Source organism: Polypterus senegalus, chromosome 11 (genome assembly GCF_016835505.1).
Source record: "Polypterus senegalus isolate Bchr_013 chromosome 11, ASM1683550v1, whole genome shotgun sequence".
Lineage (NCBI taxonomy): Eukaryota > Metazoa > Chordata > Cladistia > Polypteriformes > Polypteridae > Polypterus > Polypterus senegalus.
Genome location: NC_053164.1, coordinates 34,434,552 through 34,559,070, shown reverse-complemented (window position 1 = coordinate 34,559,070; position 124,519 = coordinate 34,434,552). Strand labels below are relative to the sequence as shown.

At 37.2% G+C, this 124,519-nt stretch overlaps 1 protein-coding gene across 1 annotated transcript; it reads right to left on the bottom strand.

Moving 5' to 3' along the window:
• Positions 1-3,147: 3,147 nt before the first annotated feature.
• Positions 3,148-81,791, bottom strand: zmiz2 (zinc finger, MIZ-type containing 2). Its single transcript, XM_039768326.1, has 18 exons — positions 81,296-81,791; positions 24,184-24,313; positions 20,196-20,310; positions 19,440-19,633; positions 19,125-19,317; positions 18,346-18,564; positions 16,886-17,065; positions 15,844-15,924; positions 15,432-15,603; positions 15,203-15,344; positions 14,854-15,064; positions 12,671-12,776; positions 12,286-12,443; positions 12,123-12,190; positions 8,548-8,616; positions 7,331-7,575; positions 4,219-4,388; positions 3,148-3,489 (listed from the first exon to the last, which is right to left on the bottom strand). The coding sequence occupies exons 2-18, from the start codon at positions 24,231-24,233 to the stop codon at positions 3,163-3,165; spliced, it is 2,700 nt and encodes an 899-aa protein (XP_039624260.1). The 5' UTR covers positions 24,234-24,313; positions 81,296-81,791; the 3' UTR covers positions 3,148-3,162.
• Between the last annotated feature and the right edge of the window lie 42,728 nt (positions 81,792-124,519).

The following is a 124,519-nucleotide window of genomic DNA, read 5'->3' as shown; positions in this document are numbered from 1 at the left end:
GGGGTGGGGTACGCAAAGGATCATTTTAGATAACTTGTTTAAATTCACTTGTTTAAATCATGGCCAATCAAGATCCTAAGTTAGCATCAGTGCAAAAGCAGTGTTGTCACATCATATAATGGACATGTAAAATTGACTTATGAGTAGAAATATATGTAGATTTTTATATGCAAATAATGTTACCCATTTGTGCAACTAGTGAACCTACCTCCACTACCAGACAAGATAGGCAGAGCCTAACACTGTATGTATGAACATTATGTATGAACACTGGGCAAACATAATGTTAGTTTAAAAAAAAATCTATATGTAAAGTAAAACTTGAACGCCGTTGATCAAAAGCATTTATCCATCTTCACAGACCAAACACAGGTATATCATGTAATTCTTCAGAAAACAGGAAAGTAGAACATCTGTGACTGATACAAGTCAATTCAAGGAGAACATTGATTTTATTTTGTTAGTATTTGCTGTAGTGCAGAATCCCAGCAGGACTATGTACAGTGCAGGAACCAGTCATGGACAGGGCAGTGTAAAAATGTTTTTTCCTAATAATTCAGAAATTTCAGTCTTTGAAATGAACATAGCACTCTTAACCAGTGAATGAGGAGCCAGAGAGGAGGGTGTTCAGTTACAAAAAAACATTTTTCTCATTTTGTGCATAACGACTGGATAACAGACTTTTTATTTCTTTTTTTTCATTCAAGTTTTTCACATTAGTTGCTATTGTACAACACTGGTCACTATTGCCTTCTGTTATGACTTAAACTTCTTCCACACTATTCTAGGTGAAAATATGAACTTAGACCATTTTCTTGGCTACCACTACAAATGATGTGGGGTAAGTAACATATAAAAATTATTTTTGTGTGTATTATTCCTTCAAAAGGTGTTGGATGGAGTCTAAAAGTGTTTATTGGCTGGTGTAGGGCATTCTACATTCAGTATTTAACTCTTTGTATTGTGTTGTCAACATGTGATTTTAAAAGGGAACACCAGCATAATGCAGAATAAGTATGTTTTGGGTAACAGCCAATCATAGGAACAGGCTGTAAATGAAGGTCTTCTTGCTTAAAAACAAATTAATCCTGAAGTGAAGAGGAAGAGGAACACAGCTCACTGGTTTGGGTTAGAAGAGGGCTGATAGAAGAATGGAGGCAGTGACAGTGATTTGAAGAATATAAGCAAGAAAGTCACCTGGTAGGTGTATTCAGTTCACGCATGCAGGCTTCTCCTCAGTCAAGGATATGTATGAAAAAGTGTCATGTTAAGTGTCACGTTATCTGATACCAAAAAAGACAGCATTGTTTTTCATTCTTTCTGCATGATCTTTACATTGTTGTTCAATAGAATTATGCGTAAGATTCACACTAAAGTCTTTACTCTTCTTTGAAAAACAGTACTTGATACCTGGTGCAATGCTTTTGGTAAAATGTTATCTTCTGTAGCTTATGTAAACATTAAAGGGATAAATTAAACAGACAGTTTTTTTAATAAAAATTCCCCTAAATAACTGTCAATATCTTTCCAGCTTCGTGTAGGGTTTTGGAAAGCCTCTATAGTTTGTCTACCTCTTTTCCACAAAGAGTATGAAGATTCATTATTTGTGTTTTATTATACAAAACATTGACATAAGCTCATCCTTTAATACTTCATAGACATGGGAGTGTAATATAGTACAACTTTAGTATGTTTGTTATTTCTTTCGATTTGTTACCTTTAGAGAGCTGGAGGTTCAGTCTATGCCTACAGTTCACTTTGTGACTTTGGTAATATCACTAAATAAGCCTGTGTGTAAATTGTAAAAAAGAAAAAAAAAATGTAAATGTGCTGTGATGATGCAAGGATACTGCGTCAAGGTAAACAAAAAGTAATGCTAATAAAGGCAGAAAGCATAGAGAGGATTTATAAATCATACAGTGCACTATGTACTGTACCCCCTATTTAGAAAGTAAAATACAACTGACCTGATTATTACAGCAAAATAAACCAGTAAAAGGAACACTTCAATATTACATATGGTAAAAACTCTTCTATAATTGAAGTACTGTATATTCTCGCAGATAAGTTCTCCTGTGGATAAGTCGGGACTTGATTTTATCGTATAATGTCTGGTATTTTATAATGTCGGTCATATAAGTCGGATGCGGATAACTCACGCTATTGGTCCAAGAGATTATGATATCCTAGCGCCCACTTGAGAGAGTAACCACGGAGCACACTGCCTTTATTTCTATGTAGGTGTGGCAATGCGCTGTTATCAGTGTGTGCTCCTAACCACTCTCTCTATTGTGCCTCATACACCTTTATCATAAGAGCATCCCTTATCTATGATATAGCATTTGATCAGAAGAAAATATGAAGCTGGTGTTAAGTAGCGAAAGAAATTGGTAGCTAAACTGCTGCAACAAAATTCGATGCGTCTGAGAAACTGATTCAAGATTGGAGGCGGCAAGATGATGGGAAAAAAAAAAAGTGTTGCATTTTTGAACGGGCGTTTTAGTCAGGGTCTCATTTTATGATTGATTTTTCGGGTTTCAAGACCCGACTAATACGTGAGTATATATGGTACTTACACAATATTATTAAAGCCTAGGTCAAAGCAAAATACATGTGATCAAAATCTATTAATTACTGTTAATACTAAAATTGTTTGTGATTATGGTGTGTAAACCCAGCACTGGGGTGCCATAATGCCTACAGAGTAACTTTCAGACCTCATTCTTTATCTGAGGTCAGTACCTGCTGTTATTTAGAAACTTTCCCTCAGGTCACAATCTGCATCGCAAATATTTTAAGAATGGTGTTTTATTATCTGCTTCATTTTAGCTAACTCCCCTGTTAAGATTCTGACCTTTTTTTTTATTCCTTAGACAGTCAACAGTGAAGCACAAAAAATGTAGTTAGCTGCTAAACAGCTAACTCAGTATTACTTGCATCTAAGTGTTTTTGTTCATGCCTTTTTTAGAATTAAAAGAAAAACATTTATTAATTGTGAGATATTAATACAGGCTATTCCATAGAATATTTCAATTTATTTACTCAAATAAATACACCTTCTTGTGAATTTTTGCAGCAACAAAATGAAAGAGGAAGCTCCATTAACAATCAGATTTGGCATCTAATTAAGAAATTATCTAGAATAAAGCTAGTCCACTGTGGCTATCCAAGATGGACATTGCCAACATTTGCTGTACAAGGTAAATAATAAGTTTCTAATTCAGTGAGATTCATTGTCAAACTTACATCAAGGGAAGCTTCTGGGACTTCTCCAGAACCAGCTGGTCCTGGTGGAATTCCAAGACCAGAACCAAAGGAATTATCATTTTGCCCATGAACGCTCATAGTTGCCTGTTGAGGCCGAGCACTCTGAGAGGAGGAGCGTGCATGAAGGGGAGGACCAGCTTGGCTGCCAAGATGAGGATTTCCGTGTAAGCTTTGCTGTTGTAATGGATTGTGAGATGGGTCCAGCCTTCCCGAATGTGACATCTGTGTAGCAAGTTACAAGAGAAATAGTTACGCAAAGCAATAAAACAACACAGAACAACCTAGGTAGCACATCTGAGCTTGTACTTGCATTAAGACTAAACAGGATACATGCATTAAGACGCACAGGAAAAAGACAACTGAAAAGAACTGAAGTGACTTTCATGTACCAATTCACTAATGGACTCTAGGAATCTGCAGTGTTCAATTATATTTTTGAATTAATAAAAGTGAAAAGTATATTAATAAGACCAAATATAGTCTCTTTTTCACACACACACACACACACACACACACACACACCCACCCATTGGAGAGATGTGTGTATATTAATACTTACAACAATTGAAGAAGTCAAAGTCAAAGCGAATTTTATTGTTATCTCAACCATATACAATTATACAGATAAGAAATGCCTATTAGAGAATCCTTCACTAGTCATGCCAGGATTTCTTGTCGATGCAAAGACCTGAGAAGCAGACTTGTTTAGACTGAACAGCATTACTGTGCATAAGTAACAGAGTAGAGATGGTTTCTATTCAAACAAATGCATCTACTGGCTGTGATTGTGTGCGTCAGACAAAGAAATTTACAAGAAAGCATGGTAGGTAAATCCATCGGTATGATCTCTGCTGTCTGTAACTGCAACCTATCTATATTTAAGCAGCTTCCAACAACTTACTTGGGCATATTAGAATTTATTAGAAAAGTATCAATGTAAGGTTTACTGACCTGTCCTGACAAGGGGTGACCAAGTGGCTTCTCAGGGGTCAACAATCCACTTGGCAAGTCAGACTGATATGAAAGAGGGGGTGGTCCAGGAGTGAAGTCACCTAAGGATGGAGTGCCAGGGTTGTTTGAGGGGAAGTCGGTGAAATTTGGCTGGTTCGAGTAGCTTGAATCTGTAGGAGGAAAAGAATATAAATCAATTCCGCTACAACTTTTATAACCACATCTTTGTAAAATATGAGGTAACACTGGCGAAGGCGACATGAGACAAATCACTCAAAGATGCAAAAAACTTAAACTGTCTGCATTGGGGATGAGTAATGCAAGTCTAGTTGGTAGTTTTTTTGTTCATCAGTTTTCATTGTTTTTTGTTATAAATCTATGCCTAGTATTATTTTTAATTAAGTTCCTTTTTAAAATAGCTTCATATTCAAAAAAACCTGTGATGGTTTTCCTGGAGGGTGAGAGGTGTGAGAACAGAACGCTACAGTATAGATGTCCTAGTAAGTACAGTCGGAACTTCGTATCTGTGGATTCCACAACTATGGATTAAAAATATTCTGATAAAAAAATTCTACAAAGTTCCAAAAAGCAAAACTTAAGTTTGCAACATGCCCAAATGAACTGATGTGTTGGCATACCATCCTCTAGCCCCACGCTTTTTACAGATCCTCAGTCTCTCTCCAGCACTCATTATTTGCCTCACATCTCATTTGTCTGCTGCTTGTGTTTTGTGCACTCTTCGCTTCTGTAAATAACTGGCTCCTAAAAAGCAATTACATGGTCCAAACAAGCCCTCAAAGGCTAAGAGGAAGTATAAAGTGCTATCTCTTAATGGGAAGACATTGTTTAACATATTATACAAGGGGGGACCCAAAAATTCCAAGAACCAGTCAATAGCACAATGGAAGGAAGAAGTTACCAAATAAGCGGATACGTATCATATTCCTACAGTCTTGTTAATCAGTCTGTCAAGTGACACTGTGCTGAGTTGATCACATTCTACAATCATGCGTGCGACTTCAATGATTAGATTTCTCCGAGCCGAAAAAAAGCAGGTCAGGTCATACTGAACATCAAGAAATGATGACTGCATTTTTTTTTTTTTATTAATGGACATGTTAATACAACAGTTTCCTCATGAACAGACTATTAATCAGCGACATAATACTGAACTGATGAAATGTCTGCGGGAAAGCATTAGGGAACAAAAGCGAAGCGTTTGAATGATGCCACAGGCAAAGTTGCATTTTGCACCTTGACAGCTCACCTGTCAATTTTTTGTTCTTCAAATTAAAAATGAGGCTGAAGGAAATCATCATAGGAGGCCCTACACACAGTAGTAATGGATGAGTACAAGAAATGTTTCTAGAAATGGAAGTAGTGCTGGAACAAGCGTATGGCAACTCAAGGAGAGTATTTTGTCAGTGACTAAAATGGAACTGCTGTAAGTTGTATAAAAATTTTTTTTTCCTTCCCAACAATTCCAGGAACGTTTAGGTCCCCTCTTGTAAGTAATATAGAGATGATTTAAACTATACAGGAGGATATGCATAAATTAAATGAAATTACTTTACCAGTTTACATTTGGGACCTGAACATCCGCAGATATTGGTATGTGTAGGGTATCCTGGAACCAGTCCCCTGTGGATACCAAGGAACGACTGTACTAGCATATTTGTGTGGAGAGTCACCAAAAGGCTGCCCCATTATTGCAGTATAAAATTTTCTTTTATTACAAGTATTTGTACAGAACTCTCTGCATTGTTGATTATATTAAACTATTTATAAGGCATTAAGTATTGAGGTTTAATTAGAATTATATCACAAAAGCAATCATCCTCAAATATCAGATCCTGAATAGTGCCAGGTGATTCAGAAATCTTGGAGTACAGATCAACACTTATACACCTTAAAAGAGGAAAAATAACATTCACTGCTAAGTAGCTAGAATATAGAATTATATAAGCAGAAAAGGTATGTAGGGAGTTGGCTCTTTTACAGGTTACAAATTAACAACTGATCAAGATTTTCTTTCAACAAAAACCTACAGCCTTCCAGGTGTGAACTTGTTAAAAACAAAACAAAAAACACAGTCTTTCTATTCTGCAGGAGCTAAAATGAACAAAACAAGCAATTATTGTAAAGAATAATGACATTACAGTTAATATAAGACAACTTCAGTGGAAGACAATTTCAATATGTTCACATGCTGTAGTTCCTATCCACTGCAACAAAACTGTTCTGGGTAAAGATTAACAACCTCCAGTAATACACCGAGATGGAGATTCAGTAAAGCATAACTGCAGTGTTAATGCATACTGGAACTATTATAGGCAAAAGTCTTTGTAGCATGAAATATTGCTATGCTCCAACACTTTCAAATTAATAAACAACTTATCATTAATTAAATACTTTTTTATTGTTCTGACTAAAGGCTTGCTTCAAAAGACCCTGTGTTGCTGAACCAGTACAAATGAAACACTGCATTTTATTATCTACTCAGTCACGTCAGAATGCAGCAGCATGTCACATAAACCCCCAGACAGCAAATCAAATATATCCAGACATCTGAAGGTAATTAAGAACAGGTGGTTATTTGTTTAAATTGCACTAGTACAAAGTTAAGAGAGTTTGGAAGTCTAAAAAGCATATCTAAGTAACACCATGCAGCAGAGTGCAGACCGAGTATAATTTCCTGGGAAGAATTACATTCTGCATAAAAGCCAATCCATCAGCAGTTACTATTCTAGGAACAGAGAAGTGGAAGACTTTCAGAGATTTAGATTCTGGTGAAGTAACATATTGTTGCAAGCAGGGATTCCATGATGTTACAATTAAAATAATTCTGTAATGATTGTTATTGGTTTTGAGCTTAGGGGGTCCAGAGTGATATATAATTGGACATGTATTTAACAAGAACAAAAGAAAAGAGATCCAAATAGAAAGGACTTTTTCCTGATTTAGTTGTGTTGACTAGTGTTTTATGGGATACAACCTCTGCTGTTAATAGCAACAATAGAGCCTGAAATAGTGATACACACATACTCACTAATATAAACAAAATAGAGCTATAAATTGGTATACAGTACATAGCAAAATTAGCAAGTCTTACTCTGGCCTGCATAGTCTGGTGTGGTATTGCTTCCCCCTGGTGGCAGAGTAGGGTATGGAGAGGAGCTTGGCCCAAGAGCTGCAATCATCTCCATAACATTGGGCATGATCATGTGACTAGGACTCATACTTCGACAGCGCTTGGGCAGTGGTCCATCTGGGTCCTCCTTGATATGGAGATCAGGCTTAATGGGGACAGGTTTCCAGCTGCACATAGGATCGATGGTGATTTCCTCATAGTCAGAGCTGCCAAAGACAAGAAAGAGTTTTAAATACCAAAAGGAAAGTCACCTTAGTGATAACACTATAATTAAATTATACCACTGGATTAAAACTGGCAGGGAATGCTACATTACTGAGAAGATTAGAAATAAGAATTCCTTGGAAAATAGTTTGGAACTTGTCTGTTTTATCAGATTGGCTGCACAAAATTATGTCTACACAAAGTAAAAACTGGACATCGTGGTTTAATTGATATATTTCATCATGATTAAATAACAAACTTCAGCATTAATCATTTACAGCAGCTATAGAATGTAGAAACACCTAACGCTACCTTCAACACCAATACTTGAAAAGTAGCTTTGTTCTAGGGCACCCTGTAACACGCTTCTCTTTGTAGTGGTTTATCTTACTTATTTACCGAGAGAAATGTACTTTGCTTCTTGGCACTTACGAGTTTGTATACGTTATAAGGCTCTGAATGATACTGACAACAAAGTAAAACACTATGCTAAATTTGTTCCCATGATAAAAGGTAGATCAGTATGATTCATGATAATGAATGTTGTATAACGAGTGGCATAGGGTTACCAATGCCTGACAATATTATTTGTTTCTTGAACTCTGGTTATTTTAAGACAGGGCTGCAGATTCCCCAAGTCTATCCTTCCAGTATCAGACATAAAGCTGGAAGCCACCAATACACTGCAGAGTGAAATCACCACTGGGGTGTAGAGAAGAATAAAATCATGGTGTGCTACAAGACTAATTTAGTGTTGCCTGTTAACCTGTTCCAGATCCCGTTTCTGCCATCTAGGGAGAAACAGGAGTAAACAGAAGAAATCCTAGGGAAGCCAGTGCTCTAAAGCTTCAAGGCAGCTGTGCTAACCACTGTGCCACTTTGCACTCTGAAATCTGAAAAATACAGGAGACAAAATGAAAACAAGATGGCATATCTTCCTATATGTTTATTTATAATAGCATTATTGCACTTACTTCTGGATATAAATAAGGATTCCCAACATGTATTGATCCACCTCCAACCCTTCCAACAAAGCAGTTTTACTAAAAAATAAGAGCAAGACAGAAAGGATATTTAGTTAGGCATATTACCAACATTCAGGACATCTTGGTTTTATGCTGACCTGTCCCGACAGTCCTCTTAATGTTTTTACTTGAGAAAACCCGCAATTCCCCACCCCCAACTTTGGTGTGCTACCTGTTCAATAATAGAATTTACTTTTTCATTTCTTTCTATAAACATCAATGTAGCTTAACAATTTTCATTTATGCATTAAGTCATTCGACTAGGCTTCCTCTTACAGCTCTAAAAACACCTATTACAGAGCCATTCAGTGATTCATTAGTGAAAGTAGGGTAGCTCAGGCGGAGGTGGTTTGACACAGGCATCTGTCATCATTTCTTTTTATATCATTTCCTTGCCCACGTGAAGGAGCGCCTACTCCTTAACCCTTTTTCTGTTATAAATGCACTTGCTAAATTTTCTCCTTTTCATCTTCTTTAGTTTTCTTCTTTACAGTGGAAATTTTGCATATATAAGCTCAGACTATGGTTTACATATTTTGCTGTGACGATCCACCAATTCACACCAAACTGCTGGCTACATTTTTCTATAATGCACTCTCAGTGAAACCAAACTCACAAGCACAACCTGTACTTTGTACTTCTGTATTTTCCTAGCCTGGAACATTAAGGGGAAAATTAACTAAAATTTACACCCAAAATATACAAATGTCTCTTAAGCATTTAAAACAGTCTGTGATTCCGTAGTTTATTTTATGTAGTCTTTGTTATGGTAGTCCAATGTTTCCAGTGTTAAGAGTTGGAGGGTTGAAATGTGAAATTTCTCCACGCTACAAAATTCTTTTATCTAACCAGCTTCTTTATGTATCATACACAGGAGACAGAAACAGGAAAATGCTGTATATTGAGACCTAACTCTAAAATAAACAATACTGCGATCCCCAAATGTTGAGGAATATTAACTGAATTAAATTTTGTTTACAATGTTTATTGATTAAAAATAATGGATTGTTGTAGCCAGATATGTTTGTTGTAGGATGCCGACTCATCTAGGTTTATCACATGGATTATGTTAAATTGGTCTGAAATATCATTACATTTCAAAGAACATATACAGTGTGTTTTGTTAGTTCTTCAAAATGAACAATTTGACAGGTGTTTGCAAGTTTACACATACACGCACATATACTCTACATTTTGTCTAGAACAAATCCAAACCTTCAATAAACCTGACTCATTATACTATATGAAAAAAGAATCGCCAGAATATAATAAATTATCTTTAACACAGAAAACAATGGTTATCATATAATACATTTTTTTTTAAATTAGAGGAGATTAAATGTGGCATCCATCATGGATCAGTACTGGGGCCAATATGCTTTGTAAATTTCTATAAATGATTTAGATAGGAAAATAAATTAAAGTTGGTTAAGTTTGAAGATGATAATAAAGTAGGTAAACTAATTAACACCTCAGAGTCAAATAATTATTGCAGATAGACCTTGAAAGAATTTGAATTGGATAGATATGTATCAGATAAAGTTTATTTTAAATAAATATAAGGGTTTACTCATTATTACATATAAGAAAGTAGTAAGGGGTCTAAAACTTGAAAACACTTCATAAAAAAACAAAAGACATTAAAAGGGCTACTTTGGATGTTATAAAGTAATCTGTGTTGAGCGCAAGTCAATGTGGTTATGGTTCGTCTGTACAATACAATTATGATGGCATATCTATGTGCAAATGACAAGGTATCTCTGAATGAGATTACTTTTTTTAATTTAAGCAAGCAGAGAATAAAAGGTGACATGACAGAAGTTGAAGGAATTAACAGGGTGGATGCAAGTTGTTATTTGAAAACAAGTTCTTCACCAAAAGTGGTGTGGCACACAAGTAATCTGATTAGGGATATATTAAGAAGTACATCTATATGCATGGAGTGCATGATATGAGTATCAAAAGTAGAATAATAGATAGTAGCATTTTGTTAACTTTTAAAAAGAAACAATAAAGAAAACAGCCAAAGTTAGGTGAACAGAAGTTGACAAGCTAGTTTCATCTAATTTGTGAAAATGTTTCTGAAATTAAAAATTTCACAGTGTTGGAAAATAGCAAAGAAGTTTATATTCAGCATTTTTTTGGATACTTCAAGAAATGCTAAGGCCATTTAAAGCACACTTTGTTTGCATGTATGCATATCACACTGTAAATAGTATTACTGAAAGTGCCAGAGAAATAAAATAAACTTAACAGAATGCTTCTTTATAGCTCAGCTTATCCATGGCAGATCAGTTCTTTTGACACTGAGGACTTTATAATATAATGAGTCTGAAAATTATGGTTTGAAAAGTAGTTTTCCCAATCATGTAACAGAGGTTGTGGACAAAAATTAAGCATCTACACGTAAGATTGATTCATATACTACAGCTGGCATCTGTGTAACATGTAATTTGACTCCAAAGAGATCAATGTAATTTGACTCCAAAGAGATCAGTGAGCCTGGGTAATTTGAACAAAATGCACAACCAAGAAAACTTATGTGAATTTCCTCTGGCAAGTGTGTCAGAATCATTTAACTTATTTATATTTTGCTATATACATATGTTAATGAATTTACTGATCCTAATTAATCCAAATGCGAAGGTGCTAGGGGCCAAAGATTATCCTGACACCACTGGTACTAACCAGGAACCAGCCTTGAATGATGTACCAGGATATCACAGAGTACACTCACTTCCATATCCACACTTTAAACTAATGCACATATATTGGGTTGTAGAAGGGAAACCTGAACACCTTGAGACAAAATCCATGCAAAGTCTGACTAGGCAAGGATTTAAATCCAGTTTCATAGAGCTCTGAGCCAGCAACATTAAACACGTCTCTACTGTACCTTGCTGTTTTTGATAAATTCATCTATATGTGTAAATAAAAATTAGTGTAAACATGTAAACCTGCAGATGTAAATAGGTGTAAAAAGTTTAAATTCCGGTAAACACAATGAAATTATGCTAAGGTTCTCTTCAAAAATGGGTAAACTCCAAAAATGAACTTCATGATTAGAATGTATGAAGTTTTACATATTATTAACAAATATCCTAAAACTTGATATAGATATTTTGTCACAATGTTCTTCATCCACCACCTAATCATTAGTATTAATTAGAAAGGCAAAAAATATGTAGAGTATGTCAATGAGCCTTTTCAAAGTATAGCGTACTACTGACACGACATCTGAAATATGAGTGATTCTACTCATTGTGCTACTGAAGGAAAACAGCAAAATATACTGAAAAAGCAAATATTTGCATTGTAGGTATATAAAGAAACTGAATTCCAAATTCAGTCATTTCGGGCATTACAGCAATCTAATCCAGAATTTCAGGTGTTTAAAATCCTAAATGAAACTAAACACCCACATGAAAGTCACTGATATGCAACAAAAACTTAAAAGAAGAATAGTGTCACTCTTCATGATAAGCAGATACATAGAGAACAGTATCTCTACAAAAACTACTTACTTGCAAACAGGGCAACGCCAGGTTCCTCGTTCACAGTTCAGTTGCAGATAGGACTCAAGATCAAAGCACTGCAAGTAGTGGAAGACTATAATTACACATGGCTGCATTTTTTTTTCACAGGTAGTATTCACGAACATCTTCCTATTCCAAGTACTGTCCATACCTGTATATGTCGACAGTCATGCCCACGGGCAGGCAGCTGGATCCGACGGAATGTAATGGGACATTTCAGCGACACTTTGATGGCAGTCTGTTCTACCCCATCCTCACCGTTAAGTCCAGGGGTACCAGGTATTGTTCCACTACTGAAGTTTCTTTTTACTGTGTTAAAGGTTGAAAGAAGAACAGTAAACAAACATGGCTAGGGATTTAAAAGAAAGTTTGTTAATGTGGGAGAAGTGCACAGAGGGGACGTGATGAGAAAACAGGAATATTCAAAGATACAGAAGACAATGTAAGGAGACAGAGAAACACAGATGGAGAGGCTGTATTTACAGACAGACCTTCAAAGATTTATTTCAGATGCTACAGTTAAGACAAAAACTCACTCTTGGTGATACAGTGCTCTGCAGGAAGCAGGCGCTTCTTCATTAAACCTTGCAGCACTGACCGTACAGAAGGCCTGTGGACCAACTGAAGTACAAACAAATGCGACTGGAATTGAGAGAAAGAGAAAAATGTGGTGAGGGGAATAAAAAAAACTGTGTTTACAATTTAAACAATTCTGAAAATAATTTCAAAAGAATTGAAAAGTTTTTTTAAAAAGTTAATCTCTTAGAATTATGCCTGAGTTCATTTTCTATCAAAAAAGCAAAAATTACAACAAAGTACCATGAATTTAGCAATTTTTGATGTATCTTATTAAAACATAATTTAAAAATTCCAACATTTGTAAAGTCATTTGGAAAAACTTGACCAAACGTTTTCAACAAATCTATTATTTACCAATACTACAAGTGGTTTGGGCAAAGTTAAAAAAATAACCAATCAATATTAGTTACCATTAACATGGTAAAAACTGGGGCAAAAAAAACACTGAAGCATATACTCTGCCTTGTTAAGAATCATATGTCTTTGTCTCTCATGTTATTTACAACAATACAATGTTTCACTAAAGAACATATATAACAGATAACTGCCTTTTGATTTGAAAAAGACTTTAGATTCAGATTTTACAAATTCGAAAGTGTCAGAAAGTCTTTTGGTTTCATAATAAAGTCAGCCATACATTCTTAAACCCATTTAATTAAATTAATGGACAGCAGGTGCCTGGTTGTATAAGACAGAAGGCAGAAATCAACACTGAATTGGGTGCAAATCTACTGCAGTCTGCTTCCATTGGCCAATTTAGAGTCACCAGGTAACCTTAATGCCAATGTCACATTATATGATTTATAGTCATAGGGTATGTTAGACTTACAGACTAAGTTGCTGATGTCGTCGACGCTGGACTAAATTTCACTGGGCGTGTCAAATTATGTTACTGCATACCAACTTTCCAGGTCTGTCATGCTTGCCCTTTTTTCTGACAAGTAATAAGTGCTTGATGGAGCCAGTGCTACATGACGGGTTAACAGGTAGGGCGAGTTCAGCAACAATCTGTTCCCTTTTATTTTCTTTTTTCTCTTTCTGTCGTGGTCATGTCATGTCATGTGAATTTCCCCTTGGGATTAATAAAGTATCTATCTGGTACGTAAAACACTAGACATCAGACAGGTGTTCTTCTCTTCTGTTTGTGAAGTCCAAAACACCTGTGCTCCTTATTCCTTGTCACTGTACTCTAAGTATTATGCCTTTGAATGAGCAATCATTGGTAGTCAGATGTCATGGACGCACAGGCTGCCCTTATGGCTAAAGACAAAGCTGTCATGTTGAATCATGGACTAGATGGAGTGAGACACTGGGTATGTCAGACTAGATGACTGGTCCTCAGAGGAGCATGCCACAGACTGCCTCGAGTGCTAAGATTATGTGCTGTGACTGAAGTCAAGTTGGAAAAGTCATCTAAAGTGACATAGCCTTAAAATGAACATCTTTGGAAAGAAAGTGGAAATACACAGGGAGAATGTGCAAACTTCACACAGTCAACAACCGGGTATAAGCTTCAAAAGTACATTTTGACTAAATTCTGCATACTGCAGCTACCTTGATATGTTGAATGACTGCAGGCTTATTGAACATTTAGTAGAGTACTTAATAATGCAATTAGCCCTTTTTCAATATTCTGACATCAAAATCAATGTTCTGTGTCTCAAAATCTGTCCTCTGGCACTTTTTTGTTAATATGCATATTTACTCTTATTAGGTATTCATGTTGAGATCAGAAATTTTAATTTTTGAAAAACAATAAGAAACACAGGACCAGATTTAAAGAAATGGTGACACTGTATACACATTATACTACAATGTTTCCTAAATACATATACATGTGAACAGGGTAAGTAAAATGTACAGAGAAATCAAGAACAAAATCCATATAACAAATAAGAGTTTGGGCCTAGCGCTACGGTTAAGTTAAGATAGCTTAATGTTTTTTTTTATTTATGTCTCAGCTAATGGAATAAAAATAAAATACTCATTGCATAAAGAAATACCAACCTAATTAGTTTCAGAGTTTTGTGAATGTTATAATATGTTAGAGAGAAAAAGAAGTTGCAACTTACACAACAACAGGCTGTAAAAGAAGTTGCAACTTACACAACAACAGGCTGTAAAAGAAGTTGCTACTTACACAACAACAGGCTGTAACTGTGATCTGAATGGTGTTGCGGCCAGGCTGGCATACATGTTTCAGATACAGCGGTTTGTGGGAAGTCTTGTTGTCTCCCCTCTCAATGGTCAGAGGCGTTGCATTTACGCTGACCTGCACAGATGCTGGCCAGTTTGTGTTCATCTGCCTATCTTCGTGGTGGTAGCATTTAAACTGCAACTCCAGATCAGGTCTGGAGGGGGAGACAGACACAACAGTTTATCAAATCGTGGACTAGACATTTTTCAGGCCATGGAGAACAAGAGAAATTTAGTATTCAAGTAGTCAGAATATTTAAAATATACTTGCTCAAGTATTCTCTAAACCTTACCTCATCATCAGTGTTTTGTAAACCGTATCACGCAGCTGGAAGACGTGGTTGCTAACAGCAAGATTATGCTCCAACCGGAATGGCTCCAGCACAACACCATCTCGCACTGGAAAGGTCAGCCGGAGGTCATCATTGGCGCTACCTGAATAACAAAATAAAAATTGCAAAAATTTGCTAAGCTGCAACAAAGGTGACAAAAAAAGATACCATTAATTTATATCATCTGTACCATCTGGTGGTGGGGGTAGCACACTCATGTTGGGTTTGATGTCTGGTAGAAAGGGGGACTTTACATCTTGTCCTGGAGACATGTAAGGTGGGATGTTGGTTCCTGGTGTCATAGGAGGTGTTGGATTACCTGGCAGAGGGGAGCTGGGATACCCCGGCATTGCACGGCCAGGCTACAAGGAGAAAAAAGGAATGGTTACTAAATATTATATTGTGATAAACTGACCCTCTACCCATGGACGCTTAAATTATTTTACATAGCTTTGCACTACTCAGTACAAGGATCACCATTATTTTAAACTAAATATATCTTAAAATCCAGGAGGTTAAAGAAATAATACTGATACACAATACCACCTAACATCTTACAGACCAAAGAGAACACAATCCACTATTTAGAAACTTGTGCATACCCCATTAACAGCTGGCTGGTTGAAGTTGCCGTAAGTGCCTCCTGGTAGGTTATTTGTCTGTCCATTGAACTGGTCGGCTGCCTTTGGGAGAGAAGGTTTACATGTTATTAAAAAAAAAAAAGTTTAAATGTCTGCCTGTGAAAGATAAAACAGGTTGTGTGTGTGTACTACACAATGTAATATTGTACGAAAAATAAATGTCCTTTTATATATTTGAGGCAAACAGAAATTTTTGCAAACCTTCTTAAATTTTTAGCACTTTACCCAATCTAGGATTAAGGCTATGTCATCTGAATCTGGTATAGTATCCAGTTCATAGTGGTATTTTTCCTTGCCATTATTCTACCCTAGGTACTCGAGGTTACATCCATTTATTTTCTTTGTGTACTTTTCCAGTACAGAATCACAGGGAGCTACAGATGGCGCTGATCCTAGAGAAGGCACAAGTTCATGGTGAGGCACACTTACTATACACACACACACACACACACACACACATATTCAGACACACACAGTGTAAATTAGATTCACAGTCTGGAATTAAAAGGAAATCTTTGAACTGTAGGAGGACATGCATGCAAATATGACACACACGCACAGAACAAATTGGGGTTCAAATGCTGTTGCTTAGCTAGTATACCCTCTGCAAGTCTCCACAGGTTATTAACCGTATATGATTTACTTTCTAAATTAAGTAATAATAATAATAATAATACATTTTATTTATATAGTGCCTTTCCCATGCTCAAGGCGCTTAAGTAAAGATTAAGACACCTGCCAGAAACTAGCCATTAACATGACAAATTCTAGAATCATTAACAATTCACATTTTTTGCATTTTAAGTTTCAGATAAAGCTGTCATTTGATTGTTTTAATTTGCTGTAAACTATTAGGTAAACAATATACAGTTAACAACTATCTCACCTGAGGTGAAGACTGTCTATTGTTAGGATGCTATGTAAACAAACTCTAATCAAACAATAACCCCAATGCTAGTCTGTCAATGGAAAATGAGATTCCACACTCAATGTCCCACCATACCTTGTAGTACTGCCCAGAATTTGCAGGAGCTGAAGGGTACTGTCCCACATTTATAGCGCCTTGCTGCACAGGCATCCTGTGGCCAGGGTATGAAGGCGAGGGTGCAGAGCGCTGAGGGGCAGCAGTATGGTACTGCACAGCAGTCGCATTTCCAGGTACATAAGGATGCCCGGGGTAACCCTAATATGTTGAAAAACAAGACAATGGGAGATAAACACTTTACAGATTAAGTACAGATTGGATCTCTTAGGCTCTGTCCAAACCAAGGCATTTTCATTTTAAAACGCACACATTTGTCAATGTTTTTGCCTTTCAGCAAAACTACCCCTTCATTTTCGACCTCTTAAAATGTAGACTTATTTTGTGGCCCTTCCCTGATTGGATTCTGCTCATTACAGCATTTCATTGAATGATTGGTCACCCTTCACAGAAGAAAAACATCTTCCAATATAGCCAGCATAAAAGAGTTGCTTCCATCATGCTTGTTGTACTGCTTACCTACTGTATATACAGTACATCTAAATTATGTTTTCTAAAGTTTGAATGATGCATACATATGTAAAAAGCAAATTACTTACCACTTGCTACACTTCAGCAATAAATCATGTGGTCAGTGTCATTACCATTGTAAAAAATTCAGAGCCCCAAAAAAATCAGATTATAAATAGCTCAGTTGACAGCCTCTGAACAACGTTTATTACTTAAACTGTAATCTGTTCAGTAAGGAGGAGCACATTCCACAGCAAAACTAATAAAAAGGAAATAAAGTGGGTGGGTGTAGAATTTAATTGAGCTCACAATATTACAGGATGGAGAAAGCACAATACAGTAAAGAAAAGATATGAATGCTTGCTGCCAACTGAGTTAGTTTTACAAATGTTGTTTGGTACAAGATTCCTTCTTTTTGCTTTTTGCTGTGGACAACTTGTAATCAGTCATTTCATGAATTAACATAGAGGTTTATTTTAGTGTCACTTCACTTACTTTGTTTTTATTTAATGACAACACGATTGTCACCAGTTCTGAAGACTGTTTACTTTTAAGTGCAATCAGCACATAGTAGTCTGGCTGCTTAAAGCATTTTTATTTTCTTTGAATGTGCTATCAAGAGTTCTGCCTGTGCAGATAGTTTTGAAAGTGCAAAAAGCACACAGGAATCTGATTTTCACAGGGCTCTGATTTTTTCAGTACACTCCCTTCATGGAGTTTGCTGATGATGTGAGCAAGCCCATTGTATGCCAAGGCCAATGCCAAGGTCGAGGACTCTGTCATATGCATATTTAGGCATTTCAGGGTAGACAGGGATTCTTTTGTAAACAATGTAAAAACTACAGTATGGTTAGAGATTGTTTTTGTTTAAAAACTCATTTAAAAAAAATGCAATAGTATAGATGTAGCCTCTGTAATTTAAAACACAGCTGCCATCTTTTTCAATCTCTGTTGGTATCAGATGAGCTCACCTCTCCAGTGTAGGGCCTCTTGAGGCCTTGCTGAGTTCGGGTTGGCATCTGCTGAGCTTGAGGTGGCCCTGGGTAGCCAGGGTGCTGCTGCATTCGTTGGCCCTGTGTTGCTGCATATAAGGGTCCAAGACTTGACGGCCTGGAAGGCCCCATGCCTGGGGGACCACGAGGTGCCGAATGGGGCAGAAACTGGCTGTTATAGGAAGCCGCATTGCCCATCTGCAAGCAAAAACAAAGAACTTTTAAGCAGGAGGGAAAAAACCATCTGCTAACATCCTACTGTAAAAAGGTATTTTATTTTTACAGGCTTTCCATCTGACACTAACAAAAAGATCCAACTCTTGTAGACTTCAACCAGGAATCTGTGGAGCTCTAGAACCCAGCCTGATAACAAACCTAATTACAAACTTACACCACCAGGGGGAGCAGGTATTTCTCTAGGAACAGCCATCTGAAATTTGCTATAGGAGGCGTGGTCTGCCTGGCAGACATAGCACAGTGGTTGCTTTGTTTGGTGTTTACTCCTGCTGGGTGCAATCTCAGTAGCTTGAAGAAACTGGACGGCTTGCATCCTGTTTCAGCACCCTGGGGGTGGGGGTTGGTGTAGGGCAATAGGTACACTGAAAGAAATGTTCCTGAAGCAGTCTTGGTCAAAGATTAACAGATGGAGACAGGCAGCAATTAATGTGGTACATGCTGATGAAGTTTCTTCAGTAGTATTTATTGTAAAATTCTGATTTCTTGTAATTTTGTATCTGTTCTATAACTTGCATACTTACAGGACCATATTGGCTTAGCTCCTGATTCTGCTTCTCTTGCAGAGCTGCTACTGTAGCAGTGGCAGTAGCGGTTGCTGTTGCAGCAGCCGCAGCCACTGCAGCTGCTGTCGCTGCCTGGGTGAAGTCTGTTGGGGGTCGGACGCCATGGGGTTGCATGCCCATAGAAGCAGGACCAGTAGGAGCACCAGGGTAGCTGTAAACATAGAAAAATAGAGTCGTTTAAAAGCAGCTGGTCACGAGAGAAAGATTGAGTACCAGAAAAATATATATTCCTCCATTGTATTTAGCAATTTTATGTGTTAAGACATTGCTTACCTTCCCCCATAACCTGGTCCACTAGGGTATCCCCCTCGACTGTACATGCCCTGTTGCAAGTAACTCTTACTGGGCACAGGTTCCCCATATCCTTGTTGATTCATGAACTGTGGAGAGTTCATTGCTGGGTTATTGCCTGGTATCATGTGACTTCCACCAGAGTTTCCTCCAGGGACCATTGGGTTCCCCAATACCTGTTGAAACACACATGCAGAAAGGCAGACAGATGGAAAAAAAGATTATCAAAATACTCTATTTTATCAACGTAAATCTTTGTTAAATTACCAATTTTCATGTACATTCGCAATTTGAAAAAAAATGCAGAAGTAGGTGATGTTCTCAATGAATAAGAGCTGAAAAGATGTGCAGGTCTTTCTACATCATAAACATTTATTTAAAAGTGCATTTGGACTTATGAAACCTACACAACCAACTACAACAGGGTTCTGTCAAGAACCGAAACTCGAGAGCTTGTAGTTTACAAAATGTGTACATCTTTCATAGGTCCTCAAGTTGATTAAAAGTCTAAGATAAAGTAAGCAGCTGTACATAAAGACCCAGCAAAATTGTTTGTGTGGTGAGTATGACAGCAGGATGCTCAAAAACAACGCCAAGCCACAGAAGTTCACAGATTACTTGTCACATATGTGTGACGTTAGGACGCATACTGTGAGAAATGCTAGTGACTGGTTTTGGATAACATGACAAATGCAAACAGAAGTACCCAAATAAGCTGGAATACATGTTGCTGCTTACCTGGCTGTGGGAGCTATTGGTCACGCCCCACACTGTTGTTACCACAGACAGTGATCCTGTTGGTTGGTTGCTGCCTTGCTGCCACGAAACAGAGTCATATGGGAAGGAGCCGTCACTACAGAAGAGACAAAATGATAGGCACCATTAGTAGGCTGCTCTGTAATATAACTGGTGTTTTTTGTTCATTCATAGAGCTAACTATGACCAGGCAGGATAGCTTTTAGGAACCTCTACTCATGCAGACCAAAGAACTTTAGAAAATAAATTAACAAGCCACAATGTATATAAAGGGAATGATAAGGTCAGGTTTAAAGAATACTTGTGCTCTCCTGAGATTCAATGCCGGCAGAGTCAATCAATGTACTCATGCTGCAAAGAAAAAGAAACTGTCATTGAAATCTCATGAGAAGGGGAGAACGTCTTTTGATGAAATACTATATGCTGTTTCTAGCTTAACCCAAAAGGGGTACAAGTGCCTATAGCTATACTTTTTTTTGGCTAAACATTCATAAGTACATTCTGATAATATCCAAGGAGGACTAATTGTTTTCAGATTTTTAATGCTTTGTTTCATTTTACAGTAATATTGGCATTGTTGCTTAGTGGTTAAGATAGTGGACTGTAAAGCATAACATTTGCATTGCTGGATTTGCCTCTACCACAGAATAACTTGCAGTCTGACAGTGTTACTGTTGTTACTGTTGTTACTGTTGTTTTGACATTAGAAAAAAAAAAACTATTATGTTATAAATTGTTGACTCTTTGGAAGAAAATGTCAGCTAAACAAATAACATTATTTTTCAAATTTAATGCTATATTTTGAGAATATATTGTTCTCAATTAGCAGGCTGAAGCAGTCATGACTGTTTTCATTGCTCTGAAGTTCATTCCTTATTTCTGTTACCAAGGATTTGGGCCACTGGATTCACGTTTCAGTCTCTCATGGGGCTCTTAATGCTGCTACCAAATGTGATGCCCTGTGCTTCTTGAACCCTAGCACAACCTTAACCTCTTGGCACCTAGCAGTTTATGAACTGAACAAAAATCAGGGGTGAATGTGACACACACAGACTTAGACAGTCCTTTTATTGCAGCAAGTGCATATGAAAACAAGAACCAAAAATCAGTGTCATGCAATTTGAATAACGCAGTCAATACAAAAATGGTAACAAAAATAATAACGGCAAAAAGGAAAACATAAGTTCTATCTACAAATGTATACAAGACTGTAGCTTCTAGGGCTCTGCAATAAAAAATAAAATTCAAACACACAAAGAAAAAGGTTTCCTTCCTAAGAAGAATAATAATGAAAGTTGAGGAAGTTATTCAAATGAAATCAAAAACAAAAATAATCCAAACAGTAAAATAAGCTAATCACCTCTCCTCCTCATTTAAAGATTCCACTCCTCTAAGTAAATCAGAAAGTCTACTCCAAAATGCCTTTCGGCTGTCCTCTCTGCTACACAAATGATCAGAAGTTTGGATCAGTCAAAAATGACCCCTAGCATCTACACAAGCATTACACCGTCCAATCCCCTGTGATGCTTTCAGGAGTTTACCAATCACTGCAAATGCAGTGACACTAGCTATACTACATGTCTGCATTCCAATAGGAGCTCACTAAAACTATTTTTAAAACTTCCTTCTGTGTGCACATGACATTACTGTCAAGTGTCTCTGAGACTCTCTGAGCTTTCCCTGGGTCCTTTTCTATGTGTGCCAGCAACTGTTCACCCTTCTGCTCAAAAGCACCAGACTACCACCCAGATGATAGCAGACAAGGCCCACTCTCTTTGAGATCCACCACAGAAGCTTCTGAAAGCTGTTATTGAATCGCTAATACTAAAACGCATCTCTAATGTACCTATCCTGTTTCTACATTAAAATCCCTGTTACAGAACATTCATGAAGTATTTATTTAGGTTTGCTTCTCCCTTCTCTGAATTATCTTCAAAGTTCTATTTGCAAACTCCATCCACCTTGATGATAAAATCTTGAGCTTCTCTTTTTGGTTTCAGTTTATGCCTCTTCACTTAAGAGCTTCAACATTTCTTTTTAATCAATATGAAAGCACTGACATTACTAGTCTATACACTACATTGGTCTGCTGGTTAGTTCCATCTCGAATTATTATTCAAGTACTGTAACTATGAAAACAGTAGACAGATTGGGAGAGTATTGGGGATGTCCTCGTGTGGCCCAGTCAGAGCCTAGACCTACTGTATTTCCCATTCATAATCTGTTGAAAGATTTTTGAAGATAGCAGTCCACCAACGCTCACCATCCAATTTGACCGAACTTGAACAGTTCTGTAAAGAAGAGTGGGCAAATACTGCTCAATCTAGATGTACAAAGCTGATAGAGAAGTATCCCAACAGACCCAAGGCTGTCATTAAAGCAAAAGGTGGTTCAACAAAATATTGACATTAGTGGTGATCCTTTATTAAATCTCAGTATTTCTTGTTCTTTATTTTTTAAACTTTTTCTGAACTGTAGCTGTGATATCTTTCACTTGGATGTTACAGGTTGCATTGAGCAAGTAAAGCTGGAAAAAATATTGATTTGTGTGTTTTCATTTAAGGCTGTAAAGCAAAAAACATGGGAATATTTCGAAGGGTTAATTCTTTTCTATACCCACTGTAGATGGTCATTTTGGGAGGGAAGGACTGAATCGCGTGTCTGCCTGGGGAGTTTCCATCCAGGATCCAAAGCTGTTTCATCATGTAGTGGGTGTAGCAACATTCTGTACTAAGTGCATACTCCCCAACTGGACCTGACCTGACTGTAACTTTGGCTTTCACTTTTACCATGCACCATTCTTCATATTTTTATACTGTAATTTAATTTTAAGTGCATCTTTAGATGGCGTATACTGTTAAAATTGGTCAGGTATACTTTTACGCTCTTCGTATCTTCTAGTTCTATATTTCTGTTCATATTTATGTTTGCTATTTTGATTTGTATTGTACCAATTAGTTTGCATATTTCATATGGCATTGCAGTGTTGTTCTTCTACTGCAAATCACTTTGTGATAATGCTTACTTGTTAGTAACTTTAAAAAAAATGTTAAAAAAAGGTTGAGTTTCCAATGGCAAAGTACTTCATAGCTCTACAGTCTCCAGTCTATATCCATCTACAGTCTTTCTTATACATCCAAAAATGTTCGAGTTTGGTTAAGTGCAATTTTAAATTGGACTTGAGTTAGTGTGTGTGTTTGTGTGTGTGGATTAAGTCATGTTCAGAGAATGACCAGAACCATTTTGAGAATAAAGAATTCGTATTAAGTGGTCGTTTTGCCTGCAATGCAGTGTATTTTTAAGGTTCAGGTATTTTTGCAATCAGATTTGTAAAAGCTCAGAAATATTCTGTTACACAGACTAAAAAATGTGTATTGCCATCAGACAGACATAACAACAAATATATGGTTACAGGATGTACAATCTAGTTTCAGTTGGTCATCACCTGTAGCGAATAAAAGCAAAAAGGAGGGGTCACTGAGCTTGAAACAAGTAAGATAATACAAAATACTGTACATGTGGAAAGATTATAGCTTACAGTTACAATTTTATAGTACAGTCCTATTTAGTTAACCCTTATTACCCAGGATATGTCGTATCGCATACAATACTGGATAATTCAGTAGAAAGATCTACCACACTGTTAGCAGATTAAAGTGAAGTAAAGGAAGCACAATGGAAAGGCGGCACATATTTAGTCTTGCTGTTGAAGGGAGGGAGGTTTTAAAACCCACAGGAAGTGAATCACTTAGCAACAGGAAGTTAGACAAGGAAAGTACCGCTCACAGCTTTGCATGAACCTTGGCAACCTCTTCAAATCCAATGTTTCTCTAAGTCTTAAAGATGTCTGAAGGGCTTGTTATTTTTTTAAATGATAAGTGTATTAATAAACTGGTTCACAGTACACAACAAACTTTAGATTAAGCAGACTCAAGCCACAGAGGTGACATTCCTCATTCCCAGTCCTTACCTATGAGGCGTTGGTGGCAAGGTGGGTTTCATCGGGTTCATGGAATTCATTGGATGGTGTCACAGATCACTGGTGAGTTGTGAGGGACTCGTACAAGGGACCTCAGGAACTCATCAGAAGTTCAGGCAGCCTGAATAGAAGAAAGGAAAACTAATGTCAGGATAAGTAAGATGCAGGAAGTCATTTAAAGCAAGCACATTCATTATAACTTAATTTTTTATTATCTTCAGAAATTAGAGATAGATAGATAGATAGATAGATAGATAGATAGATAGATAGATAGATAGATAGATAGATAGATAGATAGATAGATAGATAGATAGATAGATAGATAGATAGATAGATAGATAGATAGATAGATAGATAGATAGATAGATAGATAGACCGACCACTTAAAGGATTTAATTCAGGCTACATAAATTTCCTAAAGGCCACCTTGTCAGTTTCTACTGACTGGAAGATGATTGATGACAACGACACACTTGTGAACAACAAGTGACTAAGATGTGTTCAGCAAAAATCTGGATTTTTAGCCACCAGATCAACTAATGATAAAACCTATCAAACGCAGTCTTGCTTTCCCATTGATTTTATCTTTTAGTAAGGCAGTGTTTCTTTTTATCACTTAATGGTGCTGATGTGTCTGATGTTCAAACTAACTTGAACTGTTTTACTTTAATGTTCCATGGCTGTGTTTGGTAAACACCAGTGGTACAAATCTTTATTTTGTTTTACTTTAATGTTCCATGGCTGTGTTTGGTAAACACCAGTGGTACAAATCTCCATTTTGTAACAGGTGATCACACAGCCCAACAATATACCAGTACTTATCCAAAAGTAAATAATGATTTAAAAAATAACCTTTATTTTAAATTGCTTATTTCTATAGCAAACAGCATCCCCAGGTGATTTTGAAGTACAGATGTAAAGTACAGCTTCTTACATGGATTATCAACAGCACATTAAAAGTCAGTTACACTGTGCAGGAGCACCAGCAACTGATGTGGAAGCCTTGTACTTTGATATTAAGCCGCTAGGTAACACTGCCTAAAGATAAGAAATTTAGTGCATAATGAATTTGCTATCCTCAATATTCAATTATGCACAATATTACCCATCTGTAAATCTGGACTACCCTAAGGCATAGGAAAATAGAGTGGCATTCCCTTCCCAATATGAAAGCCACAAACAATCATAGTCTAGTCTTTTGTTCCATGCCACAGAGGGGACCATAGGAGCAGTCTATCCTGCTTTCATCTCCTTGACACCTGTAGCATTTACTGGTTAGGGTGGAAAATACAGGCTCACTGGGTATGTTCAGACTCCCAAGCAGCTGCTCAAACTGCTTGAAATACCATACAGCCTGTGAAGCTGTAGCCGTTCTTCTAAACATATTCAAGATGTGACCCTTCACCCTATTAGTTCCATTTTTGTGAACACCTGGGATGCATGACAGACACAGGACGGGACTTGCTCAGTTATACCGCAGTCAAAGGATCCCTAGTTGTGCCATTCTACGGAAACAAAAAATGCAAAACTTAAGAAACAAATGAAAAGGTGCCGGTCAAATTTCCCTCAAGGCCGTTTGGTTAGCAAATGGGAAGACACATCCCACCTTCTCTGTATGTTAACAGAAACCCTCTGTTCTCCAAAGGCCACTGCCCACTGTATTGAGCTCAGAGCATGTGCAGCAGGAACACGGAGGTCTGCTGTAGGAAAACTTGGTGTTCTGCCCAAGCAGGAGCTGACGCTGCACCACTCAGACAGGAAATGTATACAGCTTCTCCTCTCTCCCACACAAACACACAGACACAATGCCGCCCAATTAACTATTGCACTGCACCTTCCTGCACTGGAGACTGCTAGAGGGAATCCCCCTCCCACTGCCCACCCCTCCACCATGTGAGCACCGAGCACTGCATTGCAGCCCTTGTTCTCCAGAGCGCCAAGGTAAGCATACCCAAGCAACATGCATGTCATACACGCTCTGCGGGCCTTTTACTGCAGAAAAGCATGCCAGACAGCATTCCTCAAACAGACAATTGTGCAAAGGAAACCTCTCACAAAATTAATTAATCTCCCAAGGTGCAAATCCTATTCCTACATTGCCATTCACTTGTGTATTAAATACATAGTAGGAGAGAGATTTACCAGGAGCAACCAGCACAACAACACATCTTGGTATGGCAGCCAAGACCTCTCTCACATGGTCAAGGTGAAATGTGGTCAGACCTACCAGAAAACTGCAATAGCACAAGTACAGAGGTGCAGACCACCTGGTACTCAGAATCATAAGAGGTTTACAAGTTATTTGGCATGTTTCTACAGCAGAAGCAGCTATTAATTTTTAACAAATAATTATTTAGATAATATACAAAAAAAACAAAAACTTTTTAAATAACAGAAAAAGTCTTACTGAATTGCTTGGGAGAAAAAAAACAATTTCTCTCTATTATAAAAAAAATCCTGGAGAGAAACAGTAGGGCGACGAGACGTGATCTTCACGTTAAGATCACAGAAGACATTTAAAAGACCCGCGAGTCTAAAGAGATTGGGCACGTAGTGTCTCACGGGGACCTTAAACATAAGACTTTGTGCCAAGAGATTGACCCAGGACCATCTCGCGGGACATAGAACATGAGATTCTTGCAAGACACGCCCTACTTACAACCAAATAAGAGCACGGGCAGCAACACACTCAGTTGTGTTTTGGCTTTGAGCACACACGGATCCAGGGCTCTCAGCGCATATAAAGCGTATATGGACAATACGTTATAAATGAAACGTAGACAACTAAGCGAAGAAGAAAGCAGCGTGGAGAAAAGAGACTTAAAAGCACTGGAGAGACAAAAAAGAAAAAGAATGATCTAGGTGCAGATTCAGAAAATAAGGTAAGTAATTATCAGCCCGGAACAAGTGGAATTAAAAAAAAAAAGCATGTCCAATCCAGACATTGGCGCTATACACATGCAGAGCAGGTTAGAGATTATGAAAGCAGTGGAATTCGAAAGGCACAAAAAAAAAAGAAAAAAAAAAAAAAAAACCTTGGCGTGAAACACATGTGGAGAAAGTTAAAGAATATGAAAGTAGGAAAATTAGAAAGTAAAAAAAAAAAGAAAGTTAAGATCGAAGTAGCGTAAACAAATGTAAATTATTACTCGAAAAAGGGAAAGTAATCACCACGGACCAGGTGTCATTGAAACAAAAGCAGGATAAAGAGAGGTCAAAAATAAAAAATTGAGTAGAAAACAAAGTAAAACATCATAAAGAGGTTAAAAAACGAGGGAGCCAAACACATGCAGAGCATGTTAGAGATAAAGAAAACTGGATTTCAAAAGACACGAAAAAAATGTAGGCGCGAAATACATGCAGAGTTAGATACAGAATATGGAAGCAGAAAAAAACGACAAAACAAAGAAAGTAAACATCGCATTAGCGCAAAGAAAGAGAAATTATTACTTAGAGAAATAACGAAAAGGCGAATAGAGATCGAATATGTGGACATAGATGATATGTCAGAAGTATGTAAATATTGTAAGGCTTTGAAGTTTAAGTCAAGAGAATTTCAAAAAATGGAGTTTACCTCATATGCATTTATTGGTTACTTTGCAAAAAAAAATTCTTAACTGCTGATGATGTAGATCGTTTTGTCTGTGCTGAAATTCAAAACAGAGAAACCTATCCTGAATAGGTACAAAGTCATTAAACACATATCTCACTGACCTCATTAAAAAGATTCAGCACATTGGGACTCGAAAGATTCCAAATATTGTTTTCACAGAAGTTCTGAAATAAAAGTGAGACTAATGAAACAGCAACAAAGAAAAAAAAAAATCTTAAAAGTGTGTATCCAGAAAAACAAAAAACGGAGGTTGGCAAGCGAAGCCCCCTCGTCTAATCTCATATCAAAGAGCCTCATTTTAGCAATGCACATCTCCCATGAAGTGCAGTTGGCCATTGGGCAAGTTTCCCTCATATAAGTAAATGGAGGATCACCACTAGGTTGTACAGTTCAGTGTATTATTCCTGCACCTTGCCAGAAAGAAATACAACAGCTGTCAACAAATGTCTCATGGCTCTGCTCTACAATTTTAGAGGGGGGCTGACTGTTGCCACCTTTCTATTAACATTAGGAACGATAGGAAATGGGGCTGGTAACTTTAGTTCACATGTCCTTCCATCATAACATGAAACTCTAAAAGGACATTACCTGTTCACTGATGTATGGAAATTAGTCAGTTCTTATATACTATTAGTTTTCTTTTTTTCTTTAACACTATTTTACAATACATACATTGCCAATTTTTACCAACTCCTTTAATATTCTGTATTGTTATTGATCAAATCTTACAAGCAGCATTAAACTCTTTTGATAAATGCTTGTACTTGGTTGGGGCGGCATGGTGGTGCAGTGGTAGCACTGCTGCCTTGCAGTTAGGAGACCCGGGTTTGCTTCCTTTGAGTTTGCATGTTCTCCCCTTGTCTGCGTGGGTTTCCTCCGGGCGCTCTGGTTTCCTCCCACAATCCAAAGACCTGCAGGTTAGGTGGATTGGCGTGTGTGTCCTGTGGTGGGTTGGCACCCTGCCCAGGATTGGTTCCTGCCATGTGCCCTGTGTTGGCTGGGATTGGCTCCAGCAGATCCCCGTGACCTTGTGTTCGGATTCAGTGGGTTGGAAAATGGATGGATGGATGTACTTGGTTGTTAGTCAAGCTCATTTTTTATTCTGTTACTCTTTTACAAACCAGAAATGGTAAAAATGCATGCAGAGTAACAATGTTTAGGTACAGAATGGACTTATGCATAATAAGAAAAAGAAACCAAATGGTGATTGTGATGTCACCAAGGCCTCCTTGAAGGATTGGAGGGTTCCTACTGTGCGTAAGCCAAACAAGCCCTGAAACTGAAATGTTGTCTTCAAGAACCTTTGGACAGAAATATAATGGAAGTAATACAGGGATCAGTGTATTATCTGGACAAGTAGAAACACAGCATAACTGTCTTTCCCTCTATTTTGTTATGTAATTCACCCAAAAAGAATCCCAAGAGTTGCAGACATGCAGAATTATAATAGAACCCCTGAATCCGTATCAGTGTAGAATTACTGTTTATGTATAAATATTTTTGTCTGTTTTCAGATTTTTAATTCACGATAATTTCATTTGACATTATTCTTCACATTTTGTTTCATAATTTAAAGGTTATTTTCATGAACAAAGCAACAATATAAACATGGTGGTGTTCGCAGATTACATTATCCCTCTGTGCACAACTTTAGTTAGCTTAATTTCTAAGCAGGCTCTAGCATCAGGATTTTTTGTTTTGGTTATGAACATCTTCAGAGAGTCTGACTTTGATTTTGTTTGTACCCTTTGATTATGGTAACTTATTTTTGTAAGGACATCTGCAGTATTCTAACCCTTACTTGTTTTTGACTACGATTTTTTGTTTGTCAGTCATCTCCTGACTGTTTGTGCTCACAATAGCCCTCAGTAATCTGTGTGTGTAAACACCCAGAAGGTAGCTAGTTCTTGAGTCCATAAGAACACTTCAAGCCATTGATCATTACAAATGGAGTTGACAGGCCACACTTTTTTGCATAAGGTGTAAAGAGTTGGCCAGTGGGCAAGGAGTTTTCAAAAGTGAATGTGACACTGAAACGAGAAGCAACGTTGACAGCAATAAATCCTAGTTGCATCTCCCCTGACAAAGTATGTAGTTAGTGTAAGTAATTAACTTAATTAGCTAATTTATGTATATTATATAATTATCCCTATCATTCAGATATTTCTAATTAATAAATGTATGCTCCATGATCTAGGTGTCTTGAAATGCATTCATACTTGCTATCTTAAGCATCTCCTCACTTTGTGCACAATGAAGGGTGCTATATAAAAAAAATCTTTTTATACAGAGATAGAAATAAGCCTCCTAACCAAGTACATTTATGGTACAGTTTCTCAATTGATCCTCTCGGTTTTATAATTGTTAAAAATACTTTATAATTTTTTAGCTCTTCATGTGTTAATGATGTTCCCTGACTGTTGCTTTTGTTTCTTACAAGGTCACCATTTAGATTTCTTTAAACTATAAACATATGGTAATGCCTGTGAGACTATCAGCACAATAAAGTGAACTGTGGAACAGACAGTTATAGTAACAGGCAGTGACACAACAAAAATGGTCATTTTGCAATTGACATAAACAAAATGCACGGTTCATATAAGATCTGTTTTTTTTTTTTTTTTTTGCTCTTTTGCAGAAGGGTTTTAAAGAAATGCAAAAGCAAAAATCCCCTTCCCCAGCAAAAACAGGAAATGCTATGATGCTCTTACCTCCCTCGCTGGACTGCGGCACAAGCCATGTGCAGGCGAGATGCACACTAAATGGTTTGAAAAGAGGCTCAGCTGCAAATTCAGACAAAGTCTCTCTCTGTCCAGCTCACTCTTTCGCTCGCACTTACTCTCATTCCACAATTAGTAAAATGAAACCACTAGCTCCCGTAACAGACTGGGCCAGGTGTGAACATTTTTTTTTTGACATGTAGCACTATTCAAAGAGGGCTGTGTCAGATCACTGTTCACACTGACAATCAACTGCAAAACCTTGAACCAGTACTGATATTTCAAACACAAAACTAGTAAATAAGATCAAAAAGTCTTTATTGTAAAACTGCCCACTGCCCTTAACTTTAGCAAGATTACATAATGCTGCCAACACACTTTACACCATAGTGATGGTATTATCAGGGTGATGTGCAGTGTTTGGTTTATACCACATGTAATATTTAATCAGTACAAAACTGGATGAGGGAAGGAGCATAAATATTCTTAGTAATGCAGTAAGATGTCATTTTAATAAAATACTAGGTAAAAAACTAAACTAAAAATATAAATTAAATTGTATAAGCATAGGGCGGCACCGTAGCGCAGTGGTAGCGCTGCTGCCTCACAGTAAGGAGGCCCGAGTTCGCTTCCCAGGTCCTCCCTGTGTGGAGTTTGCATGTTCTCCCCGGGTGCTCTAGTTTCCTCCCACAGTCCAAAGACATGCAGGTTAAGTGCATTGGCGATACTAAATTGTGCTTAGAGTGTGTGTGCCCTGCAGTGGGCTGGCACCCTGCCTGGGATCTGTTCCTGCTTTGCGCCCTGTGTTGTCTGGGATTGGCTCCAGCAGACCCTCGTGATCCTGTGTTAGGATATAGCGGGTTGGATAATGACTGACTGACTGGTCAAGCATGAGAATTTTTTTTTAGAATGTAATGGATTTCAACTGCTGGTCCAGATATGGAGGTTTAGGCCAACCGCTTTTCACACATATTATTATTACTACAGTACAGTATATAATTGGTCAATGTCTTTATCTGATCTAGCTTACAAGATTAGAATACATTATAAATGTTCACATGAATTTATTTGCAGTTGGAGCCAAGCCATGTTAAATTACTTGCTTAGGGTTGCACAATGAGAAGCAGGCGGGAACTAAACCTGCAACCTGGAAGTTTAAAAGTCATACCACACTGAGTATCCCCCAGAGGTGTTGCTAAATGAGCTACTCTGACATAAAGACAGCAAGAGATTAAAGAACATTTGTGCTATTGTCCTTTAGAATCCTATGCATGTTGCACTTTTCCAGCAATTTGTTATTTAATTTGTGAACTTAATTTTGTCTTCCCTGGAAAAACATTTCGGGAATAATTTCAACATTTCACTTCAGGGATTTATGATTCATCCAGATATAAAAACTGTGTGTTCAATAAGTAAAAGTCAAATATATATGTGTTGTAGCTGACCAAATGGTCAACTTGGCAACTATTCTGTTAAAGTTGAACAGTCTGACTTTTACTGTGTGATGGGCAATAAATTCTTATTCACGTAAAATAAACTGGCCTTGGAAAGTATCTTTGAACTTTGAAGGCTATAATACAGGCTATAATACTTAGTCTACAACATGTACAGCATTGTAATTAGAGACATTACAGAATCATCCCTAAGGTAGTACAGCAAGCAAGGCACAGATTACATCCAAGTCAGAGAAACAACTGTGCAGATTAAAAGGACAGTTCTCCAAAAATGTCTATTTTTCCCAATACCATTTTACACTAACTAAAAGTGAATGTTGCTACCATAGTATAAAAATATTTGTGTTTCTTTTTCAATATGTAACATCTTTTCATTTTCCAGTGTTATGTTTTAAGGTTGCCTTTCATGATGTGTACAATTTCAGAGATTTTACCAGTACTTACTGTACACGTATCTGTCCATTTTCAGTACTCAAAACCTAAAGACCTGTTATGAACTCATTTCCCGAATTCAGTCAGTACAAGGCAGCAGCCAAATTTGGATAGTTTGCCATTTCACCAAAATGCACAAAGACCCTGTCATGCAAAAAAACCTCACAATGTGTCAATAGTCTCCATAACGAAGAAACAAAAAAGGGGTCCAAGACCTGTGAAGTAGCAAATTGTCCAGTGTACCAAAGTGCCATAGTGTATACATCACAATATAAAGCAATTTTTAAATATACTTAATGGACAGAGTAACTAACTACACACAGGCCTAAATACTCACTCAGGCTTGTGCAGTGCGCCAAGGATTCTTTACCTGTCAGGCCATACTTTTAAATATGCAAGAGTGCTGCATATGGTGAAGCTGCTAAATTTATGTACCACCATAAAGCACAGAACATCTGCATTTTAGTAACATACTAAAATATGTGAACTAACATAACAATTCCCCATTCTACAACCAATATTTGATTTTTTTTTCTTGGCTAGACATACTATATGGAAATTCATTGAAGACACATGTGATGCCCCATGCCATGGCATTGTCCCTTATCAAGGCATCCTATAGTTTGTAGATCAAGGATGGACTAGTAGCAACTGGTGGCATAAAAACATGTTTTTGGTGCAAAGGAGTGCAAAAGTGCATGTTTATTATAAAAAAAAAAGAAAAAAACTCAAAGTGCCATTGTGCAGTTCAAATAGTTATCTTTTAATAAAAATATCCTTAAAAAGCATAACTTTAAGAATAAATAAACACAACATTTAAGATAATGTTCAATGATAGTTCCTTTTCCTTTACCAAACCTCCCGTCCCCTCTGCCTCCGCTCAACAGTAAATGTGCAGACTCAAGAGGTCAAGGATGCCAGTCTTTTCAGCTAACTACCAACCACTTCTGCTTGTGTCCACTGAGAGTTTCCCAGAGCCTGCCCTATGCACTGTCACCTTTGTCGTCATCCACAGTGACCCAAAAGTCCTCAGTCTCCCCAAGCTCATCTCAGTCATCAACTGGGCTTGATCCATGTCCATTAAGGGACACTCCTTCCTCATTGTCCCCTGTAGACTTCATCCCGACTGACACTCTGTCACTTATGCTTTCCAAATATATACCTTCCATTCTCTTACGTAGTTCCTCTTCCTTCTCTCCATGGAATTACATCTTTTATATGGTAGTGTGGGAGATGCACAATTGACACCTTGAGCTGTCAATGAGGGATGGCTACGTCAGTGTCTCAAACACACATGCATATTTGATTAGTCAATCCCCACATTAACTGCCCTATGCCAGTATGTCCTCAAGACCTTGCCCCACCTACAGTAGTGATCCTAGTCCCCACTGCTCCACTAAAAACTGCATTTGCCAATTTTTCCATGGCTTTGTGACAGTACAACATTGTAGCAGTAACTGCCAAGGGCAACTAAAAATGCGGTTATGTTATTGTATGACAATGCTGTCAAGCAGATAGGCTCCGAGATCTACTGTATAGTTATGATTGTGCTCTACTGAATTATTTGTCTGCACCACCTGTTTAAAAAGACCTTTTTTGCCTTTCAGCTAATGGAACTTCCACCCCCAGCAGAAAATTTTCTTTTCCCTGAACATCTGCAGTAGCTTGACTTGATGACTTGACATACGGATGTTTAAATATGAGTAATGCAAGATTTTTTCATTGGTGGTTTTGATACTGTTTGTTATTGTCCAGTGTTGCAGTCTCCATAAACACCCGTTCTAGCAAAATGTCAGTATCTTTGTTCTGTAAAAAAAGATGAGATTCAATACACGAGCTACATTGGGTAAGTAAAATATTAAAAAATTGAAGGAAGAGTATCCCCTTAAAGGAGTTTGTACTTAATGGTACATCTATACTTTTTCTAGCATGTTTATCTATCTGTTTCAGGGCTGTAGGTAACCAGAGGTTATTCTGGCAGTACACGGAACAAAGCAGAAACCAATCCTGGGAAATGTTCTAGGCCATCATAGGAAACACTCCTACAAGGCCAATTTAAAGTCACAAATAAACCTGGCATGCATTTCTTTGGGGATATGAGAAGAACAGCCATGAAGACAGCACAAATTTAAAAGAATCTTTCACAATGTATAAAGTACACAATATTAGAGTTCTAACAGTTTAAACATTATTAACTTGGTGTACTATTACTTTAATACAGTAAATGAAATGTTTCCTAGTAGTAGAAATCTAGGCAAACTGACTTAACATTTTTGCCTGTAACTGTAGATGTAAAATTCACAGGTGAAATGAGTGTTACAATGTTGGTACCTCCAGTTTGTATATTAGAGTCATGTTTTTTTTTTTTTTTCTTTTTTCAGTTTTGGTATGTGGTATTCTAAAATCTCTGGATACATTCCAAGTATACACAGTCCAGATGTTTTTGTAAATGTTTTCAGTTTTATTTGTAAAATGTGCCAGGAGTCTCAAATGTGTATAGACTTACATTCTAAAACCAATATTGAAGATATTGTGTTAGTTATGATTGTCAAAGATTTCTTAGAGATGTAGAATTACAAACATATAAGCAACTTAAGAACAGAATGAAGTTTCACTTAACATGTAAACAATACATTCTAGACAGACTGAGAGAAAGGGAGAGTTTTAAAAACCACCGTCACTTAGTAATCTTTTTTGACACAATGTTTCAATTTCCAAAAACCTGAATAAAAGCCCCATCATAATGGATTTTATTGTACCTTTTGCAGAAATATGGTTTGATAAAAAACACACATTAATTCATGACCCGAGTAGCCTTTCAACTTTTAGCTCATTCTGGGCTTCACAAACATGTATTATGTCCAACATACAGAAATGCAGTGCTGCATTGTCTTGTATCTTTCCAGCTTAGAAAATGAATGGATGTAAAATCTGCCACAAGTCACTTCACAAACACAGAGCTATGCAATAGTCTTGGATTTCACAGTCTAGTTCCTTACTGTTAGGTGGTATTTTATTACATGTATTAAAATATTGTTTTCGGGAAAGCAATGAGCTTAAGTTGTCTTTTTGTCTGGTCAGTGAGGAAGAACAACCCACTGCTCATATTTGACTGAAAACTAAGCTGTGCTGCCTGACTAGTTTCACACTGCATGATGGGAAATCTGCCGTTTGAAAAGCCACACCTTTACAAAGTTTTTCCTTGCCAAAAAAAAAAAAAAGCTCACTTGAAATGAAAACATGTATGAAGGGAAGGTTGAAGATGTACACCTTTTTACCTTTAATTCATAACTTAATAAGTAGACATTTGTATAGAAGCCCATACAGCAGACACTTTCCAAATATGTTATACATAAGGAAGATTTAAAAATAAATTCAACTCATGGTTCATTCTAAATATGCCTATTTAGTGATGCTGGCAGCTCCCCAGAATTCACCACTGCACCACCATGGATAATTACAATATGTAAGCTAGTGAACTCCTTACAGTATTTTAATTTGCTGGGTGGAGACCATATCACATTTTTACTAAAAAAAGAATAAGATTCAGTATTGCTGTCCTATTTGGGACTGATTCCTGCCTTGTCTATGTTACTCTCAAGATAACCTTCAGCTAAAGTCATCCTGCACCAAAGCATTTTCTGATGCTGCATGGATAAAATCTGTAAACGTGATATAAATTCTGGTGACAAATGCACATAAAAATGTGTTGCTTAAAATTATACAGACATTGTAAAGTGATTATTAACATACTTTGTATTTTCCATCTTTTTGTAAGTCATACACTTGTGAGTCATTCTATTTTCATTTTTACATGATTTTAGTATCCCAAAGTAGAAACAAAGTGAGAATACCATTGATTTATAATTTGGAGCACATCTAAAACTAAATGATTTATCATATTGCATTTTACATGAGAACAAATCAAAGCAATAACACAAATGTGGCCAGAAATCTCATCAAGCTCCTGAAAATGAAACATGACATTCACTTTATACTTCTGCTATCAGCTTGAATTTAAGCACTATGTGAATGGGGGCTTGTCCCCAATTGTTTTTACATGCTAGGGCAAAACTCCATGCTGAGTAAATGTGAAGAATGCCAATAATACAACTGAAATCTTTCTTAGTTATTCATTTAGGCACAATGAATAATAAAGACAGCAGTAGCCAAACATTAGGAATCACACTTGCAAGAACCTGGCACACCTTTGAAAATTAGACACATGCAAAACATTCATTGGCTAATTCAGCATCATTCCCAAGCATATGAAGAATAAATGGAGAGATGTCTTTCTATAAAAGAGTGAATCCTTGTGTCAATCATTTTAAATTGACTTTAAACATCTAGCCAAAGGCAGTCCTCCTAATTCGGTAACTCGCAGTAGCTCAGATTCTTGAACACTAATTACTACTTATTAACGAATGACCAAATAAGTGTACTTCTTTATTTAATTTGTACAGAGCTGCTTTGCACTTACTACATTTGACATGTGATACAGCCAATCTTGGATAGTTTAAATGCAAAATAAAGAAATGGTTCATGCCTGATTATGTGTTAATGGTTTTAAAAAGATTTCAAAACGTTTGGTAATATTGAGTACACAGTATGTATCAGAATGTATTTAATGGTTCATGTTTGAGCTTCAGTGGTGGTGCAAAGTTATGTATTATAAGCTGTAACCAATGTTAGGTGAACATACAGTATTTAAAATATACAATGGTTATTTAGCACTTTTGCAGCGAAATAATTGTCCTTCTTGGCTAGTGGTTAAAGTTACTTAAGACAGGTTCCCCACAACACTGAACTAGATAAATCTGGTTCGAGAATGTTATTTAATATTAAAACTGATTTCTAATTAAATAATCTAACCTTATATATTTCAGTTGTACGCAAGTACAAATGAGAATCACTGTACAGTACGGTGCGTAAAATTTCATCACACATTAAGTGACCACATTCAATGCTCCGTTCACATGCTATCACAGTTTTCAGAGCTCTGAACTGTGACATTTCTCTTTCCTGTATCAGTGCATTCACACTAATTTGTGGATAGACTACTCGGAGGAACACAAGGTTGATGTTGATTTGTTATTTGGTGGTGGAAAAATGGCATATAAAGATAATTTCACAAAAAGTTAAGTTTAAATAAACTAAACATGTTGAATGTGTATCACTTCACTGTAAATAAATGCCTTTCAACCACAAAAATGGCATTTCTGGCTGACCAGGTTATACTTTATTTTATACAACTGACTAAGGCTAGCTTTGTTTTCTATGAATTGCCCAATGATACTTCTGAGTTCATAGGGTGTTGACATGGAATTTCTGACTCATAAACTTGTATTTACAATCTGTCCAATAGCACATGAACACAGCACAAGATATATGAATAAAACATGTGTATATAAAGATTTGTTCACTCTCCTGGTGTCACATGGTGGGTCAGTTCTTATTAGCATGGCGGCCTCACAGCTTCATAGTTCTGGGTTTGCATTTTATCTGGTCTTTGTCTATGTAGAGTTAGCATGTTCTCCCTGTATGTTCTGGTTTACATCCACATGACAAGAACGTGCATGTTGGGTTAGGTCAGCATTTCTCAACCTTTACGTATTTGCGACCCGAGTTTTCATAACAGTGCCCCCTAACGTTTTTTTGACAGGAGCCCACTAATACCAATTTGTTCTTTTTTAATTAATGATATATCATAGATGTATGTTTTATTATACCTACTTAACTTTTATCGACATTTATCTAACTCTATATTTATTTTTCTAGTATCAGAATGTAGTTTTAGTTAATTTGTTTTGGTTTTAATAGATGTATTTTTCAGATTCTCGATTGTTGTGTTCTTTTTTTCACATCTAGGGGGGCCCGCCCAACAGTTTGAGAACCACTGGGTTAGGTGATGACACTAAATTGACAGATTGAGTGTATATGTTTGTGTGCCCTGTAAAGAGCTACTGCTTCATCTGGTGAACTGTGTTTTTTATTTATTTTTATTTTTTTAAACCAAGAATGAGCAAGAGTAGTTGCTATTGGACAAACATGATTCTCATAATTTGTCTTTAAAGGGTAAAGAGTGAATTAAAAGTTCATATTCAAAAAAGAATGTACACAGTGCAAAGCAGACGAAAATAATGATCATAGGGCTTTCTATGGAAAAGTCAGAATGTACAAAACATTAAGTTGTAAATTCTAAAAAAAGGTTAAGGTGTGCATTTTTCACTTGGTATAATCTGTTTATTATCCTGTGACAAATGTGCTAAATTAATGAGGGGGCTCTTGTTATAATAAGCAAAGTTTAAACTGAGAGGTTTTTTAACTTGTTAAATAATGTAGCAGTACTAACAAAAACACTGTAAGATGTATGGGTGACAGACTGTAGAATTCTTTAACTGTGTGTTTCAAGTCTTAACAAAATGTTATTTAACACAAACATCCACTCTTCCAGATGTTTAGGGATGCATCCATCTGTCCTTTGTCTGCACTATTTTTTCATCTATCAATTCATTTTTTTAACACTCATCTATTTACTAACTAATCAGATTACACGGAATTTACACTTGTAGCAACACTTCTCATGTTACATTATTTGTATTCTTCTCACAGTGCATTCTGACCATCTCCTTAATAAAAATGGTTAAAGTCCTGTGCATTAAATTTGAGTAAATACCAAGTTTCTTGCCTGCTGAAACAAGTACCCTATGTTGAGCAGTCAGTTGCTTGCTGCTGCACAATAGGCTGCTTTACTACAAAGCTAGTTAATTACTGTGCAGAGGTGCTGGGAATTAAGGAGATAGATTTAATAGGCAAGTACCTTAGAGACCAAAATTGACAAGGTGTGTTTGGGAAGCCATTAACTGATGCACAGAGTCAGTTCCATGTTTCTAATGGTAGTTCACTACATGCGTTCACTTGCACAAACTGCTTTAGAGGTCAGCTGGCGGCCGCCTATTAGACTTCCTAATGTCATACACATTTATAATTAATTAGGCCGGGATGGTCCTAGAATCTTTGACCAATTAGACCACTTATATGTTTTTGTTTTTTTTATTTTATCCCTACACCAAACACTCATACAGACTGTATCCTTTGGGAACTAAAGGATTGTGTGTTAAAAGCAATCTTGCCACATTCAAACACCTGTCCAAGGCAAGCCAGCAATTATTTCATGATTGCCAAATCGCACTTAATAGGGCCCAAACAGAGAAAGGGAAAAGAGAAATGAAGACTCCTTGCTTTCCACTGATTTAAAAGGAAACTATATGGAGATACATGTCCATCATTATTGTTGGGAAAATTGCCTAAGCCTCATTTTTTTGACATAAACTACAGTTTCCTGGCTGGTAGGGTATTCTAAGGGCAATGGTACCAACAGGGTAGTATAAAACCAGGGAACAGAATAAGGCAGTCAGGGCACACCAATGAAATCAAGAGGGGATTTCAGTGGGGAGCACTGCATTTGCTGTGGTCACTCCTGAAGTGATTTTATAAGATCATCAAAAAGGGAGAGGGAAGCCTTGTCGAACAAGCAGATGGCAAGTGAAATGGCCATTCAGAAGTGTTGGCCCTCTGGGTTCTGCGGGATTCTTATGGAAGCTAGCAGTGCTGGAGAGGTATAAAGCATTTCTGATATCAATAAAGGCAGTAGCACATTACACAACTTCTAGTCAGAGGGCACGTCCAACATAAAACACTACAGTTGCTGATCATGTTGCCTCAGTATGTCTCATTTGAGGATTAAAAATCACAGGGCAAGACAAAAATTGCATGACACCCCGACTCCCCTTTTTTTTGCTCCTTTAACTGAATCCCAATACAGTAATGTTTCTGCTGTGCAAAGCCAATAATTTACAAATGATTTCCAGGTATAGGGAGTTCAGCTGCAATCTTGGCCATTATTATTTTTTCCTTATATTCAGTCTGTCATTGCAGGTAAAAGAGGAGACATCCAGTAGATAAGACTCGCTTCTATTTGCAAGGTCCAAAACCTCCATGTTCTTCATAGCTGCATTATATGAATTGTACTGCTGACTGAGCACTGGTTCTCTCAACTTTAACATACAGAGAGCATGTCTTTATAACTAGGTTTGATTTTCCTGGGGCTGACGATGTCAGATTACACAACTGCTAGGCATGGCAGCATGTCTCAACTGCCTACGACTCACCAAGGGTATGCAAATGAAGTCTGCAATGAATAGTCGCTGGAAAAGCAATTTAATGTGACAGAGCCTTAAGTGATTCTGAGGCTTAAAGAGGAAATAGCCCTGGATTACGTTTTGATGGCCATCTCTGTTAATGGAGGAGTGTACATGGAATCAGAAAAGGAGCCGGGCAAAGACTCACTGGCAGGAGCAAAAATTGCAACGTTTTGAAGAGAAAGGAGGAGACAGGAGAAAGGGAGGGAAACTCCTTGGTTATTCTAGGCAAGAAGTTGAAGACTAATATCTTTTTTACTTTGGCTTTGCTTTAATCATTCCTTGTATTTTGTGTTTTTTAATCAATGCATTATTAATTTCTTTACTCATTTTCCTGTGTTTCCGAGTATGAAATTAAGGATTGAGAATGCTGCTTCTTTATTTTTTCACACAAGTCCATTACAAACAACATTTTTCTTAAATGACACATTCTCAAAAACTTAAGTGAAATACAGAGCTGTTTGACATTTAACAAGACAATGTACCGTTTTACCTGTGATAACTACTTGTTTTGATATCCAATACTTTGAAATCTAACACTGCATCTAGCTAATACACCAATAAAAGCTTGTGAAACTTTGGATGACTACCTACTTTGGAATGCAAGACAGCTCACACTGATTATCACAAGCTGGATAAGACCAGTTGAGTGTAAAATTTTTCATTTGTTTAGTGAAATTGTAACTGCAAAACCAAATTACGGGTGTGTTGTCTTAGAGGCAAATCTTTGTCTTATTTTATTTTGATAGTCTGCCTTTCTCCACCTACACCATGCCCCACGCATTGTTGTGATGAGTCAATTGACCTTATCTTATTTTCAAGCTTTGTGGTCTAGTGGCTTAGATTTTAGACTGTAAACTACAAGGTTTCTGCACCTCTGAAGCATCATGTGAACCTGAAAGGAAAATGGCAATCTATAGTGTTTTCCTAGTACCAAAAAAATGAAAATAATTGTTCAGTTGTTTCAGATAAAAGTCTTGATGAAACAATTAAATAACTACAGTGTAATTTACAGCCATCACAAAATTGCAAAGTGAAACAGTGATGCTAATCCAGACCGAAACTGACCAAAGCAGAATCCAGTTTAACAATAAAGAAAATTTCCTACATTGTACATACATTTTGCATTTATTTCATTTATAAGAAACTTCAAAGTCAAGGAGTACAGGCGCATATGCTCAGTATTTCCATAATTAAAAAGATATTCGTTCTGACTTAAAAATTCATTTCAATGAAGACATTGAGACATTTTGGCTCTCTTTGAACAAGTATGACTGCCAACAGAAAAAAGTAAGACACCTTCCACCCTCTCTAAAAACATACTATTGATTAAAAATACAGACATTCAGTTATTAAAAGCCATTAAATCCTTTGCTTAATAACTACCCATAACAGCAAGTTCTGAAAAGAAAGAAGTGCTTATGTCTGTAAGTGCAAATATAGGATGAGAAAAATTGTTAAATAACTTGTTTTCTTAAATGTCTGTTGTATATATGCTTGTATTCTTACGTAACTCAATAATATATTTAAGCAGAAAATTCTTCCTTATACACAATATTTTGAGTTAACACTCAGTCTTCATTGGTAATTAATTTTGCTTACTTTCTGTATCAAGAACTTTTAGTTTTGCCCTTGAGGTTGCTTAAGATAGCATATGCTTGGCCATGTATAAAAATTGGTGACAATAAATAAAAGACAAACAAATACACAAAACTTCCAGAGAGATGGAGAAAATGGCACATGGGCTTGCACACCAAAATGTATCCAAGTAATTGTAGTATTACAGTTATAAACACACACATCTGCATCAGCCTTAAAGTATGAATTTTTCACGTGGGTTGTAAAATTGAAGTTTCTCATGTGTGTTTGTCACTATCACTGCATTCATTTCTGGATGTTGCAATACATGGCTAGGGAATATATCCACAAGATTCAAATTTGTGAAATCTAATGTGTAATCTGTGAGCAGTATAGATAGAATGAAATCATGATGACCCAGTGTATTTGTGATTGATTTGGAATGGTAGTAAAGGGAAAACTTAAGACACCTGAAGAGGAGGCTGACACTTACACCCCTCTTTACACATCTTTACAGATTACTGAAACAATATGCAGGTGTTGCTTCAACTGGTGTTGATACTTCCCTTGAAAACTGTATTAAACTATTACCAATTCATTTATAAGATCTGGCAAATATAGAATTGAAGGGGGAGGGGAGGGTTAGAGACTGAGTGTCTAACTAATTTCAGATAAAGAAATGCCAGAGACACCACAACTAGTGCTTCATGCTTCTCAGCTCAGGAAGTTCAAGATAATTGCTCTCATATGGCCAAGAAAAGGATGAACGGTAATACAAATGTTAGTGGACATGGTAGATAACTGCTAAAAGACCCACAAGGCTGTATATTCCAGCTGTAGATTGTACAATTCCTGTAAAGTTTGACTAATAAGTCAACCTTTATGAGGAAGTACTTTCAAGAAACTACCTTCTTGGGGCCTCATGTGATGATGGCTGCAGTCTGCAAGCTATTCTGCCTCCCCCTATTCTATGGCCATTGTGTCAGCTGACAGCAGCTTTTACCTGACCAGTTGAGGTGTTACAAAAGTGCATCTTGCTCTGCCCCCAACCCCCTCTACACCCATTAGCCAAGAGGTGGAGGAGAAGTTGGGGGCAGGGGGAGTACAGTTCATTTAATTTTCTCTGAAATGCAGGAGCATTCTTTTATCATGCAAGGTTGTGTCTCCTCTGCTCCCAAGCCTTTGAGCAGCTCAAAATGCAGTCGTTAAGGTCAGGTCATTTGTCTTGTGTGAGTTTCGGATTAAGCAACACCACAGAGTGCCCAGGAATTACAACTTGAGGTTACACCCAATGATAAAATATTTAAAACACACAGCTGTGCCATTAAAAACTGCAGCAGCTGGATGACAGATATCAGATGTTGCATTAACAAAACTGGGTTCATCTGGACTAAGAATTATATGACCAAAACAAAACCTGACATTTTCTTCTTTATATATTACACAGGTTGTGTGTATTTTATTCTAGCTGCTTGCGTTTCCTGACTTGAAGATTTTCTTCCTCCCATCTAAGAATTAAATGAAAGGAGAGAGCATCGGGAAATAGCATGCCCAGTATTCTAAGAAAACTTGGCACAGATTCAGCAGCAGCATACTATTCAGTGGGCACTCAGAGACAAAGATCCATGGGAATTCAAGGAGCAGCAGCATAAAGATTAAAAAAGCAAAGCCTTGTGAGAATGTGGTCTTATCTATACAGGTCAAAGGTGAAAGTTAGATGGTAAGGGGGAGGGGGGCCTTTAGTTTTCTGGCATACCCAATCCAAACCTTCAGTAGCTTGGCTAACAAGCTACATAGAATAAAACAAGTAATTTAAGAAATGTGCTGTCAGTGAGATCAAAGGCCCAAGCAGCATTAATTGCTAGTGGGTACTGATGGTGTTTGAGGGGGGGTGCAGTTTGGCAGACATCTCATTTCATGCAAGAAACACTAAAAACATTTCATGAACTTCCCTGTTTAAAAATCAGCAGAGATGCAGTAAAGCTCACTTCTCTTGTTTAGGCACACACAATTTCACAACCTTCCCACATGCAAATTTGGTCTCCATTGTGAATCATATATCTAGATTGTACATTACTTTTCATAACCGAAACAAAGCAAAATAGCTGCAGGATATTGTAAGAAGCACACATTTAAAGTTAAACAAAGGTTAAATACTTACTTCTTATGAACCTAACAGCCTTCTTCTAAACTCCACTGGCTCTCAAATCACCACAAGAGCTACTGCATGCTGAAGAATTGACTGACTAATCTGGCAGTCACTGAATTTCCCCACACCCCTCTTCCCCACCGTCCTGTCTGACCCCTCCCAGCCAGGCTGTCTCCTCCCCTAAGGGTAATGGCAGCCCCCGAGACAGAGGAGTCTATAGTTTTATACAGTTTGAAGCCCCAGGTCAGGTACTGATCAAGTCTTTGAATGTGCAAGACAAGCACATTTCCTAGCATATAGAACATATAATAATATTGTTTTTTATACAAAAACAGTTCTCATTACTCTTTACATGGCTATTTAAAGCACATATAGCCAGTCCAGCTGATGCCACTACACATGAAAGTTAAGCATGAAATCCATCCATCCATTATCCAACCTGCTATATCCAAACTACAGGGTCACGGGGGTCTGCTGGAGCCAATCCCAGCCAACGCAGGGCGCAAGGCAGGAAACCAACCCTAGGCAAGAAGCCAGCCAACCGCAGAGCATGAAATCCATACTATAAATAAAACCACTGCAAGAGTGGAACACAAACCTAAAGAAGAACCTTGTCTTAAATCCATGTGGTGTGCAGGTAGCTATGTCTTGGAGAGGATTAAGCCAGGACAGTTCCAAATAATTTCTGGATAAGCTAAAACTTGCTTTTTTCTTATGATTTGTTTAAGCACACATATCATGTTTACATAAAACTGATTTTAGCTTTATACAAAATGAGAAATGTAGAAAAAAAATAATAAGTAAATCATTTGCTAAATAACAAACCACATACATCCCAGTAAAATATCCCTGAATCAGTATTAACATCCCTTTTTTAAAAGTATTACAGGCTCATAACATTTAATAAGACCGGTGTCTATACCAAAAAGTATTTTTGTACATAATGAAATTTTTTAATAAAGATTATTACCCCTAATTCAAGGTCAGAGCAAACAAAAAAATCAATGATAAATGGTACTAATTGTTCACTGTTTGTCTAATTTTAAAAGTACAGAACTCTACAACACACTCCAATGAGAATAATGCACTGTAACATTCACAAACCTGTATAATCCACATCAGGTGGCAGGAGGATGGAGCAGACAACAGGAACCAATCCTGGATAGTCCATTAACAAATAAGGTTGACATTAAATTTAATAAAAGCCAGTAAGCTGCAGTTTCGCTGGATGATGCCACCATTTTGACAGTGAAGTGTGATGCAGTTGGGATGACAAGGAGTACCTCCAAATCTGAAGTCATGGTCATCCCCCCAAACCAGATAAGGTAAGGGATAAGTAGCTGCCCCATATGAAGGAGTTGTAGAATTTCTTGATCTTATTCATGAGTGAAGAGTGAAGTAATTTGGAGGTTAACTAATGAATTGGTACAATGATGCCAATTTTGCAAACATTGTACAAGAGCATATAATGGTGAAGCAGAGATAAGCCCTCAGATGAAGATTTCGACTTATTGTTCATTCTATATTTCTATCCTCACCAACAGTCACAAGCTCTGGCTAATTAACCAAAAGGAGAAAATCACAATTACAAGCAGCCAAAATGCTGCTTATGTACAAGGTTCCTGGGCTCACTTTCCATGACAGGGTAAGATGTTTAGTAATGCAGTGGTGTCTGGGAGCAGAACTGCTCCTTTACTAATTCAAGAAAAGACAGTCAAGGTGGGTTTAGCTTCAAGTGCCTCCCACATGAGATGACATTAGGCACAGCCCACTTGAAGAAGACTCAGAGGTTGACCCAGGACTGCTGGAAGGATTTTCTCAACTGCTCTGGTAACATCTGAGAATTTCTCATGAAGAACTGGAACATTCTGTCAAGGATATAGCCTTGTCTGTCTAGCGCAGCATGATGCCACTGCAACCCTCACCAGGTAAACAACTTTAACTTTAAAGTGAAGTGAAACAAAACTAAAATTAAACTGCTCTCCTTAATATCACTGTAATCACACCCATGGCTGCCCTTGTCCGTTTAAAATGTGCTATTTTATAACTATTATTCCTTCTTTAGTATATTAACAGCAGCTTGTTTTGAAGACTTACCTCCTCAGTTTTATGTAGGACAGCTGAAGAGGATATTTACGTTTACAACTCATTAACATTTATTTTTAAAAACCAGGTACCAACATTCAGTACACTGCTTTTAGTTCACTATTGCATTTGAAAGGTTTTAAAGTAAAATGAAAATGAATAAAAGTCTAAGCACCAGATATACAAATGATTTCAACACAACACCTATTCAGTGTGAAGCCATACATCTAGAAGGGTTAACTTCCTCTGTAATGAAGTACACACTGTATATCCAGTTTCAGACACTTAGTCTACTTTAGGCATATGAGGTAATAAAACACAGTGATATGTAAATAATAGAATACAGTCCTTTTAAAACAATTGAAAAGACAGTAGTTTCAGCCACAAATAGTTTTAACATGCAAACAAAAACGCATCTTAGGTCACTAGCTTGCTGTATGCAATACTAAACTTACCCATGGAGATGCTGCTGCTGAAAGTGAACAACAAGAGCAATAAGGATAATGATGATAAGATTTGTTTCTGGAGTCATTCTTAAAGTAAAACTATTGTTTTAAGTTTAAGAGAGAGTTGTGGAATATCACAGGGAACTGAACCAGCAATAGTGCCATATGGGACTTGTCTGTAACAAACTGGTAATTCATCCCTTCAGCACTCCTGCCTGGCAATATACATTTTAAATAACCACAAAAATATTACATTATTCTACTTTGGTAGATGTACATAAATAACTGAAAATGCACAAAGGAATGCACTAACCTGAAAGGACGACTGTGTTTCAACATCATTTATAACATTACAGTTACACTTTACAAAAATAACAGTAAATATATTTCTTGAGCATGTATTAAAATCAGAATTAATGCTATAAATATTTACATTACATTACTGTTTACAATCATGGCAGAAATTATCGGCACCCCTGGAATTTTCAGAAAAATTTTTGCAATTACAAATGTTTTGATATACACATGTTTATTTAATTTTCTTTATGTGCATTGGAACAACACAAAAAAAAAACACAGAGAAAAAAGCCAAATCTGACATCATGTCACACAGAACTCCAAAAATGGGCCGGACAAAATTATTGGCACCTTTTCAAAATTGCGGGTAAATCGTTTTATTTCAAGCATATCATGCTCGTCTGAACTCACCTGTGTCAAGAAACAGGTGCTGGCAATATAGCAGTCACACCTGAAGCCAGTTAAAATGGAGAAAAGTTGCCACACTAAGCATGGAGAACAGAAAGAGCAGCACAGAATTGTCGGAGGACTTAAGAACAAAAATTGTGAAAAAATATCAACAATCTCAAGGCTACAAGTCCATCTCCAGAGATCTTCATGGTCCTTTGTCCACTGTGAGCAATATAATCAAAAAGTTCACAACACATGGCACTGTAGCTAATCTCCCTGGACGTGGACGGAAGAGAAAAATTGATAAAAGACTGCAACGAAGGAATAGTCCAGATGGTGGATAAACAACCCCAATCAACTTCAAAACATATTCAAGCTGTTCTGCAGACTCAGGGTGCAACAGTGTCAGCTCGAGCTATCCGTTGACATCTGAACGAAATGAAACACTATGGCAGGAGAGACAGGAGGACCCCACTGCTGACATAGAAACATAAAAAACCCAGACTGGAGTTTGCCAAAATGTACTTGAGGAAGCCAAAATCCTTCTCGCCGAATGTCTTGTGGACAGATGAGACCAAGGTAGAGCTTTTTGGTAAAGCTCATCATTCTACTGTTTACAGAAAACGGAATGAGGCATACGAAGAAAAGAACACAGTACCTACAGTCAAACGTGGTGGAGGTTCTAAGATGTTTTGGGGATGTTTTGCTGCCTCTGGCACTGGATGCATTGACTATGTGCAAGGCATCATGAAATCTGAAGACTACCAAAAGATACTGGGGCATAATGTAGGGCCCACTGTCAGAATGCTGGTTCTGCGTCAGAGGTCATGGGTGTTCCAGCAGGACAATGACCCCAAACATACTTCTAAAAGCACCCAGAAATGGTTGAAGACAAAGCACTGGAGAGTTCTGAAGTGACCAGCAATGAGTCCGGATCTAAATCCGATTGAACACTTATGGAGAGATCTCAAAATTGCTGTTGGGAGAAGGCGCTCTTCAAATCTGAGAGACCTTGAGCAGTTTGCAAAAGAAGAGTGGTCGGAAATTACAGTTGAGAGGTGTAACAAGCTTGTTGATGGTAATAGGAAGCGCTTGATTTTGTGTGAAATGATGTTGGATTTGTTTTTTTTCTCTGTTGTTTGGTGTTGTTCCAATGCACATAAAGGAAATAAACATGTGTATACCAAAACATTTGTAATTGCAACAATTTTCTGGGAGAACTGGTACATTTTCTGGGAAAATTCTAGAGGTGCCGATAATTTCGGCCATGACTGTACTTGGAAATCTGCTTCTGACCCAATATACTTAAAGACCACGGACAAATACAATGTTAGTGGGTGACCACTACATCATCTAAATACTATGATGAGATGCTAGAAGAACAAAAGGACGAATGCATGGGCTGTTACATTTTTCCTCCCACAACCTCCTTTTGTAATCTCTCTTAATGCTACAGTTTCACTAAACTCTTGCCTTCATTGGCCATATCTCAAGAATAATGCTATGAATAGTATAAATTGTATTGTTTTGCTAACTAAAGATCAATCTCAAAATATTCAGAATTTCCATTCCACCTTAAATTCAGCCACAAGTAACTGATGAATAAGTAACCAACTTCAGCCTCGTCTCAACCTGAGCCACGGATTATTTGCGTAAAGAACACTGGCTGCTGCGTCACCTGATCACACTGTTTCAACATACAGGGTATTTATAGCAAAGAGTTGGATTAAAACTAAACTGGTGCTTTATTAATCAGCTCCAGTTGCTCGATTGCACACAGCACACTTATTTCTGCTTGGCTTTGTCATTGAGCCCTGCAGAGGATACTGCCATGCACACTGTGTTGTAATGCAGGTATTTTTACTTTAAAAAGTAAGTATTGCTCAGACATTTTATGTTATTGTTTACGATAGGTGCTGTCATTAACTGGATATTGGTACAGTATATAAACATTTTACATTCACCTAATTTTTTTTTAACACATTGAGGGTGAACAGGCAAGTGTTGAATGTTTGTAGTGTACATTAGGCTGTGATTTGATGACCATATGTACCTTCATCAGAGATCATACTACTGTATCAGACAGATGCAGACCATAAGCATGTAATAGCGTTGGTCAACAATTTGAGACTGAATCTGAAAGAGTTATTTATTGGTGTGGATTTTATAAGTGTCCTAAGATCCCCTCCACCCCTCCCCCCCAAGAACTGTAACATGTGATGTACTCCTCTGTTGTGTATAATGCATGTTTCTTGTTTAAAAACCAAGTCAACATGACTGACAAAAACTACAAAATCAAATATCAAGCTAGTCATTGAATTTTTAAAGGTAGAGAACAATATGTCTTGGGAGATTCATTTTTGCCTTGACAATGTACAGTATACTAGGACCAGTCCCCCTCATATGCCACAGTAAAGAGATGAACTACATGATTCCATTATAACAAGACAACTCCTGAAGATGATTCAATGTTTGGCTGGCCTTTGGCATTGACAACAAAATGAAAATATTGCTATGTGAGAAAACAATATAATGGAGAATCAAAGAGTAACAGTTTGGGAGACAACAGACCTTATAGGGATTAGTTACAGGTCATTTAAATCCATTCTTCATGAACAATTAAACATGAGCAAGGTCCATGTATGTTGGTTTCCCAGAAATCACCACAGCATCTAATTACCTAGTGCAGAGGTTCTCAACCTGTGACACGCTTACTACTGCTTGTACTTGAAGAATTACTAGGTGATATGCGAGGGAGCACCAAAATAATAAATAAATCTGTCAGCAGCAAGTGTGAGCAAAGACACAGAGGGAGAGAGAGAAAATTAGCTGCCTTGGTTGCAGTTTTCATCAAGATGTCCTTCCAAGGACTGAGGGTGCCCATTACTTAAAAATGCTATATGGTTTAACTTTTTAAAGTGGGAGCACTGTACTACACTTTCATGGCAAAAAAAGATTTTCATTATTGTCTCTTTTATGCCATGATATAATCTGAAATAAATCTATATGATCCGTGCACATTATGAGTGTGAGATGTTGTAAACAATCATGTCAGTTGAGTAAGTTTAGCGAGTGGAGAGATATTTTGCTTTTTAATACAGTACTATACACTGACGTGATAAAAACAGAATCATTGCATTTATCTTTGGTTATACTTGTCAGTCCTATTATTCACTTTTTGACTGGCGTATCTAGTTGAGGGTCGCCTGGAGTCGGTGCCTATCCTGGCTGCAAGTGGGCATAACACAGGATTCAATTTTGGATGGGGTGCCAACCTCACACATATCTAAACTATACATTGTTCCAAAATAAAATAATTTATTTAGTGTTTTCGAATTTTCACATTGGTAGTATGTTTGTTAATGTTTTGAAGAACAAGGCAATTCTCTCCACTTATATAACATTAATATGTTGAAGGAAGCTCAAGAGACAAGCAACTGGTGTGACTAGTGTAATGGCATACTTGATTCCTAAATAAATAAATCAGAAACCACTAAATTTGCACCACTCATGTAAGTGAAGTTTATTAGTACCACAAGTAAAATTTGAATAAAGTGCACATGACAAATATTTGAATGGTACAACAGTTACGTCTCCAGTTACGACTAATTTCTGTACTTGCAGTTAGTCCAATGCTATGACTAGTTCTGTATTACTACACAGGCAAAAATAATAGTGAAGTCGGATTATTTATGTGAAGCAGATGAAAACAGTAGAATACCTGCAGTTTTTTGGGAATTTTGAAATAGTAATCTTAAATTAACAAGCTTGATTTCATAAAGGTAGCATTAAAGTTGTAACAAATTTGAAAAGGAGAAAAAGGTTAGGAAACTTGAAGCATCAGCTATGATATTTGAATTAAACTGGCTTATCTATTAACATATTACTCTTCATAAGAGTAACTAAAAAGCAAATGTCATAAACCCGAAAAAAAAAAAAAAAAACATTCTGACAAACCCGATTTAGAAAGTGTGCCCACAAGTCTGTAAAAGCAGCTTTAAAGAGTTTGAGTCAATTAAAATATTCTGAATTATTTCTATATTTACTAATTCACATGACAATTATGTTTGATTTTTGAGTGTTGGTTTTAAGCTGTAACTATTTTTCAGGACAAAAACTGAAAGTGAATAAATTTAGAATGTGCACATAAGATAAATCATGGTATTCATAAAGAATGATGTTATTACGTTTGATTACCTGATGACATCCCTCAAATGAAATGACCCAAATTTGTGATTACCCTTGGGGGGAAAAATCACCCCATTTCTGCCAGACATGAAATTCAAACTCTGAACTGTATATTTTTTATTAAGTAAATGTATGGAAATTTAAGACTTTCTAATTTTTATTCTATATCAGATTATACTGTTGTTAATACATTTAAAAAATATATATACTAGGTGTACGTAAGAAAAATGACAACTCACACAGGGTGACAAAAACGATCCATAGCACATTGGTAAATCTCCAAATACAATATTTTTGGACAGAAAAAATAGAAATATGACCTGTAGTTTTATCTAGTAATAGTTTAGCAATTAACAAATTAAAGACCAGAAAAAATAGTAATATTATGGAATATGGTTCTCTAAGGAGACTCTCAAAAGCTACTGAATTCAGCATTTTCAGAATTTTAGAAATTTTGCTTTCATGATTGGGGATGAAACTTAAAAACAAGCCAGAGCTGGGAAGGTCAATTTATTTATTTAATTTTTTTTAAAGTTCAAGGCACAGTCTAAATTGATCACAGTCCTCAAGAGGTCCTCATAACTTATCAATGTTAAAAGGATATGTGTTGGCATTTAAGGCAGTCAATGGTGAAAAGTGCTGAGGATCACACTGCATGGGTTGCAAAGGCTGCTCTCTAAAAATGTGGATTCAAAGAGATTCCAAACCCACCCTACCCTCTGGATCTGGCACTCTGTGATTATCATCTATTCTCAAGTGTGAAGAGTTACCTCCATGGGACATGCGATGTTTATGGTGAGGACTTCAAGTCAGGTCAGCAATAGAAAAGTGGTTGTCCATTAAAGGCAAAATGTTTTATCTAGTTGATACAGAAAATATTTGCAAATGTTATAACAAGTATATTACTGTTCATGGGGATGTGTTCAACAGCCAAACCTACTTGGTTTTGCTGGCACATCAAATAAGGTTAGTCTTAAAATCATCCATCACACATTAAACTCATATTACGATGCCCACATCCCAGTGTACATTGAAGGCTCTGTAGTAGAATTGGTAAAGAGGACTAAATTCATTGGGGTGCAACCGGCAGCTGACCTTAATTGGTCAATTACCTCCATGGCCAAGAAGGTGTAGCAGTGTCTCCACTTCCTTAGGTGGCTGAAGAAGTAAGCCTACCTCCTTCCTTTCTCACCGCATTCTACTGGCACACCATTGACAGCATTCTAATCAGCAGAATCACTGTCTGGTTTTGAGAATGCAGGGTCTTTGACTGCAAGGTTTTACAATAGACAGTACACACAGCAGAAAGATCATTGGGACCTCTCTGCCCTCCATTAAAGACATCTTTATAAACCTATGCATTGGCCAAGCTTTTAGCATAGTTATGGACTGCTCACACCCCTTCCACAGTTTCTTTACCCAACTTCCATATGGCAGAAGATACTGTAGCATCTGAATCACTTCTGCCAGGTTCTGCAACAGCTTCTACCCCTTGGCTGTCTGGACTTTGAACTCTGTACTGCCTCCCTACTCTCAGATCTGCTTCTAGTAGCTTTTATATGAAGTACATTTGTTGGACTTGTTAATACTGTCATTTTTTATTATTAGTTGTTGATATTTTGTATTTATTGCCATCTATTTCAGATTATCACTATCCATTACTTCCATTCATTTATATAGTATGTATTATTTATTTAGCCATTTATAGTATTGCACTTGTCCTTATGTACAGTATATGTTGCACCGCAGTCCTTTGGAATGTTATTTCATGCCATATTCTGCAATATTATGTATGGATTGTAAGCCAATAAAGCCACTTGACTTGTTGAAATGCTATTATCAGCATCTGATCTAGACCCAGTTTTGCTGTCTAAATACCCAAATAATCCTTTAATAACTGATTTGCTTCTGGTTATTTCTTTTACAATTTTTCATTTTTTTAGCTAGTAATGTCTGCCTGGGCCACATTGTAAATGATAAGCTACTAAAAGCCAACAAAATAAAGTGAAATCTACAGAATGTACACATGCATAATGAGAATTTATCTACAGCCAGCTAACTCCAGAAGTGCTGGCCTCCACTGATAAAAGACAAAAAGGAAGCACACTTATTTAAAAGGGTTCTTTTGTATCCTAGTCAGAAGCTCAAAACATTAAAAATGTGCAGATGCTATGTATATTTTTGAGCTGCACGTACACAACCTTTTCAAGGAAAATGCTGCAAGCAAGGCAGTATCAAAGACAAAAATGCTTCTGATAATGCATTTCGCTGAGACAACACCTATAGTAGATTTATAGGAGTGGATGATCATCTGTTAACATGAGTCGGGGGAAGGAACCCTGAAAATTATTATTCTCAGATTGAGTTTAAAGGAATACCAATAGCTGCTGTCTTTACATTCACTATTTGGCTTGTCAATCATTTGCCTAATATTTACAGGTGTTAGCCTATAACAGAGCCAGGCACCGAGTCACATGCTTTTTCCACATCACCTACTGCTTTAGTTCATGGCAAATGTGTTTGCATGAACTCATTGCCACCCATTTGTCACTTGCAGATACTTGACAGACCAAAAGGATGGATTTCAGCCAGTAAGCACACTGAACAAATGACTATATATTTTTAAGAAATACAAAGGCACAAACCACCAGGAGCTGCTGCTTTCTAGACCTAATCAGGTCTTTTCAGTTTTAAATAACCGTGATAATTTTACACATTAGTCTTTACCTTTTCACTTTGTTTTACGTGTGCTATATACCATTTTGTTTGCACCTCATGCGGTACAAATGGTTTAGAGCTTGTGTGGCATTCATCATCTTCATCCACCTATCTTTAAATCATGTTAGCTTACTTATAATATATATATATATAAAAAAAAAAAAAACTTCATCAAATTCAGGGTTGAGGGGTGTGGATGGAATTCTTTTAAGGTATCACTGATAGCAAAGATCTGAACTAACCATGGATGTGTGCTCATCCATAATAATCACATCAGAACCAGAGTGGCCAGAAAAAGTTTCACACAAACTCCAATATGGTTGGGCATAGGATAAGATCCCAAAAGCTAGACCCTACAGACAGCAGCATTAACCACTGTGCTATAGTTCAACTAAACAAATAAGTGCATATATTCAGTGTTTTGACTTTGAATGCCACTTCTTGCTTGAGTGCTATTCCCATGTGTGCAACCTGCTTGTTACAAATTGGAATATAACTCATAAAAGAAAACAATTACCAGTAACTCCTTAGTTCTTAAAACTCTGTTTATGTCCTATTAGTCCATCCTTTCATTGGCAACTTGCTTCATCTTATTTATATTATTTGATAAATGCTTTGTTGACACCATGTACAGTATTGCTCCTACTACTAAAGCCTGCTAATTTGACTCAAAACTTTCTGTAAAATGCACACATAGATGCGCAGCCCATCTCTGTAGACTTTTGCTATAAAGTCAAGTCCCACCTTTTGTGCACTTTAAATCATTTGAATCAACTGATTCTGTATTTATATTCTTAGTAGTGGGACATGCAGACCTCTGGTCCTCAAATAAAAAGGGACTGGAAAGGAAAGCCAGTAGTTGTGCAATGTGGAAGGACAAAGTAAAAAAAAAAAAAAAGTTTTGATCCAAAAATGAAAATAGCATGGAAAAGAAAATGAGGAAGCAATTTATACCAGATAGTTTACACAACTTTTTCTTGATAAGAAGTGTGTAAGTAAAATCATGACTTGAATGTGTTCATATATAAACGTACACATGTCCATGACAAAAAAAAAAGGTAAATCCAGGAAGATACCAACCTTGTTGAATGTTCAAGTCTACAGCTTTATAAATCGAGCCTTGAGCTTTTTTTATTGATGGTCATTGCAAAGGGTAGCCGAATGGGAAATGTTCTGCATTGAATTTGAAAAGGAACTGTGTGGTCCTCAGTGCAGAGATCCAATGCAGTAAGGAGGTTATGTCACAGAAGATGTGTGCAATTTTGTCTTCCTGTCACAAGAAGGGCAAAGGGCAGAACCACTCTAACTAAAACTCCCAGGTGAGATAAACTCAGTGGGTCAGCGGCAGTGTTTGCTTTGTGTCTCTGCTTGTTTACTATGTTTGAGAACAGCTGTGCCCAAGAATGGACCTGTGAAACAGAAGTGTGCCATGGCAACCAGGGTAACCCATTTTGTTATTTCCTTACACAACATTTCCTCGTCTTACTTGCATTGACTAGTCTCCATCTGTACATGCTACAAAGAAATGAGACCAGATGCACATTAGTGAGTGGTAACGGGGAGAGCTCGTTATGGCTGGAGAAACATCAGAGCAGGAGACAGCAGGGCTTGCGGTTTACCTAAACGCTTAATATAAATAATGGGGCTATAAACATGCAACAATGAACATAAATCATTTTAGATACCAAATATAGTATTCTTGAACCATCTATCAAAAGTTTCATTTCCACAGGTAAATAAGGTGTACATTTAGCCAAGCACAGCACTTCCTTGGTTTTGCTGAACATGAAGCTTTGTCAGCATTTTTCCACTGTGGATTGCAGGCCTTTTTTGGCAGAAAAATGTCTACCTTGGTACAAATCAGTTTATTGACCTGGAAACAAGACATAGAATTCCAAGAGGCTGAAGCTCTCTCTGCTAAATTTTAATTGTACAATTATAAAAAAAGTAGTATGCTGGTCACTAGTTCATCCCAGATCTGTGTTATGATATTGCCTAGTAAATTCTGTGGCTGTGATTGAATTGGGGTCACGGTGGTTTTTATCCTGTCACTGTTAGGTTGAAAGCACTAAAATTAGAACTTGTAATATTCTAAAGCAAGTGAAAAAAGTACAGCCTAATATTGATTGAATGGCACAAAGGTTCATGAATCTGAGAAAGAAATGCAAGACTTGCTAATCAACCTACAGTGTATTTAATAGTAGGTTTCACAATAAGAAAAATTCAAAACAGACTAAAAATAATTCAAACATGTACACACATGCTGCATAGTTATAATTTTGTATTCATATTGACTTTATTAGGATGTCTGTTTTAGTTTGGAGTGCAACAGTAAAAATATTTCTAAGGGGATTTAGAAGGTCATACTCCAACTGATGCCCCAACAGCTTTAAAGAGTTGGTTCAAATTGAGATATCTGGAATTATCTCAGAATTCACTATTTCAACAATACATACAGTATATAATAATGATTGAAGTTTAATATTTAGTATGGATTTTAAGCAGTAGTTTTTGGTTACTGGACAGAAAATGTCAGAGTGAATTTAACATGTGCATACTATACTAAGATACATCAGGTATTTCATGATATATAATTTTTTATAAAGAGTACTAAAATTCAAGCCCTGAACTGTATTTTGATATTTACAAATGCCAATACTAGTTTAAGTGATAGTTGGGTAACAACTTGATAGATATACCAGTATTTTAAAGCTGATGTTACTGTTAGTATTTATATATTTCATATTGTTTTACAGCAAAAGGCATAATATTGTTCACCTCAATAAATGGAGGAACTTTAATTAAAAGCTTTGAATGGGATTTTCTGTTTTTGCAGTGGTTATCTCTTGCTCTACCGAACAGTATCAAGTACGATAAATTTTCACTGGTGTTGGTTTTGAATACAAAAATTTTGATATTGTGATATCCCTAGTACCAACAGAGTCACTCAAGGTTTTTACCTCCACACTATTAAACTGTCAAGTCACATAAAATCTTCTGCTTGACCTGTGACCAAGATACCATTATTTGTTTTACATGGTACATGTTTTATTATTACACTTGACATTTATTTATTTATTTAATCTGACACAACTGCAGATGTGTTGATATCTATTGCCACAGCGTATTACCGTTTCTATGTTTAGTAATCTATGTCTGCCATGTCAATGTTCCCTGTACACTATTGTTGCTACAATTTTATTTTTTCAACGTCAGGGGTACCAGTAACACAGCATTAAATTGTATTTTAAGGTATAGCAACAATAAACTAAACTTTAGAATAACTGTTATTCAGAGATGCCCAAGTCAATGTCATACTACGCAGCTTCTAGTAGTGGGGTATGTCAGATTTGCTGGGCAATGTCAATTTAAATGAATCAAAATTACTGCCCATGCCGCAATTACCAAACAAATTCCAATATTCCACCGCAGTAGTATTAGCCCTTTTTTGTGACAGCCAATAATGTGCTGCCAGATGGAGACAGTGCTTTATGAAGTGTTAAAAGGTACAACGAGTTCAGTCACAATCACGACCCTCTTTATTCTTTTTTCTATTTTGTTTTGATATGTAAAACATAAAAATTCAGAGTAACATGCTCTCTTCTGTTTGTGAGGTTCAAAACATCGGTGTTCCTTATTGCGTTTTTCCACTATATGCATTGTACTTCCAGCCAAGCACTGATTGGTTGTCAGCTCTTATGTAAACAGAGCCCACCCCTACAACTAAACAAAAAAAAAAAAATCAACCTTTTTGATTTTATCGAAGCAAGTCACAGACTAGTTGGATAGAGTCATTGGGTATGCCACATTAGCAGACTAGCTCCATGTAAATGAAGGCTATAAATGAAAATTACTAGAAAACGTGTATAATGTGACATGGTATTAAGGTTATGGAGTTTAAAATTAAATAAATGGTTAAGGAAAGTTATGGGTGAAAATTGCTTAAAAAAAAAAAAAGCAAAATATTAAGTACCATGGTTTCACGATTGAAATTCAGCATTTTACCATTTCAGATTTTTTTTGCATATGACACTTTTATTTTGAGAGACACAGACTGAAATGTAAACAGAAACAACAATAAGGGTTGTAAAGACAAGCACTCTGGAAGGTCAGCAGTGCCAAATCACATCTCAGGCTCAAAGCTCGACTCCAGCCTGGAAAAACAATGTTAATTGCCCAATATAAGGAAGCAAATGACTGGAGAATCAATCCAGCTTTTAGTCATTATATCAACAAAAAGTGCATGCAAACAAAAAATAATGAAGAAAATTTAGAATAGATAATACAGGGTGAGGCAGAAAGGACAGAGTTTTTTACAAAAATCACAAAATTGTTCATTTTTTCTTACAAAGAAATTTATTGAAAGATTTGAGCTCATATTGCAATAGCATCTGACAATTTATAGGGATGGAAATGCAGGTCTAAATGCAAAATACGCCTTACCCAACGATTACTGAGGCCAAGTTCAGAAGAATGCTTCCGAGCAGATCGACTTGGACTGCGCAGCAGGGCTAGTCGTATGCTTTACATATTTGCAGGGGTACGTGCCGTTCGTGTAGCCCCCGGTGGTCTTTCGTTCATCAGTGTACCTCGTGTACAAAGTGCTTTAACCCAACTTAGGATAGTGATACGATCGGGAACAGCTTTATTTCTGTGGATATTGAAATGACAAAGAATCTCACACTGAACTGCGGTAATAGATTGGTTGTTCTTGACAAAACAGTCGTACGCAAAAACGCGGTGTTCTATTGTCCACGGCTTTAACTAAAAAGAAAATAAAAAAATGCTAAGACTTCGTGAACCTAACGCCACCTATCGCACATCTGTCACTCCACCTGGTGGCGAGTTCTAGCCATTTCAAAGACGTCCATCCTTTCTGCCTCACCCTGTATTAAAGTGCTGCTGCTTGACAGACCTAGTGTTTTGGGTTTGAATCTCACACTCAGATATTGTCTGTGTCTGCATGGGTTTTCCTTTCTTTATTCCCAAAGACATGCTGATTAAATTAACTGGTCATTCCAAACTGACCCAGTATGAATATGAGTGTAGGTGTGTGTAAGTGAACCTAGTGGTGGACTGCCACTCTGTCCAGAGCAGTTCCCCACCTTGTACCCAGTTCTGCCGAGAAACTCTATTGCCTCCCCCCATCCCCTCCTACGCCAATTCTTCTGCAAATGACAGGCACTGGATAACATTAGTGGAAACAATGGCATGAATATGGCTGTGAAGTCTTTAAGGAAATGCGATAGCCAATGGAACTCAGAGATAGGGGTGGTTTCAAAATAAGAATTCATATTTGAAGAAGTGCACAAACAAGGTTATTCAGGAATGGTTATGTCCACCGGCCAGAACAATAGTATCATAATCAATTAATCATTTTATAAAAATAAGATACTTTAAATAAAAGTACTTTATAAAGTATGATTCACAGAGTACAGCATCCTAAAGGTGCTTTACACCAAGCACATAGGGATCAATTTCAGTATATACAGTAAGCTTTAAAATACATATAAAACCTATAAACTTAAAAGCTAAAAAGAGTACATAAGTGAGGAACAAGTTAAAATCAAAGAGCTGGTTGCAGACTTCATGAAGCAGGAGGTAGGCTACAATCCCATCTACATCACTAAGGGCCTCGGAGTGGTGTTTGATAACCAGCTTTCTTTTACTGACCACATAGCAAGTGTCTCTTGTTAATGCAGATTTGCTATGTATAACATAATATCTAATGAAGTATGCAGCACAATTGCTAGCCCAGGGTTTTATTTTGTCACGTCTGGACTGCTGCAGTTCTTCATTACCACCAGTACCTGCATTTAGTATCGAGCTGCTGCAGATGATTCAAAGTGCACTGACATGTCTTGTATCCCATATCCCAAGATGGGTGCATGCCACTCCTCTTTTCAGGTCACTCCAGTGTCTCCCTGTTGCAGTATGTGATAAGTTCCAATCCTTGATGCTTGCTTACTAAGAGTATTCAAAGGATCAGCACCCATGTACATGAAAGTCCTATGGCCTTTCTCACCCACTTAGGTCTGCTAATGAGCAGCACCTAGTAGTATCATCTCCATAAAGTATCAGATGTCAATGCAGACTCTTTTCACATGTAGGTAATAGCTTGTGGAACAAGCTGCTCACTTCCATCCGAACTGCGGACTCCTTTACTGTGTTTAAGAAGCATTTGAAGTTTCTCTTGTTCTGGTAGCGTATATCTAATTAATAATGGCTTAGATAGGTCCTTGTAACTAACAAAAGAATAATTAGTCATGTGATGTTCTGTTTGGTTTAGTTCTCTTCATTTTGTGATGGTCAAACTTTGTTCTGCAACACTTGTTTAAAACGGTCCCCTGTTTACCTAGCTATGATAACCTCTCTTGCAAGTCGCTTTGGATAAAAGTGTCATCTAAGTGGATAAATGTAAGCATAAATGTGGCAAAGGCCAGAAGCTTTAAATAGCTTTGAATGACTATCACTCGCATGACCTTCACTGATACAATAAGCTAAACACATCTCTGATATTGTCCTTAAAAAATGTCTGTGGAACTCACCAGTTTCTACAAGTGCATAGTGGAGTCCATACTCACTGGCTTCATAGAATCCTATAACACAGTACCACAAAGTCTTTTTTTCTGTCTATTGTTCAAAACACAAGTAACACATGCTGCCTTGTAAATACAAACAGTATTATTAAAGACTTCAGCCATCCTGCACAGTTACTTTCCTTCCTGTTTTGTTCTGGCAGTACGGATCATTAGCATTCACATGTGGGTTCAGTGACAATTTGTTTTATTAAATGCATGATGCTGTATTCATTGTCTTTTTTGTCAAGTCTTAGCACTGTATTAATGTCACTAATCATAGGGAGAGTTGCAAGAAAGTAGTTCATTGTACTATGTACATGAAAATCAGCTTGACTAAGTAGGTGAATGACCAAAGATTACAGTATGGATATAAGGATCAGTACAGTTGTTTCATAATAATGGAACATGAATACAGTTGAGAACAAAACTGAGCCTTCACATGTGATTTGAATGTGTCTCACAGTGATTGGTGCCTCTCAAAAAGACCAGAGCAGACAAGGTTTTTTCTTAGGAAAATAAAAGCCACATATCTAAATCACAGGGGGCACAAGAAACCAAAGAAACAACAGCATCATGGGAAAAAGACAATTTACAAGCGAGTGATGAGTAAATGCACACTGCAAGCTTAAATCTACTGCTTAATTACTACACATTTGTACCGTGTAATTAGCTAGCATGTTACACAAAACCACCGTGCTGCAAGCATCACAGGTGAAGCCTATGCTAAATTCACACTAGCTGAAAGGTAACATTCCATGGGGTGCTTGGTAAAACTACTGTGATTAGGAAGCATTAGTCAGTAGATTGATTCCTTCTGTAAACTATGCATGAACGTCATGTTCTTCTCCTAATGCACATCATGTCGTCATTAACTTAGTCAAAAGCTTACATTTATTCCTGTGTGACAAGAATTAGCAAAGCAAAATAAAAGTAAGAGTCGCACCAGTTCAAATTTCAATAAATACAATACTTGTGTGATTGAACACAGAGTTTAAATAAAAAGAGGTAGGTACAGAGTTTTATCAGGATGAGGAAATGAAATGGCTAAGTGATTTGAGCCAGGCATCATCAGTACATGTTCAAGGCATTTCCCTTTTGAAGCCCAGAGTATACAGAAACATTAACATTCTCAAATCTGCTTAAGACAATTCAGAGGCTGTATGGAGAGTGGGGGGGTTCAGCCTACCTAAACAACACTGGGAACAAGGCAGGAACCACAGCTCTACCACGCCGCCCTTTAGTTACAGTACCACCATGATACAACACGTATCAAAATAAAAAAAAGAAATATATCAACTTGGACCACAAGAACACCATGCCATAAATTCAGCATAAATATATACATGTTTTATGTAAATAAGTTGTTTTTTTTAAAGTTCTCAAATATTATTAAGAAATACAAATATTTAAATAACCACAAAGTTGTTGGTTTAGTCTCCACCTTCGACTCCCTGTATGACACTGAGCATGTCACCTCACTTTCTTGGGCTCTAACTACAAAATCATATATGAATAAATGGTTATACTAAGTATTTGTCATAGTAAAGTGCCTTGGTTGGTGTGCTATATAAACAGAAAGGTTTGTTGTTTTAAACCCACGAATTAGAACTGTGTATATAAAGCACAACTGTATCTGATGGCATTCTACTACAGATTGCACAAACATCTGTAGACATACAGTACATCACAGTGATTAAACAATGCCAGCAACATGAAGGATGACAACGGTAAAAACTTGCCAACTGCACTGCACATTGGATGTATGGCTGTCCTGAATCAAAGGTGAAACTCTGATGATTCACCCATACTGTATAACCTGCTAAAACATGTCTGCTCAAGCACACTGTTGTAAGATAGTGTAGCATAGTGGTTATGACAGCAGAAAATAAAGTCTTGTCAGTTTCTCCCCGTGTGAACCAGAGTAATTCACTTAACCTCCTAATTGTCCAAATATGGGAAAAAATTAGGCTTTACACTTGTAGTTTATAATCTAGATTGGAAAAAAAAAAAAAAATTCAGGCAAATAAACAATTGTAAAAAAAAAAAAAAAAAAACAAACACTCTTAAAATACTATTCTCTTGTCTACATATTTCTTCACGTACAAGTTAAACCTTCACCCAACCAATGCCTAGAGCTGATCTGTAACATGCTACAAATTCTAAAACCTGCTACATCAGAGTTACGGTTATTGTGGATTCCATTGTGTATCTTATCCAGGTAACGTCAGTCATGAGGTAACAACCAGGCGTGGACAGGATAGCTGTCTATCACAGGGACTGCTCAAGCTTATAAACCGGTTTATTTTTAAAATTCAACAATTAACCTAACACATACACCTTTGAGATTTAGAATTAAAACTGGAACATATGGAGAAAAAACTCACAAAGACATTGGGAGAATATGCAGATTCCATAGAGACAATGATTAAAACTTAGGATGTTGAGGCAATGGCACTAAACACCGACCTTGGATTTTAGGGACCTTCAAATCTTGATTTGATTTTATTTTTTATAGTCTACAGTAAGTAAATAGGATGGACGAGCTTGCTGGGCTGAAAGGCCTGTTCTCATTACAACTGTTATGATTATTCTACTTTGTATGAAATCTTTAGATGAGGAAGACCATGGTACAAGCTTTTTATATGCATAGTAGAAGCCATCACCAACAACATAATCACTCCACAATGTCACAGATTGATAACGAAAAAATCAAGTGAAGCTAATGAAAATATATCAATGCGTGTATCTTTTGGAAAGCAGTGCCCAAAAAACAGCATTAGTAGTTTTACTTGATAAGAAAAAAGCTTGGCAGCACATTTAACCATCACTCACAGGCCCTGTAGCCAATACACTACATTTCAAAACAGATAAAGACATGGAGCTAACAACACTAGCAAACTTGTGTCATCATGATGCGCGCACAAAGGTGTCTGACAGAAAACTCTGCTGAGATGCCAGACAGCTCTATCCACCCACGCGACTCTTAGATTCCTGCAAGGACAACTCTGTAGTGACCTATGACTTAGCATAGAGTTTCCGGTTTATTCTCAGCCTAAATTATGAATGACACACTGTGGAGGCAGCTGTACGTTCTCTCCAGGCACTCTGTACCCCAACCTGTAAGTTGCAGCACTCTTGTGATTCTTACTAAAATATAAGGGACAGACAGAATGTAACCACACAGAAATCCCTGCTTTCATTATCAGGTTACCTTAACAAATGGACAGATGGGCTTCCTTTAGTGAAAGGCATCCCAAGGTGCTTTGCAAGCACACAACTACCATACAGCTGTCTACGCACAGTATATATTTTTACATGTTTTGCTCAAGGTCACATGTAAGGTCAGAAGTGGAACTGAACTCTATGTATAATTAAAAGTAACATGCATTAGTCCTCTGGGCCATATTATCTACAGAAAAAAACAAAAAAATCTTCACCAGAGATGGGTGAAAGTAGGCAGCTTTTTGGAAGGTTTCCTTTCATTGCATTGGATAGATTGAAAAAAATACTGCATAAAATGAAGTATGAGTCAATGAACATCTTTAGCTTTTTGAGGCTGAAAACTGACTTATGACTACAATGGTACTTTCACAACCCCGCTAACGCAGCTGCTGTCTAGCCTCAGGCAAGTCATTTGATGAGCCATCCCTCAAGTCCTACACCACAGAGCAGACATGTCACTGTGTCACCCACGTCATGATGTTAAAGCACATTCTGGAGTACTAGCAGTTGCACTGTGTTGGTCATTCAAGATTTAGCCTATGAGATGAAGGCACTCCACCCAACAGTTGACAAAAGTGAGACAAAAAAAGAAATAAAAATAAGCCTGTACATCACACACCCATGCTGTGGATGACAGCGTCTGTAAAATAAACAGCCTTTGTTCAAAATAATTACCATGTAGAATGTGACTTAACGGAAAAGTCTGGCAAGAGAATTCCAAAATGAGAGTGATCCACCATGTACTGATTGAACCCATCATGGAAAACCCTGTGTAATGAGACGAGTTGTCCAGACTGTAGAAGCCACACTTGCTCATGTCAAAATACATGCAAGCCCAAAATCTAGAAGTGCACAGCGAGCCCGATAGAGCCAGCTAAGCTAAAATTTCTGTTAACAAGATCAAGCCTTAGCCCCTTAAGCCCCCTTTCTTAGATAGCAGATTCAATTTCAAATTATTAAAATCAAGAACACATGCTCTCTATTTTCAGTTCAAAACAAAATACAAAAAGGACCTTTTTTGTATTTGGTTGACATCTTTACTCAAGGAAACTTACAAGATAAGAAAAAAATACAATCATATTGGTCAGTGATTTACACAAGCGTTACACCTGAAGCATAGGCAAGTTAAGTGACTTGCTGAGGCTCCAACAATGAGTTGGAGGTGGGATCAAACCAGCAACCTTCTGGTTTTAGGTCTTAACCACAACACCACATTGCTAGTATGAATACAAGAAATGTAGCTTCAACAAAAAAGAGAAACATCAAGTGGGACATGCACAAATATACATAAAAGGTGGTGTTAAGCCCACGTTTCAGCTGTCCCAAGTCAAAAGATGTTCTGCATTCAGAAAGCAAAGGAGAACATATCCTGGATCCAGCCTGATTTTATTTAACATAGCGTCTTTCATAATACACCATATCATAAAAGTCTATTTGTATTGAGTCATTTGCTCAGTGATATTGACCTCAGCCAATAAAGCCTTGTTACTCAGATGTGGTCAGCACTCCAGTTTACACAACAGGAACAAGTAACTAACTCATTTAATTATCTTCAAGAAAGAATACCATCACAAAGCACATTGCAAAAAAAAAAAAAAAATCTAATCAAATGTAACACAACATATTAAATAAAGTACAACTTAAATGAGCAGGTCTGTGGAGATCAACATGTTCATCTGGATTTAACAAGTAATCTTACCTCTTTCGACCATTTATACATATTCCTCCCTGTAGTGAAATTCCGGTGTCTGGCTCCAGTCCCCATATCATATTCCACTGTCTGCATGTCTAGCCTGTGCCCTTATCCCATCTCCAGTGCCCTTCTGTCTGGCTCCAGTTGATTTTATGTTCTCTTCTGCCCCTTCGTCTGGCTCCTATCCATTTTTCACTGTTCATTACCCTTTTAAATGGCTGCAGACAGTTTAAACACTCTTCATTGCCTGATCCCAGATCTTATTCTCCTCCCCACTACTCTCCACATCTATCATAACATAACATTCCCAAACCTGCTCAATTCAATTAAGAGGGCCTGGGAGCTGGTGACTATGCTGACAAGGCAGGAATTAAACTTGGGTGAGGTGCCAGTCCATCACAAGGCTAACTCACATGGAGTTTGTCAAACATGTCTTTGGAATGTGGGAGGAAAACCCATGCAGACATGGACAGAATATTCATAGGCAGCAAGCTACAGCGGGGTCTGAACCCAGATTTCTTGAGGCAGCAGCATCTACCACTGTGCTGACTTGCCTGCCCTCTTTATCTAACTATATCTGATGTTTTGTTGCTAGATTAAACTGCATTATGCTCCCAGTCCCGCAAGCTCTAGACTGCACTGCACTTTCATCATTATATTATTTGTTATATATTTACTTTCTTGGATCATTTGGTCAAATATGGTTGGATTTTTGATAGTACAACAAAGCAACCTGGTCTATCAGTCCAAGTGCAGAACAAATGACCTTGAGTAAACCACTATTTGCAAGCTAGACGTTATCACAAGGCACCAAAAAAAAAAAAGACCATGACAGTTAGCCACAAGACAGTTCTCCCTGCATACCTCCTGAAAAGTTGTGATGCTATGTTTCTTTTAAGTAACATAGTCATGGGATTATTTACTACGCAGAAAACACCCTTGTTGGGTTACAGAGTAGTAAAACTAAATAATCTCATGTGTCCTGCGTGATTTTTTTTTTTTTAATTCTAACCCATCACGATCCGTTCCCTGTATATACAGTAAATATACAGCAAAATCTACTAGACCAGTAGTTATAATTCTATACTGCTAATAGGCATGGCAAGTTTCATTTGAATCATATGACCATGTGACTTGCTTTTGAGTTTCATGTCAACAGCCTCAAAACCTGAAACACACCATCACTCTGAGAACCTGACACACACAATCACTCTGAAAGTGTTCAGGGATATGTTTAAAATGCAAATCTACTGAAAGCTCATCAAAAGCAAAACTTTGAAATTATTTCTGTTTTTTGCTTTTACATAAATATTCAGCATATGTACGGAAAGTAAAAGGAAACAGTTGCCATTTGATGTTTTATAAAAGCAGATGCCATATAAAGTCAAGTCAATACCTTGATATTGAGTCAAACAGCCAATATTTAAAATTAAGTGTAAAAATAAGTCAATCTGATTGAAAGGTGTTTATATCTCCATATGAACAGAATTGATCAAGCTATTGGATGGACATGGAATACTTGTCCAATAGTTGTGAAGTATCAGGAGACCTGGAGCCGATTCATTTACTCTTACTTTACTTTAAAATTACTTTACAAATCACAAGTGCAAAATATACTGGCTTCCATATTTCTGCAGTAAGAGTACTGTGAGATTGTTCAGGATCACACAGCAAATCAGTGATGGGAACTGAAGCAGCAACCTGTGGTTTACAGTCCAGCGCCTTAGCCACTACTAGATTTCAATCAAAAACTTAATATCTGTGCCCTGAAAACAAAAGCAGCTAAAGTAAGTTTTCTTGTGAGGTCAGTGAAAAGGAACTTCCCACTGCTCATATTTGTTGTGGAACTATTATTCAAATGGTGAAAATGAAACTTACGAACAAATTATATTAGTAAATTACTCATAAAATAGGTATAATTATAGGGTAGTGCAAAAATTTAAAAAATAGGAATACAATCTTATATTTTTTCATTTGATTATTTAATCATGCCAACAAAATATTTAGTAATACTATAGAAATAATAGAAGATTAATTAAAAACTGAGGTCAAAAGCATTTCTAAATTTGCTTTGTGTGGCATACTTTAGGCTCATGGATTCAAGCTCCTTTCTCCTATTTATTAATAATGAAATGAAATGAATCAACAAACCCATCATCATACATTCATCATAACTTAGTCTGTGTGTTTTTTAATAATCCAGAATACTAGACAGTGTAGGGTTTCTTTGAAACATGAGACGTCTTACCAGATGGTTTAGAAAGGTTTTTCTCTTAAAGCTAGTCACTAAAATGACACACGTGATATTTTCTGCCAACCAATCCCTTCTATATACTACACAGAAAGAGTCCATTCTTGAAAAATAACAACACTGTTGTTGTAGTAACACAGCATGTCAAATGAACACAAACAGATGTACTGTATGCTAAAAGCCTTAATATTTAAACACATATTACTAGTTATACACAAATACATTCAGTAAATCTGGAAACTCAGTGTCACTTGCTCTGAACGTCCTTTGTACTGCAAAATTTGACTCATTTTACCCATTTGAATTATTTACAAAATACAGGGAGACCGAAGTTTTGATTAGGGTCAACTTCCATCTTAATTATGTTGTTTTATCTATTTAGCTGCTTCTGACTCTTGGTGGCCATGATAATTAAGTGACATGTATTTTAGTTCATGGAGGGTAATTGCAGCATCCTCCGTGGTTGCACCCATCTGTTAGGTTTTTGTTATTACTCTCTTCGATATTTTTAAAAGTCACCAGACATTGGCATTAATTTAAGAAATCCACAAAGAATTCATAACATTAAAGGTCATAAATAAAAGGTATGTGTAATAAAGTGGAATGACCCAGGGATAAAGTACTGAACACATTAATTTAATACCTAGTGGAGAAGCCTTTGTTTGTAATGACAGCTTCAAGATGCTTCCTGTATGAAGAAACCAATCGCCTATAGTGCTCAGGTGAGATTTTGACCCATTCTTTTAAAGTGAATGTCTTTAAATCTTGAAGATTCCGGGGAGCCATCTAGTGAACCCTGACCTTTAGTTCCTTCCACAAATGTTCAATTGGATTTAAGTCAGGTGACTGACTGAGCCATTCTAACAATCTGATTTTCTTTCTCTTTAACCCATTGAGAGTTTCCTTTGTTGTATGTTTTGGATCATTGTCCTGCTGGAAGGTCCACCCATGACTCATCTTAATCATCCTAGTAGATGGCATCATATTCATTTCAAGAACCTCCTGGTGCATGGCCCTATTCATTGTTCATTCAAAGATATGAAGTCTGCCAGTACTCTGAGATGAGAAACAGCCTCACACCATGATGCATTCACCTCCAAACGTCACTATTGGTATAGTGTTTTCTGGGTGTTGTGCAGTGCCATTTGTCTTCCTAACATGGTGTGTAATACGACAGCCAAAAAGTTCAACTTTGGTCTTGTCTGACCAGGTTACATTCTCCCAGTATTTCATAGGCTTGTCCAAATGTTGTGCAGCAAACTTTAAGCAAGCTTCAACTTGCCTTTTCATCAGCAATGAAGACCTGCAGAGTGAGCATGCATTAAGGCCATGCTGGTGGATTGCATTACCATCGTTTTCTCTGTAATAATAACAACAACAATAATAATAATTCTTTACATTTATATAGTGTTTTTCTCACTACTCAAAGCTCTCCCACACTGGAAGGACCTGTGAAGAGAACTCACAATCTCTTTAATACAAAGCAGCAGCACAAACACTGACGCATAACAATTGTACCTGCTGCCTCCTGGGAGCTCTTTCAGAGTGGTCTTTGGCTTTTGGTATACATTTCTGACTATCCTTCTCACTCCCTGGGTCAGAAATCTTGTGAGGAGCTCCTGTGCGTGGCTGGTTGATGGTGGAGAGAGGTTCCCTACACTTGTGTATAATGGACACAATGGTGCTTACTTGAAGATTCAGAACTTTTGAAATACGTCTGTAACCAGTTCTATTGATATGGTTTGCAACAGTCAGGTTGCGAAGTCCTTGTTGAGAGCTCCTTGCTTTTACCATCATGATATGTTTTCTTGTGTGACACTTTGGTAGCAAAACACCATTTTATAGCCCATCATTATGTACTAACCCAGCTGATATAAATTTGCACAAATTGGAGGTGGAATTACATTCCAACTAATCTACGGATTTCTGCTGGTTCCTTGCCTTGGTGTACTGGATTTTCTTAGCGTACTTTTTCCCTGTTTCATTCCATTTTATTACACATACCTTTATTTATGGCCTTCAATATTGTGAATTCTTTATATTTTTGGATTTCTTGAGTGAATACCAATGTCTGGTGAGAATTTCATGTGAATAGCCTCATTGGAAACATACATTTGCTGAAAAAAATATTGATATGTTCAATCCTTATTTCCCCCACTGTATTAGTCACTGCTTCCCATTAAGACTGTTAGATTCAAACTGAATCTACAAGATGAATAGTACTATAATTTCTACACATGATCATGGATGCACTGTTTTTAAATTATTTAACTCCATTTGAAAAGTGCAGGTAATGAAAGATATTATTTTAAAACTGTGTGCCAAAAACTAACGATATCCACGCTTTCTGTGCCCATGTGGAAGAATAACAAAGGCAGCATCTATATAGGCAAGCTGTACTTCATTTTTGTCAGAACTCCACTACATATGGTTTGATGTTTGAGAAATGTGGTTATCACACACACACTAGCACTCATGTAAGCAATGCCACTTTACTGAAACATTAATGATGGCCTCACAAACATCACATTCTCAAACCCACTTGACCCAAGTTCAGAGTCTATCCCAACAGCAACACTAGCCCCAATTACGTATGCCAATAAACTGTGTCAATTTGAATACTGGCTGAGTAAACCCATGGAAACTCTTTACAGTAGCCTTTTGACTTGACAACTGAAATTGGTCACAGCTTTTTAAGGAAGAAGTGTTATGGTGTTCCCATGGGATAAACAGGTACATAACAAATACATGGTGAAGAACCCATAATCCCATAGGGAAACTCCACACAGGCAATTACTGGGCTAGGAATTGAATTCAAAATGCTGGGTTTTTTGAAGCAGCAGTACTAACTGTGCCACTGAAGTCTCACAAATATGATTGTCTTTAGTCTTTTAAATTGTTACTGCAGACATATTAGAAGAAAGCATTAAAAAGACTAAAATGCATTTATTGAGGACTACTGTAAAAAAAGTCCCAAATGACGTGAAAGTGTTTGCCTGCTTTTGTCATGCAAGCAGGCGATCTTAGGATTGCTGCTATCAATTATGCCTACCTAGAGACTGGGTTTGTATCTGCAGGGAATATCGCTGTAGTCCCTGTGTTTGCAAAGATTGTTTTCCAAGATACAGTATGTGCATTTTGTTGACCACTAGCTCATATTCATATACCCCAAAATGAATTAAATTCAACTTCCGGTATGGGTTTCCGCCTTGCACTAAATGATGCCAGAGTAAACTTAATATCCCTAACAGGACAGTACTGAAAAATCCACATTTTAAAATGATAAAGTAGCAACATTTTGGGATTATCAATACCAGAAGTAAACATCAGCTTGGTTTTCCTCTCAATACCCCTCCTCCTCTTCCCTTGATAATTGGTAATATAGATATTGGAAAAACTTCCGTTATGCAGACCAAAGGCTTTGGTGTGATCACGACTTCACAAGGTGCAACCCCCATCCCCAGACTGTGAATGGGAATTCAACAGCTATCAAGAGGGAAGCAGTGTGCAGTTGAGTGGCACACCAGGAGTGATGAAACAAGATGGTTTGTTTGGAGTTATCCATTATTTGCTTCTGAACCATTTGTGGTACTAATAATAAGTTCCAAAAGCTAGCACTGATATTGAAGTCAAAAGTTTAGTATAGTTCCAACACTAATTTCCAAGCACCAGATAGGCTGCTTAGCAATACTATAGAGGACCGAACTGCCGCTGCTTTGAAATCAGAACTAAGACTCATTTTTTAAGGCATGTGGTTTCACTTGGAGCTGCTGCAGAGGCTTGCGATATCATTTTCTGCTTTTTAATTATAATAATGATTTTCATTGCTTTGAATGGACATATTGTCACAAATGTTGGAACCCCCATGCCCAGTTGTTGTCCATGTGGAGGTTGCACATTCTCCTTTTGCCCACGTGGATTACTCTGGTTTTCTTCCTGCATTGCCAAACACTTGCAGGATAATCTGCTCTATGCTGACCCCATGTGGGTGTGTGCATGAGTAGGCCCTTCAATGTACTGGCATCCTGTCCAGGGTTAGTTCCTCTTCATATCCGCCCCTCCCCGTGACTATAAATTCATTTCAGAAGATCTAATAAAGTTATATTTTAAATTATTGTATAGCACACTGGGTTGTAAAGTGGAAGCACCCTTAGTAAAAATAGGAATACATTGAATAAGTTGGTACAAAAAACAGAAGGAATTCATTTTTCTAATTTGTTAACAGTGTAAAATAAACAAGCATGCATATAAAATGATGTAAACTTCCCACAGATCTACAAATTAAAATTCATATTGATATCAGATAACTTTGAACCTCAGAACCAAACAACCAAAACACAAAGAATGACTATTTGATGAAAATGCTGATACTTTTCTTTTGCAATTTTTTGAAACATCCATATATATGGTACAGTAAGCACTACCAGAACCAACAAGTTAATTTGCATTTCTACTCAAAAGCTTCAATTTTTAATATCTAATCATCTGTAAATTTCTACAGAATTATACAATAGGTGAAACTGCAATATCTGAAAAGGCTAAGTAAGCAACATTCTAATTAGTATGAACTGGTTGTAGTCTTCATGGCTAACTGACTATACTCAACCTCATTTGTCAAATATTGGTTTTTCAACTGATGGGAAACATATAAATAATTGGCAACCTTTAATTTGCACTGAAAAAAATACGGATTTGTAAAAATTACTCTTTGGGCTCTGCTTCACAAGAGTGTATTATCACCAAAACAGTCTTTAAAATTTTGTAATCAGTGGGGGGTTTGCAACATTACATTTTTCTCTTCTGCCTCTCCAAATACTATATGAATCTAGTCTTTCATTTCATTACTCCTTAATGTCCCACAACCAAAGTTCTAAGACAACAGTGAGATGGAAGGAAGGCCCAGACACATTTTCAAAATTTTTTTTGTCTCAAAATTAGTCTGCATACGGAGTATACCACAGTTTGCCACAAACTAGAGTGGCAGACAGCCATGGCACAATCGTTAAGGGTTGTGGTGGTAATGTGGGAAAACCGGACACACTTTTCTATTTCGTGCATTTGAAATACATTTTTTTTTTTTACCAAAACCAGTTTATCTTTGTAAAACCTTTACTGGTCATCTAATCTCAAAGCAGTTTGGTTGGTGAGCTTGACTTGTAGTGACGGAATTACTAGATTTGACTCAAGATTTACAACAATGCCATGTTGCTTATCACAGTCATGTTACCCTGGCTGGCATCAGAAGCCATAAAAGGTTAGGGTGGTCATGAGCATGCTAAAGCTTAAAGCTTGTTCACTTCAAATGAAATTTATGTGCACAAATTACTGATTTTAAAGTGACATTAAGCACCAACCAATATGAAATATTCTATCCCCATACTTAGCACCAGCTAACATAAAAATCAAGACAGAAGGCAAATTAAAGATGCACTAAAGTGGCTGTCATTAACCAAATTCAACTTTTATCTAAATCAACTCAGTTTTACTACATACAGGGCACTGTAATACATAGTTACTTGCCCAGTGAGAAAATTTGATTGATTTTAAAAATTTCAAGCATACGCACAATGAACACTCCATGTGAAATGAAGGGACTAAGCAACACTGATTACTCAAAAACTGATAAGGACCATCTCCCAGCAGGCTGTGTCTCTTGCAAACCACTATGCCAGGAACTTCAGCAGTAAGTTATCCAAATCACCCAAGCAACCAAATGGAGCCAGGGCTTTTAAGGGCAGACCTTAACAGAATGGTGGATCAGATACCATGACAACAGGGTGAAACCCACCAAGTCAGAGAATGCAGCTTCACAGGGTCTACTTTAAAACCCTGGGATCAGATTTCACCCTTTTTACATACAGATGAAGTGCTTGTATTTCAATTCAGGATCCACTGCATCTCAGTAGAAGAAACGAAGGAAGATGAACTTTGCCCTAGTTGCCTGAAACAGTCTAAATATCGACCCAGGAATAATATAAAACACAAAACTTCAGCTATATGTTAGAACTCAAAACTAAATTAGTCAATCTGGCAATGTTTATTTTAATTTTATACTTTCAATTGAAAGAAAAAGAAGCAACATTTATTTTATATAGAGGCTTTTATGGTGAAAATCTTCTACATTTTATAACTATGTATAAAAACATTTACTTGCTTTGTAACCGTATAAGGTTTAGCCTTAAAAACAATGATGCACTTGTACTATCTGGCGCAATGGAAAAATCTTCAACCTTGCGGTTTACCTTCTAGGTCCAAAGACTGGGCTAAACCCTACCAGCACTTGAGCTGTGTCTTCAGGTGTTTGAGCATCAAAGAATCTCACAGTTTGTTTCAATGCCTAATATAAAATATTTTGACATTCACAATTTACTATATTAAGACAAAACATACACTTATACTGTACTTTTCTTTTCTGATTATGCAAAAACACTCTGCTGCAGTTTTTAACTCCTAAGACTGAAATTAATAATTGCCTGGTCATCCCCACTAATAGAATACAATATTCGCCAGTAAGTGCTTTAATTATTTTTCAGTCAAGATCAAACATCTTAAATTTATAACATTTGTTATAAAATTACTACAGACTAAAACTATATATGCCAACTCATTGAAAAATTCTACTTCTGTCTTACTGAAAAAGACACACCTAATATCCCCCATTTAAAAAGGAGGGGAAAATTGATCTTGAAGGTGTATCTATACGCATAATTAATAGCAACTATTCAGCGCATACTTAAAGGTGGCCATTAGATTCTGAACAGTTCTGCAAAATGTTAAAGTTACAATGGTTTATTGTAGTGACATAATTTTTCTAGTAAATTTTAAACTTCCAATAAAGAATTTACTCTAAGCTATCCGGTTTTTACTAATGTCTGCTGGGATAATTTGGAGCTCCAGGAGCCAGAGTTAACTTCCTGGCCTGATTACCATCTCATCAGTGGCATGTTTGTACATACATGTCTGTGTAAGTTTTCTTTAATAACTTATCATAAGTTTCTATCCATATCGAAAGGATATGCATGATAGGTCAATTGGTAGGTCTGTTGTTTTCTATATGTCTATGGTATTGGACCAATTCCTGCCCAAAGCTATTTTCCTCCATGTGCCCAATGATAACATAAAAAAACACTTAATGGAAAAAGTGCATTCACACAATAAATGGATTGGTGGATAAGAAATTAAGTAAAATGGCCTAGTGCTTTATTCTATCATGAAAATGTACATTTTAACAGCTATACATATATTGATCAATAAAGTCTAGTGCACACAAGACACAACACATTCCAAATCTAGTCTACCTGCAAAAGTTTGCTGTTGTTCTGAATTGCAGAAACTTCAGCAACTGACAAAATCTCAATTTTGTCTCTTACTTTTTCATAGATGTCTAAAAAATGCTGATGTGCAAATGCATTTCATACATGCCCTTAAAAAGTAAGGGCCTTAAAGATGTTACTAGCTGTTCACTTTACACAACTCCACAAAAAAGTGATTTCAAATTGTAGCAGTCTACAAAATGAAAATTGAACACAAGAGATCACAGATTTATTCCATCTAACCTTGAAAATGCACTTTCCAAGGGGCAAACACCTGCATATCTGAATGAATTTCCTTGGGCTAAGAAAGGCACAAATTCTTTACTTATGTGACAAACTGGAGAGTGATGCAGTGAACCAATTGGAGATGACACTGTGATAGCATTATTCACAATGCCTCTCTGCCAATGTATTACAGATTACCTAGCAGCAGCTGGAAAGCTAAGATGCACAATATAGTACAGTTTGCAGACAACAAATAAATCTTTCTCCAATAAAGAAAGACATGAGAGAGCATAACCGCAGAATATTAAATTAAGAATACAAAAACACTACATGTCATCACTTAATTTCTCACGTTGCACTTAAACATTGCTTCAGTTATTTATTCAAGAGGTATCAGTAAATATCCCGTTCCATCCATCCACTTTCTAAGCCTGCTCACTCTATAAAGAAGGATCCAGAGGTCTGTACCAGTAGTAATATTGGTCACACTTGATGAACTTAGATAAAGATAACTTACGATACAGAATTAAACTACAGTTTACTAGCCTCTCCTCTTACTAGCTGTAGAAGTCAACATAATTTATCCAAATGAGTTCTGGACATTCTGGTTTATGAAGTGGTGTCAGCTGTCCAAGGATCAGTCTGCTCAAAGATCATAAAGGATAAGCTGATAAACTGTGGTTTCAGGGAGCATTTGTGGGTTTCCACTGCAACTAATTTCATAATTAGAAACTAAATTCTTTCTCCCTTTAACTAAACAGGCAGCATGAAAACATTATTTGCTGTTCCTTTTTGCAGAACACATCCCTTGAACTAAAACTGACTCTGCACACCATATTTAATTATCATTCCAGAAATGCAGTTTTTATGAGAACTGGTCAAAAACCTAAAATTCTGTAGACACTTTTCGCTTTCACCTACATGTTAACAACTCTTTCTCTCTCTCTGTGCACAGTATTAAAAAATGTTGGGTGGATTTTATGCAACAAACAGAAGTGCAAAGAGTGACTTGAAGTATGACCTGCTGGTAAATGAGCCAGCTTATTAAGTTCACTGCACAACAAACTTACTTTACAGGTGCAGCAGGTTTAAAAATTTAGAAATGACTAAAATGGTACTCTTGTGATTTGTATATCATCCAGATAAAAATATGAGGTAATTAAACAGAATTGATCTATCCATTTTCTAATCCACTCATTTGGGTCAGTGTTGGATGCAAAGTGAGAACCAAAACTGGACAAGTGCTTAGTGAGACAGATTTGTGTTCACACTCACATTCACTTTTACTGAGCCAACCCTGTGTTGCCAGGTGACCTAATATGCAGTCCCCCTGTGACCTGGGGTTATAATAAAAGGCAGCTAAAAGAGGTTGTCATCAAGAATGCTAAACATTTCTGCTGAAATACTTCAAAAAAATTGGAGCAACCAGCCAACCTGGATGTGCTAGAAAATGGCTGCTAAACCATCAGGCAGAGAGAGAGAGAGAGAAAAAAAATTAACCTAATATGCAAGTCTATATTATGAGGCAGAAAAATCTCAAAAAGACATGAGGGAAACATGGCAACTATACTATAACGATTTTTGACTGTGTAGGTGAGGCAGCATCACTGACCAATGCACTACCATGCTGCACATTGACTTAATCTGCTTAATGCAATTAATTGTGGCAACATATAATATTTTATTAAAAATGTATTGCTGTGGAATTATAAAGTCAATATATACATTTGTAACTTGTTTTTATCCAAAGTGACACACAACAGCTACAAAAAGTTAACTTTTTATTTAAAAGATAGATTAAAAAAAAAATAATAGCTATAAGATATAACATTGAATTAAACAAAATGTTGCAATCAGATTACTGTACTAAGCTAAATGTCTTTTACAGAAACAGTGTAACAATATCACCATCCCACACTACAGAAGATCAGTGTAAGTTCACTTGACCAAAGAAAGGTTTCTTTAGTGCAGCAGACTGTGTTTCCCATTGCTTTATTCTATGTAAAGGTCTGGCTCCATAGCTCCTTGTGCACAAAGACATGCAGGATAGTTTAACTTGAGACTGTAAATTGAAAATGAGTAATGGACAACGTGTGTGTGTCTGTGTGTGTGTGTAATACGTTCACAGCCTTGATGTTGGCCTACAGAGTAGTTTTAGGTTCTGCACCTATATATATGGGGGCACTTGTGAGGTCCTATGCTCCTCCTTAACCACTCAGGTCTGCTATTGAACTGCATCTGGTAATGCCACTTTTGTGTGGTACCAAATCTCAGTCCATACTCTTTTAATATGTAGCTCCTGGCTGATGAAATGAACTGCCCACTTCCACTCAAAACTCTGACTTCCTCAATGTATTTAAGAAGCATCTGAAGATTCCCTCTTTGGGTGAATTAAAGTTTTGTAAATCAGAGGATTATAACTAGCTTATATTTTGTTTTGACTTCTTCACATATGAAAATCAATTTCACACCCTTGTCCTTTATGACTTCCACCCAAACAGTCTCCAAGGCTGATGTTTACTTAAATATGCTGCCCTCTTTTGTAAGCTGCTTTGGACAAAAGCACCTGCTAAGCAAATAAATGTAAATATAAATGTTCATGCATTAAATTACCCTGCAACTGATTGGTGACTTGTCAAAGGTTGTTTCCCACCTTAAACCCACAGCTGCTGGGATCAGCCCTGAGTTCAATTAAGCACATTTGAGAATTAATGTATTTATATTTCCAATGTTCTGTAATCATACAAGTGTACTAGGTTGGCAATAATAAATCCTCAGTTCATACATTCATTATTTTCTGAACTTTCAAGTTGATTTTATGCTGACAGACTATTCTCCCACTTCCTTCTTCCACAGCTTAGTCCTTCTATATACACACACACACACACACACCATACTGTCACTGTTAGTTACAAGAAATCAGCATTACAATTGTGGGGGTTGGGCCTTGATTTTAGGTTCATCCAAAATAAAAGACACATTCTAAAACGTGAAAAAACTGCCTTTCATACCAGCTAGGGATGACAATCTTACCACATGTGCAATTTAACCAAAATACTTCTTAAGGTCTACTAGCCCCTGTAGCCTCATGTTGTAGAAAATATGGTTGTAGATTGCCTTGAGGTAAAGTTCACTATGAAAGATGGGACATAAAAAGGAAGAGAAGCAGTAACTTCTAAGGTTGCTTTTTGCAAACTGCACACTTTCATAAAGTTAAAAAGAACAAGAGACAGACCACATGAGCGTAAAAGTTGCCCTATCCAAGGAAGGTGTAAGGTAACAGTATGATAACTAGTATTCTTCTCCAAGGGTTTTGACTCTGTTACTTACGGGGAATTTTGTGTGGTTTGATGCTTGCCCTTTTCCCCCCATCCATTCATTTCATGAGACTCTAAAAGTGGGTAACAGGATTTTTCTCCCTCTAAGCATGGTAACACTATTGCACCAAATAGCTACTACTCCCAGTTCAACTAACAGTTCGGGTTCTTACTAGAAGATGTTTGCATGGGTTTAATCTCCTATGATCCAACTGCTGCCTCTTATAGACCAAAGCACCTTCTAGAGTTGTTTTCTGCCTTGCACCTGATGCTACCAGGACAGGCACATGCTGTGATCCTGAAGTGTATTAAATGTACAGTATTTGGACAGATTATGTAAAACAATTACAGCTATATTACCTTGGAAGAAAAAGTTCTGAATTAAGAAAAATTCATCTTGGAATGCTGTTTTCTGGAACATTAGGCAGAAATGGGAAACCTTGCTTAGAAGGAAGGCACCACACCAATTTATTGCCAACAATTAACCTAAAATGCAGGAAGAAACATGCAAATACCACACAAAACAATGACTCGAGTCCATGGCGCCTCAAGGCATCAGCACCTACAACTACACTGCGACATTATACCACCTCTATCACGGAATGTATACATCCATTTGAAAAACAACACTTCTTGCATGCAGAGTTATTGAGGGTCAGGGCCTGTCCTGACTCCATCAGACACAAGACAAAAGCTAACTCTGTCATGCACACTTACCCTTAGCCATTTTGGAGGTGCCACTCCACCTAACTTGCATTTCTTTAGTATACGAGAGGAACACTGAAGAAAGCTCAATTAAACACAAAGAATGTGCCTAATCCTTACAGATTTTGACAGTACTGCGTTGTGAAGCCACAACTCTCCCAATAAATGATCTATTATTTAATTTAATATACCTTCTTACTCCACTTTTAGTGTCTCAAAGAGCTACAGCCAATATCAGCAACATTTGGCATAACTAGATAGGGTCCCATTACATCACTCAGGTACACTGATGTATATACATTCACACATCCATTTCACAAATGCACACACTTACATGGAGGCCATTTAGAATTTAGACTGTGGTAGAAAACCTGGGAAAACACTAACAAATACTTGGAGAATGTGTCAAATCCATATAGAGAGAGAACAGACATACAGGATTTGAACCCAGGACTGCTGTGCCGTCTCTAGGCACTTTGGAAGGTAATATTATTTTATAATCAATGTACTGGTATGGCTGAGTCTGATTAAGAGGACGGTTAGAATGAAAGCTTGTTATTTTGTTCCCACCACTGTAAAATGACATAATACTAAAAAAAAAACCTTTTTTATCAGACTGGAAGCAAATTTGATGAAATACTGTAAAAGAATAAGTTGGTTAGTGAAACGTGAAAATCACTATGGAAAACTATCACCACAGAAGTGTAGGCCATCCTTTCCTACTCACAACCATAGCTAAGCTACACTATTTCGCCTGCACGTTTGCTAGCAATGTAAAGAATGCGCTGCGGTTATTTTAACGTCTCGAATCTCACCGTCGCTCACACATGCGCAGAGAGAAGGCCTGCACAGACCGGTGTGAAAGGGGGCTGTTCACTACCAGCTCGTGAGCCACGCGCGATCTTAACTCGTGCGTATCTGTTACTCAGCGGCCACGCGGTGCTTAACCACGCACATATAGTCACGACACCAGTATGGCTTCGCAGCGCGGGCGACAACACGCACCGGTGCCCACGAGCACTCGTACTTCAGCAGCTCGTAGTAACGTTCATTTGTCGGTCACATTCTGTCTAGCCGCGACATTCAGGTAGGACGACACTCTCCCCGGTAATAAGCATCACTCGATTGCTTATAATACATTAGATACACAAATAAGGAACGCAGAACAAAAAAAAAATCATACCCTAGTACATTTTCTCCCCCCATCTAAGGGGGTTAAACCGTTGCCTGACACTAAGCGCGTGCGTCGCAGTAGCCGATACAAAATCGCTCCTACAAAACGTACCGCACTAACACAAAACAGATGAGTACCAATTCGGCGCAAAAGTACAGGACAAACCGCGGAGACCTACGGAGAGGTGAAACAATGGTGGACATTTTGTCTCTAGATAGATCAAGTCAATTGCCATTCACTTCACAGCTCTTCGAAGCCCGTGGCCCTACACCACCGGGAGACTGTTCCGCTGCACGCGGCTCCTCTGCCCTCTCTCCATCCCCAGCTCACACGGTTCGATCTGGCACTTACCTCGGAGCGGTAGCCGCCGGCGCGTGAAACACCCTGTGCTAGCCTCGTCCTTCTTTTCTTTCTTTCAGTTGTTTACCGGTGATCGTCTCAAAAATCAGAGAAGAAAGGGGGAGGGGGTGGTGATAAAAGATCAAGCGCGTGAAGGTGTTCAACACCTGAGCTCCATACCGACTCCGTGAGTATGTGGACAAGCAAGAAGGCGAATACAGCCCAAGCCTCCTCGGGCTCTTTTATCTGACGGCGGCAACTGCTTCCCGCAGGGCCCGTGTTGTTGCTGCTGCTCTCTCCCCCGCGGCTGACGGCGGCGGCATTGAGCCCGCAGTGTGCACGGCAGAGCGGCTAGAAAGACGGCTGCCTCTGACGATCGGCTCCCCTGCTTATTGCACAATGGGCTGCTGTAATTTATTCATGAGCTCACGATGGTGGAGGCTTTGTGTGTCGGAGGAGGAAAAAAAAAGCAATTTTTTTCCTTTTCTTTCTTGCCTGCCTTCACCAGCAGACAAGAGCAATAGAGTGATAAGTGCACGATATGACAAGACAACCCACGTCCGCTAACTCTCCTCCCAGAGGCTGGCTCTGTGAAAAACGCCATAGTGGCTCTGACACACTGCTTTGGTTATGGTCGTGCGAGATAAATGGCTGGGGGGTTAGTTATTAAGCTAAACGGCTTTACTCTGCAGCGCACTACCGCCGTATTAAGATTCACTTTACAATGACCGGTAGTTGATCACTTGATCTCTCGATGAAATTGTCTTGTCTTTTAGGCTATAGGGGTGCTTCTTCTTGGAAGGTTTAAACGTGCAGCTTTTGATTGTGAAATATATGCCGCAGTGATCGGTTTCATTATTCAGTTCAGTTTATTTTTGTATAGTGCCCATCACTGTTGTGAGCTAGATATTTGTCTTATTTGTCCTTCCATTTCTAAACTACATACTGTATCTCATTCAGGATCTCAGAGAACTGGTGTTCATATTATCAGAGCTGGACACTGGGTGGAATCTTAGCCAATGAAACGTCACATTCATACTTTTGATAGGTCTGGGTCCAGTATACCCTTTATAAATCAAGAGTTTGCAGGAACAAGGGAGAACATGCAAGCTCCACACAAGCAATGCCCAGAACTGTAGAGCTACAAGACAGTAGTGCTATCAACTGCACCTCCCAGGTATGCTCTCATTATCATTTATTTAATCAGCTGCTTCTTTTTATCCATAGGACTTAAATCAAAATGGCACTCTGAAAATATTCAGATACATTCTGCAGGCTAAAAGCCCTGACACTTAAGTGACTTATTTGCCGTCACATTTTACGTTAGTGATTGGCGTTGCTCAGGCACCCTTGTGTTTCATAATCCATATACCTATGGTGTTTGATGCTTCAAGATGGCAACACATGTTTACAGTTGTTTAAAAGCTGGAACCTCCATAATCGTGAGTTCCCAATTTTACACTGGCTATAAAGAATAAACTGTTGCCACTGCAAGCATAAATAAGGTTTATTATTAATATTCTAGACTTCTTTACTGGTGACTGGAGTGTGGATTAACTTTGTGGGTGTATGTCGGTTAGTGGGCCCTATTATGGACAGAAGGTTAATTACTGATTTGTCCCCAGTGCTTCCACAACTGTAAATTGGAAAACAGAGGCTTGAAAATGCTCAGTTATAAGAATGGCATATTCTTGGCTTACACTTAAAGTTTCTGTGGTTGAAAAAAAAATAAATAGCTGACATCTGAGAGTAGCGACCTGACATGACTGTCCCCCCAAGTAAAACATTTATTTTTATTGTGTAGTGTTTGTGGATGATTCTTTGTGAAAATGCTAATTGATTTAGAAGTGGTAGGCGCATTTGTAGGATCATTTTTGTCAAATGTGATACATTAAAAATAAAAAGAATGTTCCATTTATCTACATGTAGTAGCAGATGCATATTTCCAAAATGACGTAATTTTCAGGTTAGAGAACAGTTCTTTCTATGTATGTGTAGTTAATTCACTGGAAAATTACGGGACTTTCTCACGGTCACAGGGTGCTTTTCAGCAATGAACAAAATGCTAGGATGCTTTATGTATACAGTGTAGAACTTTTTTTTTTAATTTTTCAGTAATACAAATTCTAGGAGGTTACATGGTTTTTCCTTGCCTTCTTACTGGGTCACTGGTGAAGGTGTAATATGCACTCTTGTGCTTAGTAGTTGTCACACATAAGGACTTAAGGAGGGTCTTTGTCATGTAAGTAACGGGAAAGACTTATAGTGTCACACAACCAGTAACATGTCTCTCACATCTGGCCTTAGTGTGGAGGGTGGCTTCCCGGCAGACATGTGACGTTACTTCCATCCTGTCTTTTCCACCTTAGCTGCTATAAAAGAAGCCTCTCAGCCAGAAGTGGATGTTCTTTCAGGACCCAAGAGGAATGATATCTTCATCAGGAGAGCTACAATATTGTGATTGAATCACATTACAGTATATTTGACATATTAACAGGGCATCCCTTGGAGATCCAAACACTTTATTTACTTTTGTCATCTTGGTGCACGCAGTCCAAAACTGTAACTAATAAGCCAAATTTCTTGACTTTATAAAACCTTGTTAGTGTGAATAACATTCACAAACCTGCTAAAGTCTGAGTCAGGGTTGTAGAAGCAGTAGTCTGTCTTTGCAGCATCTGGGTCATGGCAGGAAAAAGCCCTAGAGAGGGTACCTGTCCATTGCAGGGCTCGCTTATGCTCACACCCATTAGAGTAACTAATTAATTTGTCCTTGTGTGCAATTGGGGTTGTGGAAGGAAAACACGTGCAGATGAATAGAATGTGCAATCTCTACTTGGGATTTAAAACATCATAAAGGAATAGTTAGTTCAAGATATTAGATATTGATTAAACATTGACTCTGTATATTGTCACATCAGCTTTTTAAGAATTTAATGTCACTGTCCTAATAAAAGGTGTTACATTTTTCCAGTTTTACTTGTTTTTGATAGCCCAGCAGCTTTCATAAATACAGCCCAGCCTTGTAATTCAACAAGCTAAGTGAGCATTCGGGGTGTATGTGACCTTTATTTAGAAGGATGAAGTGGTTATAGATGAACTGCAGGATAGATGGAAAATAGATGGATGGCAGCCTAATGTGTTGCTAGGTCTGTTGCACAAAACTGCTTTGAAATGGCACCTGACAAGTGCTATTTATTGCATATAACGATTAATCAATTTAATGATCAATGACTATATCAAATCATGGTGGTTTAGCTGTGTAAAGCTTGAATGGGAGTCTCACTATAAAATGTTCTTGTATGTGTAGATTTTAGAATGCTGTCTTGTTGGTGAGCAAGCCGTTCTTGTGTGAGCTGTGTAAAGAGCTTTGTGGTAGTGTCTAGCTATGTAAGAGGCTTGTGTAAAATTGTCTGGATGTGCTGTGATGGATAAGCATCTCATCCAGGGTGTAGTCTTGCTAAATGCTTTGTGCTAACAGGTTTACAGCATGGCTCACTGCAACCCTTTGAAAGATGAAGTGGTTACAGATAATGGGTAGATGAATGGATAGTTGATTGAAGGCTGCTTAATACATCCGCCGTGTCTCGTATGCACTGTTTCTTTTTTTCTTTTTTTCTGCTCAGTTGGTAGTCGTGTGACAAATACTGAGTGACTGATTGATCAAGTGAGGTATTGTAGCTTATAGTGTAAAACTGTTAAGATTAAGTGATGTTTTCTATAAGATACTGTCTGTAGTTAAAACTTAGTTGTCTTACACTTTACAGTGGTCTTTTATAACCCATAATAGAATACACAAGTACTCTTTTTAATTATGCATTCCCAGTATCATTTTAATTCTAGCACAGTCTTCCAGTTCTCTTACAGGTCTGGTTTATTTTTTCCAGAGCGAAAATTTGTGATGTAAGAACAGACTCTTGCATCCTTTGCAAACCTTCTATAATTTATTATGATTAATTTCATTGTGATAGGCCATTACATTCTTTTTTTTTACCAAAAAAAGAATCCTTGATATTTTGTTATTTCAGATGGTCTGGTTTTGCAAAGCCCATTTGTGGCCTACATAGCTGCATGTTTTTTGAATCTTTAGACTCCAGGTGTGAGCACTTTAATGCTCCCCATTCTCATCAGTATTACCAGGCTGACTGTGGAATATATTTTGCATTCTCTTTGCTTAAACATCTAATTTGTTTTTTTTTTTCCCTTCATTGTGTCACCTCTTCACTTTGTGTGCTTGACTCTTAAATTGAGATTTTAACTATTTTCCCACTTATTTTTATACAATTGTAATACATAAACAATACTATTTTAATTGTTTGTTCCTGCTTTAGTCATAGAGAAGACTAAAAAATAGTTGTAACTCATGTTTTCAGTGGCAGTGCTGCATTCAGAATAGCAGGGCTGAGCACACACATTGTGGCAGAGAAAGCCTTGCCTCTTAAATAAACTACATGTGCACTTATGATACTAGTTAGAGATACCAGACTCTTGTGTTTACTCATGTATAAAGCAGTGCAGCCACTGGACATGGCTCTGAACTATGAAGCATAAGGCCGCTGCTTTAGTGTCCAGTGAATGACCCCTTCTGAGGGAGTCATTTAACCTAGCAGTACCCAAACTGTGAAAAGATGGACACAATTGTACTATACAATTGTGAGTTTTGAATTACTTTGGTGTAAATTGTAACTTATGTGAGCAAATCTAAAAATGCCAGTTTGTCAGAGTTTTAAATCCGTCTTCTCTGCTGGATATGAATATAAGGTGGAACTCCTCTTTAGAATTATTGTTTGTCTTCTGCTGTTTGCCCTTTTTACTCATAAGTGTCCAAATCAAACGAGACACTTGCAAGTAAATTTGAAATTAGCTAAAATGTGCAATTTTTAAAAAGAAAAAAGTATAAAAATTAACTTTTGTGTTATGTTGGATGAATACAAATTGTATCAGTTATATGATTGGTAATGTGTATTAGTTGTGTTTAGAATCAGGTATAATACACCAATCAAAAATTCTTTTTCTGTACAGTTTATTTTTTAGGTTGTTAGTATTGTTTACTTATTATATATTTTTTCCTGCTTTTTGCTGAATGCTGCCAGGACAGCAGTATAAAACTGTCACATGTATAGAGATGCCAGGTCCTAACAACCTCAAACCTGATAAGGAGTTAGACAATGGATGTATAGATGTGTGTTTATATATAATAGGAACTGAAACAAGATGGCTGATTTCTGGGTTATTAGTTTCAGTAGCAGGAAGGGGTGGGTGCAGGCTGACAGACATGGAAATGACATTAAAGATGGAGATGGAGTAGCTGTAGTGTGTCTTCTACTCTGCAGAGGGAGAAGAGATGGCGTTAGTGCATGGCGCCAAACCCTGGTCTGGCATGTAATTATCTTCACCAAAGCTTATAAGCTGTCTTCCATGCACACGCCCGATGCACTACCTCCCAAATAATACAAAGAGTGTTCACAAAGGTGTACAAACCTTTTCTTTCCCTTATAGGAATGGAACCTCGGACCTCAGCACCTGAGGTGAAGTCTCTAAAGTTGCGCCACAGTGGCTGGTTCGCTTGCTTGACAGGATGAAGATCGGAGTATTACATTCATAGGTCTGAATTGCAGTCTGATTATTTGGATGATTTGCCGACTGGCCGAATAGCCACAAACATTACCTGGTAGGCAGCCATCCAAATAATCAGATTGTGATTCACTTGACAAACCATCTGGATTGGGATCCAAGTGCAGCGGGTACCACCTCAGCACCACACTGGAACAGTGTGAGGTTTTTTTGATGGTGGCTGGAGTGCCAGTTCTTCCACCAACCCCCTGGTTTTTCCCTGTAAGTTGTTGCATTTGGAGTACAGTAAACATTTGTGTTAATCAACGATCACCATGATTTTGGAGTATAAATATCTAAACTCCAAAGCTCTGTATGCTGTATTTAAAAGCTTGTGAAAACGGTACTATGTTTTAATAGTGTTTTCTGTTTTTGTTAGGCTTTTCTGGTTTATTTTTTTCTCGTTTTAAGTTTCATTATATTATGCACATTCAAAAACTTCCATGTCAGTTTTAGTATGATTTTTGTTTGTTTTTTTATGTTTGCAAGTGAGTAAGTAAGCATGTCATACTCCACATAGGAAAAAATACAAACTGCATCTTTTAGTTAAAGGTTTCACAAAGAAAAGAAAAGAAAAGAACAAAGTAAGAAATAATGAAAGAAAGTGATATGTCAGTTCAGTTGTTTTCATTACTTGATAACATGTTTCATAAAAGGAATTAATAAACTTTTATCATAAATGCAGTGCCTCAGTTGTAAATAAAGCATTTGTAAAGAGTAAAGGGCAGGACTCTACAATAATACATTTTTTAATATGTCCAAACACTCACCACATCAAAAACATGGGAGGTTAAATGCTGCCTAAATATAACATTGTAAAACAGTATAGGGTGTAATGTTGTAATACTAAATATCTGTCAAAGTAAAGAGACCATAGTGTCAATCATATGGCAGAAAAATGCAGTAACAGCTACAGTGGTTTTAAGGTTTTGATCTTCATTCATTTAGAAATATATTTAATCAGATACACAAAATGAAAAATAAAAGGCCAGCAACAGAGTTGGGTGCCTGCATAGATAAGGACAGGAATTGTTGGCAAATTCAAAACAAACCAGCTTTCAGATTAACGGTAATATCTTCATTTTATGAATCCAATTTTCTTTCCACAATTGTGTATTTTCACTTTTGGCAGCATTGTCCTTTGAGACTGAATGTACCTCTATTATGAAGTATAGGTTTGAGAAATAAAATGTTTATAGAAGATTTAGACAAGAGCAGCTGCAGATTTATTTTAAAGTGGCAGAACAGATTTTTAGTCCAGTGGTGATCACCACAAATGGTAAATGCATTTCAATGGGTGGCTACAAGTGTGCTTCTCTGCTGTTTTCTTGTCACAATAACTTTACTGGTGTATATCTTGTGAAATTTGGGTGCAGGTTTCAGTGTACCAAACAAATGTATCATCATCTTCTTCCAATAAGCTGTGAAAGTACAGAATGCCAATGCTGAAATTGAATGAACCTCTGAAGAAAGATATTTAGTGAGCATTGCAACATACAAAATCACTAATGCTAAAGACTGCCTTAGAAATCATTTTTCAAATAATGTGACAAAACTCTTAAAAAATCAACAATGACTGACTGGTACCTTCAATGAAAAGATCCTGGTAATAGAGTTTAAAAAAGTAATTTCTATTAAGATTTATTGCAACTTAATGTTAAAAGTACTAATCTAGGTTTTCAGTTTTATTGCATTTCAGAGAAAATGATATCCAGCTTTTGAACATACCTTTGGTGTTCCTACTATTTTTCAAATATGTATGTTCTTTATATTACTGATTGTAATATAAGAAAAATTAGTTGCTCTACAGGTATTTCTGTACACTTTAATTATATTTTTTCAGTTACATGGTAAAATATAACTTTCACATGTTCAGTAACTAGGCATTAGGACACAGTCTTTTGTCACCCTGAACTTAAACATAGTTTCTGTTTTTGCTCATTCACCTTTCTCATAAGCAGTGTCAAGAACCAAACCACATTTTCCGGAGGTTGTTTTTTTAGTGGAAGCTGGGGTTGGGTGGGCCTCATATAAAAGTTTTAATGCTAATTTGCAAGGTAAGTCATTGTGTTTGCAACCTGCCAAAGAATGAAAGCATTCTTCTTTTCAAACTTCTTTCTTAATAGTGGAGATATATTTCACCAAGGGGCAACCACAGTAAACTAATAAGCTAAGCTGTGAATCTTCTGAATTTGTGCCACAAGAATATCCGATTTGAGAAGCAGATGGGGAGGAGTACAGTAAGACAGGAAACCGTGGGATCCGCAAGACATGAGCTTAGTGTAGCAGGCAGCATAAAAATGTGTGACACTGAACTAAGTTTATTTGTGGGATTTGTTGGCTAGAAGATGGAGAGTTCTGAGACTGATTAGTTATGTATACTGCACACAGCAATGCAAGGTTAACAGTGTACCAGAGTCGGGGTGTAGTGTAGTAGTAGTAGTACATGTGCTCTTGTGACCATGTGCAGTGTGTGCATGCATTTTCTATTAGCAATGGAGGCACAAACTAAATTTCAAAATGAAACATAGCCTCTGGTCTTCACTTGTACAAATGGGGACTCTGTGCAAAGTTCAGCAAAGATGGTTGTGGATTTGCATATCACAAAAACAAACACACTCATTAAGCTTTATGTATTAGATGCATACACTCACAGGCCATTTTATCATGTTGAATTAGGAAGTACCCAGGTAGCACTCTGTTTGCTATCAAAGTAGCCTGTATTCAACAAGAAACTGGAAATGGGGGTTTTAGTTCCTGCTGACACAGCAACCTCCCCCAATCCCTGCAGATTTTCCAGCCATACATTTTGTGCAAGCCCCCCACTCCAACTCAGCCCAAAGGTTCTACAGTATATTGGATTAAAATGTAGGGACTGTAATGGCCATGTTTGTGAACCAGCTTCAGATGATATGTGTTTTGTAACATTGTGCATCATCCTGTTTAGTTGAATTGATTTAGAAATGATAAATTGATGCCATAATGGGATGCATTAGCAGTAACAATACTTAGGTATTTATGAATTTGTGTTGTTTAGGCCAAAGTCTGATCTTACTGTCTTCATGTCACAGCAGAATTTGAGGTTTGTCAGACCAGATTGTGTGTCAAATGTCACCCAATCTTCCTGTTCTTAGCTGACATGAATATAAACTGGTATGATCTTCCACTGATACAGCCAACCTATTTTAACATGAGAAAATGTTGTGGTTGCAGAAATGCCCTACTGCACAAAATTGTTGTCAAGTTATTGATTTTTTTTTACTTTTTGTTAGTTTGAACATGTCTGGCTATTCTCTTCTGATCTCTTCTCCAGTTGCTCACTGGATATTTTTATTTATTGTCCCATTTGTAAACTCTAAAAATGGTGCTGTCTGAAAATTCTCGGGTGACCAGTTGTTTCTGAGATGATCAAAGTCACTTAGATTACACATTTTGGCCATTTTAATGTTTGATTGAAAAACAATTTCACCATGTCCAAATGCTCTATGTACGGTATTTTTCAAGTTTTAGCATTGTGATTATCTGTTTGAAGGAGCAAACAAATAAACCCTTTTCACAAAATCTGGAAGGAACACATTGACAGCTGAACCTGTTTCCTGTCAGTTAGCCAGCAATTGATCGTGTTTATCTTCTAAAATCGACTTTAATGATGTAAAGAGTATTGTGGAAAAACATTGCATAACAAAAGCTTTAAAAGTGGACAAAAGCTATCATTTTTTTAGGGATATAGTTACCAGGGTTAGTTGTTAACTTTCTTATTGCCAATATGTTAGCCATATATGTTTTTTTTTTTACATTTATCATTAGCATTTGAACAGAGATTAAGTATACTGTAATATAAAATAAACAAGCTGTAAGCTTATATATTAACTGTATTTTGTTTGTTTTCCTAGTGACAATTTATCTTCATATTGTTTCAGAAGTTTTCTTTTTTCATGTTTGTTTTATGTGAATTAAGGTTCTTCCAGAAAATGCACAAGCATTTAGTATTGGATGTAGTTTGAAAGTTACAGCTCATATTGTTAGTTGAAAACAAAAGTAATTTCTTAACACAGCAGTTAACTTGGGTATTCGGATCTCAGAAGGTGCCGTTCAGTAGTCATGTGCCATCAAGTGTTCCGTTTTCCATTTTTTCTCTGTCTGTTGCTGTTTTTCGAAGCTGATTCCCATAGTGGTAGGAGATAAAAGTTGTTTCAGTTAAACAGGCTCAGCACAGCATCATTCTTATGGCAGCGTATATAACTTTATGTAATCATCAGATTTTAAGTGCCAGCTACCAACATACTTACTGCCACAGTGTGTAACAGAATTTGGATGTTCATCTTTTTTGATAGCTTGATTTAATTTTTTTTCCTCTGTGCTACCTCAGTTGCAAAGCTGTGAAAAATCAAGAAAAACTGAGTTTGTTTTGAATTTAAACCCAGTTAGAGACTACAGAAGTGCTTATTTCATGGTTCTGCTATTATTTTAGATAACCTGAGGAGAGTTTACATGTCAACAGTGCCTTCTGGAAGGAACAATTCTGTATCTAAAAGGCTAATTTTACTAACAAGTATAAAGAGGCCACTTAATATGTGCACACAGAAATACAGTATATCTTCCAGTCCACAGTGAAATTGTAAAGCTACAGAAAATCAACACACACTTTCAAAAAAAAATGTCATTTTCAGCCTAAAATACGAATAAAAGATACACTGATTTCATGTACTCGTAACTTACACATACTAAATTTACAATTTCAAATTAGAATCTGATAATCCATTCAGGGTTACAGGCGAACAAGGCAATAGTCCATCACCTAAACCATTCATGCACACACACCCACAGGGCTAATTTTGATTCACTAGTCAACCTTAACAAGAACCTCCTTTGGGCAATGACAGGAAAATGGGAGTACCTGGAGAAGAACCCATGCAGATATGTGGAGAACGTGCTGAGTTCACAAACAACAATTAGGCAAAGAATTAATCATTAAAGCATTAAAAAAATAATGTTAAAGCAAATGTTCTAATCATGATCACCTCCACTGTGCTTATTGTCACAACTAGTCCACATAGAATGACCTATTCTTTGCACTTCATACCATCCTGGCGCATCTGGATAATTAAAACTGTTATGCCAAAGACATGCTTATAGATGGCAGCTCAGCGTTTAACATTGTTATACTAACAAATTTCTCAATGTAGGACTTTGCGCCACCTTTTGCAATTGGATTTTAGACCTCATAACCAGACTTCAGCATGTATGGATTGTCAGCATCACATCTTCTATGCTAATCTGCAACACACAGGCACTCCACAGGGTATTGTGCTGATCCCATCGCTGAGCTCCTTGTTCGTTTATGACAGTGTGGCCAGTGATGACTCCACCTTGAAATCTGTTCTTGACGGCTCTTTCATTGGCCAGTATTGAAGCAGTTTGCAGTGAAGGAGTTACCTTATTGGTGCCAGGACAACAGCCTGTAATGTCAGTAAAACCAAGGTGCTAGTCATAGATGTCAGAAGGCAGACCACACTGACATCTGCATTGAATGGAATGCTGTTGAAAGGGTGAGCAACTTTAATTTTCTGGGAGTAACCATAACCAACGAAGTGAAGTGAAGTGAGCACAAGATGTTTTGGCTGTTGTCAAAAAATGCCTCCACTTCCTCAGACATCTGAAAGTAGCTCACATTTCACCATCTATTCTGACATATTTCTACAAGTGCACAGTGGAGTCCATCCTCACTGGTAGCATAATATCCTGGTACAGCACCTGCTTTGCAACACATTGCAGAGGGTGGTGAAGGTGGTATAGAATATTACCACCATCCAGCTGGTTTCTTTTCAAGACATGTACAACATTTGCTGCCTTACAAAGGTAAACTGTTAATTGACGACGTCAGCTGTCATGCATGGTTGCTTTTCTTCCTCCACCATTCTGGCAGATGATACAGAGCCATTAGCTAACAAATCAGTACGTTCAGGGTCAGTTTCTACTCACAGCCATTAAGTCACTCAACAGTCAATCATAAGAACAAATATGTTTGTATATATGAACACTGTACATGTATGATGCATATTATGTATACTTTTCATTTATTTTTTGGCATTGTGTTTTCTGTCAGCTGTTCTAGTGAGACGCATAAGAATTTCATTGTACTGTTTACACATAACAATAAACTTGACTTAATTCAAATCTAGAAATCTTGAGCTGTTGGGTAGCTGCTCTAAGCACCACTGCACAATACTGCTACTGAATTTGTGAGTGCTGAAAGATTCTGAAAATGAATGAAATGCTATAGAAGTGAGTTTAGTAAATGTTCATAGCTCATAATAGTATCAATGTTACTAACTCTGATTTCATTAACTGCCTTTATACTCACATAGTAAGCTAACTAGCCTCCTGTTGTGTTCAATTGTGCTGATTCTCACTATTTCCGAATGAAATCGGTATATTTTTAGACTTCCTCTGCTAGGTGTAGTGCATTACAAAGTAAAGAGTCAACTGTGAGAAACAAGTTGCCATTTAAAAAAAAAGACTTCCTAGGTAAAGAAGAAGATAGAATTTAAAGGCTTTCAATATTGACAGGGTCACAGTCAAGGCCGTCATTAAGAAGACGTATACCAGCAGCAAGACCTTGGCTAGATCAGATTGCAATTTCAAAATGAATTCTGGAAGAAGGAGAATAAGAGAGATCATCAGCAAACTTTGAAGGACCTTGACAATTCTGGTCCGCATCTGGTCAATGGACATGTGTTTAAAAAATATATTAAGCTCTCCATTACTTCTGTAGTGTGTTTGAGATTAACAAGAAGAAATCCACTACTCCATAAAGCTACAGTCTAATATACTGTGAGGTGTGCAGAATAACGTTTTTTTGAAATAATATTGACATACTGGCTTAAAAATGAAAATTAGGCCAGGACACAGACCAATGAGTACCATTCTTATTACAGGCAAGATACACTAGATCCGGTGCCATAGGAAATCTATATACAGTACAACTAAATGTGCTGTTTATACATGCAGATGCTTATTTATAAATGTCCTTACACAGACAATGTATTTGTTTATGTGATCCAGTGGCCTCTGCCCCTTTAGATTTCTAGCAGGCGATGCTGTTTTTGGCTTCTTTTTCTGTTGTTCAGATGTCTTCTCCTAATTGGGTAGATTTTTAATTCTGAGAGTGCATAGACCTCCGTAATTGGTCAGGCCATGGAAAAAGTTTGTTCTATTACAGAACAGATTTTATTGTGCCCAATATATATTTCTCAGTTTCTTGAGAAACAACTGTGGTGTTGTTGATTGTGTTCTTCCTTTCATGGCTAAAGTAGATCAGCTTAGTGAGAAACTGTGCCAGGGCATATGCACTGGTGTTGGAGACTTGACTTTTGAATACAGATTGACAGTAAGAGTGTGAGCTTGATAGTTGCGCCCCAGAATTTTAGGACTTTGTTTTGCATTCTGAGCCACACTGGGAAGTAATACATCTGAGCCTTACAGGTAGCATCATGGAAGATCCTGTGAAGCCAGAGGAGATTTTTTTTCTGTCCAATGGTTGTAATCCGTGTATGTCACAAACCCAAAACCACAGCAAGATCTTTGGCTGTCACTGGAGCTGCTTCATTAGATAGATATCTCTCTTTTAATGGGGTTGTCTACTATAGACCAGATCTCAACCACTTTAAACAAGTCTTTAATCTAAAAAGGCTTTTATTTTTGCTTTGCGCCCTCCTCCACCATAACTTATCATCTATGAGGGTGGAGCAAAAGCTTTAGATTTGTCAAAAATTATAATCTCTGGTTTTTGATTGATCTTGACATTTTTGGCTGTCCTGATATCGAAAACATTGATATTTCAATCATGGCAGCATGCCTGTCTTTCTCTGTGTGTGTATGTGTGCATGTCTGTCTGTGTGTCACAGTTTCTTAAGGATGGTCTTGAGTCAAAACAGCTAGAAAAAAAATACCAAACTTAATCCTGTATAAGATGACAACGTGTTGATTAGTTTTTCAGCCAAATTGTGGAAGAGAAAGAGATACTCTAGAGAAACCCTCAAATACCGTAATTCTTCAATTAATTATAAATTCTTCTCATAAATTTCTATTGTAAAGACCTGTTTTATGATCAGAAAGATCAGCACCGGATCAGTAAATAGTTCTTGAAATGTTATAGAATAGTTTGGGTAACTTGGTCTCAGTGGCACAAAGCCTACTGACGCTCACATCCAATTTGTTTTTAATTACTTGTGATATACGGAGTTTTACTTCTTTCAGTCTCAGTATTATTCCTCCATCTCCTCTTCAGGAAAGATTTATCGTACTCCACTCTCCCATCCAACTCACCTGGCTGAAGGTAAGAGGCTCCTTTTAAAGTCAGACCTGGAGGTACTTCAAAGGTATAGCTCTTCTGGGTCAGACAAGACTCCAAAAGTCCAAGAGACTTTTCAGTAGCTCTCTTCAGTGACTACAAGGGACTTTTGTATTACTACCGATTGTATTGGGAGAACAAATAGCTTTGGAAGGGAGTCCCTCCCCTCACTCTCCGTTTAATATTTTTGTCCTGCTGTCCTGGAGAGGTAAAACCAAGCATCCCAGCCGAGATGCTAACCCATTCCTGCTGTCCTGTTAAGTGTAGAAAGTTTTGCAGACCTTTTTCTGTAAGTTTTCTGATGCTCTGACTCTCAAGATACATGATGAATTGGGTTCTATAGGATTACTATTTAGGGTTTCTTAGGTTTCTTTGTTTGTTTTTATTTTAAACATGCTTTTGGCCTTTGCCTTTTTTATAATGTGAGCTGAGTGGTGATAGAAGACACCAGAAGAAGGTTCTCACTATATTGCAATGATTATAATGTGGCCTTTTTTTCTCCACAATACTAAAAGAAGATGTCCAACTTATTTGCAGTCTATATTTATGGTTCTTTGTTAGTACTGTACATACCCTTAATTACTGTACATTCTCTCTCAAAGGCTATCTCTAGATATCTAAGAATGCTAAAAAGAGTCTGCCTTTCTTGAATTTAAGCATACAAAAGTTTATTTTTTGCGTACAAGATGTGATGGTTTAAAAAGAATTCAGTCTTGTCCAAGTGAAGCAAAATTTGTTCTGCTATTAATCTCCGTAATCAGCCCTTCACGATGTCTGCTCCTCACACACTGCTTCAGATCCAGGTGGTGTTTCTAGATAGACAATGGTCTGTGCGAATGCTTTCTTTCATTTAAGTTTTTGGTTTTTTTTTTATTTTATCTTCTGAAGTTTGTTAATGCCATTCAATGTCTAATTCATTCTTGTCTTTTGTAGTATGTAGAATCTAATTTCAAAGGTTTATAATAGGTGTCCAATCTCTGGGCCATCATAGAACTCCTCATATGACATCCTGCTATGTTGTATTCATTTACACTTGTCTCTCACCTTGTAGAGAACCTTTCTTGTTGTACCATTTGGTTGAAATGTATAAGGGGAGTGAAAACATTGATGCAGTCAGAGTCTTTATTCTATGTATTCATATAAAAAATGCAAAATCTACTATTGTTGTCACATCTTTTTGAAATGAGTCCGCTTCCAGATGGCCAATTTTGTAAATTTTTTGGTACTCTTAATCTTATTAAAATTTTGCGAGAAAGTTTTATTTTTGGGCGGCGCAGTGGGTAGCGCTGCTGCCTCGCAGTTAGGAGAACCGGGTTCACTTCCCGGGTCCTTCCTGCGTGCAGTTTGCATGTTCTCCCTGTGTCTGCGCGGGTACTCCAGTTTCCTCCCACAATCCAAAGACATGCAGGTTAGGTACACTGGCGTTTCTAAATTGTCCCTACTGTGTGCTTGGTGCATGTGTATGTGCACGCCCTGCGGTGGGCTGGCGCCCTGCCCAGGGTTTGTTTCCTGCGTTGTGCCCTGTGTTGGCTGGGATTGGCTCGAGCAGATCCCCATGACCCTGTAGTTAGGATATAGTGGGTTGGATGATGGATGGACGTTTTATTTTTAATTGAGATATTTTTAATAGAGCATACACATCATTTTGCTTGGCTTTTCTCTAAAATCAGCATTTTAAAAGCTTTGTTGAATTTTCAAAATCATCTCTCTTAAAAATGAGAAACATTCTGTGCAATGTCAATTACTGATTTTTTTCTTTTCTCCTGATAGGCTATTTCAATTGTATATTTTTGTCATTTATACTTAAGGTAGTCATTCCTGACAGCAAAGAGGATCCAAAATACAAGTTATATTAAACATCAGCAGAATTAGGCAGATGATCTTCAACATGGGCTTTAACTTTCCATCAGGTGGTTCTTTAAGTGTTCTATCTGAGCCACCACAAGTGTATTTGGACTGTTTTTCACTACACAATTTTGTAAAATGTTATTAAAAATGTGTATTATCACTCTTAATATATAATATACAGGTCTAAATGGCTGCTTTTTCCTTAATGTTATAGTTACTGTTGTTTTGTAAAAAAAAAGTGAAATTAACATTTATATTGTAAAAATTCCTCTTTGAATCCGTTTACCATGGCATTGGGTTTTGCTTCTAAGAAAGGGTTATTTTTTCCTTTCCATTTCTTCTGGCAAATCTTGACATTAAGGTCTAACCATGCTAAGTTTGCTCTGTAAGTCAGCAGGAAATGGAAGCTGTTGTGGTGTCATGTTTCACCCAGGGCCTGTTTTGACATCTGTTTATTTTTCTTCTCTGTATCTTCTTCAATTGTTGTACAGTATTATTTTTATGATGTTATTGCATTTTTGTGTTTATTTCTTCTAATAATATTCTGTTTGTTTATTTACTCTGTGTTATGTGTTGTCATTTGTCCCTTGTGTTTTGTGGGTGGAACCCTAACAGGAGGGACCACCTTGATGTCATTGCTGAAGTACCACACTCAGCCTATATATTATGAGGCAGAGGATTGGATCCTTCAGTGGTTCATTATTGTTTGGAGAGTGTGTTGTTTGTGAGCTTTAATTTTCTGAATTCTTGTATTTGGGTGAAAAAATAGGGCTTTTTATGGTTTATAAATCAGACTCATAATATTTAATTTGCTGTGTAAACAGGACTGTATTTAATAGTTAATAAGGGAAGATAGCATTATTGATTATGCCTATTTAAACAGGAGTTTGACAAGCAAGTGCCTTTTTGGAAAGAGGGATTGGTCAGCAGGCACACAGTGACACTCAGGAATGAATACATGTTTTTCAAGAAGAAGCGGATATTAGGATGTATGCAAATAAGATTGAAATTATAGGGGGATATGCTAAAAAAAAGTTATAACTATTAAAATATACAAGTTTATGCTCCAGAAAACTAACCAGAATCTGTATGTTTGTAAGAAGGTACTACTTTGACATCTCTGTCTGGTTAGCCACCTGCAGAAACTGTCCCTGTGTTCACAAGCATCATAACAGATCTAAGAGGAAAAATTAAAGTGCAATGTCTTACACTTTAAAGAAACATATCTGGATTAAGAAGATAAAGACTGCAAAAGCTAAAAAGCCAAACAAACTCTAATGTGAAGCATGCTCTGTGGACTTTGGTTTGAATTGTTCAAGTTGAATATTTTCTTCTGTTTTCAGTTCTATTGTTTAATATGTCTGGTTTCTCTACAAATAAACTTAAATTTAGATGAAAGTAAAGTCTGTTGTCTTCTCACTTAAACAGCCTTTTTTGTATTCTGACATTACCAAAACACTGGAGAGTCAGAGATGCTGTAGAATGAGGGATTAAACTAGTTATCCAGGTTCTGTAGGATCCTAACCTGAGGTCATAAGTGTTCAGAGGCTCAGTAATCTAATGAGTTGAGCTCATTCAGGTTAAGTCCTTTCAGAATTAGCAAACTAGGAGTAGTCTATGATCTGTGATCCAGAAGGCGTAGACTGTTGGCTTTTGTTAGGGTATTTAGAAGTTTGGGCCTTGCAGGGGTAGAAAACTGTGAGCAGGACTGCTCCCAGCAGCGTGCAAACTTCCATTGTTAAGGTATTCAGAGGTAAAATTTTAATTCCTTTCAGGGGTGGGAAAACTGAAAGCAAGATTGGTCTCTGCAGCATGCAGCCTGCCCTTGGATGTGTATTTGTAACACAAAGTTAGTACGCTCAGGAGCATTACTTAGGCATTTCTATAAATAACTTGTCTACCACTAAAAAAAAATAAAATCTTAGGAGGCTGAAGTGCCTTTTGTGGACATCTTTCAGAATCATTTTATTGCTAGAATATGAAACATACCAGAATTGACGTTGGTTAGGTGCAAAACTTGGGATATAAGACATTACCAACACAAGACAACAAAGTTTCAATCCCCAATTAACCTGACACTGTGCAAAACAATATACAAGTACAACAACGTTTTGAACAAAGAATTTACAAACTTCAACAGTTAAATAGAAAAACTGTACACAATAATATAAATTTCAAATAGTACAAGTTGAGCAAGTATGAAGTATTTTCAAATAGACAAACAACACAGTTACAAAAAGCAGGAATAAACCTATAAGTTTACTTAAGATCTGAATAATTTGAAGAAAGAAGCTGCGGAGATGGGAGTGTATTTTGGGACATAATGGACCTGTACCTCCTCTGTGATGGCAATTTAATGGAAAGATGGCCGCTGGGGTGGGTGGAGTTAGCTGCAATCTTTCTTGCTCTGGCAATGAACAGATCATTTAATGTCAGCAGCCAACGATAAAACATTCTGCTTCCTTTTTGTGATTTTTGAAAATTAGATTTCACCTTGGATTTTGTTTGCTGTGGATTGCCTTGAAGGAAATTACTTTTTTTTGTCTATTTTTGTTTATTTTTTGCCATTTTGTTCTCCGTTCTTTGTTATCATGGTAGAAATCAACATATTAATTAAAGAAATAAACTTTTCTTTAACAAAGACAAGTCTGATAAAATCCTTTTGAGTAAGTAATCAGGCAGGAGAATGCATGTCTATTGCATCATTTACTCTTCAGCAAATACTGAACAGGGAACATTCATCACAGCAGTCTGTTACAGAATGATCATAGAATAATGGCAGAAGTTCATACTTAATGATAATTGAATTTACATAACAGTGCTGACTAATGCAATCATACTTTGAATAGTAAAAAGACGTTAGGTGTTTTAGCATAGAGCACAACCAACCTAAAATAAGTCTTTCTCCTTTATATCTTTTTTCTTCAGTATCCATTGAATTCAGCTCTTATTCTGTTATGAAATCTGTATACGTGCCAACTGATCGAGTTTTACATCAGCCAGTTTCTTGAACCATCCCCCTGGAACGTTCTGCTTGTTTACTTGACCATTTCAGCAGTCTGTTTACATTTCTAAAACAAATGTTTATATATTTCACTGTGCATTACAAACCAAAATACTTAAATACTTTTACCTCTAAATTGTTCTCTCACATTATAAATAAATCTTTCCTATTTGATCATTAATATCCTTGAAGGTCATTTTGATGTATTTTTAGCATTTAGGATTTTGTTGAACTTTGAGCTATATTGTTTGTATGAAAATATTCTATATGAAATTAGGAAGTCACTGCACAATGGGGAGATTCAGAAGGACTGAAAAATGGCAAATATTAACTCGTTATTTAAAAAGGGAGATTGGGCAGATCTAAGCAACCATAGGCCAGTAAGCTTAATATGCATAACAGGAAAAATAAATCGGCAGGAATTATTAAAGATAAGATTGTGCAGCACATGACAAGTATAGGAGTTTTACTGAATAGTCAGCATGGGTTCAGAAGAGGGAGGTCATGTTTTACCAACATGCTGGAATTCTATGAGAAAGCAACAAAAGGATATGAACAAAGTGAAACATATGATATTATTTATCTTGATTTTCAGAAAGCATTTGATAAGGTGCCACATGAGAGGTTGGGCATCAAACTAAAAGAACGGAGAGTTCAGGGTGTAATGTGCAGATGGGTATAAAATTGGCTCAAACACAGGAAGAAGAGAGTGATGGTGCAAGGAACCTCATCAGAATTGGCTGATGTTAAGAGTGTTGTTTCACTGCTAGGGCCACTGCTATTTATAATGTTTATATAAATGATTTAGATAGAAATATAAGTAACAAGGTGGTTAAGTTAGCAGGTGATACCAAGATAGGTGGATTGACAGATAATTTGGAATCAATAATAATTTAATAATTTGGAATAGTCATTACAGAAGGACTTGGACAGCATACAGGCTTGGGGAGATTTGTGGCAGGTGAAATTTAACGTCAGTAAATGTAAAGTATTACACATAGGGAGTAAAAATGTTGGATCTGAATACACAATGGGAGGTCTGAAAAATCAGGAGTACAGCATATGAGAAGAATTTAGGAGTCATAGTTGACTCTACGCTATCAACTTCCAGATTGTGTTCAGAAGCCATTAAGAAGGCAAACAGAATGTTAGGTTATATAGCATGATATGTGGAGTGCAATTCCAAGGAGGTTATTCTCAAGCTTTATATTGCACTGGTGAGGCTTCATCTGGAGTATTGTGTGCAGTTTTGGTCTCCAGGCTACAAAAAGGACATCACAGTGCTAGAAAAGGTCCAGAGAAGAGTGACTAGGATCATTCCAGAGCTACAGGGGATGAATTAAGAAGAAAGATTAAAGGAGCTGAGCCTTTTCAGTTTTAGCAAAAGCAGATTAAGAGGTGACCTAACTGAAGTGTTTAAAATTATGAAGGGAATAGTCCAGTGGATCAAGACTGTTATTTTAAAATGAGTTTATGAAGAACACGTGGACACAGTTGTAAACTTGTTAAGAGTAAATTTCGCGCAAACATTAAGATGTTTTTCTTTACACCGAGAACCACAGACATTTGGAATAAGCTACCAAGTGGCGTGGTAGACATTAAGACTTTAGGTACTTTCAAAACTAGGCTTGATGTTTTTTTAAAAGAATTAAGTGGATAGGAATGGTGAACTTTGTTGTGCTGAATGGCTTTTTCTCATTTACAGCTAATGAATAAATGTTGTTGTTGTTGTTGTTTATAAGCCTGTGTCCGATATGTTGGGTCAGGCCAGGCTAATGTCTAGGAGTAGTGTTTTGGGTTACGCTGCCCGGGGTAAAGCCTAATTGTGGGCTGTTTAAGGAAGGGCCAGCCCCTTTTATGGGTTTTGGTAAAGATGTCACACCTTTTTCCCATTCTGAGTGCACTGAGGATTAACACAAGGTGATATTAGCGCAAGTCCGATAAGTGAAAATAAGCAGTATACTGGTAAGAATCTCAGCTGAACGTAAAGACAGGTTCCTTTTTTCTATAACCCAAAGGTGAAATTATCAAGTTAGAAAGGAAATCTAAGTGCAAAAAAAGTCCTGAACAAAATAAGTGTGCCTTTTAGAATTAGAATTATCCAAATCAAAAGCCAAAGTAAATTTGGAGAGGCTAAAGAACAAAAAGGTTACCATCCTTTCATATTCCGAGTCACTGCTCTGATTTACAGCAACAACAACAACATTTATTTATATAACAGATTATCATACAAATAATGTAGCTCAAAGTGCTTTACATGATGAAGATGGAGAAAAAAAAGACAAAGTAAGAATTAAAAGAAGAGAACACTAATTAACATAGAATAAAAGTAAGGTCCGATGGCCAGGGAGGGACAGAAAAAACAAAAAAAACTCCAGACGGCTGGAGAAAAAAATAAAATCTGCAGGGGTTCCAGGCCACAAGACCACCCAGCCCCCACAAGGCATTCTACCTAACAAATGATCTAAATCAGTCCTCGTGTTTTTCAGGCTTCACGTGAAAGAATTAGACAATGATGGTCAAGTGGACATCTGGCCTTCAATCCATCAATGCAGGGACTGCACAGTGGTTTGATCAGGTGGTGGTGGCGCAGATTGCCACCAAAGAAAATCGGAAAAGGAGCAACAAAGAAAGTAGGGGTTAATACGGATTTTGGAGCCATCAAAAAAAAAACCATAATTAAATGCATATACAGAATATCAGGATTACACTAAATTGAAGCTATGAAAAAGCCATGTTAAAATAATGGGTTTTTAGCAGTTATTTAAAGTGCACCACTGTATTAGCCTGACGGATTTCTGTTGGCAAGCTATTCCAGGTTTTAGGTGATTAACAGCAGAAGGCTGCCTCACCACTTGTTTTAAGTTTAGCTCTTGGAATTAAAGTCAGACACTCATTTGAAGATCTAAGGTTACGATTTGGAGTGTAAGGTGAAAGGCATTCTGAAATATATGACGGAGCAGATTATTTAAGGCTTTGTAAACCATAAGCAGTATTTTAAAGTCAATTCTAAATGACACAGGTAACCAGGGTAGTGACATCAAAACTGGAGAGATGTGCTCAGATTTCCTTTTCCTAGTTAAGATTCTAGCAGCTCCATTCTGCACTAATTGCAATCGATTGATGTCTTTCTTGGGTAGTCCTGAGAGGAGTCAGTTACAGTAATCTAGTTGACAGAAAACAAAAGGGTGAACTAATTTTTCAGCATCTTGCAAAGTTTTAAAGGATCTAACTTTTTCTATATTTCTTAGGTGAAAAATGCTGTCCTAGCAATCTGATTAATATGTGATTTAAAATTTAGGTCAGAGTCAATAATTACCCCTAAATTCTTTACCTCTGTCTTGACTTTTAAGCCTAATGGATCAAGTTTATTTTTAATACCCTCATTATATCCATTTTTGCCAATCGCTTTCCGATTTCCGATTTGTCCATGTTTAGTTTGAGAAAATTACTACTCATCCATTCAGACACAATAGAGGCAGTAGCAGAGTACAGTGAAATTCTTATTTTTTACAAATGGCAGTTAATCTAACATGCATGTCTTTGGGAGGGGAGGAAAAGTTACACAGATACACAACTAGAGAGTTTGCAAATTACATATAGATAACAGCTGGGTGTAGTACTAAAGTGCAGATTTGTGAGACAAAAGCACTAACGTCATGCTACAGTGTTGGCCCTCATGAAAATGTGTGCATTTGTTATTCATTTGGAGTAGTGTGTCACAGTGTAGATCAAAGAAAAATCAGATTTAATGTTTCTAACACTTGAATCAAGGCTGTTTGCCCAACAAAATTAAAGTTTTGAAAAAGTGAGCCATAAGCAAGGCAAGCTGTATACTCACATACATAAAACCAAGTTTGCTAAATGAGTGCACTGGAGGCTTAGGTGCCCTGTCAGAGTATGAATCAAGGCTGGAGTGTTCTGTGGGCTTGAGAACCGCTGCAGTGAGAATGAAGTTCCTGGAAGGTAAGTGACTTTGGAGTCAATGGAGTGGGGGAGGGGTGTCACCGAGTCCAGCATGCAGAACATTGTGTGGCACTGCAGTAAAGCATAAGAGCACCTCTCAAAATTTAGGGAAACAATGGAAACTCGTGAGGTCTCATCACAATGCAGTGGTTCTATGTACAGAATGATGACAAATATTGACCAAAATGGCTTTCCTGCTGCTCAAGCCATGTGATTTTTATGAGTTACTGCCTGGCTGTCCGTTTAGTCCTTCTAAGTTAAGCAAGGCATGGCTGGGACTGACCTTGGGTGACCTTTGCTTTCTGTATTTCTTTGTGTAAGCCCTTCAACCATGCAGTAGCCTCCTGGCTTTTTTGTCATTTAAATAAAGTAATTTAGTGGCAACAAAAAACATGGGGATTTTACAAGTTTTCCAGCAGTTTTTAATATTATTTTTTAAAATGATATTTATAGAATATTAGGAATAAGCAGAGGAAAGGTGAAATTGGCAAGCATTGCATATTTTGTTGGTTTTTTTTATTAATTTTTTTGCCCTATATACAACATCTAAACTTCTGTTTCTGTTTCAGTTCTTATTCTAAGGTTTTGCTGATGGAGTTTCACCACTCATCAAACCTGTCAAAACACTGTTACCTCACCAAGAGCTGGAAAAGGGAGTGACATTTGAAGAAATGTGGAACAGCATTTGAAAACATTCACATGAAAGCCACTCATTTCCTTTTTCTGTTTGTCTGTCTTGTGCTGAATGACTTCTTCCTGACAGGCTCAAAAGGTAAAATCTGACATGGTTATATGCTGCAAAATAAGGAGAGCTCTCCATGTTTTTTTCCACAACAGATTGGGTGTGTTAAAGTGTGTAAATCTTTTATTTAAATCAGGTAATTTGTTCACATAATTTCAAAGAAAATTCAGATTTTTGTGGTTTAATGGAATACTTCACCCAAAAATAATATTTTTATATGTTACCTACTCTATGTATTTTGTAGTGATGACTGAGAAAAAAATTTTAACTCATGTTTACATGGAAAATGAAGATAAAAAAGAGTTTATGACAGAATGGTGACCCACACTGGACCTCAGCAATCAATATTTAAAGCATCCATGTGAATACATGAGTTATAATGCCCAAAATATGCAAAATGCATGTATTTTCCAACTAAAATAATGTTAAATAAATGTTTCTGGAAAAAAAATGTGCACCAAACATAAACAAGAAATTCAGTTCTATTATAATTTTATCATCTTTATTCTTCTGGAAAATTAGATGAAAATTTTTTTTCTCAATCAATGAAAAACACAGGGTAAGTAACTTAAAAATATATATTTTTTTGAGTGGAGTATACTTTTAAGGTAGCACTAAAGATGAAATGTATGCGGTGACAAGCAATGTCTTGGGGTGTTAACATATGTTTTTTTAAGGATAATATTTAAAATTTTATTCAAATTAATTTTTGGGTACAAAATTCTAAACAGCAGATCGATAAAATACACTCCTATGAGAGAAAAAAAAACTAACATTCTTAAGCTTGCTTAATCCAATTCAGCATCTCAGAGGACTGCATATACTGTATCTCCACAGCATCAGAATCAGTTTGAATCCTGCCAAAATACATTGGGCATAAGGCACTCACATGCACGATTGCACAGGATGTCTGATTTATTGCCAGTTAACCTAGCTTGCACATGTGAGGGGAAAGCCCATGCACACAAACTCCACATTGATGACCAAAAGTATAGAATATGAACTCAGGATTCTCTGTCATAAAAAAAACAACATTAGTTGTGTAACCTGCAACCACCCTATGCCAGTTTATGTTAGGTAGAAATTATAGTTAGTCATTTACTCAGCCTATAAGTTTTCTTAACTTGTTTATTCTTTCAGAATAAGGCAGAAACCTGACCTGGACCAGATGCTAGTTATAGTAGAGCACACTCACATACAGTACGTAATGCCAGTTTGGAGTCACAAGTTTATACTTGACAATATTGGTAATGTGGATGAATAACACAAATTTCTCATGAACTTTTTTTTTTTGCCGGTGGGCTATAGACTGCAAGACAGTAGTGGTAACCTCAGCAAACTGCTTCCACTACCAGCTTGGAAGTATATGTTTTAATTGAAAATCAGATAGTTGCTAACAACTCTGAACAGGTCTATGAAATAAGAAACTTTTAATAATTTATGATCATTCCACCACATCATTCCAAACATATTTTAGATGTGCCAGCATAATTTTTATCATTTATTCTATTTTGGATGTGCAGAACAAACATTCTAGTCTAACTGAGAGAGTTTGCCTTTAAAGAGTACTTAAAGTGCACAATCTAAGAACCCAAATACCCAGTAATCATTCTGTGCATTGCTGTTTTGTGAAGAATCTATTGAGGGTTTAATCACATTTGCATACTTAATGGGTCCTGAAAGGATGAGTATTTTTCTTTCTTACTATAAAATACCAAAGACAGTTTTTGAAACACATTATTTTGTGGAGGTTTCATGTACTCCCATTTTTGCCAGTTTGTCTGCCACATTAGTGCTGCTGTAATAAACTTCAAGCCCCCTGTGACCCTGAATTGGATTAAGCAGTTTGAGAATGTTGGATTATGTATGTCCTATTAGGTTGAATGATGACTGTTTAAGTGAGTGTGAGTTAATGTGTGAGTGTGCTACACTGACACTGATTCCAAGGCTGGCATCCGTGTAGTGCTTGATGCTGCCAGGCCAGGCACTGGTTCCCTGTAATGCTGCGTTGAATTAAGTGGATTAAGGAAATCAATTCATACACAAATGTTACTCTTTTGCAACCTATATGCAGGTATAAAATGCATGTTATTACACTTCCATAGCTTATGTCAAGGTAGAAAAATGGTCTTTTATGCAGGTTAAGTCTTAGCAAGAAGGAATAATGTACATAGTTTCAGCAGATTAAGGGAGTTTGCTTCTAAAAGGATTGTATTGAAAAATAGCATAACATAATGTCTTTTCTTTTGTGATGCTTTGTCCTTAATAACGCTCCGTTTTAGATGTGTAGAAGCCTTCTGACAAAAGCAGGTTGGGTAACTAAAAACAGTGCTTTTGTCAATAGCTTGGTCATTCACATTTCAGTTGTTTAGGACGACTTGACTGTAGTCTTACACTCTCAAAAAATAAATGTTATATAAAGGCACAGTAGGTTTCTTTACTGGGTTGTGTAGTTCCTCACAGAGCCATTGATTGACAAAACACCATCTAATTCTGGGACAGCTTCTTCAAATATGTTGCATATAAGTTGGTTCTTTGTGCTTTGGTAAACTTCCTAATATGTGCGGAAAAAAATATAAAATGTTTAATAAATATGGGCTGCTGGGTACTAACAATGAGAAAACCTGGACTTAGCCTGTGTTACTGGACATATGCAGAAAGAGTCCTTTTAAAATCCAGACCCATTGGTATTTTACTAGAATGTTACCATCTTTTTATGGTTATTTACTGTATAGAGCCTATTACAGATCTGAATAAATAGACAGGTCTTACTTGAACCTTCATACGGATAGTTCTCTTGAGAATTAAAAATGGTTCTGCTATGGCATCGCTCTGAAGAATCACTCTGGCACCTTGATTTTTAAGAGTGTTTTTATTTAGATGATAATTATCATTGTGTTACAAAACTCAACAGAGTAACCAAAAAGCAGATAGTACAAGGACTCGTTCACTGCAAAGAACAATACCTGACAGCAGATAGCCAGTTTGATAACAAAAAGGAACATTTTTTTAATTTTCTCATTTTTCAGATAGAAGTACAACACAGACCATGCTAAATCTAAAACAGATTAAAACTCAGAATGTTATGTGTCATAACAGCTGCGAGAAACTGATGAGGAACTGAAGAACTCTATGTAGGCAACGTTATTAGCGATCTAAAGCTCCGATAGCAGTTAAAATATGTGTATTGTCCTTGGTATCTTACTGTATCAGGAATAATAAACTTTTGCACTATTAAATAGAAATAGATCATTAAATAATGCCTTACCACAGGTAACAAAAGATTACACATAACATTCTGAAATCCTCTTGATCTATTTTAGGACCTGTCCCAGCAACATCAGAAATACAATATAAACATGGATACAGTGTCTTGTAAACATATTCAGCCCCTCTACCAACTGTATAATTTTACAAAATAAACTTCAAAATGAAATTTAATTGTCCTGTGTTTTTTTTTTTTATGACATTGATAGTATTCTGTATCCCCAGGTTAACTGTCTTTCTGTTATCTGTTATCAGCAGCATTAAGTTAGTCAGAGGTATCTGATAAAGCACAGATCATGACTGAAATAATCCTAATTTATCTGTTTACCTTTTGATAACAACAATGGCAATACATGATGAGAAGGAGCATCATTTTCTTAATAACATTTAAACACCATACATGGTACAAATTAGCTAGTAAATATGAACTGAATGACTCAAAAATTTTCAAGTGCTTAATGTTGATGTGTGATGCAAGAAATCAAGTACAGTATGATGTGTTGTTCACTTGCATTACAAGAACCCATAAAAAATATTTATTGGGTTTCCAGAATTGTAGGCTGCGGAAGGTCTAACAAAACATGCAATGGTCATTACAAGGTGCTCCTAATAATGAAAGAAAAAAAAAACTGACAACAGTTAGGTTTATTTACTGGGAATCTCTCACAAGAGACTGCAAGGAGATCTATTCTAATATGCATGGGGCCCTGATTGTAGTCTTAAGGGGATTGTCACATTGTTGTGTGACGCACAGCATAGCATGCCAACAGGAAACAAAGTAGTTTGAAACTGCTTAACATAAATGGAGATCAGCATCATCTGTCCATTAATTAATTGTCGACAGCAGAGGAGAGAAAAACAAAAACTCCAATTAGCATCATTGTTGGAGAAAATGAACCACCATAGTCAGTTGTAACACAAAGGCAGTCAGAGTTGTGGAGACTTTGGCCAACTGGCCTTCCACTGCCTTCTTGGCATTCTCCAGTCAAGTCTGTACTGGTCAGTCTAATCTAATGACAGAGTATTTCCATTCAATGATTCCAAAGCTCCCAGTATTCTCTGGTGTCCTTACACAGGCAGGGAAACACACTGGACAAACCGAAGTGGCACCAAGTGCGACAGCAGGATACCAAGAAGAGAAACAGAATAGAGGAGGTTTATTGATGTGTCATTATGATTGTATTATTTATATTGTTGTACAAATGACTAACATACAGAGATGCAGTGTGCACAACTAACCAACAGCTGTACTAAGGTAGTGAGTCTCAAGCCTGCGCTTAAAAGCTGAGACTGAAAGGACATCTCCTATACGGGTGGTCCAGATCTAATTATGCAGATCCAGATCATCTGGATGACTTTGATTTATGTGGGGACGATTTCAGTTCGGCGCAAACACGATTCTTCATGTTGTTAGTTTGCACACTTCTCGATGGTCCAGGATTTTTCAGGTGATTTTCTATGCAATAAACTTAATAAAATATAGTGTAATGAAATTGCACAATTAGATCTGGACCATCCTATATAAGCAGGTAGATCATTCCACAGCTTTGGGATCTTGTAACTAAAAGCTTGTAATCCTAATGTTATTTTGTATATCCTTGGAATCTTTAGTAGTGCAGCATCATGAGATCTAAATGCTCTCTGTTTTGTACTTAATGATTAGCTCAAATACTTAAGCAAGGCATTGGCCATTTAGGGCTTTATATGTAAAAAAGGAGGATTTTGAAATTGGTTAAAGTTTTACTCAAAGCCAACATAAAGACCTTAGAACAGGAGCTACTGTATAGTATCGTACTTTCTAGTGCTTGTAATAATTATTAATTGACTTAAAGTTACATAAAGAACAGTTTCAACAGCCAGTGAATAATACATTGCAGATGTTCAGTCCTACTAGAAATTAATGTTTGAATTAGTATCTCAGTAGAATTATGTGGTCAAATGCTGCACAGACTACCTGTAAGTTACATGTCCTTTAAACTGTGAGCCAAGTGTCTGGTATAAGGAGTTCCAGAAGTTGTTGGCTAGAGATTAAATTCTCCTCCCAGCCACACTGTAGCTAAGTGTTGAGTTTGAAGGTGTTGAAAGGCTGGACTAGTAGGAAGAAGTAAGGTCAGAGCGTCACAAACAGAGGTACAGGAGATAAGGAAGGGGAGTGTTTGATGCAGTAGCAGGAAGTGAAACAGACACCCCTTCTAATTGCCAGGGTGACAGCTTTGTACCAGAACACCCAGAGAGACAGTAGGTTTGCTGCTATGTATTTATTTTGTACATGCGCTACTCCTTTTGTTTGTTGTCTCCCTTGTGTGCTTTATCTTCTATAATGACCCCATTTGTCCTTCCTGGCTTTCATCCTGGTTTCTGGGGTAACTGTGACTGCCCCTGTAGCTTGTATCCCAGCAATGGGATACTGTGCCATGTGAATGTTCATTTATCATTAAAGCAATAATAACATAAGGTGTTATTTGAATGAGTTATTAAGTAGTAGTATTAAGCAACATGTGCACATATCTCAAGAAAGAAAATGCTAAGATGCTTTAAGATATTTATATGATTAAAGTTTTTATGTGATTATCAATAAATATTTGTGTGCATTTCAATAAATAAAAAGATTATATATTTCTGATGCTAGTCATTCAAGAAAGTGAATGATACCTAATTAAGACCAAACAATGCAAAAGAAATGAATAGTAAAATATGCTTTCATATACTTATCTATATAAATATTCAAACACATAAGCATTTAGGGTGATGTACCCAGCATTAAATCAATTCTAATTTGATCCCAAAGCTTTGGTTATGTCAATTAGGCTTCTGTCCACATTTGTGACGAGATATAAATCATGTGTATCATCAGGCTATAATAATTTCAGTACTCATTGCTTAACACCTTTGTTCTTCCAGTGACCTGCTTTCTATTTGTAAAGTCGGAAAAGAGTAACAAGTAAATCCTCAGAGCAGCATGTTGACCTCCCTTGTCTACTTAGTTTCAATGCAGCGGAGCCCCTAATCACTGAATAATACAGAGTTAAATTAATTATGATTACAGTCTTAAGGGGATTGCCACATTGCTGTTATCCATGCCGCTCAGCACAGCATGCCAATACATGGTAAAGCACCCGAAAGCAGGCTTTGACAGATCTCAGCAGAATTGCATAGCCTAATAGTGGACAAATGTTTCAAGATATGAATGAAACTCATTTAGCATTTCGATTTATCCATTCTGTCTGCATGTCTCCTCTGAAACTACTCAGTTTCAATTAAGATTTTTCAGTTTAAGAACCATTCATTATATATTAAAAGACAATAAAATTACATTCATTTTATGCAAGTTGCCAGAAATAAAAATAACAGCATTTTAAATAGTACTTGAGAAAATTGTTTAAATTCAGGCAGTTTATTGGTGGGCAGCACAGTAGCTCAGTGGTTAGCATAACTGCTACATGGATCTTGTGTTTGAATCTCTTTTTCTGTCATTGCTGGTGTGGAATTTACAAATTTTCTGCATGTATGCATCCCAAACACATGGGATGATTGGCTTAATTAGCAATTCAAAATTAATCCCTGTGTGAGTGTGGCTGCGTGCATGAATGGGCCCTGCAGTGGACTGGCAACTTGTCTCAAGATGTTTACTGCCTCATTGCCAGTGCCACTAGAATAGGCACTGGCCTCCTGTAACCCTGTCACAGATTAAGCAGGTTTGAGAATGTTATGTGAGTTACTTGATATGTAGGGCAGCACAAGGACACTTCTGTTAGCACTGCTACTTCATGGGTACAGTGTACTGGCTTTGAGTTCAAGTGAGTATGTTTTGTTTAATTGATGATTCTATTTGCTTTGTGAGAATGTGGATGTACATGTGAGTAGGCCCTGCATTGGACTAGTCCGCTGTTTTATTGGATCCTGCTTTGTGCCTATTGCTAACAAGGTAGACACCATCTCCTCCTGACTGTGAATTACAATTAAGTGGGTATGAAAATGTTATGTTGTACTGCTTTTGTTTATGGTGAAAACCGGCAGATCAATGAGTTTAATAAATTAGACTTATAAACCATTTTCCAGACTATTACTAATGCAGAGTTCTGAGGTTATACTGCACCAGACAAAAAAGTTGATCCTGTACTGCTAAACCTACATACTCTCATGTGAGAGGCAGGACACTTTGAAGGTAGCCATCTCACAATTATAAAGATACATCATAAGCTCTGGAACTCATTCTTGATGTCTATCTGTGAAGTTTCCTTGACATCCAAAAGAAAGGATCACCTCTGTCCCTTTAAAAATCCATTCTTTGACCAATTAATTTTCCTTCGTCTACCTCACACTTTTGAAAGTTGTTACCAATCCACTCAGCTGGTTTGAATCGTGTAGAATTTAAGAAAAATATTTAGTGAGTTCATGAACATAACCACCTAGCAAGGAAATGCAGTGATGAACACCGCTACTAGCAGGTTCTGAGTCTTTGATTCAAACCCTGGCCTAGTTGCAATGTGTGAAAGGTCTACACATTGAGCCTACATTTACATTGGTGATATAGATAGATAGATAGATAGGACAAATAAAGTAATCAATCAATCTAAGTGGGAAATTTGGCTTTTTACATAAGCTCAAGAAATATTATAACAAATAATGTTAACAACAACAATCACCTCCCTCTCTACCAACAAGAATTACTAAAAAGAAGATGTCTGACTTACCTAAAGATAAGAGAGCAGTCACAGTGAGGCATTATAAAGATGTCATCCATCACAAGGACAGCTAGCCAGTCCCATGTGTGTAATGTCACGTGTCTTGGAGCCCCACATGTGATTTCAACATAAATAATGGCCCATCTGAAAGACCGAAGAAGAAACAACATGGGAAGCGACGTCAGATACTAGACATGTCAGAGAGTGACCATTTCATGTGAGCGTTGAAGAATGTAACATATTCATACTGACTGCTAAGTTAAAAGGCCTCCCAGAATCCGCATCCACCCATGACATTGCTGATTTTCAGTAAGTTTTTTCCAAACCTATTAAATTCTAGACTTTACTATAAATTCTATTTTCTGTTGTAATTTCCTTATTGGTATTATTACACCACATCCCTTTCACATTTTTAAGCTCTGTCTTTATATCTTGAGTGAATAAAGTAACAAAGTAAAGGTGCAAGAGGAGACAGCCATTTGCTCATTGCTGCAGGGTTATCAAGGCTGAGAGTTAGCACCTCAGTAGAAGAATAAGTGCTATACAAATAAGACTCCATTGGTTGGTAAGTTGCATATAACTAAAAGGGTTTTGAACCTTTATGTGCCTGTACGTTTGTTATTGCTGGTGGTAGTGAGTCCCTATATGGAGTACTGAAGGGTGGCTGGCATGAGACATCACTATTGTGTACTTATGTGGATACTGTGGAGTGACTGGCAGTTAGGTGTCACTCATACATAATTGCATGAAGAGGATTATCTGTGTGTGTGTGTTTCTGTGTAGCATCCTATATGGAATATTACACAGTGACTGACAGTTAGGCATCTCTTGTACAGATCCTCTTCACACAACTATGTGTGTGCATGTGTGTCTTAATCTTAAAGTGCTGGAGAAGACCAACCTAGTAACACACTTAGTAAATCTCACAAATCCCTTGATAATACATTTTACTATGGGATAATACATTTTACTAGCTCTGCCCCCTGCTCACTTTGCTCGCCAACCCCTGGGTTTGGTTAACCGTATATACAATTTAGAAAGATTGTTATTTTCATGGGAATTGTTACAAATGCATTATTTTCACTTTTACTTTAAAACTTCTTTTAAAAAATATTTAGAATTAACTTACTAGGGGATAATACATTTTACTAGCTCTGCCCCCTGCTTACTTTGCTCGCCAAACCCTTGGGTTTGGTTAACTGGATATACAATTTAAAAAGATTGTTATTTTCATGGGAATTGTTACAAATGCATTATTTTCACTTTTACTTTAAAACTTCTTTTAAAAAATATTTAGAATTAACTTTTCTTCAAGATTGCATAAAATTTTGATTCCATGTTTGGATTTAAATTGTGACAACGCAACATATAAATGCCTGTGAGTGAATATTGTTTCTTTCTCTCTAATAAATAAACCGACTTTTTTCAAATGTTTGTCCCTATGATTTGTTAATTTTCATAGCAAAAGCTATTCTCACAGGAAACTGTGAAATGTTTTAATACAAATGGCATATCAAGATCTCCTTTTGTGACTAATGTTATCGCAGAATAAGTACTACATTACCTTTCTTGTCGCCTGTTAAAGTTTTACATGTTAGAATTGTTTGACCAATTTTTAATACAACTAATCTTGTTCCATTGCATAGTCCATCACTCATACATAAATTACACAATGACATCACGATACACCCTTCTTTCAACAGTAATTTGGCAGATGGAAGACCAGATGGTGTTAATGCTTTTAGATATTCTATGGGATATTGTAAATTGATCTTTTCATCTTCCGCATGATCACCACCAACTGCTTCAGCATAATCTATCCATCCATTATCCAACCCGTTGTATCCTAACTACAGCGTCATGAGGGTATGCTGGAGCCAGTCCCAGCCAACACAGGGCGCAAAGCAGGAAACAAACCCCAGACAGGGCGCCAGCCCACCGCAGGGCACACACACCCACACACTAGGGACAATTTGGGATCGCCAATTCACCTAACCTGCATGTCTTGGGGAGGAAACCCACGTAGACATGGGGAGAACATGCAAACTCCATGCAGGGAGGACCCAGGAAGCGAACCCAGGTCTCCTAACTACGAGGCAGCAGCGCTACCACTGCGCCACCGTGCCGCCCAGCATAGTTTAATGATATGCATTTACTCGATTTGCTGTGTAACCGATCAAAAATTTTTTCGTTAATTCATTTGACTTCATCGTTTTTCACTGCCATATTTAGATGAATGGGTAATTCTAAACTGGATCTTCGTAAGTGTGTGTGTGTGTGTGTGTGTGTGTGTGTGTGTGTGTGTGTGTGTGTGTGGACTGGTGTCTGTCCAGGTTAAGTGCTGGGATGCACCTGATGACTGTGTTCTTGTTTGAAAATAGTTGCAAGTATGGCATGACTTGAAAGAATCTCATGGTAAAAGTCTCCGTCTTGTGGGACTTACAAAAAGTCTCTTCAATAGGTCACGTCTTGTCACTGGATTAGTCTCGTCTCATCCCAAGATTTTTTTTATTATAATAGAAAGATATAGTAAATACATTTCAAGTAACTAGTGACAATAATAACAATAAGCCTGGACATCGATGTGAGTGCGTCCTGAGATTGACAGACTGTCATTTGTGATTGCACATTAATTTCAGAGTTATTCTTCCAAGCCCTATCACCGAATGAAGTTGTTTTCCTCAGCTGATTTAGCCATTGCCAAATTCACTAGTGCTTTTTTTAATTTTCTAAATATTTCACACAGTTGATTTTGTTATGTCAAGATTTTAAACTTAGTTCATATAGTTGATTTTGTTATGTAATGCTTTTGAGCTCTGGTATACTATGCACATTGATTGCTTTTCTTTATTAGATAGTCTTGTATTCTTCATGTCAAGTTAGGTCTACTGTAGACAAAGGCTGACAACAACGGGTAGAGTAAAAGCTAAATCCAGTGCTGCACATTCCCGAATCTTTAATGTCTGCACTATCATAACGACATGAAACAATCTGTAAATAAGGAGTACCAAGCTGCCACATATTCTAAAAGTTAATGGGTGATGGAAGCCAAAGCATACATTGATTCTGAGGTAAATGTATCATTCTGTATATTTGTGACACATTCGTCATTTAATCTACTGTACATTCGAAAATGTAATAAAAATATTAATTTTGTCCATATGCTTATGTAGTATACAGCATGGTGTCATTCAGTAATGAATATTATCCTGGGATGCTTTATATAGACAATGGAGAGTAATTGTTTCCATCTTTCTGCAATGTGAGGGTCATACATTGGTGGGATGGATTTGGTAGTCTTATGCTTTGCAGTGCCCCACATTAGACACTGCCATACTGCCTGTTGGTTGCAACATTTGCAGTTTATATCTCAAAACTTCAACTTTCATCTGTTGGTCAACACAAGTTCTGTCTGCAAGTATCTGACAGAGATGTCTTTTACTTTACTCTATTTTTGTTTTGCTCTCCTTCAGAAATCAAGATTGCTGCTTCAGATTTGCCACACTTGCTTAACACTCTGACCTGTGAGATAAAACATCTTATCTTCCATGTCACTTTGAGGTAACAGTACAGATAGAAATTTAGAATGGAGTTAATAAGCTATACATAAGTGTGGATGAGCCTCACAGTTAGTAATGTGTTAGCCTTAAGGGGTTAATATGTGTTTCTCGATAAAAGGCACACATTTGGTTACAGGTAGCACACACAGTATATATAGTAGAAAATGACATGACCTGAAAGTTACTTTTTTAAGATGGTACAGTAATTAGGGCTACTGCCTTACATCTCTGGAATGCATTCATTCACTGGGAGCAGTTTGTATTTTTCTGGGTAGTTGAATTTCAAAAGATGTGAAAGTTATGTATATTGTGAATAATGTGGGACAGTACTCAGTGATGGACTGCCGTCTTTTCCAGGGTTGGTTCCTGCTTTGCATTCTTTCGTGACCTTGTATTGGAATAAGGTCCAACAAATTAGTGATGGATGAAATGCTTACTGTCCGGTCTATCATATGCACTACACCATTGTAACATATGGATTATTAGCACAGCTCAAAATTAATCTTTTTTGCCCAGGTCAAAAACATAGCCAACCAAAGTCCCATAGTTCTTCCTCAACTCCACTGTATTATGTTATTCTTCCACTGATGCATTATTTAGGTAGTAAGCTCTGGTTATTGTCTTCTAACCACTGAATTCTTACCTTGTGCCTTATCTTCATCAGTAACAGGCTGACTGCCAGGCCCTAGTTAGTTAGGCTGTCAGGCCAAATTGCAAAATATTATGAAAGGTGGTGTGGTTCATCCCTGTTTAATTTTAGTTCAAAACAAGCACAAAAGGAAACAAAATAATCACCACACAAAATAGAGTGGCTTTCTGGTATGCCTTGGGGATTTCATGGAGCTCCTTAGTGCTGGTCAATTTGTGAAGAATTGACACCTTCTTCCTTGTGGTTGCATTTTTATAACCCAGGGGCTGGAAGGGGCGGAGTCAGTTGCATTCACTGGGCAGTTTCTCGGTACTATGTAGGAAAATAAAGACGAGCACCCCCCTCTTGGCCCGGCACATACCTGGGAAGAACTTAAGAGTGTCATCCTCAGACCTGCATGCGTGACAGTAGGAAATTAATGATGCCCGACCAAACTATAAACATCTGATACCTTCTGAGGTGGTGCCCTTTATGAACACTGAGAAACTTTTTTATTCCCAGACACAGTAAAATATATGCAGATACTGTAACTCAAGACAATTTGTTTCAGCTTATTCCACCTACTGAAGCTATGACAGTGTCCCAAAGTGCTGGATCAACACTAAGGCTTCTTCAATTTAGCACATTCTAATTCTAACCCATACCACAGTCTGTGACACAGCTTAAAATGGCCAAGCCACATGAGAGGCTCAGCAAATCTGGTAAAAAAGAATTGGCTAAAATCTATAAAGCTGAGAGACACTTTATCAAATAGAATTAATGTTGTTAATGCTGAACCATTATTTTTCCTTCCAATATTGACAGAGACTTTTCTTGCAAAACATTTCAGGTTGAGCAGGTACAAAGCTTGGCAAACACAATCCCTGGGGTCTGTCCCAGCAGTAGGCTTTGTTCATCAGTGATCTCGTTACTGAACATTATGTGCAATAGAGAGGAGTAAGATGACAGCAGGAAGAAGTGACCTTAGGGAGGTCAGGAAATTGACAGTTGATGCCCAGACTGACTGGTTATAGTTAGGTTTTGTTTTTGTTTTTTTAAGGTCCCAAAAGAAGTAGTTTTGGTGAAAAGTTTGTAGCTTTTATTCTAAAGGTCATGTAGAACAGGGTCTGTGTTCAGATAGCTTACCACATTCTTAAAAAAGATAAATTGTTGTTAGTGGTGGGTGTCAAATAGAAACTAAAAGGAACAAATTTTTGAATCAGTAAAAAGAGAATGGTTACTTCTTCTGCCACCATTGTCTCTGAGGATTGCCTGTTGTCTACATGATTTCTGCTATTTATTCAATTCTTCCAATTGTAAGAAAGTATCAGGTGTATTGTGTGATCGCAAAATTAAGGTGAAGGTTATAAATAAGGTTTTTAAGGCAGTGGCAAGACCAGCAATGATACTGTATATGGAGCTAATACTTGGGTGGTCAGGAAGCACAGGAGAAGACGTTAGATGTTGCAGAAATAAGAAGGTTGAGATAAATGTGTGGAGTTACAAAATAACAGAATAAGAGCCTTGAAGTGGACACAGAATATGAAATGAGGCAATCAGAGACTTAATAGACGTGGAAGAGATATCTAAGAAAGTACAGGAAAGTAAATTGAAGTGGTATGGACATGTGATAAGGAGAGATGATGAATATGTGGGCAAAAGAGTGATGGGAATGGAAGTACAGGGGAAGAGAAAGTGAGGAAGGCCAAAGCAGAGGTGGATGGATAAAGTCAAAGAAGATCTGAAGGAAAAGGGCTTGACTGGCGAGGAGGTACAGGACCAAACTGTTTGGAGAAGGTTGATCAAATACATTGGCTCTACATACAAGTGGGAAAAGATGAAGAGGGAGAAAAATAATTTATTTCATCCTCCAATTAGCAAATACCCACATGTTAAGGTAATTGGCGACTAAATTGGTTTGCTGTGAGTAGCTTAATGTTCCCTATGATGGATTGCTGTTCCATTCATTGTTACCCATAATGTTCCCTGAATTGACTCCACCCTAACAAAACCCTAGAATGGAAAAGACAGGCTTGGAAACCGGTCAGATAGATAACTCACTAATCTAAATTGTTCTTGGAGGACTAGAGGATGAGTGCCTCAGACAACTTGGTTCATCCTTGGTGATTGAAAGCTTGGGAGTACAAAGTGTACCAGCCCAGTTCGTTCTGTCGTACAGGAGAGAGGTGAAAGGGCAGAAATATGAGCAGTGGACCCATGGAAACAAAGGGAGGAAACAGAAGCTGGGTTGGGAGAATGAAAATGAAAATGCGAGGATGAGAAATGTAAGGGGGAGTTGAACACAATGACTGCTGAAAGGGTGAGGAGCAAAGACATGGACAGGTGTGTGTTTTTTAATATTTATCTAGGCCAAACACATTAGACTGCAGAGGAAGACTTTAAATCATTAGATCAATCAAGGAAATGGGGATGCCAGTCCATTCAAAACACAAGCTTTAAGTCTTTAGTGTTGGTATTACAAGAGAGCTACAAAATATTTTGCAAAACTTGAAAACTTTTATAATGCATTTTCATTTCTTAAGTGTGGCACAGTGGTTAAGGCTGCCACCTCATACCACCCCCAGAGTCTTGAGTTCAAACTCTGGCTTGGTGGCACTCTGTGTGAGTTTGTACATTTGTATTTCAGTACATATTTTTCTCTTGGCATATGTTAGGTTGTTTGGTAACTGTAATCTTGGTGGTGTGGGAAGGTTTGGGTAAGTGTGTGAGTGTGTCTTGCTATGGATGGGGCCAGTTCTTGTTGTCGGTATAGGCACTTATTAAATGCAGCCTTGAAATGGACAAATGGGTTAGAAAATGGATGGATGTTTTTTTTTTAAGTTTCCTGTTCAAGTCCAAGAATAATGAAGGAGCCTCTCTTATCTAATTTGACTATACAGACTTACTGTTTGGTATTGTATTATGTTAATAAAGCGGTTCATTATAACAAGCTTGGCTGGTTCAAAATCCTGGGGCTGATCCTGCCACCAGTAAGGACTTTGCACATTTTCCTCAATTTTGAACGAGTTTTCCTCCAAGTACTCAGCTTCTACACCCAAAGATGTGTTAGATTAACTGGCAATTGTCTATTGGACCAGGCTGTTAAAAAATGCTGAAAGAAATAATGTCAAGATGGAACAGAATTTCTCAATTGTAGTTCCTCTTTCTAGAATCTTTTACAAACGTTTACTGTTTATGAATGCAAGCCCATCTTGTCACATACTAATCCCCCTCCACATGACCAGTAGAACAGTTTTTATTGCAGGTTTCAAAAGGCCCCCAACCTCCACCATTCAGGACATCAAAGGACCCAGGACTTATCTCTTTTACAGTCCAACTGCCCCTCCCCTCTCCACATTTCTGAGCATGAAGTCTGTCGTAAAGCTCCTGATCGAGACAACATTTCTGACTCCACACTAAAGCATTGTGCTGGCCAGTTAGCACCTGTAGTGACAGAAATTCTCAGTTTGTGGCTTAAGGCAAAATCATGCCTGTTTCAAAGAAGCTACAATCATCCATGCACCTAAGAAGAAAACTATTTCCTGTCTAAATGCCTACAGGCCAGGGGCACTAACCTCCAAAACATTTAAGTGTCTGATTCTTCAGCATCTCAAATCTGTCACAAATTCTCTCCTTGGCCCACTACAGTTTGCTTACTGTGCCATCAGGTAGATCAGCATTTAGACACCTCAGCTACTAATACCAGGATGTTATTTGTGATTAATGTGGACTGTGCTACAAACAATATCTCTGGATCTCTGACTTTCTAAGGAACAGGTGGCAGACAATGAAGATGGGCGAATTTCGGTCAGGGCCCCTGACCCTGAGTATAGGGTCCTCTCAGAGCTAAGTTCTGTCTCCTCTCCCAGTCTCTTTACACCAATGACTGCTTCTCCAGTGACCCTTCTGTTAAACTGCTGAAGTTTGCTGATGATATTATCCTGACTGGCCTGATCATAGACAGGGACAAGGTGCCACATCAGAGGGAGGTGGATCAGCTGGCCAGTTGGTGTCCCCTTACCAATCTTAACTTGACTTTCTAGAAAATAGTAGAAATTAGAGGGCTTCGCCCCCTGCTTCGCCCCCTTCGCTCACCAACCCCGTGTTTGGGTTTCCGGATACACACTTTTAAGATTTTTTTTCTTTGAATTGTTGCTATTTCATTAGTTTCACTTTTATTTCAGAACTTCTGTAAAAACAATATTTGGAAACTTTCAAGTCCCAATATGCTGAATCTTTTAAATGAGGTCAGTGAGACGTGTTTAATGACTTTGTACCATGAAATTAGGATAGGTTTCTCTGTTTGTAATTTCAGCACAAACAAAACAATCTACATCACCAGTAGTTAATAATTTTTTTTGTAAAGTAACCAATAAATGCATGTGAGGTAAACCACATTTTTGAAATTCACTGAATTTTAAACTTACATACTATTTACATACTTGTGACATATCATGTCCATATATTCCATCTCTATGCGCCTTTTCATTATTTCTCCAAGTAATCATTTCTTTTTTTGCGCTAATGCGATGTTTACTTTCTTTCATTTTTTTCTGCTTTCATATTCTGTATGTTGCTCTGCATGTGTTTCGCTCCTAAATTTTTTTGAGTCTTTTGAATTCCAGTTTTCATATCTCTAACCTGCTCTGCATGTGTTTGGCCCCCTTGTTTTTTTAGCCTCTTCACGACGTTTTACTATTGTTTTCTACTCTTTCGTTTATTTCTGACCTTGCTTTGTCCTGCTTTTTTTTCAGTAACACCTGGTCCGTGGTGATTATTTTCCCTTTTTTGAATAATAATTTCTGTTTGTTTGCACTACTGCGATCTTTACTTTTTTTTTTTTATACTTTCTAATTTTCCTACTTTGATATTCTTTAACTTTCTCCACATGTGTATTGCGGCAACTTTTTTTTTTTTGAGCCTTTCGAATTCCACTGCTGTCATAATCTCTTATCTGCTCTGCATGTGTATAGCGCCAACGTTTGTGAACGTCTTTATGGAGTTCTACTTTGTCTTTTACTCTCTATCTTTTAATTCTGTGCCCGATTGGATGTGCTATTTTTCAATTCCACTTGTTCCGGGCAATAATTACTTTCCTTATTTTCTGAATTTACACCTAGATTATTCTTTTTCTTTTTTGCTCTTTTTTCTCTCCAACGCTTTTGAGTCTCCTTTCTCCATGCTGCTTTCTTCTTCGCTTAGTCGTCGACATTTCATTTATAATGTTTTTTCCTTATACGCTTTATATGCGCTAAGAGCCCTGGATCTGTGTGTGTGCTCAAAGCCTTTACATGACTGAGTGTTTTGTTGCCCGTGGTCCTATTTGATGTTGGTTGTAAGTAGGGTGTGTCTTGCAAGAATCACATGTTCTACATCTTCGCGAGACGATGGCTCCAGCACCCCCTGTGACCCTGCTCAGGACTAAGTGGGTTAGAAAAGGACTGACACTTCACCTTCTCATCAGGTCTGACTTCTATTCAGTATCTATGTATACCTGCACACTAGACTGTCTGGACATTTTAGTCTTACTATCTCTTTATTTTTGTATTGCCTTTGTATGCTATATCATATTTTATCATATTGTATTTTATTTTCTTATATTTATGCTTTATATTCGGTGTTGGCCTTGTATGTTGCGCCAATACTATCAAGACAAATTCCTTGTACACATTAGTGTACCGCACCAATAAAGTGAATTCTGATTCTGCACCCCTGGTTATAAATGGTGTCACTGTGAGCAGCTTGGAATCATTTCAATTTATAAGCAGACTACACACACCTGTCTCTTTCAGTTATTACCTTCAAGGAAATGTTACCAGTGATTAAAGGCAAAAACTGCTAGACATAGAAAGAGTTTCTTTCCTACTAAAGTCACTCTGGTTAAACACAGTTTCTGATTCATCTGTGCATCTCCATTCAATATAAACGATGTTTGTTTCCAGTTTCTAAAGACTTGCTTCATATTGTATTGGACAGGTTTTATATTGTTTTATATATTTGTGTTTTGTGCAACATATTTTACACTGCTACTGTATATAATTTTGTGTCATGTATTGTATATTGTGTTGTTTAATTGTATTTTAGTTGTTATGTGTATGGATGTAACAGCAAGGGAAATATTTAGCAACTATGTTTCCTGACAGTACATAAAGTTCAAGTTCGATGGACTGCCAATCCTCCCTAGGATAGTTTGTGTCTTATGCACAATGCTGTCTAGCTGGGCTCCATCCTGCAGAGTCCTAAACTGGTCAAAAGGAGTTTTATAGTGAATGGACATAAATTAATCGTTTGAATACTACTTAATTTGTATAATTAGATTGATAGATATGAAAGGCATTATATGATACATAGTAGGTAGATAGATAGGTTAACTTGTCCATTTTCTAAAAGGGCATTGAGCTCAAAATACAGCTGGGTCAATTCAAATACCAGTAACCTAATCTACCAAAATGTTGAAGGAAACTGGACCACCTGGAGAAGAACCCACACAGACATGACCAAACCTAGATTCGGCCAGTCTTCTGAGGCTTTGTAGAAGCAGTGCTAAATGCTGCAGTGCCATGCCACCAAAATTATAAGATGGAATAAATTATAATGACATAGAGAAACATGGCAAGGCACAATGGCGTAGTGATTAGTAGTTAATGATTTTGAATAGTGGGCTTGGACCATCCCTGTGGTATTTGCATGTTCTTCCTATACCTACATGGGGTTTTCTCCTCCACAACTTGCAGGCTTGCTTAATTGGGTGATTCAGAGTTGGCCCCACGTGAGAGAGAGAGAGTGTGTATGTGTGATTGTGAGTGAGTGTGTCCTGTGATGGACTCGTCACCCATCTGTACTGCTGTAGTGAGAAGGCAGAGTGGAAACAAAGAAAGTTCAGAACAAATGGCTAACAGTTCAGCTCAGCTGCATGCTTTTGATGCAAAGAAAGCCTGACAAGAAGGGATCAGGAAATGGACCATAAGTGAAAAAGTCGTCAGAAAGTCAAAAATAGATACACCAAAGCAAAAACACATAATTACAAAGGATTGCTGAAGTTTTCAATAACAAAACATAATAAAGAGAAACATATAAAATACTGTTGAGGACAATTTCAGTCTCAGATAAAGCAGACTCCTTTGTGCTGGTTTATAAAGTATTGCATGGATGATGTCCCTCATGTATCACAATAAAATGAAAACACTACCAAAATAAAAAATTCTCTATTTTATCTCAGAAGTTAAAAACTTTCGAAAAAAGAATCCAATATTATTTGCATAATTTTTAAATTTGCGTCTCAGTCAAAACACCATCCAGGCCTGATGCTGCGAGAACAAGCCCATGCCTCCCACAGCCCTGAATTGAATTAAGCAGGTCTGATAATGTTGTCTTTTCATAAACTTACTGACTTAAATTCGACAGTTTACATCAAAATAACATGTTCATTCTTTTAGTTGAATGTGTTCATGATGGAGTTGAATTGATTTAATTTATTGTTTTTTCAAGTACACCAACCTCAGGGGAACCCCCACAGCCTGATCTGGGAATCTCCTCTGTCTCACTCATGACGTTCACCAGCCTATTCATG

Excerpts from the sequence above, each read along its gene's own strand:
- zmiz2 (XM_039768326.1), bottom strand. The coding sequence starts at position 24,233 with ATGAATTCCATGAACCCGATGAAACCCACCTTGCCACCAACGCCTCAT. Across the intron at positions 20,311-24,183 it reads TTGCCACCAACGCCTCATAG|TGACGGCTCCTTCCCATATG; the intron begins GTAAGGACTGGG and ends TCTCTTCTGTAG. Across the intron at positions 17,066-18,345 it reads AGAGGCCCTACACTGGAGAG|GGTTACCCCGGGCATCCTTA; the intron begins GTGAGCTCATCT and ends TCAACATATTAG.